Source organism: Chlamydotis macqueenii, chromosome 8 (assembly GCF_036417535.1).
Source record: "Chlamydotis macqueenii isolate bChlMac1 chromosome 8, bChlMac1.mat, whole genome shotgun sequence".
NCBI lineage: Eukaryota > Metazoa > Chordata > Aves > Otidiformes > Otididae > Chlamydotis > Chlamydotis macqueenii.
This window is the reverse complement of record NC_141563.1, coordinates 7,399,678-7,543,856: the sequence shown is the minus strand read 5'-3', so window position 1 is coordinate 7,543,856 and position 144,179 is coordinate 7,399,678. Positions and strand designations below refer to the sequence as shown.

The 144,179-nt window shown below is 38.9% G+C and overlaps 1 protein-coding gene across 3 annotated transcripts; it reads left to right on the top strand.

The window, feature by feature from the left end:
* The first annotated feature begins 83,669 nt into the window (after positions 1–83,669).
* On the top strand, positions 83,670–143,259 carry OLFM3 (olfactomedin 3). Of its 3 annotated transcripts, none has more exons than XM_086753254.1 (6): positions 83,670–83,862; positions 126,832–126,978; positions 129,372–129,527; positions 133,063–133,282; positions 140,614–140,720; positions 141,900–143,259. In XM_086753254.1, exons 1-6 carry the CDS (start codon positions 83,794–83,796, stop codon positions 142,575–142,577), a joined length of 1,377 nt encoding a protein of 458 aa, XP_086609380.1. In that variant the 5' UTR covers positions 83,670–83,793; the 3' UTR covers positions 142,578–143,259. The 3 variants fall into 3 exon arrangements, with proteins under 3 accessions (XP_086609380.1, XP_086609378.1, XP_086609379.1); XM_086753252.1 differs by lacking the exon at positions 83,670–83,862 and adding an exon at positions 122,439–122,567; XM_086753253.1 differs by lacking the exon at positions 83,670–83,862 and adding an exon at positions 122,439–122,591 and having other exon boundaries at positions 126,838–126,978.
* Positions 143,260–144,179: the final 920 nt, after the last annotated feature.

Sequence of the window (144,179 nt, the reverse complement as noted above, 5' to 3'; positions counted from 1 at the left end):
GTTTTATTTTTTTATTTTTTTCTTTCATTCTCACTACTGTAACTGAACAAGAGTCAATTACATTAGCAGTTATATAGAATATTTTGTAATTAATCCAGATAATTGAAATTATATTAAAATAATTGTTACTTTTAAAATAAATTATATTTTAAAAGCAACAACCCAATCCTTATCCAAATATTCCAATAAGAATAAACTCAAGAAAGACAAAATATTATTTCATTTGTCTGAAATCACATTAAATAATCTTAATTCAATCATCTTCTTTGTTTTCTTTTTTTTACTACATAGCAATCCTAAGGAAAAGCACATACCAAACCCTTCTGTGGAGCCAGCAGGAAAACTCCTGGTGAATGAAGACGAGGAAAGATCAGACCCCCGTCAAAGTAAATGTACAGGGATAAAAATAATTTAAAGATTAAATTTACTTACCAGTCAGAGCTAGTCTAAGAGGTGAGGAGTATTTTGTATGTGGTTTCACCTATATAAATGAGTTGCAGAATAAAAGACTGATGACACTGAAAAGCCGCTTTCCAGCTCTGGATTCAAAGATACTCACCAAGGTGCAGATGACAGAAAACGATCTTGGACGTGTAACAGAACAGGTACAATACAAGTAGCAAGAAGATACTGTAACTGTGCTATTCTGAACTGGGACCAGCTTTTAATAAAACAAAAGTATTCAAACGTTATCGATGGAAGCATCCTCAGGGCCCTTGTAGGCATGCTTGACATAAGCAGCAGAAAGTAATTCATTCAAAGATGTGGTTTCTAAACACTGGGCGCTACTCCTGATACAGCTGTTGTCACTGACCAGTAGCAACCCCAGAGGACTCAGAAATGAACTTAGATTTCAAACATCTGGTACCAAGTTTTGATTAATTTGAATTTAAACATAAAGAATCAGAGAAACTCCAGGAGACTGTTACTGCTGTTCCATAGTTGTACTTCTAAAGAACAGGCTTTTAAAGGCATCAGATAACATCAAACAGGAGATCCATTCAAAATCCCTTCCTCTGGCAATGATTCTATAATAATGCTTACTGGAACTGTGTCCATATTTTGCTGTTCAGCAAAAAGTTTAAAAGGAGGCTTAGCTCCAAAACTATAATTAACTTCCATTGAAACCAGAGATATTTAATATCTCTTCTAAACATAGCTTGACTGCAAAATAGAAATTTTAATTCTTCTTAGTCAAGACCTGCCCTACAAGACTTCCCCCCCCAAAAAAAAAAACAAACAGCTTTCAAGTTATACCATTGGCAAAATTAATTCATAGTGCTTTTTTTTATTTTTTTTTCCCCCCCCAAAGACTATGTGATAACAGTAGATATTCATTTGGTCCATCTGACCAGCATATGAAACATACAGTGAAATTTTAGACGAACTAGTAGCAATTAAAACCTCGTATGTTAAGTCACGGTTTTAACTAAAGTCCTATAGACTGGTAATATGCCTCACAGAAGTCTAAGAAAGGAAATTTTAGGGCAAGAGGTCTAAGAAAAGGAATCTGAAGTAATTTACAAGCTGAAAACAGGAAAGAATTGTGTTTTCCATGAGGAACCACTGAAAGTCCACTTAGGAAGCACTGGAAGGACATGGTTCTTGTGATTGATCACATACAAACCATCAGATTAAAGATAAATGCCAACAGACAAGTTTATTCCCTGGGACCTTCCATTGTAGCCAGAGTAGAACTTCTCATTCAAGACTTTTATGCGAATGACAGACTATGAACTTAAGCCAGCAACATGAAACAGATCTGAACTTGGGAGTTAGTCCTTCTCGGGCTCGGAAAACATTTTAGCAGTTCTGCGCTATCTTAGCAGAACGACTTGAAAGACTTAAATGACTTTAATGTTCCTTAAATTGCTGAGCATTACAGCAGTGGTGCCCTACTACTTTGTTCTTCCACGGACCGTGCCATACACCCTTTGAGTTCAAAGCTTGATTAGACAGACTGAAGAGATGCATATTGTATATATACTAGAGAAGGAGACTCATCTGGATTTTTTTTGTAGTAATACATATTTAAAAGGGCATGCATTTAACATGAAATACTGTACTGACATGTCCTAGAAATACCTACAGAACATGTCAATATAGCACCTGCAAAAATAAGTATGGATTTTTTTTTCTACTGAATAATGAAGAAGTCAGTAAAGCACTCACAAATTGCTGAATATAAATCACTGCTGCCTGAGGTTACAATAGCTTAAATCTCTTCCTTTCAAGGAGGAGTTTTTTCCCTTCCCCCTTCCAGCATATACATATATATCACAGGACACATCTTGAATTGTTGGGGTTTTTTTGGTCAGTGGTGCTGCGTAAGGAAGAGATGTAGTACCTCTAATCAATTAAATCCTTGCTCACCTAATTTAAGCTGATGAGAGGAGAGTCTTAATCATCCACGTACTGCAGCAAAGGAGGGCAGGGAGTAAGGTTCTCAAGTGGAGCATATTACCTTAGTATCCACTAAAATTTGTTAGCTACATTTATTATCACCTGTGCTGGCTTATTCTTTAGCAGTCTGTGAACATGCATGCTAGTCACATACTAGTGGTCTGATACGTAAAATTCAGAGGAAAAGAAAAAGCAGTTGCGTGGTCTTGAAATATTTTTCCTGTATTCAAAGAAAGAAGCCTTCAAATGGAGTAAAAATGTGAGATGTGAACAGCTGAGATTTTTCTTGTAGAAGTCATTGTCAAACAGCAATCCAATGGAGACAGACTGTATGCATACAGAATAGAACGGTATTAAAAGCAAGAAACCGAAACCGCTGAACCAAATTTGAAAGAGCACACTGGCCTCCTCCATTCTGTTTGTCTGCATACAGAACTAGTCATACCCAGTGGGATGGTGGAACCCGTGCCAAAGAAAGCATGTAGGTACAAGCCAGAAAAAAAAAGAGAAAATACAGGAAATACTGGTAATGTTTTTTGGCATAATGGAAGGCATATAATTGAGAAGTGAGTGTCTTTTAGAAACACTGTATCCTTTTAGGGTATAAATCCCAAGTAAATCACCAAAACATAAGCTTTGGTAGTGTTCACATTGTGTCATATCTTATCCTCAAAATTAAGGCAAAACAAAACACTTCACAAGAGAAAGGAATAAAGGCAACTGAACTGCAAGGCAGGAATGTCCTCAGGCCATCATCCCTTGCTGAAGATGTGAGGAAAAGAAGATAAAATTTATTGCCAGCAGCCAGCCTGTTGGAGACCAAGCCAGTGGGAATTTGGAGCAATCTGACCAAAATGTTACTTAAATACAGGTTACACTGCACCAAAGAACCGCTACCATGGTCCAGTGACTGAGCTTCCAGCTTTCTGCAGAAAGACAAACTACTAATGACATTTGACAAGATTACAACAGCAGCCCCGCGATTCTTCAATTCAACATTAAAAAGTAGTCTCAAATAACGGAGGGAAACTTGCAAAAAGATGCTTCAGTCTACGTGAGATAACTGACCAATGTATTGAGGTTTCTGTTTCGCTTTCCCTATTGCTGGCACTGCCAGCGTAACTCTTGGTACCCAGGAAATTCCTGCTTGATGCTGTCCTGAGTCACGATAAAGATGGTGTTTCATCTTGGAATCTCAGAACATCTGCATCTCCACATAAAGGAGAAATCTTGCTGCCATTCCTAGCAAGCGCATCAAAGCTGTACTCATGCTCCCTAGCTACATCAGAAGGAAACACTAGGAAAGCCCCGAGACAAACTCAGCAGCAGATACTGTCACATTTGTCTCAGGTTCAGCTGACAGAATGAGCCACCGGCATTACTGAGAATTCAGCAAATTTGTGCTGATCATTTCACTTCAGTGCTCATATAGAAAAACTGCAGTGTGCTTAAGACTTGTGATGTTTATTTCCAATAACTGAATAGGTGGAAAAAAAAAACCCAACTCTTTGTAAAGCTAATCAAAGCTTCCCTTAATTTCTGAATGCATCTGGAAGACAAAAGTTACTCTACAACCCTGCTAGGGGAATTTTTTCCCCATCATGACACTGAATTTTAAACATCCTTGGTCTCTGAGTGTCTTCGCACTACAAACTTTAGGCACAACACAATGTATCTTTTTTCTTGATAGTTCTTGAGCATTAAGAGTCACATTATTAAAAGCATCTTATTATGTATAAAAGCCATTTGTGCATCACGCTCAGGAAAATAAGGAAGTCTAATCACTTTTTGGAGCAGATACCACTGATCAGGCAGATAGTAAAAGAAAATACTCTTATACAAACTTACATGGCTGGAAAAAAAAACCCAAAAGGTGGGCACTTGAAAGAACCTAGTGATAATAAAATAGCTATGTGTCCATCTAGACACTGTATTCATAACTCGTATCTAGGGATCTAGGTATCACTGAAACAAAGCAACACTACTTCCCAAAATATTGATACAAGAATAAAATAAGTTAAAACAAATATCCAATAATTACTGCAGAATAATGCCATAGAAAAATCAGCACAGTAGTAGTACGTCTAAGAACATCTGTGCATCTATGTGTACATGTAAACCTATACCAATATATCTCCAAATATACATAATTAGAAGTTACAATTCTGTGAGTAATTAATTTTTCTGAGGAATGATGATATTGATGGAAAATAAAAGCCACTAGTTTTCTTGCAAATTATGAAGGAAAAAGAAAAATTAGAAAATAAAACATTTCAGGTTGAACAAAATATCTTATTTTATTCCAAGTAAGTGACTTTGTTCAGAAAGTGACTTTTGGGAGGAAAAAAAAATAAAACTTTCTCGTTGCCACCCAAGCTTTATTTCAGCCAAAGCTTTTCAGTAATTTTTATGGAAACAAATCACACATGCATCCATTTTTCAGCATAAAAAGGTTTTAACTCAAAATTTTATCTGTTCCTACTGAAAATTCGGTAGGATTTGAGCGGCAAAGTGATTTTGTAATTATTCGCTGTCATCCAGGGTAACTGAGCTACTCACCCACCCAAACTGCATTCATCTGAGTAGTTCTACTGACTTCGGGGACAGTTGGCAAGTGTCTGGGTTGCTCCTGCGTGCAAAGATGCTAGCGCTGCACTGTATTTCTTGCAGAGTGATACACATGTCCAGGAATTTTAAAGTGCTCCATAAAGTAAACATCACTAGGTCACTGTAGTCAGAATTCCAGTATTTTCTCATTTGTAAACTATTCCCTTGACACCATTGAGGCTTCTGTTGTACAAAGAACCACGAGTCCTGTCACCTCCTCTACAAAAAGGAATGGAATCGATCCAGCAAGTAGTTGTGGAATGACGAAGGACATGTACAAAAACTCGGGTGTGGAAAACTGCCTAACGTTCAGCAGAGCAAGCAAACTTAAGTGAGACAGTAGTTATGCTGTAGGGCACAGAGAAGGCATGCTGGTTTAGGTACAATCCAGAGTCCCCTTGTCACCCTACTCCTTCTGCCTCCCTGGAGTATTGCTTTGTCCAAGTATTTGGAGAGCTGACCTTAACAAAAAGGTTGAGCTGCTTCTGTCACACGGATTAGCCACAGAGATAGAAACCCTTTTCTGACAGATCTGGAAAAAAGCTCTTGCTGCTCCTGCACAAAATGTCATCACAAATGCAAGGCACAGCTCTCCTACCAGCTCACCAGTCTGTTCCTCCTGCTTCCTCTGACCTCTGTCAAATCCCCTGCTTGTAGCTCAACGTACTTTCTCAAACATGCACCTTCCGTCACAAGACCAGGTCCAATGACTGCCAGGGTGTCTGTTTCTTCTTACCCCACGCCCCTCTGATCCTGAAGTGAAGTCACGCTTAAAATCAAGTTGATGACGTTCTACTCATATTGATAACAAGAAAGGGAGAAAGTTGAAATCAATGTCAAATTTATTCTAATTAAAGGAACAACAATGCTTTCTTTTGCATATTTTTTTTGCAAATACAAAGGTTTTTTTCTGTCTACAAAGGAAAAAACAAAGCACAGTGGCACATTTCCATTTCTACGCTTTTGTGCTACCAAATTAGCCCCAGTCTGAAGTCGCCCAACCTTCCTTCTCTTTCCCCACACACAACCAAGCCAATTTTGGTAACACTGTGAAATAATTTATTCTCAGGTGGCAACATCATTAAGATTCAGCCTGAGGCACATTATTTATAGCAGAACACAGCTTTCAGAAAATAGGGCATTTGTAATAGACAGATTCTCAGGTACGGTAGCATAAATGGTGATGTCATAGAAAGAATTATTTCTGAAATTACTATGAATTAAGTCTTAAAATTTCAAACTAAACCAAGATGTACGAGTCACATATACACATGCTCACCATATCGAGACACTAGTTATCTGTCATACAGAATGCTTGATTCTGATAAATTGCAGAGAGAAAATATTAAGACTTTCTTTAATCAGATTTAAATTATATAAAAGTGACCTCATATTACCTGGCTCCTTCCTTCTATTAATGTGGTTTATATTATCCCTCCACAATCTCAGGAGAACTGAACTTTCCACGAAGATTAATGCTACACTCACTTCACTGCACATTAATGTAGAAGACATTATTACTTTGAGCTCCAGGAATTCCCACTGGCAAATGATATTAAAACCATGCATTCTCTAAAGCCAACATGTCAGCATAGCTGGAGAGAAATTCTGTACATTCAGCCACAGCTGATAGTGAGACTTCATGCCAGAATTTTGACTGAAGTATGCAACCACATAAAAAAAATATTTTTATATATAAATCTTGGAACACACTTTGTACATACCAGTACAAAACTACGTTTGCTGCTTCCTATGCCACTGCAATGGTTTCTATGTGCATGCTAAAGAAATGACCAACTTTTACTTTGAAATAGCAATAATTTTTAGAATTTTAAGACCTTCATATCTTGACACATTAATTATATTGTTTAATTTAATGTATTATTCTCTAAAGATGTGTCTTTAGGAGCACTAACATTCTCCTATTCTTAGAGGATTACCTCTGCTTTTTTATTTTTTTAAATTCCTCAAAACTGCTCTAAGGAGAATTTATGGGATAAGAAAAACATAATGATTATCTATTCCCTATGTCTTCTAGTCCAAATAAGAAAAGAAACATGGTGAAATCTCCATGGTATCATTGTTCTTCAGAATTAAGTAAATATAGTCTGTGCGGAGACTCAACAGGTCCTCTCCCACTGCAGAGTTACTTCAGTACTTATCAAACTTCACTTCCCTTTCAACCTCTACAAAACTTTGGTTTAAGAAAGGAAAAAAGGTACAAGTTGCTCAGCTCTGAAAACCGTGCCAAAGCTTTTCTTCTCGGATGCATCCCTAACTGATACTGTAGTAATTACATGCACAGGTTGAAATGATACGTGTAAACTTCTGTGCAGGGGTTTACAGAATGCTAGATAAAGGTGTGTGATCCTGAGGACTACCCAGAAATCTTTAAAATTCTTGGAAGATATGATCTTATTCAGAAGTCCATTACCCAGCAAAACATCTGGCAAGAAATCTGTCTCACTCAAGTTGAAGGCACACTGATGGCATTAAATCGCACAATTCTGCATATTCCCTGTTTAACACCTAAAATAGCAAAACTAGCAATTATCAAACAGGTTGAACAGAATTGTTCAACCATATGGCCAATATATGGCCAATCCATATAAGTTAGTATCTCTGGGGTTCAAATCCCAAAACTGGATTCTCAAAAGCCTATTAGATTCCAATCCAGAATACATTTTTAATTGCACAAGACCTTTCCTGCAACACTTGCGGTGACAATACTGTATTATTATGTAGTGACTAAGTTCTGAAGAGCCCTTTTTTCCAAGACTGTACACCAAATAACAGCATAAGTATACATCCAGTCTGTTCTGAAGACCTTGTAAAGTACTTTACAAGGGTTCTACTTACCACAACCATCCTCTTCAATAATATGCTTTTCTCACACTATTTATATGGTGAAACTCTTTCTGTTACAGAGCAGTAGAACCCTGAAGAGCTCTATGCAGGTAAAACGGTTGCACGCACCATGCACCCTGCACACAGTGTCAATCTGCCAAACAGGAAAGCAGCCCTTTGAGAGGAAAACATCCTGTCAGTCACACCCTTGTTAAAATCATGCTCTCCATCCTGAAAAGACCTACCTCTTCCGAGTCATGCCAGTTTCAAGCTGCCTGTTTGATGGATCCACTCAACTTGGAACAAAGTCTGATTTGTAAAAGCTGGGTTTGGATTCTAAGTGCTTCTCCAAACATTTTGGAATTCAAGACTAAATGTCAAATGACAAGCATGGCCTATATTAGTTCACATTTTAAGTCAATACAAATGTCATTAAAAACAGCCCCATGGACCAAGTAGTTCCTTTTCTATTCTTGCTTCTTACAACAACTTAGACTTTTCACCCAAAACACAACAGAAAACTTCACGCTATGTCCCTTGATATAACTTTTTAAAATTCTTTTTTTACCTCAGAGGGGATGAACTTGAACTTACACACTTCATGTTGTACCTTTGCACCGTGAAGTAATGTGGCTTTCCCTTACAACCTTCTCGCTTTGTCCACTCACTTCAAAAGACTAACACTGCCAACATTTCCACAAAGCACCCAGCAGCAAAATATGGCTAGATTCACAGATGTTTCTGGCTCTTTCTATATATCTGTATGTGATCCATACATAAAAGCACTTAAGTGACCTGCAAAGCCTAGATCCTGTACACACGTGCCACGTGTATTATCAGTAACATCAGCGGACATGGCGCACAGCAGCTGTTTTACCTTTTGAAGTCTATAGTATCTGAAACAGAAACTGCACTTCGATCTTTTGAGAAACACTTTTTCCATGATTAGACCCTAATTCAGAAAGATACTGAATGGTGAAGATATTTCTTCACATTTTAAAAACTTATTTTCAATAAATTGGCTTTTCAAGTTACTAGACAAGACCGCATTCTTTAAAATTAGGCAAATCATTACTTGTATCTCTACTTGTCAGTATGATGCTGATTTGGCTTTCTATTACCACAAACTGTTTACTGGCTATTTGTCTTATCTCAGCAGCAGCAAACCTAAACAAATATGAACACGTATTTTCAAAATGACAGCAGCATCTTCTAACTACTTTGAAACTACATACTTGATTTTAAATATCATTACTGGATTTCTTGAGATTCGTGTTTGCATCATTTTTCACAATGCATGTGTATCGTGCAAGACACTTCAGAAAGTGCTGGAATAAAAAACACAGCATCTCTCTCCTGTTATTTATCAAGGAAAGCTTAGCCACTGTAAATCCACTTGGAGATTCAGGAGCTATAGATCCCCCCTGATCTTTTTTTTGCATGTTTATTTTGTTTTGATTTTTTTTTAAGTGGAAAGGAAAAAAGAATCAAATGTGTAAGATCTAGTTTAACTAGTCTGCAGTTTACTAACTTTGACCCGTTTGAGAGTCACATGCAGTAACTCACTCAACGCAGCCACGGTGCTTTGGTGACTTCTTTCACCTGATGGAAGAAACCATGAAACTGCCTCCCTCTCTGCAAACCCACATGGACCTAGGTGCTCATTAAGTCAGGAGGAAAGGACTAGAAGTGTTACATTTCTTTGCTGCATTTTTCATTCTTATCCAACTTTTAGTGTTTTTTTATGCTGTGCTGATTGTGTTTTACCAGAGAACCAGACTTGTGAAAAAGACACTTAGAGTGGATAACTTGTTCCAAGGGACAGCACTGCTGTATCCTCCAAACTCTGCCATTTCCCAAAAAGCTAATTATACTTTACGTGCAAAATACAGCTACTCCCTTGTCTTTCTTGGCTAACTTGCATATCAGAAACAATATTCTGTTAAGCAAAGGCTTACACGCCTGGACAACTCCCAGTACTCAGCTAATGCTAATTGCATTAAGAGCGTGCCTCGTGGCAGTTCTTTCAGATCAGCAGACAGCCCTAACCTGTCACTCCAAAGCAACTTGTTTCTGTGACTGTGCTCTAATTACTGATCTTTTCTGTTCAGATGACCACATGACCTTATGATGCGTTAATCTACGGAGCACAGCCAGATACTACATCTTTAAGACCAAGCTACAGTATTTCAAAAGAAATAGTCTGTCAGTTCGTCCTGTAGCTTCTAAAAGTGCAAAAGAGGCATCGTCTGGCCCCAGAAGATACATTCTTAACACGTTATCTTCTTACAGAAGCGGCTAACACATCAATCTCCATAGAAGTTGCCTGGCCTAAGGCTCTACCGGTTAAGAGGAGGATTCCTGAGGGAAAACTTCCACAATAACAGGCTAAATTATTCTCAGAGGATTTCTACAAAATAAAAAAAAAAAGATAAATAAAGCTCTTTTTAATAAGCCCAGACTATCCCTATTCTCTGTATAAACAAACCATACCTCTTCACTACACTCAGTACGGGAAGGTTCTCCTTAGATTTCATTCTGGTTTCTGGCAGTTTCCTGCTGCACAGCTAAACTTTGCGAGGTTTCGTTAAAACCACCCTGACATGGCTACTGATACAACACTGTATACCTCTCTAAGCTAATGGTGTTTCATTTCAGGACAAAAAGGAGTGGTCCTTCCATTCTTTCGGTTTGTAAGGAAGGAGCATGCATGGACTTTTAGCAGTCTGATGAAAGTGTACCTATTCATTCAATTAAAACAAAAACGTCAGGTCTAGATTTTGGTACCGCAGGAAAGTAAATGCCAGCTTAAATGCACAGACTCTTTATGTCTCAAAATAGCCTTCTCCTTCATAAGCAGTGCCATTGATTGATGCTATTCAGGCACACGTCTAAGAACATTTTGTTCAGTAATTATTCTGGGCTTGAGCACATAGACTATAGAAGAAAAAATCTATTTTAAACTCAAAACCCAGTGTGCCCTTCACTGCAGGCACGGCTGTGACTAACAGACATGTCATGCTTATTATCTTCACCAGATGCAGAAGCTCAAAATGAACTATCGAGCTCATTAGAACACACAAAGCAAGGGACAGCATCCAACAGTCATAGCAACAAATTACTGGGACCCAGGCAAACTAGCTAACTGCAAATTGAAGTGGGAAAAAAAAAAAAAAAAAAGAGCGAGGGTAAGACTCATAGTAATCATTCACAGCAAACCAAGAAGTTAAACATACAGCCTGATTCTTCATGGTGTTTGAACTGTCAAGAAGGAATATACCAAAACGCTAGCAGGTCTCAGTCACTAACAGATGAAAAAATACTGTTATTAAAAATCAGGCAAAAATATATGCAACAGGAAAGTCCTGCAGCCAGGCATCTGATTAAACCTCTTGCCAAGGAAAAGAAAAGATGTTTCTATAAAACACTTCCATGTCAGCGATGCTGTGTACCTCCTCCCCTCAAGCATGCCTGCTGCACTTCCATGACTTCAGTAGAGTTCTAACTCTTCTGGCCAAAGAGGATTAAACAGAATTTTTCTACATTTTCCCTAGAGCCACATAGTTTCTTAGAGTGCAACCACCGGTAAGTAGACAGAGAGATTTGCCTTTCATTTTCATTTGCACAAAACCGTCCTCTTACCATTTTGCTGCACACACCTCAATAGATCTTGTGTTCTGTTATTTAAACTGTAGATCAATGAATTACACAACATATACATCAGAATAACAGAAAGAACTGGTCTCAGGATTGGGGCATAGAGTTCTCTATCAGTTTTGCTTTACTTGTAAATCCATTTCTGTTTGTTTGTGTTATCCAAAAGTGATAGGTAGGAGCTACAAGTCTTATAATCCACCAATCTCAGGCTTTCGGCTATACTTGAAAAACAAGCATTTGCTTTACGTAACGTAATTTTTATGTAGTCTAATAAAAAATAACTTCACTGAGAGGGTGGTTGGTCAATGGAACAAGCTCCCTGGGGAATCTGATGATCAAGCATCATCAAGCACCTTGATGATGCTCTTAGTCATACGATTTAGTTTTAGGTAGTAGGGAGCTGGACTCAATAATCCTTTTAAGTCTCTTCCAACTCAAGATATTCTATTGTTTCCTGTTGAGGTCTCCTGATCACAAAGTGGGCATCTACCTTATCACTGAGATCAGGGGTTTTCTTCAAAAGTAACCCAGTGTCAAAAGTCACTGGATACAACCCAGGACCTGCCTTGGAATATTTGAATAATCCTTGGAAAGGATCAGTGGAGAAAGATGGAATTCAAAAGGGCGTTTACCGTAGTCTCAAGTCTATGCTTAACTGCAATGAGAAAAGGCCAAGCAAAGCAATGTCATGAATAACTAACATCTTCCAGCTTGACACACTCAAAGACATCAAGAGGCTGCCAGGCATACAAATACGTTTCAGCAAATCAGTGAATAAACTGGAAACTTTATTTCAGCATCTCTATCAGACTATGAGATTGTTACCAATGCAAAAACACCTCAAGGAACTGAACAGAAGTCTGCTTACATTTTATAGGCATTTTCTCTTCAAAAGACTTCTAAGCAGATCGGAAATCCCATTGGCATTGTTGCTATTCTTGAACAAACATTATCGCAGTAGTTAAAGTCTGGGTTCATTCTGGTCAAACAGAAATATCGCAGTCTCTCACCCTGCACGTGCTATGTTTTTCACCTCCTCTGTTAGACTGTGATAGTTCATTGTTACAAATGATGAATGAAAGCAACATCTCTCAATCTAATTAGAAAAACAGAATATAGTCAATCCAATTTTTAACAAAAAAAAAAAAATATGACTGAGTGGATCACCCCACTATTCTGTAAGAGCCTGCTTTGTCTCTGGACACATTTTCAGTGCCCATTATCTTTAAAAACATCAGCTTCTTTCATCCATAAAGATGAAATAACCATGCTCAAAGTACTACAGTTTATGTGGAATTCTTGTGAAACTTTAAGCTACTAAAGAAACAGAATCTTCTGTAGGGAAAAGACTTCAGATTAAGAGGTCTGCCAACAGATATGAAGGGTCATTTTCAAGGCACAATCCAGCATCTGTGTGTGCAGAAGGTGTCAAATAATAGAGGCCACATAAAAACAAAGCAAAAATGTCATTAAAGAAAAACCGCTAGGTCTAAGTACAAAGAATACGCTTCTTTCATCTGAGACTTTAGACCTTAGAGTTAGCTTCCTGAGCACACTAAGATTAAAGAAAATTTTACAGGTGGATATTCAAAATCTCCAAAAGAAGAGGGTAAAGACTAAAATTAATTCTTCATGGAATAATTTTATTTTAAAGTATCCTTCAATAACATAAAAGAAGTCAGCAATGTAGTGAGCATATCTCATTTTTCATTAAAGCGTCTTAACAATAAAGCAGGGAAGCTCTTTATGAATTATCTCCCTTTGAAGACTTGAAAGATCAGTCTGCCAATTGTTGACATTAAGGTGTCAGATGAAAAGCAAAAATATCCACTCCATTTTATTGCACACTGGATATATTTTCACTGGGCTAGGCTATGCAATTTCATGAGTCACAATTCTAAGATGCCAGGATAAATAATTCGATATTTTAAAGTCTGATTTAAGTGATATTACTAACCGTTGACCACTGTGTCACTTAAAGAATAGGGCATAATTTTAAAATTGCTAAGTGAAAATTATAAAATTAGATAATCGTTAAATTATGATAATTTACATTTTGACAGTCCATAATAGTTTTAAGATTGCCATGAAGACCTTTTGCATGCCTTTTTACACTGCGATGGCTAAATATCTGTGGAATTATTAGGATCTGACAGCTCTGCACAAAGTCAAAATAATGGGGTTTGGCATCTGAGAGCTCCTTAATCCTCTTCCATCAATAGTGATGCAATAACTGAAAATGTCAGGCTAAAATGACTGTGAGCCTCAGACATCTGTCACTTACAATTACACCAAGAAAATTTGTATGATTATTAAGCTGTATGTTTCATCACAGCACCACAGTACTGAAAGCGTAATTACTCCAGCATGTTCAATTCATTTCAATATAAAGAGGAAAAAAAAAAGAAAATCACCCACTCAGGGCTTTCAAGGAAGCCCTACTCAATGATCAGAAGAAAATTACCCTTTTCTGCAGGATAGGACAGGCTGTGGTTTCTAATTCACAAGTGTCAATGAAGAACAGCGCTACTACTGCCACTGAAAACAACAGTTGCATCAGACACATGCTAAGTAACAGAAACCAGCAATATTTTTTCAGATATACACGTTCAGTCTCACACGCAGCCCCTTCAGAGCAGCGTGATGTGTGCGTGCATGTATTTAGCTGCTATGCATAACTGTAGGTAACTGCTGATGTTTGCTATTTTAATCAAGAATTTTCTTCTCATGCTTTTGTTTGAGTTAATCTAGCATTACTAAATATTCTCTGGTAATTGCTTAAAATATATATATATATTTAAACACATTATAAATGATCACTTGTCATCGTTATAATTGGATACTTTTAATTACTGCTGTGATTAAGTTAAATTACCATTCAAGAAATGTGCTATAGCCTTCTGATAAGTTTTAAATTTAGTGATCACTGAACTTGATTAAAAAAATATATATATATTAAGCAATAGCATTTCTCAGCTTTAGAAGAGTCATGGAAAATTTTTGGCATCATTATGACTTCTTGTCATTTGTTTTTTGGGGTCATTCCACAAACAACGGTTTAGCAAAACAGCTTAATGAATTTTAGATTCATTTATAGAAATAATTACAAATAACTTACTGAATGTGATGTTTTTCTTCTCGTGCCATATTTCTTGCCATTTCGTAGTCTGCCTAGAACACAAACAGTTCATGTACACATGAAGTGTTGTAATTTTTAGAATCATAGAATCATAGAATGGTTAGGGTTGGAAGGGACCTTCCAAGGTCATCTAGTCCAACCCCCCTGCAAGAAGCAGGGACATCCCTGACTAGGTCAGGTTGCTCAGAGCCTCATCCAGCCTGGCCTTGAACGTTTGCAGAGATGGGGCCTCCACCACCTTTCTGGGCAACCTGTTCCAGTGTTCTATAACTCACATCGTAAAAAATTTTTTCCTAATTTCTAATCTAAATCTACCCCCCTCTATTTTAAAACCATTACCTCTCGTTTGGATTATGTACACAAATATATATAAACACACACATAGTTAAGTGTTAATCATTACATGTTACTCAGTATCATTACGTAGACATTGCTATGATTCTGAAAAAGCCGTTTAATACCCACTAATATGCAAAGAATGTGCAACCTGTGGGAGAGAAGCAACTTCTGATAACTTGGCAGTGTATTTACTCCAAAAATTGTCTTATATAAATGACAGTGTTTGAGCCCCATTTCAAAGGCGAAATTAGAAAGGTGAAATTAGTGCCCTATCCATACACACAATATTTCTTATAAATAGTAATTGCTTCTCTTAGAGGAAGAAATAATGACTCATACAGCTATGTCCTGGTAGTAATGAGCTAGTTCACTGTTGTGGTTTTGTTAGTGAAGGGGGGCCTAAGGTGGCAGCTTCTGTAGGAAACTGCTAGAAGTTGTTTCCCTTTGTTCAGTGGACTCGGCCAGGCCTAGGGCGGACCCGCTGCTGGCCAAGGCCGAGCCAACTGGTAGCAGAATATTCCGTGATAACGCCTCTGCGATAACGTATTTAAGAAGGGGAAAACAGAAAAAAAAAAAGAAGAGAAGATGTGAAGAAGCTGAGCGGGGGCAGAGGCGCAGAGGGGGAGGGGCAGGCCTCATGGGCCTTGCAGGCCTCACCCTCTGGCCTCTTGCCAGGCAGCCGACTGGGCCCAACTCGGTCCAGCCCGGCTGCAAGAAGTGGAAAGGAGATGAGAAGTGAATAAGATGTAAAAAAAGATCCTGAGAGACATCTACCAGCCTGTTGTGAGGAACGGCTGCAGATGCCAAGGTCAGTTCAGAAGGAGGGGGAGGAGTAATGCAGCTCCTGGCCAAGATTCCCCTGCAGCCTGTGGTGACGACCATGGTGGAGCGGGTTGTCCCCCTGCAGCCCATGGAGGTCCACAGAGGAGCAGAGATCCACTTGGAGCCCGTGAAGGACCCCGTACCAGGGGAGGTGGATGCCTGAAGGAGGCTGTGGCCCGTGGATGCCCCGCTGGGACAGCCGTTCTAGAGGGACTGCACCCGTGGAAGAGATGACCCACGCCGGAGCAGTTCCACAAAGGACTGTGGCCTGTGGGAGGGACCCCACGAAGGAGCAGGGGAGGAATGTGAGGAGTTCTTCCCCCGACCATGAAGCAGCAGCGTAAAACAACGTATGATGAACTGACTGCAACCCCCATTCCCTCTTCCCCCCTGTGCCGCTCGGGGGGGGGGGGGGGGGGCGGGGGGGGCGGTAGTAGAGATAATGTTAAGCTTGGGAAGAGGGAGGGGTGGATGGACGTTATCTTGTTCCCTGTCTCATTATCCTGCTGTTTGTAGTAATAAATGAATAGTTTTCCCCAAGTCGAGTCTGTTTTGCCCGTGACGGTAACTTTAAGGATTTCTCCCTGTCCTTATCTCAAACCTCGAGCCGTTTTTCTTATATTTTCTCTCCCTGTTCTCTCGGAGGGTGGGGGAGTGAGAGAGAGACTGCGTAGTCTGGTCCTGATCGGGGCTGAACTACGACATTCAGTTACCAAAAAGAAATTTTATGTGCAGCAACCAAAATCAGGCACCCCAGTCTAATAAATTCCATTTTAATGAGAAAGAGAATCAGACTTCATATATGAAAGATGTTGACACTACTCAAGATGATACTTATTGCTGTGATTATTGTCTGTCATTAAAAAAAAAAAAAAAAAAAAAAGAAGTGTTCACTGTCATATGCAATATTGGAAGGGGAAGTCAGGAAAGTACTAGATAAATCCCTGCTCCTTGCATGGGGATGGGACTAGATGACCTTCAAATGTCCCTTCCAACCCAAACTATTCTATGATTCTATGATTAAACTTCCAGCATCAAGTATATGCTACAGGATAGAGCTGCCAGTGACTTTCAAATAATTACAGAATACACAGCTGGTGGCGTTGAAATCAACAGGTGTTTTTCACTGACTTCACAGTGATGCCAGAATTCAACGTTCTCAAAACTGTTAGAATTTTGGCCCTGATAACCTAACTAACCTGATCTAACCAATTGTGAAGTCATATATTTAATAAGCACCCTAATATTTGTACTTTATTTATTTGAGTATAGTGTTGATAGATCACTGGTAACTTGTCTATCCAATGAGTTTCTGCTACAAATTGTTTGTACAAGATCAATTCAACTCAAGCACAAACTGCCCTGCCCCAGCTGATCTCACCATTCTTACCACTTTATCTTAAATTTCATACTGAATTTTTCCTCCTACACAAGACATCTCAGTCTATCTTGACCTGTTGACTGTTAAGCCATCTCTGTTTATTGATGAAATTTCTGCTTTTTTCAACTGACACTCCTCAGCATTTGTGTTCTTCCCTTCCTTCCAGTTAATGGTGACTACAGGTTCCTGAAGGACTACGTCTCTCGTTCAGTCTGTCACATTATGGTAGAAAACTTGCTTAACAGAGCATGTAAGTACTTCAGTTAGCTTTGCTGAATCAGGATGATGTTAGTTAGTTCTTTTAATCTTGTTGCCTTATACTGTTTCCAAAGCTAAAAGCTTACATTATTTTTGGTTATTTGGTAAATAAATGTGGTTTTATTATCTTTTTCTGTTTGTTCTACAGCAGAAATGTGAGGGTTTTGCATGAACTATCCCTATATTCAAATTTGTTTGGAACTAGTGCTTTTCCTAAATAATTACGGTTGTAACAGAACCATTAAAAAAAATCTTCGTATCTGCCAAAAAAAAAAAAAAAAAAAATCCTTTCATTCTATTCTCTCTGTTCTTCCCATGCATTTGGGTATGAAGACTGAAGCACTGGCAGTTTACCAGACTTCTCAATGGATAATTTCCTCTAAATGATGAACTGGAGCTATTTTTACCTCTGTATTTTCATATGCTCCATTAGCTTCCTTTTTGTTATTGGTACAAGGTAGTCGGTTATTGAATTGTTATGGAACAGTCAGCCACTTCTTTTTCGCCCTCTCTCTCTCTCTTTATATATGTCCCTCTATATCTATTTACACATTAAAGCAATTCACCAAGCTCATCGTGATATCAAACTGGGAAAATCCCAACACACCATTCTTCGTTCATGCAATTCAAAGTGACATTTGAAGTTCAATCAAGAGTGTTCTAACACTGAGCCTTTAGTGTTGTCAGTCAAAATAAGAAGGTTAAAACAAAATGCCTCCAGTAAAAAAAAAAAAAAAACCATAACAAAACAGTAAGCCGTCTTTGGGATCTTCCTCAGTAGTTCCAGAGCATCCAAGTTAAAACTTCCATCTACTAACTTGTGTCCTAAAGCTTTAGTGAAATACTAATTAAGCAACCTATATCTCATCCTCAGTCACAAGGGAAATGTTATGCTCTAAAACTGTTTAACAAGTTAATTTGTCCGTTTATCTACCATACAAGCAGCTCCAGTTTTTCTTCTATATCTCCCCTCACATTTGCAAGGATTTCCCTATAAATACTGTAAAGATAACTTGTTGTCTCCCTTTAAATCCTTTACGAAAACCCTGCCTTGCTGGGAAGTCTACAAAACCCTTGATGCTGCCAGGTCAGGAAGTAATCTGTCTTTCTAACCATCATTATTTATTGGGTTTCTTTACTCTTCTGTTTGTCTTAGACTTAACTCATAAGCACCTGGGGCAAGGATCATTTATTAACTCTGTTTGTACAACATCAAGTGCAACCGGGTTATGATTCATGCCAGAGCTGACAAATTAAATAAATAGCCTGTCTTTCCCCTGAGAGTCTCAAACATTGGTTTTCAGAACATTTGTAAAACGAGTACTGGAACTGAATAAAGCGATTTTGGATGGTAACTGCAAAAAATAAATTCTGTGGACAGTCCTCTCAAACTTAGGAATGCATGCTTTTCAACTTTGCTGATTCTCCTAAACATTTTTGATTCAAGAAATCTCTCAACATTTTTTTTTTTCCAAACACAAAACCCTGCATAAAGAACATGAGTTTAGGTGCAGGAATAGAATACTATGGGTTTATAGATACAGGTATCTACCAATTATAAGACACACAATCAATGTTTATTCATTACTCTCTGGATCTCTAGCAAGCACTTGATCAAACTTTAAAGATTCCCTTTAATCAGAAATGAAGTAAACAACATCTGAAAGCCACACACATGCACACAGATTGGGATTTTACAGTGGTATCTCCACAGGGGTTTATCTATCTAGGCGTTCACATGACAGATGTGTTTTATGAGGAACTGCATTGTTGTGTGCATGCAAAGCAAATACACTTTGGCATTCCAGCTTTCTGAACGTGTATTATTCCTTCTGACTCTTGAGAATAATATTAAAGAGATTTTTTTTTTTTAAACTGTTTTGATGAACCTGATGAAAATCTGTTGCACTCTGTTCACGGATAAGGCTCAAGCAGATTCAGCCAGAAGCATGAGCCTTCTATCCTGTCACTGGCAGGCTTTGAAATCAACCCACTTAACATTTACAATTTACAGCTTACTCGGTTCGGAAAATACATATATATATATATATATATATAAAAGCCCTTGCCACTATTTCATGACAGATGACAGAGAAAAGATGAGGTCCTTTCAATCTTTTGCTCCAATCCAGCTTAACTACTGAAAAGCCCCTTCTGAAGAATAAAGAGTGATGGTTTTAAAAGAAAGGGTGAAAAAAAAAAGGAGGGAAAAAGAGAAAAGAAAAAAAACTGTCACGGCAACCGAGATATTAATTCAACCTGTCCCATTCTAATTATCACACTAGGGCAAATTTTAAGTGACTTAGTACAGAAGATAAGTCAAACTGGACATGAAAAACTATCATACTGCCATTAATCTATCATAGGCTTCACAGTGAATTGGCATACGGTCCCAGATATCCTGTCACTTAGTAACAGAATTCCAAGGCTTCTTTTTCGCCATTCTGAAAGGCACTTTTTCAAGGTGAAAGTTTTTCCAACTCAGTGCTAAATAAAAGCTTTTTCTTCATGCAAGTAGACCTGTTGGTTTTAAGTGTTCATAAAAAGGGGAAAAAGGCAAGTCACCAGTTAGATACTGAAAAACATGTAACTTGACAAATATACTTGATATTTAACGATAATATTTCACTGGAGAGAACATGCTCATTTCAGAAAAGTAGTGAAGTAGCACGGATAGCTAAGACCAAGCCTCTGGAGACGCGAGGGTTGCAGCTCTAACGTATGCTAAGAGAAAGCTTTTTAAAGATTCAAAGTTTCCCAAAAGGTTTATCTTCGGTAAATACGGCAACAGACTGCATACTCCTAAAATTCAAGCCTGCACACTGTATTGGTAAAAAAAAAATCAACTGTGGTTGCAAAAGGATGCAAAAGAGAGGATTTTCAACAGTCTGATCTGTAATCACACTTAAATTTTACGTGCAAATTCTGACCTCGGTCAAACTGCAGAAAAAAATGAAGAAATAAGCAATCTGTTTCTATAAAGCGTTGAATTTTCTGAAAATCTCACCCTAGGGAGATAGATTTCCTTGGTTAGTCTTTACAAAACTGAAACCATGTGCAGCCACATTATTTTTCATCATTCAATCAAATTTAAATACAGTTTTTCCCCTCTCAGACTGGCCATACTTGTGCACTCGTGCTATTGAAACCGAAAAGCGTATGACTAACAAAGGACAAAGCAAACGCGGAGCACTAAGACTGTGATATTACGTTTCTCCAGGAAGATGGAACTGTAAAAGATGGGGAACAGCAGAAAGAACAATAAACAGAATTCCTTAGAAAGAGGTTTCCTTTCTCAGTTGGATAGAAATCCAGTGACAAAACTGGATACAAATCAGATAGAAATAAATTATTGCAATATATATTTTAATATTCTAGTTAAATTTGATTTAAGGTCATTTTCAGATGGAACCAGTTTTCTGCACAAGTAGACACACCAAGGGGAGGAAAAAAAAAAAAAGAATTAATTCCAACATGCATGAAAAACATGCTTTAAAACTATGTGTCAGCAGAAAAGCTTTGTTACATGGAAGAAGGAAAAGCACAAAGAAAGGATTTTTCATATGAAAGGCAGTGCTTGACAAGAGAAGGGGCATCAGCTTCCTGAAAGAACTCTTCTTCTGACATGAAGTCCCTGGGAGAGAAAAGAACCAAGTCCAAAGTAGTGACATGATAATGGCTGAAGTTCTTTAACCTTTGTTACCTGTGCACCATACAACTCAGAGGTACAGCTTCGCACAAAAGAAAAATTCTGGGGATTTAAGAATAAATCTCTCCTACTCTGCTCTTTTTTAAAATGGCAGGCCTCATTCATCCTATGCTGATTTTTTTCTGGTTTTACTTCTGGAATAGCAACTAATTCTTTATCTCGACAGATACAAAAGATTGCTGAGGGGAAAGGTCCTGCTGGCCTGAGGAGGCCCACTGGCTGTGGAACACCAGATACAGTGTGCAATACCGGACGTCTTGATGATGAGTCCGTGATGCCAGCATATCTTGTGCTTCTCAGGCAAATTATCGATAGCCATACCTCATCGATAGCCATGTATATAGTTTATTCTCATATGCTGGTCATCCAGCTGAAGCAGTTGCTCTCCTCTCTGGACATGTGAACCATTGTGTTAGTTTGTAGTCAAATTACATCATTGGGCCTGAGTTACTTCCCTGTGGCATCACAGCTATTACATGGTGAAGCAGCAAAGGCATTCTGCAATCCCTTTGTGCTGATTTCTCACTCGCTGCTCGTCTCTGGGCAGTTAGATGACTTAAGTCATTTTGTAATGATAGGCTATCCAATCACTTTAAAATATCACACAGCCACAAGAAATCATGTTCTATTACAGTCAATGGATGTCAATACAGCACAGCTGGGATAGCGAACGGACCAGGCTTTTTCTAAAGTTAAGGTCTTTGGAATTTTCTAACGCTGTGATCAACCAGTAATTTAGAGAATATTAATTTATGCTTAGTTAATTTGCACAGACTAATGCTAGAAGCCACATATAGTATCTATGTCCAGCTACTAGACCAAAATAGGTTGCTCAGGGCTTTATCTTGTCTGGTCTTGAGAACCTCCAGGGATGAAGACTACCACTTCTCTGGGAAAACTGCTCTGCTGCTTGACTGTCCTCATGGTGAAAAAGATTTCCCTAAATCCACAACATTTGCACTACAATTTACCAAAATACACAGGGATTTGTACTTTTAATCAAGCCCATATGCCAGGCTACGTACGAATACATACTAAGATATAGTAACAGAATAACGACCAGTTAAGGAAAAGAGACATCCAGTGAACAGCAACAGAAGTGGAAATGGGTCAGTGTATTCATACCAAAGATGGACGTGTGTCATTATCATATGGCCTTGTAGTGCTGTTTTCCTGTTGAGTTGAATACTGCATGTGAGACAGCCATACTCTATTCTGCATTACAGACACCGTAGGTTATACTGCTAAGCTTGGTTCCCTTCCATAATTATTAAATCACAAATCTGCTTTTGTTCTTCAGAGTTATGTCATGCAGACTGTACTGTGCAAAATGACACCCTTGCAGTGAGTCAGTAATAAGCACTGCTTGGCTTCATTGTTCAAACACAAGAAAGGACACTTTTCTGAAGAACTGCATTTGCATTTAAATACTTCTACCTTATAAAAAGCACCTCTAGAAGTAGTAATTAGGCTACAGAATTCCAATACTGTTGAGAATCTGCTTAGTTTAATAGCAGCATGTCATAAGAACTCAACACAAGAACAGTACGATTAGAGAATTACGATTGTTTTCTATTACTGAACACCACTCATACAGAAACAACAGGCTTACATCTCATCTTTCTATCATTTCCCTTACACAAGACTATCACAGAAGTCGTCTTTGGATATTTAGGCAGTTATGGATTGCTTTTATAAATGGCATATGCTGCTCAGGTTATCTGTTTGATACCAGTTCATCTGACTGCCAGGAGCTAAATCAAGCAAGACTGCTCAGGTGAAAATCAATAGCAAAGAGCACAATTAAAGAAATAAGGTATTTATAGTGGACAGCTTCAAAGCAGTTAAAATAATATTGGCTTGAGCTATTTATCAGGTGGGAGCCAGTGGTCTGGCACCACCCAGGCTGCTGGCTAGATTTATTCTCTTCTGGCTGATGGCCTTTAGTGGAAGGAAAACCCAAGGAAGGTACGAAAAGCTGAATAACTATCAGGAGCTTACAGCTTAAAACCACATGGAAGAAACAGCTGGGTAGTTAGGGAGGTACCAAACGTGTAAGACAGAGGTAAAAACACTACACTTCAGCAAGAAAGGATTTAATATGCAATTCTTCATTACACCATTTTTTGTACAAGATACGTTCCATTTAGCAATTGGGTTTTTTGTTTCTTGTGATGAAAATGCTGAGTTTGAGCCATTTTATCCAGGTACTGAGAAAGTACCAAAAGTGCCTGAAGTAAGAGAGCTTACTCCAAATACAACTGCAAATGTTGGATTGAAATGTTCCTTTACCAGAAACCCTGCAGATACAAAATCCAGTACGTACAGAATAGGACTACCGTAGCTCATGAGGTACCATGCAGATACGTACCCCAGAAGGAGTTCCAACGCACAGAGGCCCTGTTTGCCCAGTTCCACTATTTTGCAGGAACATTATTTATTCTGGCTATTTTTAAGATAGTTTGTATATATTAATTTATTTTTTAATTTTATTAAAATATGACCATAAATTTTGTCAGGAATTTACTGTGACAATAAAACCTGGTCGAAGGCTCTAACATTCCTATTTTGTACCATGGAGGAGAGGTCTCTAGCATTCTACAGAAAGACAAAGGGTGAGATCAAAGAGGTGAAGTTAGACTGAATGCAGAACCTGGCTAAAAATAATTAGCTATCAGAACAAAATACGGCTTTTACTTATAATGGGTAAATAGCAGCTCACAAACATGGAAGTTTTATCTTTAAAGTGGCAGAAGTGTAGATGTTAAAGCTACAATTGATCTTAAGCCTTCAGAATCATAGTGGAAAACCTCTGGCTAATTGACCAAGGCAGGCACTATGTGTAAGGGGAAACAAGTACTCTCTAATGAGGCATCGAGTGATATAATCAAGTTTTACAATAAAAGGGTCCAATGAAGAACTTCATAGTCAATATTGTATAGAATAGATTCTGCTGAACCTGAATAACAAGCCGAATTATATTTTTTGCAAGGTGATGAAGAAAAAATTCCAATCACTGGCTAGACATGCATACTGTCATTTTTCAAACTATCCGGTTTTGCATATTGATGGAACAACGATCCAGCATTACAGGGTGCTTTCCATTTCAACTCAGATCAGATTCAAAGTGAACACTGCATGATGTGAGTGCAAAACAGTAGACAACATTTTATTTTTCACCTTATCCAATTGATTATCAGTCCCCTGAAAACTCTTCCCTGGTATTATAAGATCTCTCCAAGGACTTCTCCTTCAACCTCATTGTTTGTACTATCTTCCCATCTGACAGGGAGTAATCTGCTGAAAACGAATGACAGAAGCCCGGTGTCAACATTTCAGTCAGGGCTGCTTCTCTTTGATATTGTCTAAGATCTAAAGATCATCTTACACTTTTATTTTAAACAAGAAATAACGGAGCACTGTAGATTCTTCCCACCTCAGCTGATGGAGGATCTAAATTACACATAAGTGGAACTGGCAAAATAAATAAATAAATAAATAAAAATGTTGTGAAAACATACACCTTTTTTTTCATGACACTTTAATGGAAAACAGAACTAATTAAGAATTTCTTAGATTCTGTCAACTCATGCTCATTAGTTGTAGGTTGTATATTCTAAGAAATCAGTATCTCATTATATTGTGATCTACTGTTGTTTTGCAAAGCTGATCGCAGTTACTAAGTATCTTTCACAATATATTGCTTTCTTTTACTTCAAGTTTCAACTGTCTCCCATTCATACATTGTCTCATACAATCTAATAGCATCTTCAGCATTTCTAGAAGAACAAAAACCGCAGCAAGATATTTTATTGTTGTAAGTCCAAAGGGATTCTATGAAGTTAATAGAATTACACCAATTTACCCCAGCTAAAAACGCCTTTCCATCATGAGACACCATTTCTTCTGCTGCTTTTTTCACCACTTTATAAATTTGCGGGGAGGGATTAACTACATTTATACTCTATTTTAAATTGGATTTTCTCCTTTCCCCCCTCAGATTTTCTTCCACACCTATTTTTAAGCGAAATACTAATTCAATTACATTGTGCTAGGCGACACATGAAAATAGCAAAACAAGATCTCTCACTCCCAACATGAAGCCTTTGTCAAGGCTATGGTCAAGACTGGCATAACAGTATATATAAAGTCAACTGAAGTCTCAATCAACTAGTGTATACATGGAATAAAAATTAAAAAAAATAAATATCAAATGCAGCTAGATCTTACTATCTAACTGTTGGTGATCTCAGCAGAAAAATCAACAACTGACAGGCCAGTAGCCCGAACCTCTCATTTCTAGAAGCTTGTTTTGCATGCTGAGTAGCTACACTTGAGGTCATAAGCTTCCAGAGTTAATAATTCAGGCACTTTAAAATGCAGACATTCTTTGTAAAATACAATCCTGCCTTTCAATTGTCTAAAGTGATCTTATGTTCCCGATTTTCCCCCTAGCTCTACCGTCCTGCATTACCTTTTCACTGCCAGAATTCTCATCCTCCTTTCATGTGAGAAGGCTGACCCATCCTCTTTCTTTCTTTCTCTCAAAGTAAATAGAGCTTGTGCTTCTTTCAAACACAGTATAGCTTAAAGAAAATCTTTGAGATAGGTTTTGAAGATAACTCGGTCATGTTCATGCTGTTAACTTTTCTACACAACGATATTTGGGAACCTACTACCAAACTTTTAATGACAGATTTTTGAGATGTTTTCTCTTCCAATGTACAGTACAAGTCCAGAATATTAACAGACATTTCAGTATCTTCTCACACTTCCATGCTCTTTCCATTTTATTTTTCCTTGTATTATCCAGTCCCTTTCCATTTTCATAGAACAGAAACATCATATTCCAGTTCTTTCTTTTTTTTCATGCAACTGCAGTAAAATTTCTTACACAGAAGTGTTCGCTATGAAACATGCAAATTCCATGAAGAAAGCTAAGAAAAGTGGACTGTATCTTCCCATTACCCAAACAGCAGAAAAAAAAAAGCAGAATTAAATTAATATCAAATTCAAAAGACAAGATTGGGCAAAATTAAGAGGGCTGCACATTCCAGTTTAAGAGGAAAAGACGGGGCGTGAATGGCCTTGAGGAAGGCGTGGTCTGTGGAAATATGAGGAATATGTGAACAAAATACTTGAAAATTCTGCAGATGGAGTACCAAGTTATTCCAAAGATGTTCAGTGCAAAGTTTTTAGCAGACTCATTTAGCAGACTAATTTACAGCTTCAAAAATAGCTTCTTCAAATGAAATCAACATTATGGATTTCACGTTTTGCAATCACAGTATCACGTCTACTTGTCTTACATCTCACCAGAGAAAGCGCTGCACGTTCAGTAAAAAGACGCGTGGGACCATACATGATGTGGCAGCGACAGCAGAGCACCATTTTGTGTGGTTTCTGTCCTAACAGACAGATGTCATTCGTGTTGTAAAGTTCATCGTGATGTTGAACACATGGAATATAAACAAGCATAAAGTTTTAAAGCTTTCATCTTAAAAAAAAGAAAAAAAAAAAAACAAAACACACAACCACCGAACTGTGCTTCGTCACTCCCATCAAACTGTTCACCATGTATTAAATTAAATATCTATTTCAAGTATACATACAAATATTTTACTGTATCTTCCACGCCACATAAACATCACCTGAAGCCTATTATGAAGATCCCAAATGTCCTTTTAAACAACTGAGCAGACTGGCAGCGTTGTATTGTTGAGGGGAGAAAAGTGGTTCAAAAACAAGCGTTACAACTTCTTTCATGATTAAGCTTGAAGATTAGCTATAACAATTAGTACTGAAAGGTGCCTGTATTACAGCACCAACTTAGTAATACAGTAGGAATTAAGGAAAGGTTTATAGACCATTTCACTGCAGTGAGATGCTCTGTAACCTACAATAGCATGTGCTTAGCAAGAAGCCAATCTCAGTTTGGAAAGGAAACAAAAATTTGACTCCAGGATAAATGACTAGACACTAGATTGTTCATCTCTGGACTGCCTCATGCCTGTCTAGTATATTTATAATGTGAAAATATTTCCTAATTATAAATTCCTGTTCCTTACATACATGAAACAGAGACAGCGCAAAACTGATTACAGCTAATCTTTCCCACTGAGCTGTGTAAATAATTACATTGTCCTTGTGCTACCAGTGAAGCTAATGGAGCAGAAGAGAGGCTGATTCTTCGCTTCCAAAATTGAGTATAACATCTGGGCAACAAAGGTTGATTCATCTGATGTTCCTGTTACCTCCTGAAATACACCCTACGGCTAACGTGAAAAGTGTAAAGAATGGGTTTATGTAGGACAAAAATGAAATTACTGCCCTTAACTTACTAGAGAGTGGTTCACAATCTGCTTCGTATCTGCCACCTCTAATTCATGCACAGGACTCGATATATCATCTCCTTTGCTGTTCTTCTGCCTTTCAGAAGCGGGACACAAGTTGAGTAAACAATGACCTAAAGATAATAAAATATCCCTCCTCCTAGTTTGGCCTGCTGCCTGTCTGGCAGTAGTGCTGTGTTTCTGCCAGACTACGCCGACTGAATGCTCCCTGTGTCCTGTCCATGTCTCATCGCTTTCCTGTCAACGTTCTTGTGAAGTGGTACTTTTTCTCTGAAGCTGATCATGAATTTATACAAAATATGAACAGCGCAGACAATGGCATGTATACTGCTTGCTACCTGAACGTTATAATTATTGTCCTCATGCAAAATTTTCCATTGCTGCACTCAATAGGTTCACTGCATCTGAGAAAATAAAAATAAAATTACCATTATCGCGGCTGGTGCCCGTGAAATTATTCAGTGCTGTTTTATTGAATTCCAGATTGTGGCAGTTAAAAAGAGAGATAAATTGATAAAAGATGGTTCATTGTTTTTCACCTTCTGCTCTTTTCCCCCATTAAAATCCTGAGCATCACATCACATCACTTTCTGACACCTCATTTGAAGGCCCATCGTGCAGTGATTTTATCTATACTGTGCCTGGTAGCACAGACGCAGGAATTTATTTGTGTATCCCCAAAGACCAACACAAAGCACTCCTCCTAGGAACTGATGGGGCTAAACTTGGTTTAGAAAATTTGGTCTGGATACTGTAATACACACACGCAGAAAAAAAAAAAAGGAACGGGAAGGCAAGTTGAAGTCAGTAACATCTGATTTATACTTGTGTAATGCAGAGTAAAATTTGATACGGTAACTTGTCATGAATCCGATTTGTAGTATGAACAACTCCGAGCAGCTAACAGCTGAAGGAGCAAGGAAAATCCTTTCACCTCCTTCAGGGACACCAGAACCTTCTGCTATAGATGGTTTGGGGGAAGTCTTTACCAGTGGTAAGACCGGTAAAGAAATACAGTGAAAATAACAGGGGCATGAACAGCCCAGCAAGAACCTCTAGAATTACGCCTTAGCTCTGTCTCATCACGTTTTGCAAACGGCTGTTCCGAGCTTCTTTTCTCTGTCCCCTTCTCCACAGTATATTCAATTCATTGCCACTCTACCGCTTGATTCCACTCTTCTCCTCTTACTTGGTCATTAATGCATTTGATTCATCCTAGCAGTCGCTTTGCCTGGCAGTAACGCTCCTCACTCGCACCACACCTGCCGCGCCAGTCTGGATTACGAGCAGAGACAAAGACCGCACGCTTTCGTATTTGTCCACTGCGTGGTGCGGCAGTGCCTTCTCCCTGTCAGTCATCATCTACCTGACTCATAACAATTGTAACTCACTGGGCGACTACACACAGCAGAACGCCTCCCATGCGCATGTTCTAATATAAGAAGCGTGACAATTCACTAGTGGTGTGTAAAAACCGGGTAAGAAGCGGCAAGAAGCTGCTGAGTGGTTAATTACAAACCTCATGGACGTTGAGAGCTCTCAAGCTCCTTGGTACTCGCTATTTAGTCTAAACAGTATTGGCAAACATTTAGCATTACGGGTAAGTTCTGTCAGCATTCATTTACAGAAGTAATGCAGACCACAGATACAGAGCCATGGCCCATTTCCTTTCAAATAAAAACTGTAAATTATTTCTGCTAGGAATGATTTAGAAAGACAAGTTCAGCTGATGGTGTTTTGTGTCAAGTAGCACAAATACACAGATCTACTTCTACTAGGCAATTGCCTTTTATTTTTTCCCCTTATGGATTATGTTCATTTAGAACAATAACAACAGAGTGGGATTTTTTAAGCTCTTACCTGAACACATCTGTCCATTACATTGTTGTCAAAAGTTGACGTATAATCACTCACTCATCCACTGATAATGTCAGATGTTGTCAATCAGTGTACAGAAACTATCGTGTTTTATACTTACAGAAAAAAAAAAAACAAGTATCAAATCTTTGACTTAATTTGTAGCTCCTAAAGATTCCAGTTCTACAGACTACGTTCAACTACTGTCAATTCTGATATTTTTAAAGGTGTAAAGGACAGAATCAGATTTAATGTGGGAATTTCAGATTACTGATGCCGTAAAACATGTCCAGACCTTTCCAGAAACAGGCAACAAGGACATCTTTAATGAAGACACTGGGCCGTGTTCTCAGGTAATTTCAGGTGAAACTCAAGTAATAGATTTGCAAAGCACAAAATACAAAAATAACAGTAAGCTGAACAATTCACGGTTTTGATGTGAACAGAATGCTGATCAATTCTGAAAACAATTAAATGGATGAACTTACATAAATTTTGATGTTATTTATCAGTTTGCCTCTTCCAGACAATTCTTAAAGCTAGGAACCACAGATGTTAGAAAGCATTTTCCATGGACTCTCATTAAATTCAATTATTTACTTTTTATATGCACCTAATAAAGGTTAACCATTTTGTCAAAATTACTTCTCAGAATGAGACTTTTTTTCCTTTGTGCAACATGAGACCTACTGAGATTTACAGTGCAGTTGTAAAGATGCTGTCTTCATGTTGCCTTTCTCATAGTTCAGGTAGTCAGAAGCATCTTCAGACTTCATCTTATACTAATTAATCTTGTTAAGATCTCAGGAAAGAACCATGGAGCATTTTAAATAGCTGGGACTAGGCTTACACTAAAAAAAAAAAAAAAAAGTTGTGTTCTTTTTTCTTTTAAGGTGATGAAACACACAAAATACCCACAAAACTTTAAGTATTTTTTCCAAACGGGATCTATGGTTTGTTCTGGTGGTGATGCTTCTCAACTGTTCCGCACATTAAAATATCATTTCAATTTTTCACTTCTTACATTCAACTTCTAATCTAACTTCCAAGCATTACTCAGACTGAGTAAAAATCTCTCCTGTGAGGATTAGCAGTAAGGTAATAAGCCAATAAGGCCAAAATAATCAATGCCCAGAAGTTTCATTTACCTTTCTTACCTGTATTGTAATGCAAGAGTTACACGTACACCTGCACACAGTCTCTACTACCCCCTCCCCCTTTTACATAAGTAAGTTTTTCTTATATTCTCATTTTCTTCAATTGCTCCATACAGAAGTATGTCGTTTAGGTGGCTTATTAAAGCACCAAGTTTAAACTCCAAAAATATTCCCACATACACTTGAAATACATGCAAAGGTCCTGAGGTCTTCACTCTGTTCTTCATGCTATTAGCTCTCAAGACATTTTTCAAATACATTCTCTGATCCTCTAACGCTTGCTCTGTCATCCAAGTACAGCACACACTCCCCTGAACCTATTACCTTCTTTTTTTTTTTTTTTCAATGGATTTCTGTCTGCTTTTTTCCTCTCAGTCCTGCCTTTGTCTCTGTCATGGTTTAGCCCCACTCAGCAGCTAAAATATCACACGGTCCCTTACGCACTCGCCCCCCCCGCTCCCAGTGGGATGGGGAGGAGAATCAGGAAAGAAAAGAAGGCAAAACTTGTGGGTCAAGATAAAAACAGTTGAAGAGAACAACAAAGGAAGAGAAAACAGAGAAGGAAAACAAAACCAGTAACAGAAAATACTTAAGCACATAACTTACAGTACAAGAGCTCACCATGGATCCTGATGCCCAGCTCCCTCCCAAGCAGCAAACACCTGCCCCTTACCACCGTCCCCTCTTTATATACCGTGCGTGATGTCAGATGGGGTGGAAGGGCCCTGGGGCCAATTTGGGTAACCTGTCCCAGCTGTTGGCTAATGAGTGACCTATCCCAGCTGTGTCCCCAGCCACAGGGGCCACCAGCTCCAGCTCCTCTCCCAGCTCAGGTGAAAATTAACTCTGTCCTAGCCAGAACCAGGACAGTCTCCTAAGTAGCTCCTGTTTTATACCACACTTTCCTTCAGGGAAGCAGACAGAGAGAACTGATTGCTGGGAATGGAATCTACAGGTCCATCTCTACTGTCACACGAGCTCACGCATAAACCCAAATTGCACAGTTACTCATAATGCCTACTGGTTTATTCATCCTCATTAGGGCCTGGCAGTGAAACCCAGGCTCATACAGGGACCACCCTGAACTCCACTTCTGTCTCTACAGAGCAGAAATGCAGAAGTTCAAGGATCACGGCACAGCAAATCTACATCCATATGAGATACAGCAAACAAAGATCCAGCAGACAGCATTTGAACTTTGTATTGCGTTACCCGCTTTGGGAATAGCCCACACCAAATTGTGAAATTTCACTTAAACAGCTTGAGACAGAATATTCTGTTCTTCCTTAATGTAAAAGGAGAGACGCCAGTCGTGAGTGCTGCACGCACGCTAGAACTTTCCATTTATACTGGAGGCTGTGGTGTGCGTTCATACACTCCCAATGAAATGCACCACTTAACACCTATACGAAGCTGCTGGACAAGGAATGAATAAATGAGAATTTAAAATAATGTCAACAGACAGAGGGTAATAATTAAAAAAAATCACACAGGGAAGTTTCAAACACCCACAGTAGTTGTAAGTTATTGTGTATATAATACACAGGAAATGCATCAAAAGATTGAAAATCCTTTGTACTCCTGACAAAGCTTAAAAAATGCTAATAGCTTTGAAAACTGTTACGGTATTGAATAAATGGTCAGATAATATCACTTTTTCCAGCAATGAAATAAAACTGGAGATGTAATGACTCTCTGAAAACACAATGTCCTATAATTGTCTATTGTATTAGAGCAGGAAAGTTTGAATTTTAAGAATTTTCCAAGTGATTTAGGAATCCAAGTCACTTCCTTCAACATGACCTTGACATAGACAAGCCTGTCTTTAACTGAAAGTCAAGGGGAGTTAAGCTTTTTAGTAATTTTTGAATATTTTAGCCATAGTGATCTGTGGCTAGGACTTTAAACGGTATGAAGAAGCACAGCTCCATAGATTTCACAAAGTTCTGTGGTTTTATAGTGGCTGACAAGCTGACTCCATAGCACCAAAAGTAAAGTTCTTGATATACAACCAAAATGCAAAAGGTTTTGGATGAGCAGCTAACTATTTTTATAACTAAAGGTCTGATAAACATTTAAAACTGATCTCAAAGTTTACTGTATATAAACTTAGAGAATTTTCATTTTAAAATACTGTAAAACCTTTAACGACCAGCAGGCCACTCCTGAGAGATCTATGGGCTATTTCCAAAGAATCTAGCATACTTTATACTTTCAGCTGTAAATCAGAAGAAATAAAGATTTTCACATTGCCTTTCCATAGCACAAGATGAGAATATAACGAGGCATCTGTCTATTTTTCCTAAAGCCTGTAAGAAACACTATCAAAAAACCAAAAGTACACTATGTGAGATACGTCTGTCTGTAGGAAGTAATATAGCCAGAAATACTTAGCAGAGTGAAACAATATGCTATAAACAGTACTTTTTTCTTTTTTTTTTTTTTGTTGGGTTTTTTTTTTCAGGAAGACTTTAGACTGCTGTCTCAAAAAAAAAAAATGCATATATGAAGGCATCCTTGAGACTACAGCCTTCCAGTCTACAATCAATTGCAACCCACTTTTTGGTGCAATTATATTGTTGTCTAACAAACCTCAAGTATAACTGACTGGTTTCCATGACACAGCTGGACCTAAGAAATTACTCAAATTCAGGCATTTTTTGAATTTTGAGTATGTATAATCAAATCCTGAAAGAGTTTGAGTACCTGGCAAGCATTATTTCAACTTAATCAGAACTTAATCAGTTCTGTTAGCCTCATAATTGCTTCTTCCAATCCTCCTGTGTGGGTTTTTTTTTGCATTACTGAATACAGCTCAAAGCAGGTGCTCCACAGCAAAAATAAATATTCATCCTTGTTTATTTGATATAAAACAATTGTTTGACTAGGATGAATTTCTGCTTTTAAAAAACAGTCTTAAGGAACAGAACATTTTTTCAGACTTTTAAACAAATAACAGTGCGTCTCTTTTTCCACTTTGATAATACTTCAGATAAACTCTGAAGTGAGAATTTTTCCTATCAGAGTTGTTGAAGCAAGTGTGAGGAAGTGCCGGAACTTTCATTAAGTTTTAACACTGGAGCTGAGAACTGGGGGGGTGGGAACAAACACAAAACCACACCACCAGCTCCACAGAGCACAGACATTCGGAAAGCAGAAACCAGTACCGTCTGAAATTCAGAATGACTCATACCCCATCATCAAAACTAAGCTTGATATACTTTATTGTTTAACTGAATAAGGAAACTCAGGAAATCATTAGCAATACAATATCACTACCACTAATTACTTCCATATATACCTTACAGAATCAAGATCACAATTGTTAGGTCTGTCCTTGAATTCTCATAGTAGATCATTCAAACCCCAAAATTCAGTATTGCTTGAATTCTAAATGTCCCATATTTAATACAGGCACCGTAAATAGTGAGCACTTAGCAGATACAAATTAGCATAATATGAACTGACATGCATAAACTCTATTGACAATTTTATTCAAAAGCACATTTAAATGAATTAAATACATACCATTGGTTTTAAAGTTGCTATCTACATAGAAAAATATCAAATTGTAATAGCTCTTTCATTTATTTAAAAAGCAAACAATGTACCATGCTTTTATTCTAGGAATTCTAACTTATACTAACAAAGGAAAAGGAGTTAGTCACTCTGTCCACTGGAATTATTTTACAAGCAGCTACCTTCTGAGATTAGGAATACTGAGAAGTAATTTGTTAAAATTGATTGTTCTGGAGAAAATTACATCTAATGCTTTACTCATTTCAGGAAAGAGTCAAAATTTTTAAAGAGCAGCCTTACTTACAGTCAAACGGATGTTCACTTGAAACAACAGTTAGAATTAATCTTCTATAACTTTAGCATGCAGAAGTCAAACATTTAATTTAAGTTAGCTTCTTCTGGGATGCTTGTATAATAAGCAGAGGGACTGCCAGCCACCTTCATGCTACAACTGAGCTCATTCTGCGACCGGAAGACCTAAACGCATAACCTTCTCCATCAGCTGCAGAGGAAGCCTACGTGAGGGGCTCGGGGCTAACATCTAACTTTTAGGTAACTAAACTGAGACAAATCTCAACCAAAGAGACAGGTAAGGAACTGATCGTCTCCTGCCAGCCACAGGCACAACTTATGCCAGCCACGGGCAGGCCATGGCTGGGAACCTGACGCTACATAAATTGTTGGTGGTTTTATTATAAGTTGCTGTGGCTCAGCATAAGGTTAAGACTGGTTAAGCTTTGTTTACCTTCATATAACTCCCCTATCACTAACCCGTTCACCGCTGTGTTGTCACCACGGTGCGGTGAACCTTCCGGAAGGAAGGAACATAAGTTCTCCCGTTCGTGTTCTTACAACAAAATAAGCAATATCTATATATATCTGGCCGTTAGTTAACTTTCTTAACAAAAAGTAGATAATCGTCTGTTTGAGAAAAGAGAAGTGGGAGTTTCGAACTAGCATCGGGACTTGCTAAGGTGATCTCAGTTAACGGGTTTATTGCTATTTAGTGCCAAAGTCAGGCCTGCTCCCAGCCTACTCACCTGCCCCTCGCAGACAACGGTCTGTTTCAGAACTCCTTGAAGACAGGCTGGACATCACTAACTGCAGTGGTTCATACCGCTATCCAAGAGAAGGGGAGATGTGCTTCAGAAGACAGGCTGAAGACTAACAGGTCTATTTCCTGCCAAAGAAGTGATCTTCACTCACAAGCCATACTCCACTACTACCAACCCAAATTTTTAGACACAAATGGCTAACATAGTAATATCCTGGGAGTCTCCACAGAGGTATTTTGAACCATTAGTCTGATTACATCTCTGTGGTACTAATAACTCTTTAGATTATGTGTATGAGGCACATACGATAGGAACAAGAACTGGGTAACATTTAGGATGCAAAAATGGGCCATCACTCCAAATAAAGATGATCCCAGGACCATTGACAATTCATCTGAGTATTTGTCAATGTCATACAACAGAAAGGAAGTAATTTTCATATTCTGTAGGCAATAGCTCCCATGTAAATGTAAACAAACTTCCTTTACCTGAAAATGCCCTTTGCATAAATTTGGCTGTGCTCACGTACATCAATTTAAGCTGATGATCAGTCCTACTAAAATCAATGCTTTTGCAAGAACTTGGCATTTCAATAGAAAATTAAACTGAACTTTTTTAAAAAATCAATTGGAACAGAAGTTTCACTAAAACTCTAGTGATTATGTAGAAAGACTTTGGTAAACATATAGCAGCTACCTAGCCAAACCATAAGTACCTCTAGAGTGAGAAATCCCACGACGGATTGGCTGCTGTTGCTCGCGGCTGAATCCCAAAGCCCCACGGTATACCTAGCAAGAGCTGGGTTACTTCGCCTGTGTGCTGCCATCTCCACAGTCAGGCAGAAATACGACACGCTGCAGTTCTAAGTACCAAGAGTACATTTTGCTCTCTTTCCTGCCTGAATCAGCCCGCACAGGCAGAAGTTTACCTAAAAATGTTTTTTTTAATTAAAATGTCTTGCCTATACTCCAACTCCTTCCTCATTTTTGCCCCTTCCCTATCTTAGTAGTCCACACTTGGCCACTTTTTCTAGCTCAAGAATTCTGCTTCCCCTTCACAGTCACGTGTGTTTGTATTTGCTGTATCAAATGCTTTGCTTGGTTTTACCATTCTAAATATTTCCTCTACGTCTGACTTTTTCCATTACTCTTTTTCCATCATTTGTTTGAAAAACAAACACTGTAGGAGTTAACATACATATAGCGTACTTATCTCACATAAACAAAGCTGACAAATGTATAAAAAGAAAAATTACGTTATCAAAATACTACCTTGTATCTCTGAATAAAAGCAATTAATATTTATTCCTGATTTTATTTCTTTATGATTTGGTAAATTCTTGTCGATAGATGAATAACATTTTCACTGGTCATTGTATTGGCTTTCATCAGCACATTTTCTAATTAATCAGTACACCAGTTAATCACCTCAGAGCAAGGTGAGTATATAAACAGTGCCCAACTGTCCTGTCAAAGCAAAACTTCTGGTAGCATAATCTGACATCACCATAGCTGGTATGTCCACCAGCCTGGAAGCAAGGACAAGATCCACTTCAGCTCTACTTGTAGAAAAGCAACGTGAGCTATCAGTTGGCATAAGATTAAAACTAAACTTTAAAAAAGTGGGGAGATTAACACATAATGTCTCACGCACACAAACCCATGATTTACTCTTTCTACAATCATGCTGTTCTCTTAATGACGTTCTGTACTCTGCACAGTATTTTCAGTTGTACTGCTGGTGTTCTGAAACTGGTATTTTTCATCCAGTTTGCCTTCTAAATATTCTCGCATGACTCTTGGTCCCAGATGGATTTACTAAAATAAATAAGAATGTAAAATATTTATACATCTCCTATTTTTCTACTAACTTGCTCCATTTATCCTTTATAAAACTTTAATACTGGAAAACAAAATTCTCGACAAGTGTCTCTGCAAGCAATTAGCCTGAGCTGATACCATTCTATATGTTTTGTGCTACATTCAAAGACAATATGGTAAAAACTGTCCAGTATTTTCAACGTTTCAATGATACTGGGCTACAATTCCAGTTTCCTTTCAAAACATTTAATGGCTGTCAACATAAAATATAGCCAAAACTACACTGATGAGGTTCATTAAATAATTTGTTGATGGAGAACTGAACTCTTAGATGTTTGAATCAGAAAATATAGCAGATAGGTGAATGCGATATTTGTAATAATATAGATTTCCTCATTTCTACAACGCATTGTTAAACTTCACAAAAGTAGTGTCTAAATGTAAGCTAAGGAGATAAAATCCTTTTTACCTAAAGCACAGAGCGTGAAAGCAGTACGAATTTCTATTCAGATCTTTGAATGCACATCATCTTGGTTTCCACGCGAACTGCTTTCCGTGTCTGGATCTTTCTCTTGAAGAGTATACCAATCATGCAAAATAATGTGCTAACTCATCGAACAGGACTTTCAGAGCTCAGGTCTTCCAAGTTGAAATTGTTAATGCACTAAAGTTACTGGCTATGTCCAGGCAATGCTTGGGAGTCTTTTTAATTTTTTTTTGCATCTACATCTCCAGTCTGCTTCCAGTGCAGTTTTTAAATTATTATTACGCTATTTTGGTTAGCTAGAAACGCATATTTTTACATCCCTAGGGAATAATCCCAGCAAAAAGGGCAATTTATAGAATTCCAATTTTTTTTTTTTTTTTTTAAGAAATTGAGATGCTAAAACCAGGGTTACTTTGACAACACTCTTGTAATCTTAATCAGCCAAGTGATTTAGAAACCAAATTGCTTAGAAACTAGCTCACATCACCTGGAATTTAAGCTATTCCACTCAGTGACTGCACAAATAAATAGCATTTAAAAGGTACTTTATCTAAATGTGAGCAATAAAGACTCCCAGTTCTGTGAGGTACTTAAGCACCTGGGTTATGGTTGTACCTAGTCATCCAGGAACTATATTCTGTACGAGGAGCACTTGGCTCGCTTGTCACTGTTGCTCTACCGTCACCCTAGAATAGCAGGTGAGATACATACAGAAATGCAATTCAACATGTCCTAGGTGACATACATCTCGCTACAGACCCAAATGCTTTTTCTCTTGCTAAAACACTTCCATACTCCCCTCCTCCTAGCTTCCGCTAACTCAGCTTAACACAGTGTGGCAACGCAGGGACCCTCAAACTTGGCATGTGGCAGCTTGGAGACCAGACACATACGCTCCAACCTCTGCCAAGAGGCTACTCAACAATTTCCTCCTGGCAAAAGCAACCCAATAGACCTGATATTCAGCGGTAGCCCTGGAGTCCAACTGAAGCAAGGCTGGCTTCTGTTCCATTAGGTGCCACAAGTATTATTCCACATGCTTTTCTGTCCTTGGGCTGGATAAGAGACTGTGCAAGCAAATCATCCGACATTAGAACTTCGTCCGTATGCACCTGCTAGAATGCTAGCTACTTCCAGTCGCAGTATTTCAGTCTCTGTGGGGAGGGACACGCCAACCTAAATGGGATTTGTGCCCCTTAATTCCAAATTTGTCAAAATGTTAAACATAGAAATCTTAAACAAAGGGAAAAGTGACAAGTATTTCTGCTTAATCTAGGAAACCTAACAGAGCACTTATGAATTACATACTACTGCATCCCCATGGAAACTCCTATACTGATTCCGAGAGCCAGAACCAAAAATAACTTCCCCTTTAATTGTAATTATCCTGGGCTGATGAAGAATCAAATGTTGCTCATTTCTTCTAACAATTTGAATATTTCTGTGCAGAAAACCATCACGCGCTCAAGAAGTGAGATTCCTGATGTTCCTGCATAACCAATTCCTGAAATTTAAAATTCTGCTTTCATGCGTAGAGGCTCTCAGAGAGAAAAGGTCCTAAGCACATGCTTTAGTATAAGCTATGAAGCAGATCACTGGTTTCATGGGAAACAAAAGGAAGTTCAGACTCTTTTTAAATCTTAATTCAGAGAGCCTGCCACTTTCAAGTACCGGAAAGATTCCTGTGGATAAAGCTGGTAATGGCCAGTGGATGCTTTAGTGGCTTGTAAACATCACAGATCCCAGGGGCACAGATACTTTATAGATACTCTCCTGAGTCGGCAAGCCCCGCAGGTTATAACTGCAGGTTATAACTATTCATCTCATACCACAGCCAAGTGCTAAAGCTGAGTACGACACTTGCTGCGCGCACTACAGCTCCTGTCTCAAAGAAAAATACACAGAATAATTCAACAGTGCAGGCTATTTTTGTGTGTGTGCTGTAGTGACCAACCCAGCTAAAAACGCAGCTATCAATGAGGAGATGCTATTCATGGAACACTTACCACAGACATAACATACTTACCCTGCTATCCAAATATTAACTCGAAAGTCATTATAAAACTCCATCTGATGAGGGAATCATGTGTGAGCAATCAACCTATGCTACTACAGAGAGCAAAAGGGGAGCTGTCTACTTGCCAGTCATAACAGAAAGAACTCAAAGGTCAGCAGCCATCAGTTGGCCTCTGCAAGCAATCATTAGTCCCATTAGACCCTCAGATCAAAGATAATTTAGTACTGATGGCTAAGAGATTCCCTTAATCTAAGTAATTCACGAGCAATGTCTCTAAAAGCCCATTTTCCTAGAATTCACTACTACTTTATTGCAAGTGGAACTGTACTTCTAGTCAACCTAGCTCCCAATTTCCAATGACCTGAACAAAATCTGGATTATTTCTGCTTCCTTATGAATTATTTCCAATTAATTATTGTGATTCATTAATAAATTGTGATTAATTCCTGCCATAATGCTACCGTTTCTCTTACTGGTGGGAAAAAACTATTTGGTTTAACAATAATTTTTTTTTTAATTGCAGTATCTTTCATTTTATTCTATGCTTTACTCAGTGTACTTGGAAAAGTCTGCTAATTTTTTTTTCTTAAATTCACTAAATTAATATGAGAAAGCTACCACTGAGCTGCTCTTCCTCCCAGAATACTGTTCTCTACAGGGCTGAAAGCCTACTCTACATAGTTTCTCTCTGAAACCTCACACTTTACTAAGTCTTAATAACTTCACAATATTTTTCTCACTTGAAAGCCACACTGAGTATCTTATTACATAATATAATAAAAAGAAATGAAAAGAAAACATTCCATAGACACTAAAGCACATATGGTTTGAATACGGGTTATCTTGACATTCTTCCTGTCTCCTCAAACTTTTAAGTCATATGTTCTTATAAGACAAACAAATCTCACTCAGCTCCCTTTATACTTTGATATTCTGAAAGTCTTGCACATTGAAACTGTAAGTATGAAGTAACTCTGACTTGTTCCGGGTGCCACTATTATACCTTCAATGTTCTGAAGAACGGACATAGAGCCGTTGGCCACAAGGCTTGGAGTGCGGCCATCCAGCCAATTCCTTATCCACCGAGTGGTCCGTCTGTCAAAGCCATGTCTCTCCAGTTTAGAGAGAAGGATGTCGTGCGGGACAGTGTCAAAAGCTTTGCACAAGTCCAGGCAGATTACGTCAGTTGCTTGTCCCTTATCCACCAATGCTCTAACCTCATTGTAGAAGGACACCAAATTGGTCAGTCACAATTTGCCCTTAGTGAAGCCGTGTTGGCTGTCACCAATCACCTCTTTATTTTGCATATGTCTTAGTATGGTTTCCAGGAGAATATGCTCCATGATCTTGCCAGGCACAGAGGGGAGACTGACTGCTCTGTAGTTCCCTGGCTTCCTTTTTTCCCTCTTTAAAAATGGGGGTTATGTTTCCCCTTTTCCAATCAGTGGGAAGTTCACCAGAGTGCCACAACTTCTCAAACAGGATGGATAATGGCTTGGCAACTTCACTGACCAGTTCCCTCAGGATCCATGGATGCAGCTCATCAGGTCCCGTGGGCTTGTACACCTTCAGGTTCCTTACATGGTCTCGAACCAGATCTTCTACTACAATGGGTGGCTCTTCATTCTCCCATTCCCTGCCTTTGCCTTCTGCAACTTGAGCTCCACGTTCCCCACCAGCCCTTCCCTGTTGGCGAGAACAAGATCCAGCATAGCACCTCTCCTCACTGCCTCCTCTATCACTTGCAGAAGAAAGTTATCATCAATGCATTCTAGGAACCTCCAGGACTGCTTGTGCCCTGCTGCGTTGTCTTTCCAACAGGTATGGGGATGGTTGAAGTCTCCCACAAGGACCACAGCTTGTGAACATGAGGCTGCTCCTATCTGTCTATAGAGAGCCTCATCCACTTGGTCCTCCTGGTCAGGTGGCCTGTAGCAAACTTTTATCCTGACCCATAAGCTCTCACTTTATTGATCTTCCACTTTTGAGTTTGCTCTAAGACTTCATGCTTTTTGACATTTGGAGTATCTCCTGTTGTCAATGTTCTATCCAGCAGCTTATCTCTCAGCGTGTCTGCCTGGCAAACAGTGATGGCTATTCAGCCTGTATGTAGAGACACCAGTTACAGCATAATCATGGTAACAGGAGTTCTAAAGATGGCACGCACGTGCAAAAGTTCTGATGAACTGTCCATGCTGAAGAGGAAACATGGCCTGTATCTAACATGACTGACAAAGAAGCTAAGAAGATAAATTCTTTTCTTCCATCGTACCCAGCATGATCTGCGGCAGCTTCAGTGATTTATACATTGCATTTGGAAACTAAATCAAGATGAGCATTCCAGCCCTCCCTTCAGCTTCCCGAGTACAATTCAAAGAGGTCAAACCATGTCTGCAGGGCATGCAGTAAACAGCCCTCTTAAAATCGCCTCTCCAGTGGAACAAAACCAGAAACAAACACAGAGGAGAATCTGTGCAAAGACAGCACTTTTCTTCTCTAACGATTTGCTTGAAGTGAAACCCCTGACTCCAACAGGCTTGAAGAGGCCAAAAGTTTGCGCTACATCTAATCTCTCAGGAACAAAACAGAAATGAGAGTAACAATGAAAATAAAGTTGAAAGGTCATTCACTTTTTCTTTGGTGAGGTTTTGGGGGGTTTTTTGGCTATGAACACAAAGACATGAATAGTCTTAATCTATTATGTCCATAAACTACTACGTTATCTTTTTTTCTAATTTGTTCCAGCAGGGAAAAAGAAATCGGTCAACAATTCTCTTTGAGTTGTTTCAAGTATTCTAAGAAGCTTCACTTGTCTGTGAGAAGTATAATTAATACTAGCAGCCTACATTTATCTAAGTCCACTCTGCTTCTGACACTCCTTTCCGCTTTTGAAATTTTACAGCTTTCCACAGAAACTGTACTTGATTCATACGCTTGGATGGATCGAAGCACACTTGTTTGTACCAGGAATAAAAATAGGAATGTTATTTTACAGAACTAGAAGTGAACTACGCATCGTCACACAACTGGATTTACCTGTCTTTCCTTGCACTTTCACTGCATAAAATTCCACACATCTTGCTGTCAAAACCATTGCTGGGCTGTTTTCTGTCATTTATTCCTGCTGTCAGATTAAGAAACAGTTTTGATTGTCTAAATTATTCAGCTAAATACCCATTAATTCTTACAGCAGCAGTTACACTTTTCAAAAAAATGGCTGATCACTGCAAACACAAACACACTTACCGCAAGACATTAAAGTCTTTTCTTCATAAAAAAGGGATTTAATCAGTTGTGTAGCTGTATTCACAGGCCTAAGCAAATTCTTAGTATTGAAATATAGCATAAATAGACACTATGCTTTAGAAACTGAAAAATTCTAAGTTTAAACACAAACTCACCATTTAATTTATTTCTGAATATTACTCAAAAAAAATATCTTGGAGCTTAACGGAGCTTAACTTTGCAATGCAAAGAGGGAATTGAAGTTGAAACGAAGATCCCAGAAGATAATGTTGGTAATATTTTGAAATATACGCACACACATATACAGACCTTGCAATATGCTCTAGTAGATCTTCTTAATTCCACCCACAATTTAAGCGAGCTGCTGGTTTCCACTCTGACAGGATGTTTGGCATAGTTACAACTAATTACTCAGAAGTTATCCTTTCTAACGTTCCTGTTGGTTTGGAGATAGTCCAGTCCTAGTGACTGATGATCCTTGTTTACTCGCACCTCTCATTTTCCATCTGGATTAGAGAAGTTCAACAAATCAAAATAAGGCAAAAATGACCCTTAGGAAATTCTATCCAGGAAAACTGTCATCCTCCTCCTCCGCCAGGCAGGCTGCACAATCACACCAGACACAGCCTGAACCTTTTTATATACCTTACACAAGATTTTCATAGATCGTAGAGTCAATTTCAGTCTAGTCACGTCTTCAGATTATTCAGCAGCCTGGACCAAATGCATCAACGAATCAGCCGCTTGTGGCTGAAGGCTGCGACAGACCCAACTAACCCTCGACCACCGCAAATGAAGCAGGAGGCCAGACTTTCTTAGGAGCCACACTAAAGCTGTCGTACCAGCTGCTACAAAGCCATGTATGATATGGATTATTAGAAAGCTGCTCCCCACCAGTTCTCTCGTCTAACAGAAAACAGTATGCATAACTACAAAAAAAAAAAAAATCCCTTGCTCTCAAAAGATGAGTAAAAAGCAAAACTCTTGAAAAAACCCATTCTATTACAGAAGCTTTTCTCCCCTGAAGAAAAGTAGTAAGAAGGTAAACTAGCTGTGGCAGATCTTCATTCTGTTGTTCCATCAGTGACTTACAGAAGTGATCCCAAATGCTGCAGAGATGAAGCAGTCAGAATGTAAGAAGAAGAGAAAACATTGTGAGGAAAGATCAAGTAAAGACTCTCCTCAGACAGTGTTTTGTTTCAAGGCCTTGCTCAAACTAGGAAATTTTGAATAGAAAACAATCACCTAATTAACCCATCTTTCAGTACATACAATAATGAAGTCTAGGTACAAAAAAAAAAAAAAAAAAAAAAAGAAAAAGAAATCAGTGAAGTCAACATGACTCTGAAACTCAATGCAGTGTCTTTTGGATTCAGACATTACCTTTTTCAATTTCATGACCTATCCAGAGATGTTCACCTCATCCCTTGATCCATCTCCAAATTCCCGCCAGAGGGTATTACATGTTTCTGTTCTGTTAAATTTTACTGTCTGCTACTGAAAACAAAAGACTAAAATTATCCGTACTTTCTCAAGCACCCAGGACAGTTTTTCCTCATTTACATAAAGTTGAATGCAGTCTTTGGGAATGGACAGAGAAGCCAATAAATACAGGATAACTCAGCCCAGGATAACCAGCAAGAGTCAAGAAGAGCTAACAAGGAGCTACACTCACTGTTCCCTTTACAGATGCATATGAAGTGCATTTTTAACATGTATGTTATATGGTGTTAAACAAGAGCTTAAATCTCAGTCCTGCCTGTCTGCAGGAAGACGTTCATTTATCATGGCTAAGGGATTTGATGAAGAAATTTGTTTACAGTCATTTTAAGTATGATATCCATCAGCAGCTGTTACATTCATCTTTGGTAGAACATTGTTTACTGTCTAGCCAGATGAAAACTCTGCCTACCTATGCCTGTGGGATATCAGAATTTCAAAAGCATCTGTTTATGTCAAGATAAGGCAAAATTATACTAGCTAACAGTGTTCTAGGAGCATTAGAAACCAGTATCATCATTACCAAGCTGAAAAAAATTACAGGAAAAATTGAAATAAAATACAAATAGTTCCATTTCAAAATAATGTGACTTTCTAATCTATTTTGACCTTACTCTGATACAGAGACAGCTTTTAGGACAGTACTAAACAGTGTGAGCATAAGAACACAGCTCAGAACAGCCCTGATGGCCCAACACCATCTATATTCCTTGCGCATTGGGAGGAGCTTTGTACTTCATACATTATTCACAACTCGCTGCAGTCATTCAGCAAGGTCAGTACGTGCACATCCCTACCATACCGTAATGGAAAAAGATGACATGTATTTAGGGAATAAGACAATACAAAAATGTGAGCTGTTCTTCTCTGCATCAATTTCAAAGCCTCAGGTTGCTTTTGAAGCCTAGTTCTGCGTTTAGGTAGAACAGATACTCAATAATAACTCACAAGTGACAGGTGGGCTTAGTAGGTTGATTTGACTGATGACAGTTACTATTTGCAACCCCTACCAGCTCCAGGCAAGAATACAACAGCAAGAATAACCAAATATACCCCAGGTATAAATCAAGATCCACTTACATATCCAGATATAACTTCACTATTTAGAATCACAGAACTAGACTCATAGAATAGACTCATGGAACGGTTTGGGTGGGAAAGGCCCTTTCAAGCCCACCCAGCCCAACCCCCCTGCCAGGAGCAGGGACATCTCCAAGCAGATCAGGTTGCTCAGAGCCCCCTCCAGCCTGGCCTGGAATGTTTCCAGCGACGGGGCACCCACCACCTCTCTGGGCAACCTGGGACAGTGTTTTGCCACCCTTGTTGTATGCTATATGTTTATTTATACTTAAATCCACTTTTATCTGATTCCCCTCTCCAACACCTGTTGTTATTGTAGAGCTAATTCTAACCTCAAGCACTTTTTCCTTATTCTCCTATCCGTTTAGATTTATGCATATTCTTCTCAGGGATCACCAAAGTGTTTTCTATTGTCTTCCCAAGTTCAAGAGAATTTTGATCTGCCTCTCCCAGTTTCTCCCAAGTCTCCCTTTCTGCCACAGCTAACAGGAATACAAATTTCTTTACCTGCCACTACATCTCAACCTTGACTTAGATGGAAAATCCTTAGGGGTGAGAGGATAACCTGGTCTCACTGGCAGTTTCAGAGTGAGGATTCTGCTACCAACGGAACCGATTACCACCATTTTCTAGTACAGTTTCACTGTGATGAGAACTAACAAGAAGAAGATAGCTGCTGCATAAATGACCAATTACGTAACACGGATAGGACAAGAAATGTTCCTGTTCCCTCACTTCTAACATTAATACATTTTGTTAAAGTACCTTTCCAGTACCTCTTTAAGAAATTACAAAACATAACAGAGGACAGAGACTTTCACATGGCTTAACCAGCATGGTTAGCATGGACTGGGTGTCACCATGTAACAATAAGCCGTTTGAGCTCATTTGAGGTTTCAGTGGAAGGCTGAAGTGAGCCAGAAGGACCAAACTATTCTGGAGACTATACCAGAAGGGATTTTTATTCAGAGGTTTCTGGGACTATGACATGAGCTGTCTCTTAACTGATCAGCAAAAATTCTGAAACAAACTATAGAATAAGTTTACTGCAGAGTGAGCATGACATGGAGACAAGCAAGAAATAAACCACATCCTCCACTTAAGCTGTCTCATGTCTTTTCTGCAGGGTAAACTTCTGGAAAATACAATTTTGCAGAACACTATCCTATATTAATTCCTCCAGGACTGGTTTAGAGATGGTATATGAATACTTTGCAATTTGTAGAAAGAGTACAAAAGAACTGAGACACTCTAGTCTTTGGAGCATTCGTTTTTTTGTGTGACCTAACACTGGCTATACTTCTGAATTAACTTTTTCATACACATTTTAAAACAAAACAAAACTTGGAACGTAAGCCTACTAACACCACTAATTTTTCCATTGAATTGTTTTCTAGTGCTTTTTACAGACTTGCTAATGAATTCTGCATGGATTTTAATTCTTAAAAGACTTCCAAAGACAAAACTTCCACTAAAAATTCTCTTCATGTAGCAATGATGTTCAGGGATTTCCCTCCTTTTTGTTTCCACAGTGTAATTCTTCATTTTTATATTAAAAAATGTATTTTCCTCATAAACCCTGTAGAGCTAACTCTTCAGGCATTATACCACCAAATAATAGATAAGGACATACTTTAGTTCTAGATAAACTGATTTAAATGGGAAGGAGTTTACTGACAGTCTTTACTTATATTTTTACCCTACTATAATTATTTTAACATAAAATAATTCTGCTTTTATCACAAGTGCATTTCTTTGAAAAAAAACAGTTTGTATTCAAGTTTCACGTGCAAGCAGAACTGATATTTTTTTATACATATATATATATACACACACTCAGCAGTCCATTCTGTTTTCTCTTTCTGTTCTTGGAGGGTAAGATCCACTTCTGTTGAAAGATCCATGGCAAAACCTACACATTATTTATAGAACATTCAAAATTAGATCCAATGCAATAAAAACAAGGAGGAGGGAAAAAAAAGCCCAAACAAGAAAAGAAATTAGAAATAACATCTTTGAGGGGGGTCATTATTGCTGCTTTCAAATTATTATATGTGTTATACAGGAAATTGAGGCATTATAAAGACTTTAAGTCAGGTTTGCTATGCTGTTGTATTTTATACAAGGAGGACCTGGAGCATATTTAAGCATGCTGTACGGGTCAGTGCTAACAGGGTTTGTACACGAACCTTCCTGCAGCACATCAAGGGTAGCTTGCCTTACGGGAGCTGGAGAACAGATTCTTCGGCACATTTTCTTTTGTCTCTTAAAAGAACACAGGAAAACCTGCTTATACAAGGAGGACAGAGAAAGAATTTCACAGCTCATTGTGCAGTTCCACTGCATTTTATGTTCAGATTTTATTGGTAATTCCATCGCAATACCATTTGAGGTAATAGTAAAAAAAAGAGGAAGTGTTTAACATTTAAAATAAAAATCAAAGTTTGTTTCAAATATTTCCCTGAATTCCTGCTCGCTTGCTTTACCTTTATTTGTGTTCTATATGTAGACACTGAAATGTACAACTGAAATATTACTTAGAGGACAATAGTCAAAATATCACTATATGCATTCTAATGGATTACTATATCTTTTATCACCTATTTTAAAAGGTTTCCTACAAAGACTCCTAAAGACTGGATAAGAACATATTTTTTAAAATTTGAAAACATCCCCAGTACTACTATGCTGCTTTATATAACTGAAAATAGAATTTATTTAACGAAAATGAATAGTGACACTAAAAGATAAATGGTTTGTTTTATATAATTTGGTGCATAATGCCAAAATAATACTAAGCTGTCACTGCATGATTGTCTCCAGCTGATATATAAAATAAGTAAACAGGTTTATTTTCAAAGCAGGGGACACTGATGCTGTGACTATATTCTTTCTTAATAATTTTATGTCTACTATATGATGACTTAATGTCAATGCTATCATTTCTTTAACGAATAAAGGCGGGAGCTGTAAAGTGACAATTGCTTTCTGCTGTCTTGTGTCCTGAATGACATAAAGAACACAAACATAATGGGTGCTTCAGCCTTTTGTATTCTACCTGATTAAAAAAAAATTACTTCTTCAATTCCCTGTGTACTGCTGCAATGTGCTTACTCTGCCTAGATGAAGTCGGGGGGGTGGTTTTCTTTTAATTCTTTACTCCAAACGCAGATCAGCTCTCCAAGCCTGGTGGATTAGATAAATGTCTTCTGGTGAACTAAAGTGATCATCTTCAAGCAGTAAGCCCATGATTTCTTTAGAAAAGAGAGGAGAAGATGATGTAAATGTAAACGGCTGTAGGTTAAAAATGTTGATGTCTGCAAAAGTGATTTCTACATTTACTTCTTCCATTAGTGCTGCAGATATTTCATTAACTTGGGGAAATATCTTCAGAAAATCTCCACAACCAATCAAATAAATGGTATATACATGAAATCATGAACCACACCTATGGCAGCAGGCTACTTTTCCAGATAGGAGACTGCTGAATGATAGACAACGTGCGAAAGATTGATCAATAAGAATTATGTCTGTTACTGAAGACAACAAAACAAAACAAAATATTAGGATAGGTGAAAGGTTATTAGCTTAGTGTGGACCTAATCAAGAACTGAGGTGCAGTGGGGGATTTGCTAACAGAACTTTCATTCATGATTCTTGAATTGAGAGTTCTCCACAGTGGCCTTTCCTGTCAGTTGCACACTGAGTGAAAAGGTCCAAGACAAATTCCTAGCAAGCAGGCTCACTAGCTCCCTCATGCACAAGGATCACCCAGGAGATAGCGAAGACATCAGTTTTGCGTTCAAACACCAATTTCTGGGGACAGCGCTGATCATAACGTACCAGATACCGTTATTATGCCACACAGCCATGACTCCAAACAGTGATACCTCATTCCCAAGCATTTCCATTTAACTCTTAAGCAAATTTCTAGTTAGAGTAACAAGATCAGCTTTGCTTTTCTGGGATTCCAACTTCAGTCCAACTGGAACTCTAAATAAGCACTACATAAAATAAAATGCTTCATAAAACATAACAAAATCCAGCACAGCTTACTGACCCTCCCTGATTCGCATAATTTGAATATATGCCATTTAAGAGGCTAATTTCCAAAAATTATTTGAAAATGCATCACTGACTCCTGTGCAGTGTCACAACATTCTAAAACAAACAAAAACCACCACACACGTACATAAACACATGGCCAGATATAACACAACATCACACAGTGATGTCAGATACACTTGTCAGAAATACTGTATCATAAACTGACACATTTGGTCTTGTCACTCTGTTGGTTATCACCCTAAATTACTTGCTATTTCAAGGCATTTAACAGCTCTTACTCCTTATTGACACCATCATTCCTCAAAAAGGAATAAAGCTGTGACTCTAAAAGGTGCTTCAAGTGAGCAGACCACTGACTCCAGCAACAAGAGCCCTCAGGAAGCAGGAAAAGTAAGATGCGTATCTTTCATAATTTCACATATTTCACTTTTTGCTAAAATGCTCTTTCTCTCGAAGACCACACAAATTTGCAGAAATTTATAATCAGACTAAAATATGGAAATTCACAATCCGAACGTAACAACAACGTCGGTTTGTGTCTGCAACAAAATGAGTTGGTTCCACTCCTTGACATATTAGCCCCAGGAATGAAAGAACACCGTTCGGCCTGACTGTCAGATCCGCCTGCAGTGAAGCTGACTGCCAGGTAAGCAACGAGCTCACAGCGACGTGTGTCCCCTCGCTGTCTTCCAGCAGGATTATCTGAGGTCATGCTAACTGAGCATGGAGGTCATGCAGGAAGTTCTGAACATCTACCTGCCCTCACTGCGTATGGCTGCAACCAGGAGGTTAGAAAACTTACCAGGCAGGTAAGAAAACTAAAAATTAGGAGGAAAAAAATTATGTCGCAAGGATTAGTCATAGGAAGTACAGAGGTGAAGAGCTAAAAATGTACGTGCTGTGCTTAGACAGAAAATGTCTGTCTGAAGGTGATACCAAAGCTGCATTTGCTCTAGAGCTCATTTAGCAATCATCAAGCAAGAGGAATACAAAATGATCTCATTTTAAAATGTGGCAGAGTTCAGGACACTCCACGGTTTAAAGAAGCTTTCAGTTGGATACAGCTGAGCAAGTCTAAGCAGGTAAAAAATACTCCTCATCCTTTGTGGAACAGTCCCTTCCCCATGTCTTCACCATACCTGTCTATGTAAATACCTTTACAATGTGTTTTAGGGGAAGCTGTGATTAAAAAAAAAAAAAAGCCAAGTCACTTACAATCTTGCCGGCGTATGACACAATCAAGCAAATTAAGTGCTGTATATATGTACCTGTTTCATAGGAAGCCCCTTTTGGATGGAGCCAGGCAGGGCTTTTGCAAGCTGTGAACACATACTTGAGCAGTTTCTGTTATTATTCATCTGTGTTAGAAAGAACTGACTGCTTTGAAGAGGCAAGAACAATTAATAACGTTTAAGAAGTAACCACTGGCAATATGAATTGTCACAAAACGTCAGTCTAGTATAGCTCTGTTTTGCTGCTTCAAACTGGCCTGATTTATCAGACTCTAAATACTCACGTTGCTGCAATCTGTCACTCCCTTATTCTCTGACCTGGATATTCTTACATTCACTTGCAGCTGAGCAGATAAGAAAAACATTGCTGTAAAATAAACTGTGAAAATACTGAAGTTTCAGGCTTGGAAACAAATTTTAATCTCACCAAACGTTACCAGTTTCCCTTTCTAGAATTTAGAAGGAAAACACTGACATTTTTTTACCAGCAGTTCTGTCAAGCCTCAAGCTGTCAGGAAGAGACCTTTACTGAGTTCTGACTTTCTACCTGCAATGCTGGCATCAACTGAATCTATAATGGAGCGCAGCAGGGTCTCCTTGGCTTTGGAACAGCAACAGCCACGGTCCAGAGCCACGGTACCACGCATCCCGCTAGGGTCTGTGCCCAGAGGGGCTTTGCTGGAAAGCACATCCTTTTCCCATCAAACATCCTTATCTCCTCCTCTGTCATGCTCCAGGGCACCTCTATGTCCCTTCACAACTTCCCTCTAGACATGGAGTGCAAAGGACTGGATTCACAATATTCAAGCATCTGTGCTGTTATTCCCCGCAGGTATTGCCTTATGGTTTGGCACAAAGTGGAAATTTTATGATAGTCCATCTCGTTTCAGGAAAGTATAGGTGGGAATAGATTTTTATTTATTTAATTTTTTAACCAAGCAACTCCAAGGAATTTAAAAAGAGGAAAAAAGATTATTGCTGATATAAGCGTGTTAATTTTCTCTCTGAAGATCAGGTCAAGGTTAAGCCTACAGAATACAGGCTACCTGCTGTCCTACATCCACTTACTTTGCTGAGCATTTACCACGAGAAAAAGGAGAACGTACGTGCAACTGTGGCAACATAGAGGAGTTTCTCTGAAGAATGAAGGCAGACTTCAGACTTGTTCTGTTACACCACCAGTACACACTTGGTGTAAAACTCTGGAAATAATTAGCCAGTGTTACCCCTCCCCACTGTGACCCTCCCCTCTCCATTTCATGAGCGTGTTCCTTCAACGTACAGCGGGCATAGTCCTTCCTACGGCAGTCACTCAACTTGCTACAGCGGTAGCAAAGGGGAGAAAGGGCAAGCTGAATTATTACTCCTGTCCGGAGCTACGTGGTATGACTACATGCGGCTCAGACACGGTGTTCTGACAAGCGTGGCCTCTGGATACCTGCAGCGTAGTGAAGGGAGAACACAGGAAGCAGTGAGGAGTTCAAGGACACACAGCTTTAAAAAGTTTGCACAACTCCTTATGCCATTTCCCGTGCGGCCTGCACTTGATTGTGATGCTGTAAATGATGTTTTAATGACAATTTTATGAATAGTAAGAATCATGACAAGAAGAGAGAATACATGGATAAAATAAAGTAATGGAAAAGCAGAGCAAGAGAGAATTTCAGTGACAAAAAAAGCAGAGTTGTGCTTACTGATGCTTTTCTCTTCTAGGTGCACGGAGATGCTACATCACTTGATCCGTTTCTAAATGGCCCCCTAAACGTTGAAGAAGAAAAAAGCAGAAAAGCTTCACCCTGGAAGTGCAGTGGGCTTACTGAACAGATGATATTTATTTCTGGCACCTGCTCTTCTCTAGAATGTCTCTTACACATAATGTACTCAATCAATGCTGTTTACAGAATGCTGTTGTTTTATATTTGATACACCTCCAGAAAGAAATTCTGTTTAATCCTAATGCTGTTACAGGGTTCCGCAGTTTCTGCATCCCATATTCCTTTAGAATTAGGTTTTTTATTTGAAGCAGAGAAAAAACTGTTAAAGACAATGCATGTTTCCTGATTTCAGAGGTAGCCCTCCTACGCAAGGCAGCAGCAACAAAACAACCAAACTCAAACAGGCACAAGGAACTGTGATTCCAATTAAAATTGTATCGGAGTGGCCTTGAGAGAGAGTGAGATAGCACTGAGAGCCCAAGGATACAGGAGGTCAGCTTATACATAATTAATTTGTTAATCTTCCATGGCATTTCACTGAAACGTGTTATTTTCTCAAATACATCCAGAAGGATGACAAGCTGTCTTTTCAAGCGCTTTTATGTGCACGTGCTCTGCATTCCATATTTCAATAACAAGTACAACAGGATGGCGATGTTTTCACCACTTTTTAACATCTCCCCTAGCGCTGCAGGATTTGTTTACTCTGCCATATGCTATTTAGTGGCACATTCATGATCAATCAGAATGTTCAATCACAAGAATCTAAAAATATCAAATGGCATTTATTTTTTTTTCACAAAGAAATCACAGGAAACAGACTCTTCAGAAATAATTCAGTGTGATCCTTTATGTTTGATGTTACAGATACTTTCAGTGTTTGGAGCGTAATTCAAAGTTCAGGGGTAAGAATGCAATCCTTTTGATTACTAATTATAAACTAAAATTTGTTCACTGTGTGCCTTAAATCATAGAATTAGATAATTCCTTAGTACAGTGGAGTGTTAAAACTATTTTTTGTATTGAATACTGTAAGGGAATAATAACTTATAGTGGGGGAAATTTTATGAGGAACACTTCAAAAAATGCACGCACTCCTGGATTGCTTTGCTATTCTGTGTGACACTGCCTTCTTGAGACTTGCTGCCTTCTATTTCCCAAAACCTCTCTGAGAAAACAAGATTTATCAAAATGCTTTTTAAAAAAAAAAAAATCTCTGAGGAGGAGATATATTATAAAGTGGTTTTATCAAGGCTGCAAATGGTCAAACACGTATTTAACTGCAATGGTACTCCAGCTCAGAAGGCTCTTGGTCTGCACGTGGTATCAAAAGAAAAATCTTGCTACAAATACAAAGAGAAAAGCCAGTCCCTCACTGAATACTGTGAACAATATTAATAGGAAGAACTTGATGCTGACCTTGAACACATAAAAATACCCGGTGCTGTATGTCAGTGCTGACTAGGGCGATGATGCTGCCCCACATTAACATTTGATTACCTTTTGGCACTGCTTTTCAGCTGAGCCAGGGCAACATTCAGTCATTACTGATTTCTTTATTATGCCTGTTTAAAATAGAGCCACCCAGGTGAAAAGCAGACAAAGGAAGAAGAAATGAAATAAACAACAAAACATACTTAAAATTAGATTGAAGACATATGTTAAATATTCATCATGGAGTATTTATTTATGATAATAGCACATTTTTTCTATTCTCAGCTGCTGTGATCTTTTGTTATGCAAAATGCAAAGTTACATAAGGGTTTTATTAAAATCCTTACCAAGTAGCTATTTTCAACACTCGTTATAGCTAATACTAGAAGGAGGACATAGTACAAATTATTTCAAAGATATATATATATATATACATACAGTTTCAGGATCACTGAGTAAATTACCCCCTTCTAAGGTGTAACATTTTGGATTCTGAAGAATCTTTAACTGGCTTAGTGAATGGAAACATTCCATGCCAGGTTGGCCGATGCTCTGAGCAACCTGATCTGGTTGGGGATGTCCCTGCTCCTGGCAGGGGGGTTGGACTGGGTGGCCTTTGAAGGGCCCTTCCAACCCAAACCCTCTGTGATTCTCTGATACTAATTACCAAATGACTGCATGCCTAGCGTGACAATTACATTACTGCCAGACTGTCAAAAAGTGAAGAGCAAGATAACAAGAAACTCAAAATTTTCCTGGAAGAGAAAACACTACTATGCATGATATTATACTTCTGGAGGGACTGGGAATCTTTTTTTAATGTGTTAAACTGCAGGAATAAAAAATTAATGAATTATGCACTTCTGAATGGGTCATACAGGCAATGAATCAAAGGTCATTGTTGCTTTTCATGTCTTTAATTGTTATGAATTAGAGGAGCTAAACACTTGGAAAGATAGAAGCTGTTTTGCATCAATGAACTCTCTGCAGAGTACAGGGACAATATACAAATTTTACAAGCTGCCCTAAACAAAACAAACAGAAAAAACCCAACCCACCACACATGTTTATCCCATGAAGATATTAAGGCAAAATCCCACAGGAGAAATCTTCTACCGTCTTCTACCCCTACACATAACTCCATGCAAACATCTCTTACAAAGAAAGTGGCACAAGCCTGCACAAATGTAGAACAGAGAAGCAAAAAAAAAAAACGTGCAACAGACATACCTATTGATATGGCATTGGTTCTTCCACGTAAGACTGAATTAGCACAGTTTTAAAGAGGTCTTAAAGACTCTACCACACGGTGCATCAGAAATGTCGAATACAAAGGGAGCAGGGCAATTTTTATCAGCAGGTAGAATTATAGAAATGACTGCATGGTCAGTAGGCAGTATTAGGAGTATTAGTACATGGTAGTATTAGTATTTCCTTCCTCGCACCGTTCACTTGACCTCTTAGACATAACTGTGATCACTCTAATCAACAAAATATAAAAAGCACTTTCGACACCTTAATATGCACTTGCGGACGTTAGGCAGAGAGCTCAGCTAGCAAACGCACGGTACGGTCCTTTAGGAACAAAGCCTTAATATGTTGAAACACAGAAATGATGAATCAGTTTTAAATGTAAAAAAAAAAATTAATACTAAATGATAAAGTAACTACCAGAAATAACACAGCTTACTTCATTATTTAAACCCTTCCTCTAACTGCATTCAGCGTAGCAAGATATACTAGGAATTGAGTTTCTTCTGCAAGATCGATTCAAAACAACAGAATATTCGACCAGAGAAGATGAAGACTTTAGGCAGGAATTACGTGCATTGTATACCAGATATATTTTTGTAAGAATCAAATAAAAGTTCATGAATCAAAAGTAAAAGTGTACTTAACACTACTAAAAAACCCAGGCATTAATTCATATGACATTTCAGCATTTAATGGTGTATTTGGTCAACGGATACTTAGGGAAGGGGAGATAGTTGCCCTGCCTAATTCTATGTACTTACATTAGGTACGCAGTTCAGCAGGCTAGCCTCCAAAGTTCATGTTATATACTTACCTGATACAAAAAGGCTCCCACAGAGGACAAAAAAAAATCAGATTAGCACAGCTTGTTATTCCTTACATTGATTTCTACAAGTTTGCCTTTAATACAAGCCAGCTTCTGATTACCGGTGGGTGATCGCCGGCTTGTATTAAAGGCAAACACAGAGGCTCTAAACCATCCGCGCAGATGTCTGGATTCCTTAAAGTGATGTTACACCAAACTGTCCACTCAAGTCCTGTGCAGGTACCTCTTTCCATCAGTAGGTTTTTGCTGATCTATCAGCTGCTCTACAGCTGCTCTGCTTGAAGTCTGACTAGGAACTGATATTGTCTTCGCTGCCTTAAGCACAGTTAACGAACAGAGAGCAGAAAACAGTGTTGTGAGTTCTACTGTGTGAGATACCGTGAGGTAGAAAATGAACAGAATTAATAACGATGGGCCAGCTAAAAATCCACTATAGTGACAGCCTAGATATCTTTTATAGCTAGATTGTCCAGGGTGCCACAAGATGGTGATGTCTAAGTTTTGACCAAGGGAACACAATTTGAATATGTATGTTGGATGACGTAAATATCTTCTTCTCATCTTTGGCAAAAATATGGATAGTGTTACGCTGGGAGGATTCTTACAAGCATTCATGAAAGAGAAAGTTTTCATTACAGAGGGCGATCAAAGATTTCTTCGCTGTTGTTTCCTTCTTCTGCCTGCCATGAATGGCAAGCACTCTACACTCACTATGAGAACCAACAATATCCTGCAGAAAAGGCAGCTCGCGTGTTATTCACACCACCTCCCTCACTTGATCCTTTCAGAGATACTATTCAATTACTTTTTTTTTTTTTTTTTAAGACAGGCATTGTTGTGACTGTTGCTGGAATAACTAAGGATTGAGGGAAGAGCACCTGAACTCAAAAGCCATTCTCTCAGTTGAAAAGGAGGCAGCAGGTACATGGTAACTAGGAAGCTATGAATGCATGAATGTTCATTTCAATGATTCCATAATTCTGGGCAACATAAAACATTACTTCAAAGCAAATTGTCACTGTAATCTCTTCTTTATTTCAACTTTAAAATTTTTCTACCCAAATCCCTTCTGTTTAGTCATCATTTTTACATTCTCATTGTACATGCACTTACAATACGCTTTAGATGTAACTTTTCCTTGTAGACAAGCAGAAAAACTGTTTTTTTTAAAAAAAAAGTATATGGAAATAACTTCTAAACTTCCCAAATATTTATTTTAGAGCTGTCTTATATCTGGACTTCTGACTAAAATTGGTCTTGCACTTTGGGGAATAATTTTAACAAAGATAAGCTGCTTTAATTTTTCCAGTATGTTCCTTCTTCGCTTGGGAACTTTTGTTTCTGCAGAAGAAGAGAGATGGGGATGAAGGAAGCAACATGATTAAATTTAAATAATTGTTTGTATAAAATACTGTTAACGTTTACAGAAGTACAACAAGGGAGATTTTCTGAATATTGAAGTTACTCAATTTAAAAAAAGTTAATGTGCTGGATTAGCAGGGTGTTGGGAAAAGACTGAAACAGTTCCCTGGCAATTGATCAAGGAGTCTTGTCATATAGAACAATACTAGCACAAAAATAGCTCATAAATCTGAAAGGCTGATTACTAAAACTGTTGTGGGAGCTTTATTTTTTAGAGTATTGAATTAATGAGAAACTCTACAAAGGAGGAGTTTAATTATTCTAAACAGAATAATTTTCTTCCCTAGCCTCTCAGGACAGGTACGATTATGTAGGTCACATATCTAAAATGACTTTAATGCATATTTCATTAAAAGCCACATCTTTTCATGAAGGATAGTAAGCACTAAGTCCTCTTCAGACAGTACTCTCTATAGTGCCTTAAAGGAAAGCTATTTCCTTTGTGGTTGCGGAGCTGTTAAGATGAACAGTCAATAAAAACAAAACCCGGTAAATCTTATTTTTAGGTTATTGTTTTCACATAATAATAAGTTGTTTTCTTTCTCACTCTCTCCAAACTCCCACCATCATTCTGAATGTACAGCAATTAGACACTGGCCAGGATTCCTAGTCTCCTTATACTTCCAGAGGGTCACTATCAAACTGATGACAGTACTGGACAAGCATTTTCATGTCCATCCAAACAGTGAGATTTTGATTCTGAGTTGATTTGTAAGATTTTCAATGAAGTTTTACAAATGTAAATTGAACTAAAGAACATCATTAACGAAATTATTGACCAAAGATACTGAATCTTCTTAGTTGGCACCCACTTTTGCTGTTTTCAGACAGGAAATATTTTTAAATGCCATTTTAGTGTTTTTCTGCTTTAATTTTTAACCAGATTACAGATTTTTTTTTCATTGTAATAAAACATTCCTCAGCAGATTTACACATACAAATGCTTTCAGAGAAATATGTGCGCAGTCTTTTAATCATTGTTGTCACCTTTTCTTAGCTGCAAGACTGAGATTTAGTGTATTCCACATACTTACAAGAAATGGTGAAAATGTTTTGTCCGTTAAGCACCAGAAAGACTAATTACAATTTAAATGATCATTTGCTGCTTAATCTTAAAAGCTAATTTGCATAGTGCGGGACCAGATGGTTTATCAGGTACTGCGGTACATAATACTAAAACTTGGACCTCAGCTCAGTAACCGAATGTGTATAAAGTCCTAGTTTATCCAACATATTCTACTGGTGAACCGAACTGCACGTCATCGCATCTCTTCAGACCGGAAGGTCTATGTATTGACTTACTATACTACCATGTCCACTTTGAGTATTAAATAATTGTTTGCTTTTTTTTTTTTGCCATTTTAATCTTCAGTAAGCACTAGTTTAAAGAAAGGATAGTTGGGGTTAAATTTTTAACCAGACATGAGGAAAGAAAGACAACATGCAAAGGATATGGTTTCACTAAGCAGAACCATTATTAATTCATCGGGGAGCTACTCAGCACTGTCTCGTAAAGTGCAGATCATGGCTTACTCCTTGATTGTTTCCCTCGGTTAAAGAATTGTCACGGTCCCTCTATCCACTGCTGAGACTGCACAGCCCTCCCATTGCAACTTTCTACCGAATTCCTTCCTCAATGCGCTGACTCTACTTAGCATCGTCTTTAATGCTGTTGTGCTCTGGCTTACTAAAGGCTCCAGGTCCCTTCTGACCAGTGTTAGCCATCTGTTACTGGATGAACTGTGACATTTTGAACTACCTTCTCACCAGATAACATAGTGCTTTGGTTGGTGTGAAGTTGCCAACCTGCACTAAACTGGACGTGAGGGGAAAAGCTTCCCGTTCCCCAGAGAGGCTAACACACTTGGAGCTGACAAAAACCCCAGATCATACTAAATCAAAGGAGGAAGGGCAGAAGCTACAGTCTTAGGATGGGATAGATCTCAAGCTAGACTGTGTGCAGATTTCGTGTGGAGAAACTTACTGTCTGTATCATCAATGCTGTTCTGCTCCTTCACACTACCTAATCCGGCCAACTCGGAGAAAAAAAGAGACAGAAAATGATCCTTATCTACCCCTTACATCAACGACCTCTTCCTGTAGGTGCATGCTAAAATATTCATATGTCTGCAAGTGCAAGAGCCCCTGGGACCGGTTCCCAAGCAAGAGGCAGCATGTCCTCCAAAGGACCCTAGCACGCTCCCACAAGAACACACAGGGCAAGAATAAGAAGGGTCTACAGTAGGGTCTAATACAACCAAGTGACCTTGGATTCACCACTTCTCCTGACCCAGTATTTTTCCATAGGAATTCATATTACTTATCAGATCCCATACTAGCACAGCCCTGCAGTGATTCACAAACAACACAGCTGGAATAGGCAAGAAATACAAACCGCTTCAGAGCTACAAGTGATTCACAAGCTAAAGCTTGGCTTCCCTAGAGCCATTAAACATCTACAAGAGAGTGAAAAATTATATGGAGTTTAACACCTCTGCTAACGCACACATCCTAATGCTGTACGAGCGTAAGCTTACAGATACCTTTTGTGCTTAACTTTCCATTTGCTTGTGATGATGCTTTTTCTAAGCAAACTTCTTTTCGCTTAGTTTTCATATGCTGCCTGTATTTAGAGTATTTAATCTGGCACAGAAATTACTCCTAGTCTGCACAAGACCATATGCCACACTTAGAGAGCAGAGCAAATACAAATAAGGAGCTTGCATTTAATCTCTTATTTAATTTGCAATGATCTAGACCACTGTGATCTGAAGGAGTACCGTACCAACGCCAACATATAAAATCAGAAAAAGAGTGCAGAGAGCACGCCTGCTACCTCAACTAGATTGTGTCTGGCCTTACACACACACAAATTGTGACTGGACATGAGCTCAGCTCATACATATTTTCTGATGCCACTTTAGGTTAGCAATACAGCGGGCATGCTTTCATGCAGAGCAACTGCTTCCTCAAGACATCTTCTCAAACAGGATCTGTACCCTAAGAGACAGTCTTGGATCAATTCCAATTATGACTTAGATGCTGAGACATAACATCAATATTGAAATATTTTCCAGTATAAGAGATACTTAATCATGATCTGAGCAATGAAAATTACTTTTAAGATCATACAATGCTATAGGAGTGTTTTTGCATTTTCAGTTTCAGTTAGTTGAAAACTCAAAATGTATAACATCATTCAAAATAATACAAATTTAGCAAAGCATGTGTTGTTAGGATGTGCTTAATGTTGGGCTTTTTAGCCTCAGCAGGCAATGAGAAGAAAATGTTAAGCAATTGTTTTGGATTTGGGTTTGTTAATGTATTGTTTTGTCACTCAACATTTTTGCTTTATTCTCTTTCCCTCCTTTCATACTTCTATTCCTCCCCTTCTCTTACCTTCATATTCCCCTTCCATTGCTATGTGTATAATTAATAAATACCTGCAGTGTAAACATTTCCTAAGGTACCACTCCAAACCTTTTTAAAAAATCTATAATTGACCAGGTCAGAATATATCAGGACCAATAGGAAAGATTTCCTTCTAAGTGACATTCTCTTAATTACCAAATCAACACAATTTTTTCTCAGAAAGATTGAAAACTATTTACTAAAAAGAAAACTGTTCATTTAGTCTTCTCCGTGTGTACATAAGTTCTGTACATACAAAAAGGAATTAATATAAACAGTTTTGTATGCAACTTTTCAACCAACCTGTGTATTATTCTGAAGACTACAGTTTAAAGCTCTGAAATACAAAATAGCAAAATTTTACATAAGTACTTCTAATACCTTCCTTTACTAGCCTGGATAGCTGTGCCATCTTTACAAATCATTGTCATCTTAAGCAAACCTTCTTAAGAAAGCACGTACTGCTTATATCTGACTTCTGTGTTATATGAGTGCCTTTGATCCTGCTTTGATCTTCACGTGAAGTCACATTAAAATCCTTAGCATGTTTTTAAAAGCTATCATTTAATACTTTGGAAAATGTGAGAGTGTTAAAAAACTTTTAGCAAGATTTCTGCAGAGCTTTGATTGAAAGAAGAAGTTTTTAAATTTTAGAGTAATGTCAATATATTTCAAAGAACTAATTTTCTAAATCTATTTATGCAAAACATTTTCTCGGTTTAGAAGGCTGAGTAATAAGATCAAAAGCTTCTAGTTCAGTGTTTTCAAACAATCAAAATATGCAGAATGCATGCTAATTTCATTTAGGTGAAGACAATTCATCGTGAAATTATATTTTAGAACATAGCTAACCACATTTCTATGGAATCTAATGGAGTAAGGGAGCAATGTCCCTATGCTAGCCCGGTCGGGCTGCTGTTTCAAAGGTAACGTTACTCTTCTATCCGACACGTAACTCAAAAGTGTCTGAACACAAGTGACAGCTACAAGGTAACACAATTTAGGACTACATTCTAATAGATTTTGTCACAGACCTTTGTAATATACATACAGGTATCTCTCTATTTGAAAACTGATAAATTCCAAATATTCTTTTTCCAAGCATCTGTACATAGAAACTGGATTATTTAACAAGGAACCATCAAACTAATGTCATCAACTGCAACTGAAGATCCTCCTATCTGGAGACAGCATAATACAAAATTAAGAACCCTTCTCTTTCAAAGTATGCTCACCTTGTCCAAGGACTTCTCAGTATCAGATGCGTAAGAGATTCCTTTGGCACATGACTGGTTCAGAAGGGAAGATATGCTGATCACCTAGACAGCAAGTCAAACAGAAAAATGAAATATAAGACCTTTCCGCTGAGGGCAGTGCTAACATAGGTCTGTCCTGTGTTTCACCACCACCACTTTTTTTCCCCAAATTCAGTATGAAATTAATTTATTTGACACATCTATTTCTCTTTTAAATTTGGATAAAATTAGCCAACAACTAATTTCAAAAAAAAATAATGGGAAGCTGAAGGAGGGAGCAAACAATGTGATTGTTTTTTTCCCCAGTAGGAAACAGGATCAAAACAAACAACAAGCTAGTCAACCCAAAGACTTTCTAACATAGTTAATCTCTCATCACTCTGTTACTGTTGAAGCAGTTTTCCAAAAAAAGCATCACTTTATTTTTTCTCCCAGACAATTATTTTCAAGTATTTAATGTTCTGTTGAACTGAAGTCTCACATCTTAGCAACAGAAGTCCTACACGGGTTCAGATGAAACCAGCATCTTCTCAACTGACGAGCCAGGGTTTCATCTTAACCCCTCTCAGAAGTTTGTCTAGAGCCATTGTATGCCTTTTCCGTGACTTCTAGCATCCAGTTATTAAATTAAACCAATAGATGCCCTCAGGAGATATTTTATTAACACAGTAAGGACTTCAGTAACTTTTCAGATAACTAATTCACATTGAGAATTTGTAAGCCATTATAGATTTATAAGCTTTTATTATTCTCTTCCTGGTTCACCTCAGAGATTTTCCTTCTTTTTTGTACTATGCCTAACTGCATTAAAGTACGAAATGTCTAAGCACAAAAACTGACTATAATAATTCAGACAGTTTCAACTATTTCTATAAGGTAAACAGGATTTCCCCTGCAAAGGATTTATATGCCAAATATTCAGTCCTAGTGCCCTAGACAGTGCCAATATCCTCTAATTTGATTGTCGGCATCTCAGCATAGCTGAGTGAAAGCTATAACGGAAACAAATTGAAAGCCTACAGCGGTCCAAACTGCTGGTTTTCTTGGCTGAATGAATTAGCCAAAACTAATGTTTAAAGTCTGTCTGTGAAAAGACTTTAAGACTTCCTAGTCTACAGATAATTGTTTTTCATTCTTCAAATTATTTTTCTAATGCTACATTAAATATTCTGAGCTGTGGTTTTACATCGGCATTTATTTTGCAACAAGCTCGAACATTAGAAAGCGAATGTTTGCCTTTAAACACAAATAAAAGAAAAATAGAAGTTGTTATGTGAATAAAGATTTCCTTTCTCTCCAGTCTTCTTTAATCAGTTAAGAAACTAATACACTTGTGGAAAGACAAGAACATTGATTTGTGCATTGTATTACCTAAATCCTGTCAAATATATTATAACAGTTTGCTCTTGACTTTTACAGAAGATCCACCTGACCTCACACTCCATAGTAACTGCAGAAATCAAGCAGTGGGGAAAAAAGAAACCATTATATCCTATATTACAGGAGTTAAGTTCTCAAAGGATAGGTGTAGAAGTGAAGCCTCCACAACATGAAACACAGAATGGAAACACAGTGTGATTTCTTTATGACTCTGCTGGTTTTACTGGAGGACGGCAAGAGAGTACAGACCCTATTATAAGAGCTTGGCAGTAACATCAGGCTCCCTTTGGATTCAGGCTGAAGACTTCAATTATAACTAGTACATCCAGCAAGGTATTAAAAAAGACGATGCCAGACACCTTGCCACTGAGCTTCTGAATGTGTCTAACACCTAGGGTTGAAAGGTGAATGGCAGAATGCTTCCATTCCTCTGATCCATCACATGGAGGGTTGTTCGGTCTTTTTCTCTCCTCTTGGGACTAACAGATTTGACTTTCTCTATTTCTAATTCCAAATTATTTAATAAACAATTAGTAGTGCTTCCTTCACAGTATGGGGAATATGAAGTCATCAGAAATTACATTCTAGGGCCAGAAGCAACACCAGAAGCAGAGTCAGCCCTTGTAAAATTTTCAGACTGCTAGCCTAAATGCTCGTTTATTACACCGTTCTATCTGACCTACTTGGCCATGGTGACTTACAGTACTCTTTCTGCAGTGATCAACGCTTTCCACCTCCACATGCACCCTCCTGGTCATACCTGTTCAGGTCAGACCAAAGATCTGTTTCACTGATCAACTATGAAGCTCTAGGACATCTACCTTTATAAATCCTCCAGCTAGCTTCAGGATGGGGCTTAATTGTCTTGCAAAAGGGTCACATGCAACACTGGGGCCAGGATTCTATGACCTTTCCATTCCCCCATTCCTCTTGTAAACAAATGAGTCAGTGAAAATTTGCCATTATCTATGTTATTAATTACTGACCTTTAAATAGTCACTTTGAAAAATTTTGATCAGACTTCAGCTGTTTAACATAACTTCAGGAACACAACGTACTCCAGCTGGGGTATCTTCTCCCGGAAATTAGAACAGAAGTAATTTCACACAGGTTTGGAGCTGAACAAAGGATCACATTAAAAGCACCGGCCAAGAGCAGTATCTAATTCTAGGCTTAGCTTTAGACATTAACCAAAAAACCCCCAGTATTTAATGAAGGGATATTCAGCGTGTGCACGGATGAACATAACCAGCTCTGTACAACATTCCAAGAGCCTTAACTGTAACAAGAAACACTCACAAGGCGTCGTTGTCGATTTCAAAGCCTCACTGAAGGTTATACACATCCCTTTGAGAAGTTCTAGGCTTTTCTCCATTACAAAAGTGTAAGGTGTGAAATGTTACGCTGACTGTACCAAACTGGCAAATGTTTTAGTAAGACAACAAATAAAGCTTCAGAATAAAAAAAAAAAAAAACCCAAAAAAACACCTCACAATATTTGTATTGGTTGATAGCAGTGTTCACAAAAGTATGGCTGCAGAAATTCTCCTGCTGTTGAGTTAAATGGCCTGTACAGCTGCGAGAGCCAGCCTAAGCATTAGATCGTCTGCTAGATAGGGAGAGAAGTGAATCAATGAGTGAATTACTTGAGCCACTGCACTGCCAAATTGGAAGGAAGAACGACCATGTAGGAATGTACGTTACAGTTGCAAATATCTTCTGCAACCAGACTTAACACAAAGAATCCGCAAGACGCAGGTGGCTGCCAACACAAAGATGCAAGCAGTTCATGACAAAAATTATTGTCTCTACTAAAAACAAAACAACCAAACAAAAAAAACTCCAAAACCTATTTCTTTTTCTTCAATACCAAGAGGAAATTCCAAAGCAAAGCGATGTCATATCATTATTTGAACTGCAGCAGTGCTCAGGATCCTGCCATGGTTCTAAATGGCATAAGGTACTACAGTGTTATCCAGCTTTTTGAACCAGTGAACTCCAAACTCAGTCTGTTTACCTTTTAGACTTGGTTGAAATATAGGGAAAAATAATATGCATTTTTAAATGCATATTCAAATTAATGATTTCTCTTTTTTCTTTTTTTTTTTACAGTAATAATTTCCATTTTATAAACATCTTTCACTCAGAGTTTGGAGGGTACTTTTTAACTTTGTTTTGTTAGGGTTAAAAACATCACTTAACAGAATTTTTAACTAACTTTTTTAAAATATGTCACAACTTGACTGAAATGAACATTCAAAATTATCAAGAATCAAAGTGCACCACTATCCAGCAAGACAGATTAACAACATAAAAACTTAAAAATAGTCTCCTGACACACAGTCATTAATCCACTGAAAGTTTTCATTAAAATCTTTTAAGATGGAAAACATTATTTCAATATTTTAAAATAATCCTAACTCAAGAAAAGGAGTTATTTTGACAAATTTCAAACAATAGCAGCTGTTTCTCTCTAGTCTAACATACAGATTTATCAAAACATTTATAAAAGATTTTAAAATACAGTATACAGTTACTTGTACTCACTGTCAGATTAGCCTCAATTTTTTAAATATCATATTCCTTCCAAGGTCAGTATTTAAAAGTATAGCATGCTATAATAGTTGGGTTTTTAATCATTATGGAGAAGAAATATTTCAGCTATTCTTCATCTTTTCCCACAGAACTTCATCTGAGAACCATTATCAAAATTACAAACCTCACTGGAAGACTTAGGGATTAAAAGGAAGTGCCTAATAATACAAATTCCGTGAGAGCTATTCATTAAACACCTTCAAAAATGCTCAGGAATATCAACAATAGTACAAAATTGTACCTGTTTGCTGAAAAATAGTTTTGAATTAAATGTGTCATACAAATTGTGACTGATTCAGAATGAAATTAATGTAAAAAATATCACAGTCTCCTCAATTGCCTCTCTTCACTATGAGGTCACTGTCAGATTCATGTATTACAAAAATATCATTGTTTGCCATTTCAGAGTTGCATTTGCAGTACCAATCGCAAATACTGAGGTAGGATACAGTGTGATTTACAAAGGAGAGGAAATTAAAGTTACACACACTTTCACAATCACAAAGTCAATTTATATCCTGTTCATCAGCACTCCAGCATCCTTGCCCACATACTTCTTCATGCACATTGCAAGAAGTAATCATCCTTCAAAACAAGAGAGTCAGTTGGGAGCCATATCTTGTCCTGCCATGTCCATTTTTCTATTCCTAGACTATAGAAAAAAGGTTTAGAGATAAAGAACAAGTGAACAGAAAGTGGGTGTGAAATTCATAACGCAATGTAAGTAAAATGAAGCGCTTCAGTAAATCATTCACCTGCCATCTTTCTTGTCTAGAATATGTTAAACTGGATTTATGGGACATGTCATTCTTTGCAGATATTTACTGTTTAGAATGGAGATCTTATAATCTATTACCTTCTGCAGTTCCCCCTACCTTTTGAGAGACATCGTTAAAATAGTACGCTTGTATTTGTCACAAGCTCCTTAATCTTCTGGAGAAAGTCAGCTGTCAATACCAAGACAAAGCAAGCTAATAAGATAATTAAGATAATTGCATTCCTACATTAATTACAATAAGATAATTAAGATAAATACATTAAGATAAGTATGTATTAATTACACAATTAAGAACTTAGCATGACTTTATACAAGTGTAGAAGAGTCTAGGACTAACATCAATCAAGATGTAAATAAATACCTTTTTGTCCGAGACCAGAAAATAATTGAAAAGTGGAAGAAAAAAAATAATTAAAACTTGCTTTTCAGTTTAAGGAAAATAAAATGTTGTGAAATTGAAGGTTATGTGGACTATTTTTTTGTAAGGTTCCACAAACAACATAGAACTAAGTGTTTCCAAGAGCTGGGGGAAGGGGAAACAAAAAAAAAAAAACATTTTTCCAAAGATCTACAAACACATTTTATTTGATACATAATAAACGTCACTACTTCGCACTGAAGGAAATATAGACAGACAGTATTCCTACCAACTTCAAAGGATTTTATCCATGTTTATAACTATACATAGAAATCTCTCCGGGATGAAGAACTTAAGCGGTGGCAGGAAGTGCTTAAATTGCAATTAATCTTCTCTTCAGCAAATTACTGAGCAAAATTAGCATTTTCCTATATTGCCAATTATCTGTAACTAGATAATAATATTTACCCATCTGGAAATTTTCACGCAGTTTTCTGAACAAATTTTGCTTCAAGATTTCTTGTGAGATATGCAGTACTACATATTACGTAGTAAAATACATTAATAAATTAATAACAGCCTGTCTGATTAGGTTTTTAGATCACATGATAATGATCCTTTTGGTTTTTTTTGTTAGATGATGCAACAATTCATTAACATTTCTTAAACAAATGTAAGACAGTGAGATACCAATGTCTCTTCCTATTTACATAAATATCATCAATAGGCCGTAAAATTCAGTTTCTACAAACGGAAACAAACGGAAGAAATACTGCTTGATCAGTTAGAAAGGAAAAAACACAGATAAAATAAAATTGGACATCAAAAATAATGGCTAGTTCCATTCTTACAATATGTTCAGCACTAGAAAAAGTGCAAATTTTCCATCTTCAGCAACAACCAAAAGCCTATCACATTTTTCGCCCACTTTTCCCCTTGACAGCCCTCGCCAAAATTCAGCATAGCTAAAACGTTCAGAAAGCATTCTAGGTTTTTTCTTCAGTACCCCATTACTCCTATTTCTGCAGGTCTGATAAGAGCACTACAATAGAAAACATCATCCTTACAATCTCCTATGCAGATTGGAAAACTGAGGGGTTTTTTTTCACCTAACATGGCAATTTGTCTTACACAGTTTCCGTATGCCTTCATTGCTCATGTGCAGGGGTTTGATAATACAGCATCTACGCCACATTTCATCTGATATTATACAAAAACCTGGCCAAATTCAAAGGATGTGAGTACTGCTATTGAAAAATCACACACAAATATTTGCTTGGTCATATCTTTTTTCTTTCTTTTGCACGACCCTTCACAACCTAATCCCCAGACCGTGATCCTGGTACCACTCAGCCAGGCACGTGTGGAAATGTTGTATCTGTACTTTAATGTTTTAAACACCAGTGTCCTGAACTGAACTCTACTGGTTTTACGTTTTCCTTCTTCCAACCCAGTTGTATTCTAGGAAGAAAGTGATATAATTCCAGAATTAATTCCTACCTGCTGTGACAGTGCTCCCTCAGGGTAAAAATGATTTTTTACACTAACGCGTTGAAAACTTCCACTGTGACTGACCTTAAAGATACTGACAAATTAATTACTTTGCTAGTCAATATGGCATGGCAGCTTAAAGATTTGAGCAGATATCCAGCCAGTTAACACACACGCCGCCATCTGCTGAATATGACAGCAAGGGATTTGCACTACTCTCTCTGAAACAAAAACAGAGAGCCTTCCAAGAAATATGTTACCAAACCCCTCATTCATAGCTTATTTCACAAGTCAAATAAAGACTGTTCAGGTTCTGTAAGAGAACTGGTAGCGTTTCACGTTTCTTTGACTCACAGGTTTAAATAAAAAAGGGAGACTATCTCAGAGAATTCATTAAAGCTTTGGTTTTGAGCCCACTGCTTAACAGCTGGAGCTAGAGTATATTCAAAAAGATCATGAGATTTGTACGAACGCTCATGTGGTGCAGATGTGAGCAAGGGAGTTCATGGTTTATGTACCTCAGTGTCAAGCCTCAGCATTACCCCGACTTAAAGAGCTCTCCTCTGGCTTTGGATTACAAGAAGGGGCAATAATGTACAAACCAAAGCTCCTGCAAAACAGTGGTCACAGGTGAGTACAGAGGAGTGACTTTAAAAAAAAAAAAAATTAATTATGAGAAAGCTTGATACCAGTCTTACAAAGACTATAACTATCTTCTGAAAAATAGTGGAGGTGTACCAAAACTCTACCCATTTTTTCTTTTTGATTTTCAAGAAAATGGCATCAGATTAGAAAACTGAGTAATTTGTACACTACTGTTCCTGTAAATAAAAATATACCTCAAATTGGTCTAAAACTACATATATACACACACGAAAATAAACACATATATATACACACACAGAGTAAACTATATAATATACAACATATTGGTCCAAAAATACATACTGATGGGAAATATAACACCTATTTTTTCTAAAATTTGTTAAGGGATAAGATGGGGAGCTCCAAGTCCCACACACAGCAGAAGAGGGAAGCCAGTTGTGCAGCTCACCACTGTTCACATTGATACAGGATTACAGGACAATTCAGGCTGGAAGAGATCTCAGGAGGCCTCCAGTCCAAACTGCTGCACAAAGCAGGGTCAGCTGTGAAGTCAGACTTGGTTACTCAAGAGTTTTATTAAATCTGGTCTAGAAAACTCCCAAGGATACAGACTGTACTACCTTGCTGGGCAACCTGTTCCACTGCTTGACTGTCCTAATGCTGAAAAAGGGCTTCGTTCTGTCTTGAAAGATGTGGTCTTTATAGCTTTACACTTCCTGAATATCAGATATTGTAGGTATGATTCACTTTTCAGAAACACTAGTTGTATTTGAGGGACAGCCATCCAAAAGACAAACAAAATCACTGGAATATAAACCACAGTACAAGGGAAAACAAGACCTTTTGCTTCAAAGCATAGTTTTATTATGATTATTTATTGTGGATTGTTTAATGCAATTATTCCCTCTAGAATTTACAAATGGGCTGATATCCCACAGAAAACTGAAGAAAATGTTTATAAATTTTCTTCTCTAAATAAGAGATAGTGTTTTTACTTTCATCACAAATCACAGCCAAAGTTATGAATGAGTGGAATTGGAATGAATTAAATCATCGGTCCTTCTGTTGCTACGTGCAACAGAATAGGAGTAAAATCAAAACAGAACTAGAGCCAACTCTCAAGCATTTGGCGTAACACTGGGCAGATGAAATACGATTAAAAAGGGACAATATGTCCCACATGCAAGTTATGGTATCCTAAATTTGATATTGTAATGAGAACATAAAATTAGACTGTCCATTGTGGAATGCAGAATTTGCCGAGCTGGTAAGTTTACGCAGTGCAGCTTCTAGTGAGCACTCCTCTGCTGCTTTGAGACTTGGACAGAGCTAGTCTGGAGGTCTCTTCACTGATGATAATTAGTGTATAATCTGGATAATCTCCTCACAGATTAAGAAGAGCAGATACCACTTGATCATTGCTAAGAGAAAGTCTTTTTAGAAAGACTTACTTTAGAACCTAACAAATGTTGTACTAAGTAAACCAAAATATCTTCTAAAAATATTTCTCTTCCTAACAATCATCTTTCAAAGAGCTGTCTCCCTACTTAAACCGATCTCAGAGAGAACACTGACAGACACCTTTTGCAGCCATGACCCTACATCAGTATTGAAAACCTAATCCTACAGAAGCACCAGGGGAATGTTGATAAACATCAGCTCAGATGATCACCTTTTTCAGATTAGTTATATCCTAGCATCCAGCTGGAATTAAAACATCAAATATTTGTCAACACACAAAAAATTATCATAACAGAGTTTCTGTCATCAGCTATAACAAGCATATTTCTTGGCTATATGGGACAAAACCATGAATATTGCAATAGTACCACAAATAGCACCATAATACTAGGTTCTTTTAAAAACTGAAACTGATTAAAAATCAAAGCAACGAACTACTGCATTACAGAAAACACCCACCTCTTAAGCTCATTTGTCTTTGTGACAAGTTCTTATGCAAACTTTCTCTATTCCAGCAGAAATTTCTGCACAGAAGCCAGACGTGAGATACTAGATACACTGATTCTTCACCTGGGGAAAAATACCGGATATGGAGGTAACGTTCACAACCTTAAAACAGAACAGAACACAAAATCCATCAGAATGTTTGCACCACAATTTATAACCACAACCTAGTCTTTATTCTAAGTTCTTCTGCCCTTAAAGTGATTACGACAAATATTGGTAATGCAATTGAACTTTTAATGGTGATTCTTTGTTATTACTTTTATTACTTTGAGAGCCAGTCCTGCAAGATGTTGAGCCCCAGGAACTCCCCAAAGATTCAATTCCAACAACCACCACGTTGTTACTCCAAGCAGCCTCTTTACTGTGACACTTTGGTTAACAAATATCCACATGGATGCTACGAGGTACAAACCAGTTTTGCTTGCATATAAAGGTTTAGAGAATTAAAATTACTATCAAAATAAATTCACAAATGTGTCATCGTACAGCATACCGCTCTGTTACTTTTGCAGTACGTATTTGCAAAGTACATTATATTCTAAATTAGAAGAAATATTTAATATTAAAACATTCTATACAATCCTAAGAGTTAGCTGGGGAATTAATCTTCTGATCATCAGCTCAACTTTAAGAATTGTTGCAAAACCCCCTAAGTGTTGCAAACCTGTTACGAATACCAACTCGCTGCTAGGAAACCCCATACCATCTTGATCTGGGTATCGAGGACTTTAATCAATAGAATTATAATCACTAAAACACCAATGACTGATAATAGGAAAATACTTAATCAATGTGATTCCGTAATATAGATGTAAGGCGATTCTTACTAACCATAGAACTATAGAGTTAAACTTTATATATGAAATATCCTCACCTTAAGAAACATAAAACTTCCTTATCTTAGAAGGATGACATATTCTTATCTTAGATAATTAGTTCAGTATGTTGGGGGTAGTTTGGAGAGTGGTAGAACGAGGCACCAGCTATGCAGTTTGTGCTCTGAGCTAGCATTTCAAGCCAAAAGATTTAAGGATGAGATGACCTTGTTCTCAGGACCATATATGGAGAATTTGAGGAGGAGGTGTTCCGACGACCCCCAACTCAAATGACTGAGCATGCGCAAATGGGAAGAGGGATCGCGGGACCTCCAGCGCGCACCGAGGGATTCTTGGGGAGAACCTCCGATCCCCAGACCGAAGAACTCAAAGCAAGACCCCTGGGATCAGGGTAAGGCACTTCTTTTCTGGGATTTGGTTTGGATAGCCTGCCCGGTGAGACGCAGAGAAAGCTTCGCAGGGTTGGGGCTCAGAGGGTGCCCGTTTGGTTTTGGGAGCCTAGGCGTCTGCCCGTAAGTCATAAGCGAAAGCTATTTCTGGGTTGGACATTTGGGACAATTGTCATTTGCATTTGTTTGGTATTTGGCATTTGGTATCTGATATTTGATAGACATTTGTGTATTTGGGACAGTTGTCGTTGGCATTTGTTTGGAACTTGGCATTTGGTACTTGGCGTTTGGTATTTGGTATTCAATATCTGATACTTAGTATCTGAAGCTGGGGATCTGGTAATTGATATTTGGTATATGATATTCAGTTTTTAATATTTGGTACGTGATATATAATGGCACTGTCTAGACTGTTTAAAAGTAAGAGTATGGGAAGTATTAATCTTGATGAAAAGATACCGAAAATATCACCGTTGGGATGTTTGTTAGCACATTGGGGTGAACTGCATGATGAGTTACGAAAGAGTAAAATGATTGAATACTGTAATCACCGGTGGCCTTTATGTGTATTGGCAGACCAGGAGAAATGGCCAGTTGATGGGACTCTGAGCTGTAATAACATTTTACAGTTAATGTTGTTCTGTAGGAGAGAAGGTAAATGGAGTGAGGTGCTGTATGTGGATTTGTTCTTTTACTTGAGACAAAGAACAGACTGGCAAAATGAGTGCAAGTTGCTAAGCCGAGATAATTTGGTGATGACGTTAACTTCAGAAAATAAGAAAACTAAGAATTGCTGTTCAGCCTGTGATATTGGGAGGAGGTGAATTAGATGTACGGTCCCAAAAAAGGATGAAATGGAGTTAGAACTAGATATAGCCCTACCGGGGGGGAGAAAAGGGGCAGCAGAGTCTCTCTCCATTATATCCATGGGAAAAGAGAGAGTCGGGGCAAATGGAGCCGGATAGTACGAGGGAAGAAGCTGATGAAATATCAGAGGTAGGAATTCACACTCCGGTGTCTAGACGAACTCGTCAGCGAACTCAAATGCTGGCTCCCTTAAGACAAGGAGCGGGAATACATGGGCCAGTGTATGTTAAAACACCATTTTCTGTCACAGATCTCACGGCATGGAAACAGGCAGCAGGGGTTTACAGAGAGGATCCAGAAAAGGTAGGAAGAGCGGTCGAAACAATTATCAGAACTCAGGATCCCGATTGGAATGATTTACAAATGATATTGGATGCTTTATTAGATAGTACAGAAGAACAGATGGTTTTAAAAGTTGGAAAAGCACAAGCGGAGGCGACAGGTGTGGGTGGAGCATCCTCTGGAACGCTGGAGCAGAATTTTCCTTCGGGAGATCCTCAGTGGGATCTGAATGATCCTGTACATCAGGAAAGGCTAACTCGTTATCAGAAGTGGGTATTGTACGGAGTAAAACATGCAATGCCAAAAGCTTTAAATTGGTCTAAATTACATGAGATACAGCAGGATAAAAATGAGTCACCCTCTGCATTTTTGGAAAGATTAAAAGAAGCCTCTAGGAAATATACTGATTTAAAATTGGAAACAGAGGCAGAACAGCAGGTACTAGCCTCAATTTTTATGGCACCATCAGCGCCTGATATAAGGCGAAAGCTCCAAAAATTGGAGGGAGAGGACTCAAGAAATTTGTTTAAAATGCTGGAAATGGCATGGAAAGTTTACTACAATCGGGCAAAGGAGGAAGAACAAAGGAAATAAAATAAAGAAAAGATTAGAGATAGTAGACTAATAGCTGTCCTAACAGGGAGTGCAACAAGAGGAAGGGGACGAGTTCGAGGAAGAGGAGGTTTTAGAAATTTTGGTAACCGGGAACCTAATGCACCTGTAGGAATGAATCCGTGTGCGTATTGCAGAGAAGACGGGCACTGGAAAAAGGATTGTCCTTGGCTGCCAACAAATCAGCAAGAGGTTGCAAACATGATGACTTTAAATGAATGAAGGGGACCAGGGGGGAACCCAGCTGAACCTCTGATTATAATTAAGCTGGAAAATGATAAAGTTGGAGCAGTATAGTCTGTGTTAAATACTTGTAAAGGGAAATCAGGAGATAAAACAGCAACCACAATTGGAGAGACGGGGAAACAGGAAAACAGACCACTCCTTCAACCCCTTGATTTAAAATTTGGAAATAAGGCAATGACACATGAATTTTTGTATGTGCCAGCATGTCCGATACCCTTGTTGGGTCGAGATCTGTTATCTAAATTAAATGCACAAATAGTTTTTGAAGGAGGAGAAATTCTTTCAAAAATACCAGAGTCAAAAGCAAGAGAAATATTGACGATACAGGAAAAGGTTAAAATTCAGGAAATTCCACCCAAAATTGTTGATGCTGTGATACCTATAGCTTGGGACACAGAAATACCTGGAAAATCTAAAGCAGCCCATCCTGTAAAGACAGACTTAAAAGAAAATGTGAAGCCAGTGAGATTAAAAGAATATCCGATTAAACCTGAGACCAGGATGGGAATCAAGAAATTAATTGATACATTTCTGGAACATGGAATTCTGGAAGAATGTGAATCTGAATATAATACTCCAATTTTACCAGTGAAAAAGCCATCGGGGAGTACAGATTAGTGCAGGATCTGAGGGCAATAAATCAGATAGTAAAAGACACGCATCCTGCAGTGGCCAATCCATAGACCCTCTTAACAGCATTGAGGGAGAATCATCAGTGGTTTACAGTGCTTGATCTAAAAGATGCTTTCTTTTGTATACCTCTGAAAAACTGTTTGCTACATTTACTCCTGCAGTGTGTAGACAACATACTGATAGTGACGGAAGAAAGACCAGCGTGTATAAAGGTAACAATTGATCTTTTAAACTGTTTGGGGCTCAGCGGATACACAGTCTCCAGAACGAAGGCCCAGACAGCAAACAGACTGGGATACACCTGGGTTTAGAAGTTTCCAAAGGGCAAAGACAGCTGGGGACAGATCGCAAAGAAGCTATTTGCGGTATCCCAGAGCCAAGGAATGTTCATGAACTGAGAACCTTTTTGGGAATGGCTGGGTGGTGTCAGCTGTGGATAATGAACTATGGTCTGTTGGTTAAACCTTTATATGAAGCTCTTAAAGGTCCACCGCTTGAATGGGGTCCAGATCAACAGAGAGCCTTCCTAAATTTGAAACGAGCGTTGATGACCTTGGGACTTCCGGACTTGACCAAGGACTTCCAGCTGTTTGTATACGAGAGACAACATATCGCACTGGGAGTGCTGACACAAAAGGTGGGAAGTTGGAAGCGACCGGTTGGGTATTTTTCCAAACAACTGAACTTTGTAAGTAAAGGCTGGCCTGCCTGTCTAAGAGCAGTTGCAGCTCCTGTGATGCTGATACAAGAGGCTCGGAAACTGACTCTGGGAAGAATGATGGTGGTAGATGTGCCGCATATGGTGATATCAGTGTTGGAACAAAAGGGGGTCATTGGTTATCCCCGAGCAGAATGATGAAGTATCAGGTGGTATTGATGGAACAAGATGATGTCATCTTAAAAACCACTAACTTGATTAATCCTGCAGTCTTTTTGAGTTCTGTACAGGAGGAAGGACAACTAGAACATGACTGCTTAGCCACCATCAAACACATATATTCCAGTCGCGAGGATGTGAAGGACGTACCTTTGGACAATCCGGACTGGGAGCTGTACACAGATGGTAGCAGTTTTGTTGAAAACAGAACTCGTTATGCAGGATATGTGGTAACAACTGAGAAATCTGTTATAGAAGCAAATGCTTCGCCCAGCACAACTTCAGCTCAGAAAGCGGAACTGGTAGCTCTAACAAAGGCCTTGGAATTAAGTGAAGAAAAAAGAGTGAATATCTGGACTGATTCAAAGTATGCATTTGGTGTGGTACGTGTCCATGGGACTTTGTGGAAAGAAAGAGGATTATTATCCTCACAAGGACCTGATATTAAATATAAAGAGGAAATTTTGCATCTGCTACAAGCAGTCCAAAAGCCAGCTGCAGTATTAATCCTGCACTGTAAAGCACATCAGTCAGGAAGTACAAAGGAGATTGTAGGGAACACGTTAGCAGATAGGACAGCTAAAGGAGTAGCCAACAGAAATGCCTGGCAATTGGCAGTGATTCCTACAAAAACTGTTACAGTACCAAAGGAAAAGCCTAAATATTCAGAAGAGGTTGAGAAATTAGGGAAATTGCTGAATGCTAAGAAAATCTAGCAGGGTGGTGGGTGACAACGGAAGGCCAAGTAATAATCCCACCACTGTTGATGAGAGAAATAATACAGACAAAACATAAGGAATGGCATTGAGGGGCAGAAGCATTGGTGGCTCTCTTAAGGAGACAAGTACTGTCACTAAAGATGCTAGAGATGGCTAAAATGACAACTGCGAAATGCGAGACACGCTTGCAAAACAATCCTGTTGTGAAGAAAAAGGTTAAAATGGCAAAAATTAAAATTAGGAACGGAACCAGGAGACTACTGGCAAATAGATTTCTCAGAGTTGCCTCGACAAAACGGGTATCGGTACGTTCTGGTAGGGGTTGATACCTTTACAGGATGGCCAGAAGCCTTTCCTTGTCGCACCAATCAGGCAAAAGAAGTTATAAAATGGTTGCTGCAAGAGATTATTCCGAGATTTTGAGTACCTATTAGAATCTCTTCAGACAGAGGCCCACATTTTGTTGCAGAAGCGGTCCAAGGTGTTAGTAAAACTTTGGGAATTACCTGGGATTTGCATACACCTTGGAGACCGCAGTCTAGTGGGAAGGTGGAACGGATGAATCAAACATTGAAAAGGCAAATTAGCAAAATATGCCAAGAAACTAATTTGAAGTGGCCCCAAGCACTTCCATTGGCCCTTTTACGAATTCGAATCCAACCAAGAAGTGGGACAGCTATTAGTCCCTATGAACTACTATATGGGAAACCTTACGAAATCTCCAGAACCAAATTTGGATATGCATGTAAAAGGGAAACAAGATATATAGAACTATTTGCTTTCTTCAGGAAAAACTTTAGCTGCACTGCGGAGTGCAATTATCTGGAACAGACCTCTGTCTTTGGGGAATCCAGTACATGATTTTCAACCAGGTGATTACGTCTATGTAAAGACATGGACTTCAGAGCCACTTCAGGAATGCTGGAAGGGACCTTTTCAGGTGCTGCTTACGACTTTCACTGCTATCAAAACTGCTGAGTCAAATGCATGGATCCACTATACTCGAGTGAAGAAAGCGCCATCATCCTGGGAAGCTGTGAACAGAAATCCTGAAGCACTGAAATTGACTCTGAGACATGTCTAAGTATTGTCTTCAGACTCTGGGTAAATGGATCCTGGTCTGCGGGGTGATGTTGATGGGAGTTTGGTCAAAACCTGTAACAGAACTACAAAATGAGTTGACAAAAGAGACAGAGACAGAGATGAACAGGTGATATACCTCCCAAAGAAATCCCAAGAGGAAAATCTGATGGTAGGATTGATCAAAGAATTTGCCAATTTGCAAAATGTGACACAGATTACTGCGTGCCTACCCATACCAAGGGCAGCTGGTGAATCCATTCCATGGGGAATTTTAACAATGAATCTGACTGGTTCAGAACATGGGGCAGATTGTGAAAAATTATTGAATCCTGGTCCTATTACTAGTAGCATGATGGCAATGATCGAATGATCAGGGAATGGAAATGTGATGCAAAAGAAACAGTTAGTTGGGATTCAATACGGACTATGACCATACTATCTCGATTCCAATATATGGCCAAAGCTTCGTGGTGTTTTACTTGGGATGGATCAGTTTTTGCAACCTGGCCATCGGTAAATAATAAAGGGAGCAGATCACAGGAAAAGGAAAATTTGATATCTTGGTGGGAATGTGAGAAAGTATATGACTGCAGTACTAGAAACATGGCAATCCAAGAAATTCCTCCCCTAGCCGCAGCCTTAAAATACGGCTGCTCCAATTGACTGAAACATTTCAACCAAGAAGAGGAACATTCTTTAGTTGTAGAAAAATTACTATTAAAAGTCCAGGACATTTAGTTTGGCTTTCACAGGCTGCAAATTATGTATTTTAAACAGTAATATTCAATTTTAAATTATGCCAACTGAATATTTTACTGTTTAAAAACTATATTATTCCTATTCATATTGAGTAATTGTACCTTATTTTCAAAATCTGTCAGCCAAACCAAATTTCTATTACACAACCGACTAGATTTTACTATCTGCGCTAGAATTCTGAAATAAAACGTATTTCAAGCTTAGTTCTCCAAGTTTCACTTATTCTATGCAACCATGCGATTTTAAGAACATCAGAGAGTCCATCAAGACTACCTTTACTTTCTTTGTGATCTTTTAAAAAGAGAATATTAAGTTTTATCATATTTAAAATTATAAAAGTCATGTACAACCAATAATACGCTCAAAGGCTACTCTGAAGGGATATGTTGTATTGTACTTGTCCATATTGGAAAGGGAAAATATCAGAAAGCTTGTGAGCAGAGCTCCATCATCTTTTAGGAAAAGCATTTCTGGCAGATAAGCATTCTTCATATACACTGTCACTTTCATGAAGAATGCCATTCCTACATTTCAAACTGAGGTAATCTTTAATTACATGTTTTCATTTCTATTTATACAGTAATTTATATTTAAAGATAACTGATTTGTAAATCTGAAAAGACTATAGCCATATGGTGCTCTAAACTAAAGATGATAACTCCTAAAAGGCCAGAAAGAGGATTTGTTTTACTAATTTGGTTTTGATGCATAAATGAAGTCCTGAATAAAAAAAAAAAAAGAGCATAAACTACATCTGAAGTAAAAGCAAACTAAATCACTTTATAGAAATATTTACAAATATTGAAATGCATATTACTTTTATATACAACTTACATTTCCACAGAGCTAAGTCTTTGTTGTATTTCATATTAACTCTAAACACCTCACAATACTGTAAAGGGGCATTTTCTTTACCAATTAAAATTAAGGTCAAACTTCAACAAAAGCAAATTCTAAATATGGATCGGTTTTAGAGAGAGAGTTGGAGATCTGAAAAAAAAAAAAAAAGAAAAAAAAAAAGTACCTAACTTACTGGTTCTGTATGAAACCTGTCCACTTCATCCAGTACCTAAATATTTCTGTACATCTGCTTCTGCAACTTCGTAGACCTCATGGAAGCCAGTAACAATTACAGCACACTTCATGCTGCTATCGACAGCTCCTTGGGAAATAACATTAATATTGCAGTTCTTCAGGAACTTGAATTTATAACTATTTTCAGTGCACTCTCATAGAGACATATACAAAGGAAGCTAATTTTCACAGAAAAGCTCCTTAAAAAACTTTGAGTAATGAAAATTATTTTAAAAGATTCACTTTAAGAGCACAGGGAGTAGGAAAAACATCAACTGCTAGATTTATTTTGAATAATTATCTACTCACCTTTCAATTTTGATAAGGTATAGAAAAAAAAACAAAATATATTTTTCAGGTATTAGTAAGATTTAAAAAAACACTCAGTGTTGACCTAATCGTACAATTCTATTTAGTAATCATCACTAGGACAGTTACACTGATAAACCATGCTTCTAGAAGCTCATTTTAATATCGCAACTAAGCAACAGAGCAAAGTGGATTAGAAAGGGAGATGTAGTACTGACAGATTCCCGAAATATCCTGACTGATAACTATAAAGTATATTTCAATCTGATGGCAAAATCTATACAAATATAAACAAATTTAACAATTTAGAGTAGTCCTGGATTTTTTTTCTCTTATCTGCAATACCTCTGCATTTTATTTAACATCTACACACTCTTCACTGGCTGAATTAAATGAATTAGTATTTTAACTGATTTTTTTTCTATTCACTGGATTTAACAACACTTCAAGCACTCTGCTTCTCTCCCATTCTTTACAAATGTAATCAAATACAACATCTAGCATAAAAGTTTATCTTCTATATCATTGGTAGCTTAATCTTGCTTGGTTTTCTCCTCTCTCCTTAGTCTCATTGAAATATGAAAATCTCTTCTGTAATGACACATTTATGCTCTCCAAGGAAATTTCAGCTCCACTAAATTCAACAAGGGTCAGTATTCAACCCCTCTTCCCAACTGCCTAAACTTTTAGTTCTTATAATAAATATAGAGCATGCCGAAAATTCCAATCTGGACCAGCTTCCTAACTTGGGAGAAAATTCAACACCCATTAAATAGTCAGTGTAAGTGTAAGACTGATTTCATGAAAAATTGTGTTGTCTAGAAAAAAAATATTTGAGAGCACTGCAATTAAAAATACAGTTTTCAGATGTGACCCGCTATAAATAATTTAAAGATTGTCTTTCTCCAGATGCATATGTATGTTGTCTTTTATCATCGCTCCCGTCAGCGCTTTCAAGCTGTCAAACTCAGACTGCAGAAGTCGGAATTTATTTATAGATTATTCAGTACTACACCCAATTTATCAACTTCAGTTTGCAGGGTACACAAGTGAACGAGTAGCTGCCTTATTCCAACTCCTAGCGACACACTGAAAATACGGTGTGAAAAAGTTGTTGTAACTTCAGCCGCACACCGAGAATATCCTCCGCTATCTAGACAAGCTGCACTCAGCGCGCCTCCGCTTTGCTAATCCTCTGTCACTGATGCTTGCAGGAAAACTTTCAACATCTCTTTTCTTCTCTCTCATGATTGAGTATTTTACCCTGACTGCAGCCATCTCCATACAAAGAATTCAAGAAAAAAAAAAAGAATTCATATATAATTTCATGGGTTTTAAGGATGATTAAAAGCTTTGTCAGAGAGAGATCTTCAGAATCAGGGATTCCCTTGCCACTTTGGGGCACGCAGCAGAAATAAAAACGTCTTACATGGACTTGAATTCTGCCTAAATTTTCAGATACATTTTAACAAAATAAATTATTTTGGGTACTAATTGCTAGTGATTCTCATCCTCTTCAGATAGTCTTTTCTGACAAAAAATGACTTGTCAAGTTGCTAGAAGGTAGAAAAGTAAGTCTATTATGGATTTTCTTTTTCTCCTTAATGGATTTTAAAAACAAGTGAAATACATTTGGGTTGCTTTATGTCATCCTTCTGAAACACAGTTTGGTACCTTTTCATATTAAAATAAAAAATAATTAGTTTGTAACACACAGAAGTATCTGAGACATTCAGGAGTCTCGCTTTTTTCAGGAGCCTAGGGAATCATTTGTTGTATTTTTTAACTTGTACTCTTCAATATTTTGCTGATTTCAAAGACAGATATTCCAAGCAGCATCAGGAAGCGGACAAACATACCGCATTGCTGAAGCTCTTCAAAAAGTTAAGATTAATTTAATAGTTCATACATTTCACCAATTTTATCTATGATCGACTGAAAAAAAAGGAAAGTGAGAAAAGTTTAGGGAAAATAAAGGCAGGGAAAATAAGGTAACTGCTCACAGAGGTGCTCTAGAAAAGATCTAAATACCTTCATACCTGCCTTTGTGCCTTTAGAATCTATGTTCTTTTTTCATAAGAAATTGTTTCTTCTAAAAACATAATGCACTTTGGAGAACCTCAGATTGTCAGTGCTCTGGTACCGTTACTTGACTTATTATTGCATCCACATTAATATATGCAGCTGTCTCTTTTTATTTTTTTCCTGTTAGCTCATGAAAAAGAGACCTTTTACATCTTTTCTACAGAAAAAAAAAATAACTACACTAGTCTTCTTTCTGTATCTTTTCTATTTTCTGTGTAGAATGAAATTCAAGTCTGTATCAGAGAGGATTCTTTTTACATTGCAGACCCTGGAATGTCAATGGAAGCGCACTCATAAACTCGGTAATTTCCTTTTCTTGTCATAAGGAACCACACTTCTTAGATCTGCTTTCCATGGAAATGAAAGGCTGTATCTTTGCAAAAGAAACTGTTGACCGAGAGGGGATTCTCTAAGTTATCTTAGCATAAAAGGTATATTTTGCTTCCCTCACAAAAGAAAACCTGGTTATTTTAATCCCAGAATAAACAGAGAACTCAAAAATATTAAAAAAATAGCATTTTTTGATCTGGGAATATTATGCCAAGGATATGCAATCTTTCCAGATAGCATGTGGGCAGAACAGTTTCTGCTCCGTTTGTCTTTCAGCGGTGGTCTTAACTCTTGAAGACGAAAGACGTCAATCTTGTAGACTTGGAGAGAGTAAGTTAGAAAATCACGCCCTGTCCATACTCATCCTAATAGAAACTCAACCAAAACATGCTCCAAAGCTTGGCTGTTTCTTTGTTTGCTTGGTTTACTACACTGATTTTTTGCTTCCTAAGGATATTTTTATCCTATTTTTCTCTTTGATAAGATTACATAGCACCTAAAAATCTACAGCAGCATTGGCCTTTCTGTGCCAGCTGCCGAAAAAGTGCACAATGTAGACTCCAGAGAATCTAATCAAAACAAACAAAAAAAAATTGCCGCTGGTCAAGCTAATACACTTTTACCATGCAAAGCTGAAAACCTCATTTATAACAATCTTAGTTGTAAGCTTACAAATAAGGTTACCCTGAGCATAGATCACGAGTCTTGTAAGGGAAAAGAATTGAAACTTTAATGTTCTTTGCCCCCGCTAACAGGATGGCGGGAGCGTGATGTACATTTGCCGTGCTGAACGTGCAACTCTGAGGAAGCCAAATCACATCTGTGCCTCTGCTTCCTCACCTGCAGCTGCGGAAGGGCGACTGGAGCCCACCCAGAGCCTCGGCTGGCAACCCAGCGTGTCTGACCACAAACACGCGGGCTGACGCGGAGAAAAGGCAACTCCCATCGCACCCCACAAGGCGCCCTCGGGAGCGCTGCCAAAGGCCTCCTCAGCCAGCCACCTCCACCGGCCCGCACCTCCGCGGCCCTTCCCACCGCCCAAAGCAAGGAGGCGCGACGGTCCCCTGCGGGCCCGCCGTCCGGCCGGAGAGCGGGGTGGTGGCTTTCCCCTCACGGGGGCTCGGCCAGGCCCTGACCTCGCCGTCCAGGGCGGGATGCCCCAAAAGAAAGCCCTCTCCCCGCCGCCACCCGCAGCTCTCCACAAGAGCCCGCCCCCACTCCCGGTGCCGTGGTGCCAGGTGCCCCCTTCCACACAGCCGCGGCTCCCCGTGCCCCTCGGCAGCCCGGCCCGGCCCGCCCGGCTCCCGCTCCCCGCTGACTGCCCGCAGCTCCCTCAGGGCGGCGGTGATGTCACATCCGCTCCCCCCGCCGCCGTCTCCAGGGCCCAAACTTTACCGGTGGGCTGGGCCGGGCCGAGCCGGGAGGGGCGGGGTCTGGAGGCGGCAGCGGAGGCGCTCCGGCAGCGCGGGCAGCGCCGTCCTCGGTGCCCGCGGAATGAGCGTTCCCCGGGCGGCTGCCGGCTGCCGCCTCCAGTCGGGCTGCGGCGGGCGGGCGGGCAGAAAGCGCGGCTGCCGGCGCGGTCGCTGCGGCGGGAGCGGGTGAATGACCGAGAGGAGCGGCGCGGAGAGGCAGCCCCGGGATCAGGATGCGGGCGCCCGCCACCATCCTCAACCTCCTGCTGCTGTCCTTGCTGGCCGGCCTCGATCCCTCCAAGGTAGGAGCCGGCCGGGCGCCCGCAAGTGCGGTGCCGGCCCGCACACGGCGTACGCGGGAGCGGGCGATGCGGTTCAGCGCGGGGCTAGACGGCTCCGGGGTGTCCGACGGGCCAGGCGGGAGGGTCCCAGGAGGAGACCGCTGGCATCGGTGCCGGCTTCGCGGTGCGAAGCGGGGAAGCGCGGGCGCTCAGAGGGGCCGCGGGAGCGCGGCGGCGAGGCCCGCCGCATCGGTAGGCAGAGCCCGCACCCCGCCGGCACCACGGGGGTGCGGATGGAGGCGGTGGGAGCGGCGGGGGCCGGGGGGTGCCCCGCTGAAGGGACACCCGGCCGTTGCGGGGAAGGAGCGAGGCACGGCAAACGGGGAGCGGCAGCCTGCGGCGGGAGAGAAACGCGTTTCGGGTGGAACCGCAGGCGTTGCGTGAAGGCGCTGGGTTTTAGCGCTACGGCCGCGCTCCGGGCTGCGGCAGCCTTCCGTTATTTTCACGTGTGTTCCGGTCGCCAAAAGATATTGAAATAACGATAAAAGCAAACAATATGCTTTAGCCGCGCAGCCTGGCTTGTGAAGGTGATTTTAGATTAAATCATTAAAGAAAAAAAGCAGAATTGCAGTGTAGCGCTGAAGAGGATGATGCCTGAACCCCCCTAGGCCTGCAGATGTCTGTGGTGCTGCGTGTTGTAGACGCAGAACTTGTCTCCTTTGGGTTTTTGTGACATGCAGTCTTATAACTGTGAGCATTATAAAAAAGCCACGAGAGAGAAAACATTCTTACCCTGTACTGCAGCCCGTTCCCAGCAGCGGTCCAGACCGTGTTGCCCGTATTTATAGTGTCTGTTGGTGAATGTCATTTTAATGATACAGTTTAGGTACTAGACAATCATATGAGGCAATGCTCCGCTCTTCTGGCTGTCTCTTTTTCCTTTAAAATAAAGGAATCGATCACATAAATTAATCATATACAAATAAGAACTGAATTGCCAACAGTATGGAAGGGAACTTCCAGCAATACGGAAGTTCCTTTTTAAAAATATAAAGACAGAACTTAAAAAGAAATTTACGGCTGCAGTATTCTGCCTGCCTTTTAATCAGTAAGATACACTGACAACTTAAAAAAGCAGGAGGTGATACGGGATTAATAACATTAGCTAAATAATTTATTATACCAATGTTATTAAATAGCAGCTATTTGAAAGTATTACCTTAGTGCTGTGTCTGTAACGAGAATCTTCAGGCAATGCACAGGAGTTCCACATCGGTGTGAACAGCAGCACATGGTCACATTATAATTACAGCTTTCCACATGCTCGTTTTTCTTTATTTTTCCATCTTCTGTTACACTTAGTGAGATCTGTTAAAGTCAAGAGACTTAAAGAGGCTGCATGAAAGCAGAAAAAGCAAAATTTGTATCCCTGTCTATCCACAGCACAGTAAAACCCCGAATGAAGCAGATGTGCTTTGTCTGGTAGAATTATTCTTTTAGTTCAGGTGTCAGAGCTTTGCCCCAAAATAACAGCGGGGAGAAATGCTCCATCTTACGTGTCTGTCACCATCCAGCACTGAAAAGCAGGATGAGCCACTGGAATTAAATGGCATAAATTAACTTTTGAAACTTTGCTTCTAGCCCTTTTTGCTGCGGCGTACTGTGCAGAGGGCATAAAAATGGCCTTTCATTCTTTAGTCTGTGTGACATTTTCCAGGATATTAAAATGTTCATTGCAGGCTCTTTTAACTTTGTGAAGGGGTCATGAGCGACAAAGCTCAGAAGTCCTTAAGATTATATAAAAATAAGAGTCCTTAATCAAATTCTGGTGTTCATCAGAGCTAAATTGGGTTTTCAGAAATAAAAAACATGAGATCAAATAGTTACTCAGATCCTTGGTTAAGATGCTACGTCACATAAAGCATATAAAAGATGCTTTTATATGAGATCATAATTTTGTTTTGTTGACTGTGAACAAGAGATTTCATATTTCTGTGAAAAATGATCTATGTAAAATGTTTACAGGGGTTTTTTTTTAGCAGATAAGTACAAGTTGTGATTGAAATGTCACTTCAGAAATGGAAGTAGTGTCCAGTTATTTATCATGCTTTATACTAAATTGAAATGGAATAATAATTTTATGCCCTGGAGGTTAAGAAGCAAATATATCATATGAAACTAATTGTTGGAAACAAGGAGATGTTAAATTCTTTCTTTTACATAAAGAATTGTGCAATATGCTCCTGACTAGACAGACAAGTTTTTACATGCCCTTGACACTCACAAACTACCCAGCTTATGAAAATACATCATAGAGTCACAGAATGGTTTGGGTGGGAAGGGAGCGTTAAAGCCCACCCAGTCCAACCCCCCTGCCAGGAGCAGGGACATCTCCAACCAGATCAGGTTGCTCAGAGCCCCGGCCAACCTGGCCTGGAATGTTTCCAGGGATGGGGCATCCACCGCCTCTCTGGGCAACCCGGTCCAATCAGGCATTTCAATCACTTCAGACATTTCAAAGTACACACAATACATTTCTAGTCATGTCCTGCATAATTAATATTCAAGTAATAACTTACTTTACTGATCTTATTTTTTTTACTACTATAAAATAACACCTGGCAAAAACCCCTTTGATTTAGTACCAGGCCAGTGCTGACTCAAGACTGCTGTTCACGGGCACCCTTATTATGACAGGGCTTTCACGCTAAACTTACTAGATCATTTACTGATTGTAAAGTGTTTAAGTATCACCATCTTATGGTAAAATATGTTTTTAAAAATCTATTTAGTTTGTTCTTATATCTCTGAAACGTTAGGATTTTATTTCAGCCATAGTAATTTATTGCCCAGGCTTTTGTAGTTGTTTGCTGGGTTTTTTTCTGCTGAACATGACATAGAGTCTTGACCAGCTCTGGAAATTCTTCTTTAACAAATGGAAGACAGCTCACTACTGATTAATTTTAAACACTCTTACTGCTAATTATAGAATATCAATTCTAAGAGACTTAATTAAATGTGATATCTGTTAATTAGATTCTAATTTTTCTCTGTATTTACATAGAAAAATAGAAGAAAATATAATTATTCATGCTAATATATTTCAGTAAAGTTTTATTTCCAGCTGAGCAGCTAGATGATCCAGCAGGAAGCCAGCTATGGGGAAAGAACTTAGAATATAAAATTTTTCCTTCCTCCTACACTTAAGTGCAGTATCTTGAAAAAAGGAACTATTAAATATTAGGAAATTTCTAAGAGCTACTGCTAGGTGGCATCTCTGCGCTGCTTTTCTACAAGCCTGGAGTTTTCTGCAGTCACCTTCATAGTATGTAAGGTGGACTTCTTTTATAAGGGTTACTTTTGCTGGCCATCATTTGATAGTCACAGTAGTATAACCAAGTCAGCGTTCTAGGCTGATGTAATGCTGTTCCACACAGAAATCAAGCTCAGCAGGTTTCAAAGTCTAGGTGGCATTTTTGAAGTTTAATGTTGAAAATTTAAGTCGATTGAAAAAATATGTTCACTTCTCAATGCAGTCAGTGAATGTGATACCTTTAATTTCTATAATGGCTGGATGTCCTACATCTGTTGAGTTTAAATTACTTGATTTTTGAAAAAAAAAAAAAAAAAAGTTTCAGAAGACTGGCAAGTACAATCCCAAACAGAAGCTAAGTATAGTATCATTAAGGACAGTTACAGAAAGCTTGGGCTAATAGGATGTTTGGGAATATTAACATTAAAAAATAAAAGCAAATTTGAAACCAGTAATTTATTTTTGAATGATTAATTAAACTTTGCATTTTGATCTTTGGAATGGCTGCATCTCTATGATTTCAAAAATCTACAATTTTCACACATAGTCAGACTACACAACTAGCCACTGAAAACTTTTGTTTTCCCAGATTTCAAGTACTTTTAAATCATCCCTATTGTCACATTTTTTATAACAAGAATACTATGTACAAACAAAGGTTACCACAATACACTATTTTTGTTGGAAATATGACTCATAGTACTACAATACACTGCAAAATCAAATGGCAATCTCATTAGCTACTTGGAAATTAATTCACCCTGTTTCCTACAGTATCAGTAGTTAGTCCATATGCAAACTGTACATAATTGTTTAGCCTGCATGATTTAAGAATGCTCTACATCATTAACTGCGGAATGTGGTCAGCTCTGGGTTGGTGTCTGCTCTCCGTTTCTGAGCAAGGTGATTGAGTAGCCATTGAAGAACATCCTGTTGCTGTCAATATACCCTGGGCCCTCTTCCAAGCGTCATTCCAGTTACGTTATTCTCACTCTAGTAACCTCAGTCAATGGGTAAAGACCAAAGACTGCTGTTAACACTACTCATTCTTCCTCCAGTGGTCAATACAATGCCTTCTAACCTTTTAGTCCTGGGAAAAAAGATGCATCGTGTATTTCCTATTTAGCCACGCTCAATGACACACATCCACCATATGTTATGTAAGATCACAGAAAGGTATTCACTACATCATTTTAAGTAACATATATGAAGATAAACTGTGCAAAACCACACATGTGGGTGACATCTGCGTAACTGCTAACTCCTCTGGTGCTATCAGACACCACATGGTCTTTAAGGGCTTTTTACAACTGTTGATGCTACAAGAAGAGGCCCTTTTTGCCCTCTAAAACCAGACTCTTCTGTTATTCACTACTAATATGACTGCTACTTCTTTAAATGCACGCATACACTTCTTATATACACTATAATCTAAAAAAAAAATTACATATGTATGTATACACAGACCTATGTATGTATGTATACACAGACCTATGTGAATACATTCCTCTTTTCTCACAGGAAACAATTATTTTCCCATTAAATGCATATTGCCTTCAGGTAACCGGGCTTCCACCTTTCATCTGTATTTGGGCAAGCCATAAGCCAATAAAGGAAGAACAATTCACAAAATATGTAAAGAAGAAGCTGAAGCAGAGAAGGTGACTTTCAGGAATGCGAAATGCAGTATAACAGCTATTAAAACAACTATAGCCTTAAAAAATGGTGTTTCTAGCCGGCTTCAGATTTGACACAGTTATAAATTCCAAGTTCAAATCCATGATGTTCATAAGGGGCCTACTAAGAAAAGAACAGGGAGTCCTCAGAGAGGCTCCAGACTATTTTGGGCACTGAAATCCCCTTTTTCAGTACTGTAGTATGATAAAAATGCTTCAGGGCATCACTTAGGCATTCTTACTGCATCTTCACTGAAAACCAGGTAAAATTCAAAAGCCTTATGTAAATCTTTGCAGCAGCAGTCGACCAGGAGTCCTCTCAAAGACCGTTTTTGACAAGAACAGCCATCTATCCTACTGCTTTACTCCACAAGGCAGTGGGTTTCTTGTCTAAAATGAAACCTAGAGAAAGCAAGGACTTTGTGTGCCTGAGTTTGAACACAGAGTTCTTTTCACGAGGGAGCACTCAGGAGCAAGTGGAAAATTCTCATAGAAATGAACTGAAAATTTCAGATACTCTTGCATTTAAGCCTAAGTGGCGTAAAAACAGAAAGATGAGGATCCTAGACCAGATCTATTATTCACATGTTTTTAAACCAAGATGAGTGGCACAAGCGCGTGTTTCTACACACATTAACCATTCCACCTAAGAACATAGCCAGCAGCATTCTTATTCCTCCAAGCCAGAAAAAAAAAAAAAACCAAACAGAAATACAGCAGCAGTACATATTACTCTTAAAAATATTTTGAATGGTCTACAGAAAAACATTCAGGAGTTAAACATTTTAATGTGTTTCAAGAATTCTGAAAGAAGATCAAAGAGCTTAAATTGTACTAGTTTCATATAAAGATATAGCGTGTGCTAGTTCTCACATGGTCAGCTAATAAGCGTGCACTTGGTGCACCTGCAGAACAGAACAACTTACTGTTCACCTGCTCTGACCTCATTTTTCAAAAATGAGTTCTTTCACAAAAAAAAAAAAACCCTAGCTCCAAATCTGTCCCCCTTCAGTATTTTTACTCACTTTTTTTTTCCTAAGAGGAAATTATCTTAATGCATTCACAGGGAGATCTCAAGAACTCTCAAAGTGCACAGCATCAATCTTCATGTACTTGGTATTAACGATGCTTTTGCTGAAAAAAAAAAAAAAAAACAAAAGTTATAAATATGTTAACCATTCCTTTATTCAGTCAGCTGGGAAATTTTCCTAATACTAGGAGGAAATTAATTCTCTAGAGGACACAATTCCTCTTACTTCAGTTATCTTTACCAGCAATTCAGAAAGTCTGTTCATGAATTTAAGATTCATAGGACAATGTCTGGGTGATAGTGAAGCCCATGCAAAGACAATTCTGAGATTATTTCTGAATGTTGTGCACAGCACAGTGTCAAGAAATGTATAAAAAAAAAAAAAAGGAGACTGAACTTGGACATAATCTCTTATGTCCCAGCATTGCTTCCAAGAATCAGTGACGCTTCACTGCAAGCATGGACTGCAGCTTCAGATTTTTTTCACTGGGGACTCCAATCTTAAAGGCAACTGAACTTCTATCAGCAGCATAATTTATCAGAACATTTGAAACTATTTCAAAAATTCTATTTTTGTTATCTTTTTTATTTCTGTCATTAAAGGTTTCTAAAGTCCAGGCTTCATTCTGTTTGGAATTGGAGAATTCATATTTCTGTCTGAAGGAGACACCTAGACACCCGATTGCAAAGCAACAAGGCCCCCTGCATGGATCACCTTATCTCCATTTGTAAGACCATCTCACTGGGAATAGTACTAAAAGGTTTTTAATAAATAAGGAAACAACCTATGTATCGGATAAAGAAAGTTAGTACCATTTGTCAGGCTAGCTCTGTGTTGACTAAAACTAAATATCTCTAGTCTTCACCTTTACTGGCCGGCTTCTAGAAACAGTTTCTTAATCACCACCTTTTCAGACAATGACCCATACGTATTATTGAACTAGATACACCACAAAACGTGCAGGCTTAGGGAAGGAAACACAGAGCACAAAATTGTATCAATGGATACAGGAGTATACACAATAATTTGCTTACTTAAAGTTTCACGGTGGTATCACACATAGCATATACTTATTTTTTTCCCATACGATGCTGTGCCCTCTTCAGCAGGGTTTTACTTATCAGAAAAGCAAAAGAAACAACCAGGCGTATTTTTCATAACTCAGTAAACAATCATAAATTGGAACTTGAGTTCTAGCCAAAAGTAGGTTGACTAGGAAATACCACGTCTATGAATATGGAATTTTGAAAGCCTTTTCGAAATACCTTATTCAGAGAAAAGGTTTCTGCAAAGCAAATTTAAGCCTGAAAGTTACTTCTGTCACCTTAGCTTAGCCAAGGAAATATTTTAAAACATATGTTTCAAAGAATGTTCAAAATTGCGGTTGTTTGCTTCAAGGTAAAATTACATTTCCTACAAGATCAGCATCATTCAAGAGATTATTGTCTGTTGAGTCAGCCTTTCTAATGCACTCAGTGATGTACTTTTTAAATCGGTAGCTATTTTTCACATAACCAAAAGCCTTGTCCAAGGTGTCAATTATAACATTGCAGTCACTTTATTCAGCCTAGACATGATTTCTATTCTGATAACCCATTTATCCTGAACAGCAGTTACTTAACATACTTTCAGGAATGAATTTCCTAAGAGGAGTAAAGGGCTGTGCAGACTTCACAGTGCGTTCCCAGGATCTGTTCTATGGCTCTGACCCCGATCAGGATGTCTTCATGACAACAGTACAGTAAAACCTGCCAAAATCAGAACCTTGAATAACTCTTTTGGAGGTTACACCTCTCCTGGTAATTATTTCAAGACATGCATATATAGAAATTAAATGGAAAAAAAAAAAAAACACAACTCAAAAAAAAAAATCCTAGTGAAATGTGGCATAATGAAACTTGCTTTCCTAAAGAAAAACACAGGGGATAATATTAACCTTGCAGTCAGTAAATATCAAATTAAAATAATACTTGGTAGTTGATCATTCATGGCAAATGCATCCTTAAATAGACAACAAAAACCTTTTCCTGTACTCTTGAATAGTCTGAAGCTGTTTTATACAAAACAGGTCAGGAAACTTTATCATTAGCGCAATCAGAGACCTTTGGAGGTCTTCTAGTCCATCCCTCCAGCATTTCAGAGCCCCTCTGAGCAGCGGCTCTGACCTTCGGCAATTTCCAGTAATTTGGTATCATTCTGCCCCACCATCCTGAAGATGGTGAACAGTATAGCAACCCTTCAGCGATGCCTCTCGCTACCAGCTTCAGGTTAGACTCCAAACCACTACCCTTTACTAGTCCAAAGGTTTTTCTGCCTGCCTTGTAATCCACCCATCCAGTAATCTGAGCTATCTAGCAGGTTTTTTGTTTCTGGTTCTATTTTGCAATCGGGCTCTGTTGGGTATGGTTAAAGTCCATTCCTAGAGGAGAAATAGATTTATCCAGTGTATACAAAGAGTAATCGTGAGCTCATACTATTTTGGTTTGGAGTTTGTTTTCATCGGGCCCTAAAAACAAAATCATTCAATATGGAACTTTATAAAAACTCCGTGTCGAAAAGAAACAACAATATTTTTATACAATGATGACTTAGATGTAAGTAATGCGCAATGTTATCATGAATAATAGTTTTCAAGTGAGAGACTCTCAGAATATAATATTATTGTTTTCTTATCTTTTTTATCAAAAGAGAAGATAGTGATTTTTCCACATCACAGTTCTTATCCTAAAACCATTAAGATTTAATTTATATTTCTCAGTTTTTTTTCAGCAGCAAACTAAGGGCCACAAACATAGACTTTAGTGAAGTTCTTGGATTGGTCAATTCAGAATGACTGGAAAATTTAATTATTTTGTTGGTGAGATACCGAGGTATCTCCTGGGCATTTTTTTTTCCAGTGGGAGATATAGAAATGTATAGTATCCTGTGATCTGTCTTCTTTATCACTTTGTCCACAACAACTCTTAGTTAACTGACAGCTGTGACTCTTAAACTGAATTCTGCCTAATGCCAGTGTTATTGTGTTATTTCTTTTATATTTAAGAAATAACTATTTATTGGTATAAATCTCTCAGTTTTTTAGACATAGGATATAAAGTCCTTGCCCACTTGCACTACAAGCAAATTCAGTAGAATAAACAAATTTACATTCTGTAAATAATTTGTTATTCTTGTAGTTCTTAGTCTGTCCCCTTTCTAAATAAATTTATTCTAGTACTACTACTCTCCCAGTGCTCTAATACAGTTTTCAGCAACTCTTTAGTCCCCACTGCTTATTCTGTTTACTCCTTTCTGATGTATTCTGAGAGAAACTCATCAGATTTTGAGATACACATTACATCGCACAGGGAGAAGTGGTCACATCTTTGTCCTACGTGTATTCCTGGACATCTGGTTCATGGATAGGCTTGTTCTCCGGCTTGCAGCAATAGTCAATCGTGTTCAAATATATTCTACAAACCGCTGAAGATACAAAGATTGTCACTGGCTTGTTTTCCATCCGGTCTCTGAATAAGTGCACAATTATCAAAACATTATAAACATACGTGTTAACCGTCTCCCGTGAGGATCAGCTTTAGCCACAAGCAAAGAATATGGTCTCCCACAGACCTCAAGTTCCCCCCTCTGTCTCTTTCACCTAAAGGCTAATTCTGCTTCCACCTCTGCCTCCTGTGACAGGCAGGAATTTACTGACTCCCAGATGCCTTCTTGGTCCCCCAAATTTTACAAGTGCTCTTGCTTTTCTTTCTCTTTGTCATTAATATGTTGATATGAAAATGATATGGGCATTACCGTTTAACGAGCTCAACAGTATGTATGTATATAACACATGCAATTAAACCAGAGAAGCAAAAATGCAGCTGAAAGGCACATGAGTAAACTGGAAGCTATATTCCATACTATGTCACACAAAAATTAAAGTTTTCAGTCTTACAAAAGTCCCTCCTGGCCCAGAAAACTATACTGAAACCAAAGCAAAGAATAAGAGAAGTTCCTCTAAAGTAGGAAGCCATCCAATTACTGAGACTGGCTGTATCTTTACCCCTCTACTGAATTTGCACAGAAAACTTCCGAACTTACGTAAGCACTTCGTATTTCTACATTCTGTGATATTACAGGTTCATTTACGACATCCAAAAATCTGTCAGTTGTGGCTGTCACAAGGTTAAACAGATGATTCACGTTGTAATCCTTTTTAATAGGAAGTTTATAAAAATAATTTTTAATGATCTTCCGCTGTACTAGTCCTGCCGACACTGCTGAAATAAATACTTCCATATTAGCATATGGAAGTATATACAGATGGTACAGCAGTACATCTCTACCTTGTTTCCCTCCCATACTTCCTGCCGTGATCAGCAATCTATGTAGCATGATTCAAGGAGTTCAGATTTCTGCGCTGTACTCGTCATCTGCTGCTGCTCTTTCTTTGCCCTCTGGACTCGCTTTCTCATAAAACCATGCACGTAACTCTGTTAAAGTTCAAGTGAGCGACTCTGAATGTCTTCACTGCGGTGCTAGAGTAAAATCTGTCTGTCCAAAGTTCCAGTTACTGGCCTTACCATTTACATGTGGTACTCTAGTGGCTTTGAACGATTCCTGTGGTCCTTGTCTCGAGTGGACGTTGCTCTTGCAATTCTCTGAGAATCTTTAGAGTTTCTTTCAACTTAAACAGCTCTGACACATTTCTCAGCGCCGCAGCTGGAACATACATTCAGATGTCTCTTACAAAAATAATTTCTGTGTAAGTCGTTTTGGTTAGTGCCAGTCCAATGTATTTGAGTCAGGAGAAGTATTAGAAATTTCAGAATACAAAGACCCCTAACTACATCGTTTTCATCACACACTCTACAAAGTTTCAGAAAATCTACTTGCAAAGCAAGTTTCAGCATCCAGAAAAAAAAAAATAAAATAAAACTAGGGATACAGTGGTTCATGCTCCCTGTGACTATTTTCCTAGATCTAACTTTTGCTGAAATGTTACAAATTTATGATTAATTGTGATGATCCGAGACATAAAATTGTTGTTTCGGAGAGATAAGAGGCTTTTTAAAGGGAAATGCCCATGAAAGAATAATATCACAAATTCTTTAGAAAAGCTGATTGTTAGCATATGGATTGTGGTTCTTTGTAAGATTGTGGTTTTCTTATCAAAAACGCCATGACAAAAAATGCTGACCCTTTCTCTGGAAAAGGCTAAATGTTTACTTAAGGAAAATAAGATCTCTGTCTCGTTTGATATTATCCACTCTGTGCCACCAATCAATCTCTTTCACAGTCTCTCATTTCCAGGGACAAGTTATCTTTGCTATTTCTAATGTTTACTTCCTGATCATTTACAAAACGTGTAATTCACTATATCTATTTTCATTGATTTAATGATATATCTTCTATTTTAAATATTCATTTCTTATAAAATTATTTCTATTGGTTTGTGTGAAAGATTAAGGACTAAGGGGAGAGGAAGAGGCTGGTTTGTTTTGGTTTTGTAATCTTTCTATAAATCAAACCCTCAGCATTTGTATCAGTCCTTCCAGTCAGAAGTCTGCTATGGAAACATTTATTTTGGAAGTGCAGCGTTCTCCCTGATGTCCACTGTGTTTGCTTTGGTGTAAAGCACTGCTAGACAAGACATCATTCTCGCAGTAGCAATCCTTTGTTTCAAGCAGCAAAATACAGCTCCAGCCTGAGGACATATATACTTGTTCTTCTCCTCTTTCTCGAAGAAAAAGAGAAGGCATTTGGAGAAAATTTTGAATGGAAGTTTTGACTGAATCCACGTTCTCAGGATGTCCCATATATTTAGACTGTGGTGGTTATCTTTTTAAAGACTAAGCAGTCCCTTCTCTAAGGCGGTCTTTCTCACCTCAAGGACTCAAGAATGGAAAATTGTATTGGCTGAAACACACAATCATCACTGAGAACTATTTAGTGAAGCAGCAAGTTTGCTTTTGTGAGTGCCAGCAGGGACTACATTGTGAAATTTCGGAGTGGGCAGAGAAGTACAGCTCCTCCTCCTCCCAAGATGCCAGTATTTGTACTGCAGTCAGCGGTAGTTTCCCCCCTCTTCCTCCTCTGAGCTACCGGCTCTAGAGAGCAGCACGTGAGGAGGGACACAAAACGCTACTCATCTGGTCTTCCAACTCCTTCAACATCATCTGTGTGTGGAGGGATGTACAGCCAGGCCTATTCCTCTACTGATCAGACCAGAGAATTAAGTTATCCCTGATGGACATGAGGCACAAAGAGAGGGAAGGTACATGTTGGCTTAATTTGTGTTTCCTCCGCCTGAACAAGAAGTGAAAAGGCACTTTTCTGCCTCTGGAGATTTCAAAACACTCTCCAAAGACAGAATGACGTGGCTTCCCTGGCTGAATAAGAAGCCACCAGGTGATACTGAGAGCCTTGAATTTTAAATTTTTTTGAGAAAATGAAAGGAAAGGGTTTTGGATGTGTTCAGATTTGGCCAGTTCTAGATTTGTCAAGTGAGAAAGCTACATGAATGGCTAAAGTTTACTGCTGCTGTTCATAAAGAAGAAAAGTTTACCCAGATGCTACTGGCATTCATATTACATTCACCAGTGTCTGTCAGGAATGGAACAAATTGCTCTTGCTTATAGCTCTTTCCTATTTAGAAATACCACAGAAATTAAATAAGGTTATGGCTGGCTAGGGCATTGAGTCCATCTCTGTACAAGGGACATGACCAGTTCATATTTTCTCACATGGTTCCACAAATCACTTTCTAAACAGATGGTAACAGCGATGCTAGTTACTGAAAAAAAAAAAAATCTGATAAGCTACCTAGTTCTACTGTTAAATAGAAACAAGTTTGCAGTATTTCTCCTTTGGAATTTTCCTGAGCCACATGCAATTAGATATTTTCTAACACTTTCTTTCTCTATTCTCATTAGTACTCTTGGACATAGGCTATTTCTATTTTGTGATTTTCCTGGTTTAATAGCCTCTAACGCTTAAGACCGACTAATGTTATTGTTTCACTTGCTAATTTTTCTGGACCCCTACCTCCAGTAACTAATCTCTTCGGCAATTTTTTTCATGTTAAAATGTCACTCTTTTCCTATCCATTGTCATAAATTTCAATTACAGGTATAAAGACTTACTGTATCATGTCGTCACTAGTTTCCCAAACTCTTGCAGTTTTTAAGAAATTAGTAAATGTAATATCTTTCTTTTCTAATATTTTTGCTTCCTCTGTGGAAAATATGCTATTACGAGCTAATTTCATACCAAAGTCCTTAGGCTTCTCCTTTCTTCTCCCTCCACAACGCTAATTGCTTTTCTGTACCCATACACTCCTTATCTGCAGTCCTGGAATGCTTTCTGATGCGTACAGGTCCTCTTACCTGCTAGGCATTTCTTTTTGCCATATTCTGTTGTCTTTAGAGAACGGCTTCTTTTTCCAGGAGCCTTTTTTTGATATTTTTCAGTTTTGAGAGATTTTTCAGGGATTAGCTAAGTTTTGACAGATTCCTCCAGTCACCTCCATATCACTTCGTATGCTGAATTTGGTAATTTCTATTCTTATTTTTGATAGTAATTGAAACGAAATCATCTGAGCTACAAATAAGTGCATTTTAAGTCAAATGCACTGTTAACCTAAGGAAAGCATCCCAAGATTACAAGAATTCACATGATTATGGTTCATGCACCATATATGTTTAATTTTACTTAAAAGTCCATAACAGACGGATCTAGTAACTTGTTCATTGGACTGGAAAGACTTTCAGCTATCCTTCTCAGGGCATATATCCAAATTCTGGAACAGTTACTCCAATTAGTATCAGTTTAATTAAAATGCTTCATGACAGGGAAAAAAAACAAAAACCAAAAAATCTCCCACGACTAACTAAAGGTACGCTTCTTATATATATACACAGGTTACTTTGAAGAGGGCATTTTTTGACACAAGTCTGCATTGATTGTAGCAGGAGGAACTAATGATCCTCGTACCTACCACCATCAATTTAAACCCGAGCTTAAGAAATAACCTTAAATACTCTACTTGGTTATTTTAAATTAATAAAAAAAAAAATCCAATCAGATAATTCAGGTTTGGAGATCAGGCCTATTACTTCAGAGTCTCAGCTTTTTCTGCTGAACTCTTCTTTGAATTCAGAGCATTTTAAAATCGGCAACACCCTGTGAAGAGACATCTTTACAGTAAACAGAGCACATCCTCCCCATTTTCAGTCAGTGAGGCTTTGCGCTTCTATTTTCATTAGGAGCAGTGTGCTCAGATCTACAGTCAATGCTGCTGGGGGAATTCTTGCCTGACAAAATGACAAGGCTGATTCCACGGTATAAGTAAGTGCCGTGGTGTCTATTCATTGCAAGGCTCTACTTGAAGATTAACTTTCTGGAATAGTAACTGGCTGAAAGACCAAAGATAGTACTGGAAGCGATGAAAACTTCAGAACGAACCCTTAAATGCCTATCTGTGGATGCACTGCCTCTAGGCTGAGCAGTAGATACACGCTAGGGGACATCTGGAGGCTTGACTTGCTCATTGTCCAGTCAGGGTCAGTGGGCACTGGGACTTATTTGCAGCTCTCCTTCTTGGGTTTGTCTCTCACAGAAACCAAGGTACAGGGGAACCTGGTTAGATATCCATAACTAGCCTTACATGAGCTTACAGCCAAAGCCTGTACCCAGAGCTAGTAGCCTGCTAACACTCTCAGGAGCCCAAACTTAGAAAATCAGAATTGAGTAGATAAATGCATACTGTTTTTTGCTACTTCAGTTGTCACATGGCACAAAATTTGTTTCTTCTGAATTATGTTTTTTCGAACAGTGCCTATATTATAAATGTTAAATGCATGAGATACCATCCTTACAGGATAAAATACAAAATCAGAGATAGCTTGTGATGGGATGAAGGATGGCAGTAACAAGAACTTAGCAGAATGTGCTAAATAGTGGGCTCATTGTGAAAAATGTACTAGGTACTCTGAAAAGTGGAAAGAATAGGCTTAGGAAGGGAAGATAACAGGAAACTCAAATAATATGATGTGAGATTAAAAAATTGTACTGGGAACACCTTGGAAACACTGAAAACAGAAATATCTGAAAAGAACATGATCATATCTTGAGGACTATTTTGTCTTTCATAAAGGTACTGACCTATTAATAAAAGACTATATTAAAAATAAGACCAAGAGTATCAAAGCAGATTGTGACTGGGATATATTTCATTAAAAAATACACTGCTGTTGCCTAAAGAAAGCCCCATGGCTATGCCTCCTTCTGCCTTCCATCAAGGACAAAACAAAGATCTCCAAAGAAAAAGTAATGGCGACAGCAGGAAAGCTAGAGTCGTTTCTCCCTTGCAACATCCATCAATTGTGAGTTAGAACGTTGCCGTGTCTGTGACTAGGTCAGCAGGCCTATGCCCATCAAAGATTACCTCTTACTGGGCAAGTACACCAGTGCAAGATGCCTACGAAGAAAGTGAGGATGAAAAAGAGGACATGATTCAATATTTTTCTTTCTTAATGCACTGTCGTTCGTAGATAGGACAGAAAATAGAAATAAAATCTTCCACAAATAGTCATTCCAACTTTTAAACAAACCTAGGTTAAAAATTGTTTGTACTCCTTTTCTAGCAAGCAAAATTGATGACAGAGAAAATGTTAGGTGAGTATCGTAATATGTTTTTGAATATGAGTTTATAATTTGTACTTGCATTTGTACAGGAGAACAAATTTTGCCTGCACATTTAAGAAATACCAATATATGATACGGCTTATCAATCCAAAGTCGCTCAAATTTTAGCATTCGGATTTGTGTATTATTCATAAAATAGCTACACACCAGGAACTATTTCTAGAAATGTTGCTGGAAATAGTGCTCTGTCTGTAGACTGATTATAGTAGAAGAGGAAGCTAATTTACTTAAATTGTTTAGATCAAATTATCTGCTTAGCCTTATTATTGAGTATATAGTGCAGTCTATTTTTAACTATGCAATGGAGCTCTCAGAAGAGTAAAATACAGCTTAACACATTCCACTGCTGCAATTTTTTTCCCCAGTTCTTCATACCCAGATTCAGTCCCTACTGTGGTTTATAACGAAACCCCTCAGAGCTCAGTAACGCTTACAAAGCAGTGTCTGTTTTACTGGTCAGCGGGGAGGAGAAATATATGCTCCTGTTTCGCTTTTTCCATACAAGTATGAAAAACTAGAGAAAATAAGCAAGGGATCTCATTGTATAGACCCAAGGATAAAAAGGGGAAAAGGGGATCAGTCACTGAAACCTCACAGAAGAATATTAAGTACTGTTCAATGGCAGGGAAGAGTAAAAGACTAAGAGATGATTGATTTTCCTTCAACATATGTCTGAGAAATGTGTCAGAAAGCAAGCACGGCAAGGAGTAAGCTACTATTTGAAACAGAATCCTACAGAAGGAGATTTACAGCTGTTCCCAGGTTTTATCACTTTTTAGCTAGCCATCAGTCTCAAGTAGCTTCCAACAAAGAAAAAAAGCTCTTTCCCACTATTTTGATAGTTTCTTGCAAGATCGCTTACTAGATTCTGAAGTCATTTATTCATATCTTTAAATAATAAGCAGAATTACATAAATGCATTTTAAAGGATAAAAGGGAAAATTACACGCTTGGATTTAAAAATAATTTTAATAATTTAAATAATATAAATAATTAATAAATAATTATTTTAATTTTTTTTAGTTTAATTTGCTTATTTTCCCTACTACAAACATATAGATCTTTGCAATATGGGTGTCCTTAGATAGGTGGAACGATGCGCATGAACAGAAGTCATCACTGAGTTGTCACCATAAATGAAAATACCAATACTATTCTAAGATGAGATCGCATTTTCTATGCTGCTACCAAGACAGAAAATAGCATTTCTAACTCTTAGTATTCTTTCCCATTGTAATAAGACTTAAGTAAATATTATCGGGATATTCCACTAAGATTTTTTTTTAAAAGTAGTATCAGCCATTTCACTTTGTTCATTGTCAAGACCATTTTTTATATTAGATTTTCAATAGTGTAGATATATATAAAATTTTAAAGTCGCAAGCTTAAGGATTTTCACAAATTCAGGTTCTTAAAATCAGACAAGTATTTACACTTGTCCTGTCAGGATTCAAAAATAAGCACATATGACTAATATGACCAGTCAAAAATAACCCTATAAACTGGAATGCTAGATGCTTTCAGAGACAGATTTGTCACAGAACCTCAAGGCAAGGTTTCAGGTGGGTCAATACCGCAGCTTTTGCCAAAGACACTTGAGGACATCAGTCTGGTATCAGTTACTTTGTGGTTAGACAATGGGACCACACAATATTTTCTGCAAACAGTCCACCCAGCTCCAACGGTTGTCTTTCTGACAGCTAACAGGTACGCTGCAGAATGAGTCCCCAAGGCTCTTCCCAGGACTTCATGAGACCTAACAGCCTTTCAGTAACAATAAAAAATGTTACTAAAACTTCTCAGGGTAATGTCCATGTTTTCTTGTCTATCTGGGAAACAAGTACTGTTCTGTAGGCCTACTATGAATATGTAGTTATGAATGGATCCAGCACATGGATTTGCTTTGGACTCAAGTAAAGTGTTTACTGCAAATAAACCTTTCATTGTGTTCCTGGGAACTGCTTATCCATCCTCTTCCGTTTCTGTCCAGATTTTTTTCTTTTGCGGAAATCATCCAGTAAGCAGAACAACATATAACTTCCATATGAGAAAGCATAAACAGGATGACTGTTATTATGGAGTTGACAAGGGATTTGTATACCATAGTCTCAAGGCAATAAGTTTCCTTATTCTATAGCTAGAAAAGGAATGCGTTGGAGTTAAGTTAGTCTGAGGTACAATCAAAAAGCATTGGGACACGGAGGGCAATGTTTCTGCTCAGGGGTCAACGTACTTGCAAACAATATCTGCACTGCAGCAGGGAAACGGATGCAAAGACTAAGGATTGACTTATGACCAAAGAACATCAGAGAGGCATCTGATCCTAAAAGTTCTGTCTTATAGAGCTGGTTTACAGGTTTTATTTATTCATGCTGCAGACATTTTATCGGAAAAAAAATGCAATCACAGTGCACTCCACATCATGTCCTTGCGGAAAAGAATGATTTTCTTTTCCTATTTCAGTACTCTTTTTCTTTTACTGCCTGGAAAAAAAAAACAAAACCAAAAACTTTTTGGAAAGTTTCTCCAAGTTTGGATTTCTTAGATATTTTTGCTCTGCCATTTACAAAGATTCATGAAAGGGAAAAAAGAAACTTCTGAAGCTGAGAACTGTAAAAGCTGGTATATGAGTGGCAGGAAAGTCAGAATGGGAATTAATTTCTTCATTAATACCAGACAAAGTGATCATACTTTAAGAGGAGGAGCCATTCACAGCAGATCAATGCAGGCAGCATATTGCTTGGGTGATTCTGCGGACTCCAGATATTTCAAAAGAACAAGAGACAATTATACTGAGGGTGCCAGAACACGCAACCCTTCTGATAAGCCCTTTTGCTTTGGCCATTCACGTTGCATGTGGTACAGGAAGATAACATAAAATTAACTTCTCTCTGGTCTCTATTTCTAACTGAGAGATGCTGCAGCCCCTGAGCACTGTCAGAAGTCAGAGAGGCAGAGTAATACCAATTGAGGATCTGACCGTAACTAAGTTATTTGTCATAATTTTGTGGTATTACTGAGTCCTAGAGTGATCCTGCCATCCCTAAGCCAGTAATTACTGTCTGTGTCTGGGACTGACACCCACACAGCACTAAAAAAAGATAGTGAGATGAGACAGAATCTGGCCACCATTATTAAATGTCCTTGCCCCCACTTGCCTCCTTCCCTTCTCCTCACTAAAGGCATCCCAGGCTGAAATAACAAGACATTTTTTGGAGTCGTTTGTCACCAGAGGTTCTCAGAGAGTTCAGGCTGAGTCAGGAGCTGGACCCATTCTGGTGCTGAAGAGAAGCCGAACTGCTTTATGTGCGCAGTGGAATTCTCAAATGCCTTTTCACCTCTGCTTCAGAGATTTTTATCAAAGAAAGTCATGCTGCTATTTACTCCCTGTTCATCATTAGCTAAATAAAACTGCTGCACAAACATTTTATTCTGGTAAGATCTTAACATTCAAATAAATCAACATACTCCAACAAACACATCCATTATTATAGGTTGCTCTGAGTTGACCGGGCACGTATTAAGATTTTTTTTTTTTTTCTGCTCAGACAATAAACAGAATTATTATGCTTTAGAATGGACAGATCACTCAGTGTTTTCATTCTATTTATCTGGTGAACCAATGAGCAAGAGCAACAACGTCCAGAGAACAAAATTCTGACGTCCCTTAAACTGGTGTAAAGAAGGTACTATTCTGAAGACAGTCACTTCAGGTTTACTCGTAGATATCAAATTACACAATGGGGCTCAGTACTGTGACAAGACAGCTAAACTTGCATAATACACTGACATTTAATGCTCAGAGTCACCACTAACAATCACCCTCAGGTAAACATGAGCCGGCAATGCGCCCTTGCGGCCCAGAAGGCCAACCGCATCCCGGGCTGCATCAAGAGGAGCGTGGCCAGCAGGTCGAGGGAGGGGATTCTGCCCCTCTGCTCCACTCTGGTGAGACCCCACCTGGAGCACTGCATCCAGTTCTGGAGACCCCAGCATCAGAAGGACGTGGACCAGTTGGAGAAGGTCCAGAGGAGGCCACAAAGATGATAAGAGGGCTGGAGCAGCTCTGCTGTGAGGCCAGGCTGAGAGAGTTGGGGCTGTTCAGCCTGGAGAAGAGGAGGCTCCAGGGAGACCTTATAGCGGTCTTCCAGTGCCTAAAGGGGGCCTACAAGAAAGATGGGGAGAGGCTGTTCAGTAGGGCCTGTTGTGACAGGACAAGGAGTAATGGTTTTAAAATAGAGGGGAGTAGATTTAGATTGGATATTAGGAAAATATTTTTTACACTGAGGGTGGTGGAGCAGTGTCCCAGGTTGCCCAGAGAGGCAGTGGATGCCCCATCCCTGGAAACATTCCAGACCAGGTTGGCCGGGGCTCTGAGCAACCTGATCTGGTTGGAGATGTCCCTGCTCCTGGCAGGGGGGTTGGACTGGATGGCCTTGAAAGGGCCCTTCCCACCCAAACCCTTCTATGGTTCTAAGCTCAGAGTTGCATTTCATACACCAAAAGTAAGGAATTTGCTCATTTTTCTATTAGTTATCATGCAGGTGTTGTTTCATTATTTGCCAACACCAGGCCTGGAAATATACAAAACATCGATATGGTAGTTTTGAATTCACATCTTTTTTTCCCAGCTCAATTTTCAGATATTATTTTGAGAACAGTGTTTTTCACGCTCTGCTATTGCAGAGTGGTATCTTTTGTTTCTGTACAGTGGCAGACAACACAATTTCTTTTATCATGCACACTTAAAACCAAGTAATTATATTTGGTGAACAGACAATACAGAGTAAAATCCTTAACCCTTAGCCTGTCTAATAAGAATTTAGGGATTTAGCTCTACATAACAATTGCTTCACATTATTAATATATGATTATCTTAACCATGTTTAATGGTGAGATAATATGTTGTCACCTTGTTTGGTATTTCTTGTACATAATCCAGAAACACAGTGCATCTTTGTGATGTTGTCTCACACATGCACATACATTCTCCGGACATTGTGAAGCAGCATAAAGACATGCTACTGAGAGTCATATAGAAGTTATATCATATGTAAGATATCCTTTTTGTACCAAACCTACAGCTTAGGGGCTAGATTTCATCACAGGATTAGTCAACTGGAAATCAGCAGACGTTACATTCAGTTCTACCTCTATTGCAGCCACTCTGTGGTTTTAGGAATTTTAGCTGTGGTTTCATATCCATGACAAGAACACACACTGTTCATATCGTAAGGGAGGTAACAAGTTTTTAGAACTCCTCTTTTTTGCTGGGCTGGACTGACCATGTTGAAATACTATGACATCCCTTGATTAAAGTCTCTGTCTAAATTAAAATTATTATTACCAAAGAGAAATTAAGGAGCAATCTGAAAGACAATGAAACGGAAAAGAGTTCAGTCAGACTTGATCCAGACTTAAATACTTAATGTCTTTCTGCGAATTAAGATTTGGTTGAACAAAGACCCGGAGCTTGGACAACCTGTAATTAACCCATGTGAAGTAGTTTTGTGGAGTCCCTCTGAGGAGCTCCTGTGGCACTTGGGAGATGACTGATTAACTGCGCTGCTGGGACAGTTTCCACAGCATGCCTATCGGGAAGCTTTCACTGTAAAATTAGTCTACTCTTTACTGACTGAACCTGAAAAGATGAAAATGCAGTAGAATTATTTGCCAAGTGACACAAATTGATCTCTTGGCCTTAATGAAAGTTGTGTTCCAAACTCTTCAAGCTTTTCCAGCATGCAGAGTACAATTCATTTCCAGATGATCTAAGACCATTCTTCCTCTCTTTAAAAGATTAAGCTTTTGGAAACTATATAGGTCGTCTACCTCCAAATTATGCACTGGGGATACAATTTTTAAAGAGCAGTAGATGTTTTACTATTACATGGATAGCATAAAGAAAGAATTCTTTTCCCCTTTCCTCCCAAAGATGTTAATTATTTCTATTAATATAAGAAAGCATTTACTACTCTTGTCACACTGGCTCACTTGAAGTGGCAGATATCTTGGAAAGAGAAGAGGCAAGCCTATATCCATTTTTATATTTCTCCCTGCCCTGAAATTCTGTATAGCTCTCTGTGGGAAGAACAAAAGAACAGGACTCACTCTTCCTTGGTTTCCTCAGCAGTCACACGCATGATTTCACAGTATAATGCTGAGTTCATAATGCCTCCAGTGCTTACAAAAATAAGGGAGAGAAAGCTGTTTGTGTGCGTGTTTGACTTCAAATTATGAGAGATTTCAGGAATGTATACTCCTGTATCAACTGGAGGAGGGAGGGAGTGGTCCAGAGCTCAGGCTGGTTTTTAATTTTTCTTGGGCTTTCCATTCTTATTCCATCCTTGTTTACTAAAGGAATAACATAGAAAAAAATGTTTGTAAAGGGACACTGGAGGCACCCTTCCTTTGTTCACTCTGACACTTCCTTGGCATTTATTATCTCAGTTTGGCAAAATTACATTGCAGCTGTCTGGAAGTGTTACTTAGCCTGTTATGAACTCTGCATGAAGTATTTTTAGATTTGATTTTGTTGAGCCTTCTGCGTTTTAGTAAGTTCTTTCTAATTCATACGAGTTACATTAACCTTTAGTATGCCATCTCTGCAGTTCATAGTCTGAGCTCACATACAAACACAAAGAAAAGATACGCAGGAACTGGTGTCTTAAAAAAGATTAAAAATTTATCAAACAATGTACTGATTTAAGGAGAAGCTAAGAGGCACAGCTAGCTTATCTATACTAAGATAGCCCAGTTCTTTTTGGTTTGAGCAGACCAGAGCCTAGTGTATAGTTTCTAACTTTGTGTCTTGGTTTCTTGTCAGCTGTATCAGAAGAGCTCGCTTTCTCACTCTGCTGTCCTGTAAGAACATAGCTCACTTTAATGGTATTTGGGGGATTTTTCCCCCTCTTAATCTAATATGAAAAGAGGAAAAGTCTCTCGGGTACTTCAGAAACTCATCTCCTTCCCAGTTCACTCTCTCCACCCAGAGACAAGTCTTGCACTCTCTACCTTCATCAGAACTACACAGAATCACAGAAATTAAACTATAGATAGAAGCTCCAAAAGGCATTTAATCTACTCCTCCAAAACTGAATGATTTAACCTACTTGCATCATAAGCTCTCAGCCGTGCATCATCCTGGAAATACAGTTGAAATCAATTATCTTTGAGTGCTTTATGCTAAAGATCTTTTTCTTAAACGGGAAACGAACAAATTGTCTCGAATTAACAAAGACTTCAGGCCATGCAGCTCTTCCCTTTTGCTCTAAAGTCTTCAAAACCACTTACTGAATTTATCAGCTGAGCATTACAGAGTTCTCACTCATAACTTATAATTACGCATTGGGCTATCTGGTGGAATGTGCAGGGGGGATTGAGCAGATCTAAAATACTGTGCTATGGGAAAGAAAGGAAAAAAGTAATCATATAGTCAATTTACAGCAGGAAATTCTCTCCAATTGTTGATTGGAATGAAAGACGTTTCACTGGGTGTTAGTCTTGGGAATTTTTCTTCCTAAATACTTTCCTTTGTGTTTCAGTAAAACTAAATCAGTCTTGGGTAGCGTGATTAATTCATGCATGGGAAAAAAAAAAAGCATCGCTGTATAGATTTTTTTTTTTTAGTGATATGTGCACACACTTTTACTATTGATAGGGAACTCAGAAGAAACAGTAACACACTAGTCTTTTTCCTTGAAAACTGTATCTCAGTACTGGAGCCTGGCATTTCTGCTGCAATTTCCTAAAGATTACAGGTTCACTTTTCAGGAACTGCTCACACGTACCCAGTAAAAGACTAGAGGAGAAGGGCTAACATCATCATAAATCACTTGCAGTACGGCAGTCTCTGTGCAGCCAGGAGAACCTGCTCATCGTAACATAAATTAGAGCTGACTGAAGCTTATCATGCCAACAAGTGATTGTCTCAGAAGTTCAGGAAGACAGTGAGCAAGAGGCACATAGGAACTAGAGATCTCTTCATGCTGAGACATCCTTTCTCAGCCAGCACAGCATCCTAACAGAAACCAGAAATTGTCTGTTTCTTGAATTATGTCAGCCTTATTTCTTACTCTTTTGTTTCATTCTGTGAAAAAGCTCTATTTTCAGCTACAGTAGATTTCTTTTGGTAGACTGTTAGCATATTACCTAGTAGGAACACTGCACTAGACTGAGGAAAAATCTTATTTAAATGGTCACTATAGAGTAAGGAATAAAGAATATTACCTCATTCAGCTTTCCATAGTAGTGTTGCAGACTAATTGTCGTAAGCCCAGACACCTACTGCCTCTCTTGATGCGTTCCTTTGACTGCCCCTAGTCTAAAAGAGAGAGAATTATCTGTTAAATCTCAGATGTATGTTATTAAATCTCAAATGTATGTTACTGCACACATTTCTTTGTGGTTTAATCTGTTATTTTTATTCATATAATTCTATTTTTCCTTCTTCTTCCCTACTTTCTCATTTAATCTTGTAAGTATCAGCTGTGTTGGTTTTGTTCAGTGAGGGAGGGCTATGGTGGTAGCTTCTGTAAAGAAGCTTTTAGAAATTGTTTCCCTTTGTTCAGTGGACTCGGCCGGGCCTAGGGCGGACCTCCTGCTGGCCAGGGCCGAGCCAATTGGTAGCAGAATGTTCCCTGATAACGCCTCTGCGATAACGTATTTAAGAAGGGGAAAATAAAAAAAAAAAAGTAGAGAAGATGTGAAGGAGCTGAGTGGGGTCAGAGAGGGGGAGGCGCGAGCCTTGTGGCCCTCACCCTCTGGCCTCCTGCCGGGTGGTGACTGGGTCCGACTGGGCCCAGCCCGGCTGAGAGAAGCGGAGCGGAGATGAGATGTGAATGAGAGGTAAAAAGATCCTGAGAGGCGTCTGCCAGCCTGCAGTGAAGAATTTTTCTTGTGAGAGGAACGGCTGCAGACGCCAAAGGCAGTGCAGAAGGAGGGGGAGCAGTAATGCAGCTCCCGGCAGAGATTCCCCAGCCGCCCGTGGTGCACCCCATGGTGAGGCCGGCTGTGCCCCTGCAGCCCGGGGAGCCCACGGAGGAGCAGAGATCCCCCTGCAGCCCGGGGAGCCCACGGAGGAGCAGAGATCCCCCTGCAGCCTGGGGAGGACCCCAGGCTGGGGCAGGTGGGTGCCTGAAGGAGGCTGTGGCCCATGGAGGCCCCGCTGGGGCAGCCGTTCTGGAGGGACTGCACCCCGTGGAGATGACCCACGCCGGAGCAGTTTCACGAAGGACTGCGGTCCGTGGGAGGGACCCTACGCTGGAGCAGGGGAGGAATGTGAGGAGTTTAAGGAACTCTCCCTGTCCTTATCTCAAACCTCGAGCCTTTTTCCTTATATTATCTCTTCCTATTCTCTCGGAGGGTGAGGGGAGTGAGAGAGACACTGCGTAGTCTGGTCCTGAGCACGGCTAAACTGCGACATCAGCCTATGTAGTATCTTTGCTTTTTCCCTCTTTTACAATAGCTTGCAGACAACTGTTTCCCAACCTGGAAGGCTTAAATTGCAGTATGACTATAGATTGTGAATTGCCTTAGATTCTTCGTAATTACTAAAGACTGACTTTGTGCAGTACAATAACTTTGTGTATAGAATGCTGGAAGGCTTTAATCACAATGGTTACATTCATAATGCACAAAACAGCATACTGTTATAACTACGTTGTGGTTCATATGCATTTGGCATAAGTAATGGCTTTAAGTAATACGGAAATAATCATCTGTCCTTCAACATCTGATAAACCATATTTTCCTTCAGGGGTGCTTTTCTTTTTCAGGATACTGATATTCCCAACTGTCAGCCCTTTCTGTTTCTATTTAATTTTTAAAAGGCCTCTATGGTCATCTGAACCACACTATTTTCTCCAGATGGTCTCAGTGATGGTAATATGTTTGATTACTTTCTCTACAGGTACCTAATATTTAAAATTTGAAATTTTTTTTCCACTTATAGACTGTAGGGCCAGTTTTCTCTCTTTTTCTATTTGGTAAGTTCCCAGAGAATTGTTTTGTCTAATGGAGCAGTACTTGCATTTTGTGCTCTGAAACAATGCTGTTTCCAATTCATTACATAAGGAGAAATGAAGCATCTTGTGAAGTAAGCATTAGAATATGAAGTCTGCATGGCTAAGTCAGATTGGTCTTTGGGGAAACAGAGTATTTCCACCCCACTAAAAAGCCATTGCAATCACATTCTTTTGACTGCCAAGCAAGCCAGCCTAGAGATTCCATTTGCTCCCTCCTTAATGCATCTAAATTCTAATACTTCATTTTTGAGTCAAAACAAGAGATTTTCACCATTCTTGTTAATTTTTTGCACCTCTTGATTCCCAACCTTCATTCCCATACTACTCTCACTAGATTCTAGCACCTTTGCCAAGTCCAGGACAATGTAAACTTGTAGCAACACAGGAACAACATCCTCTGAATTAAACACTAATTCTTCCAAAGCCCGAAGTGCAAGGAGGAAGAGTAAAAAGAATAAATGGCATTTATATCTAGACAGTATTTGTAACCTTTATACGTTCCACTTTAGCTTTCCAGCTCTATCTCAATATGCATTGAGGAATTATAGCATCACACAAATGAGTTCCTTTACATATGGTATCTTGTTATGTTTTGAAATAAATACTTACAAATCCAATGTTTAGGGAATTTTGTCTCTGGGAATGCTGGTCAGCTCAAGAGATTTATAGCCATGGCATTTCCCATACGTCTGAGAATTCATAGCAGGAATGAAAATCATCATGGAACACTGTTTGGGATACTGCTTTGTGTTTTGCTATCTGTTCTAAACATACTACACAGTCCAAAATTTATTTATAGGCAATTAATCATACCCTCAAGGAACTACCAGGAAAGTTCATACTAGGAAGGCTTGGACTTCAGCAGATCTAAGCCTACAGTCTGATACCTCTGTTTCTTAATACAGGTATCCCCCAGCTACAACTTCTAGGAAAGTATTTGACCCTGCAAGGATAGATGGAAAATCTGGAGCCAGATTACAGAGTTCTTCCAAAAAAGAGATCCAGATCTGGGAATCTGATTCTGAAATCAATTGTTGTAAACCCAGAAAGCAAACTCTAGCACAGAAAACTGTTAGACGTTAAGGGAGTGTTCTACATTCATGTATGTCCATAAGCCATGTAAAATCTTTAGGAAGAGGTCCTATATTTTATTAAACCAACTGACAGAGAAAATGGTTTGCTACGGGAAAAATTTGGCAATTTATATTGCTTAAGAAGCCATAACCGTGAGTTCTGAAGAACCAAAAACACCCAAGAACTGCAAACAGCTTCTTCTGTACAGCTCACACATCTATCTTAACAATAAGTAAACACAAAAGACTACCAGTAGCAAAATATTTTGTTCGATTTCAGGATAAAATAAGATTGCTTGAATGTCCCCAGTTAAGTGTGGTTTTGTAGCCTGCCTTCCCAGGCTCTAGATCATTCCCACGGGCTGTTTTGGTTTTAAAGCATGGTATCCAGTACCCTGTTAAACAACATTCAAGTCTCTATTAATTTTTCAAAAGAATTAAAGTGTCTAAGCAGGTGTTTATTCTAAACCCTTTGAAATGAGACTTTGTCATTCAGCACAAAATATCCATGCCTGTTACTAATAAACAACTGAATTTGTGCAAAGCGACTTGACTGACAAACTTTCTGGGTATCAAAAAGTCATTTGCAACCTAGGGACCTGTCTCTAACATATTAACAATTGATGAAAAGGAAGCATTCCAAAATGTTTCTTTTTGTATCAAAGTCATTGAACAAAATCTCCAGTGATAAGTTGAATATTTTAAATTCATCAGAGTATTTAAAATTCATCATATTACAGATGAGAAAATGTGTGCGTCACTGAGTTTATCTACCGAGTTTTCCTTTAGTTCATGAAATTACTCATCTGCATCCTTAGTACACTGAACAATAAATGGAAAATCTCACAGCCCAGAGCAGAGCTTAACAATGTGAACAAAGACCAAACCGAAATAATTGTGATATACCTCTTGTGCAAATCCCGCAAGCCACGCTTTGCCGTTAAACTGATTTTGATTATTTGGCTATAACGAGCAAAAACCATTTACAACGTGACTGTCATTTAATTAAGTTACTCCAGAGCTAAAATTAAGCCCTTCATTTTAAAACTCCACTTAAATTCTTCCAGGAAAACATGGCATAAATTTAAGCTGGGTTTTGTTGAAGTGCCCTTCAGTAAATGGCTTGTAGTATCCGTGAAACGTGCATGTGGTAGTAAAAGAGCTCCAAATGCAGATAATTTAGAAGAGTATTATTAACAGTCTTCATCAGATTTAAGATCTGCACAAGTCTGTTTCCTAAACAGTCTATAATAGGCGAGAAGCGGCAAGAACTATTGACAAAGGCAAAGTCCTTAAAATGATGTGTTCCTGTCTATCCATTCGGCAAGTTTTCTCGTTACTGACTGCACGCTACTGAAGCCATGCATTAATATTTCCACTCTCCTTGCTCCTTTCACCCTTTCCTTCCCCTTTGCAAGACAGCTTATGAGAAATAAGAACACAGGCAGCAGGCATTGCTCTATAGCAACCGTGTTTTCAAGCTAGAGAATGTATTTTCACCCTCTTTTATCACTGCATTGTATGTTACGTGAAAGAAAAAAACCCACCTCATTCTTGCAAATAGCTCTGTGACATCCTGTCTGGCCCAAAAAAGACAAATACTTTCCCCAAGCACTGGCTAAGGTGGGTTGCACCTGGAATCACTTTTCTACGTATTTGTGACAGATAGACCGTATGTTATATTCATCAGAAAGCAAACAGTAATTTGCTCGTCCATCAAAAGCAAAAAGTCAATAAAACAGTAGTTTATGTGAAATGCAGTTTCTTCATCTACCCACTTTTGACCTCTGCAACATTTTCTTCAACATCTTGCTATTTATGTCAAACCATCTCTTTTTATATAGATTTTAAATAATTTTATTCTAGTTGTAGCTTTAAAACTGATTTCAAGAGTAACAACGATGGACCTTGGCGCTTTCTTATTGCTATTTAATTGCCTTAACACCAGTGCTTTGATGAATTAGCTAAGATGCGTCCATTTTTTTCCAGTTTCACGTTGATAAGTTTTTACTTTTATCATTTAACATCTTGGTGCTTTTATAAGTCAATGTGCAGTGGGTAATACGTTCAGCACCGGGAGATCTGGATCTTGGCTAGGAACATCAACCTCCTTATATTTAGAAGTGCTTGAAAGCAACATGTATTTCATTGCCTTCTTGAATCATTTCGCTATGGGATATTTTGGAAGTACTGAGTGATTCAAAAAAATGTAACCCTAATATGTTTTACCCAGCTCAGGATCAAAGGTAAGAAGTAAAATTCCAGATATGATAGAGTCCGATCTTTGAAGAAGACAGTTCACTTCTGAGGCACTATCTCCAGTGTTCTCAGCCTGGATCAGATTTTTTTTCACATGGATTTTGCTAGAAATGTGAAATACTTCATAATTTTCTCCTCCCAAGCTACATTTGAAAACGTAAGCTCTACTTACTTACAGCATTTCCTACCTCTCTCTCACTGTTAAGATGCTGAAAAAGACAGTTTCACCCCTCTAAGCCATATATCCCATAGAGCACACATCACCTCCCTGATGTTTTTATTAACAAGGGCACACTCGTTTTCCGGGTGAAAAAGGAGTGTGTTTCTGCTCACTACAAAGACCAAAATTATGATGCTTTGTTTATTAAAGCCCTTATTATGACTCGTGATACTAAACAATGGTTCACAGAAATCATACAGAAAATACTTTCCCATAATTAAAGAAGCTCACCCTTTAGCTCTCCAGCAATGACGATGACACAATTTCAACAGTTTTCCTCTGTTGACAACCAAACTATCATATCCTCAGTTACTTTCAGTGTATGAAGGGTTGATATATGAACAGTTTGGGCACAAGAGGACTGTATTTATGTATCTGGATCTGGAATACTGTATTATATAACATGAGTTTATAATTTAAATTTAAATTTAATTTAAATTTCCAGAAAAGTGCGTATGAGAGAGACTGGATCTTAAGCTTTCATGAATTCCAAATAAGCATCTCAAGTGACCTGTGTAACTGGCTGTAGTTTAGTCATCTCAGTTTTACGATACGGTGTTATCACGGAAACGAATTAAAACTTTTCCTCTGCCGACATTCAGGTTTCAACAGACCAGAAGAATATGGTGATTTTGCTTTCAAAATGCTGTGTACTGTTTGATATTAGCTGGGTGTCTTACCCTCATGACCTTTGCAGTAATTTGGACTGAAATTTCCTTTTCTGGTTTTCTGATCCTTGAGATGAGTTTGTGGAAGTTTTTTAAATTATCTTTTTGGGCTGAAAATGCTTTTCAGGAGCTCCTTGTGTAGCCAAAGTTATTATTTGCCCTAGTGCAAATAGTTCCTTCACTTTCTGCATCACTGATAGCCAAGCTGCAGAAACAAATTACAAGATTTAGTGGAAATCTTTTGTTACATTTTTCTCTCATCTGCTAATAAGTTAGTTAAATCTCCCTGTAAAATTAATATTAAATCTCAAGAGTTATGTAAATGCCTTCATTAAGCAAAACCTTAGCCCTTTTTTAATTAGATCTAAAAGCTTATGTAAAACTTCACCAGCTTTGCCTGCGAATTTTATTCTCCACTTCATTGTTAAGCAGTCCTTTAAAGACCCACTGACTTTGTGATTCATCATTAGTGAATTCCCCCCTAATTCAAGCTAGAAAGAAAAATCCCTGCATTGAACTTTTTGTGGACAGAAATCTTTTTCTCTGGCAATGAAGTCTTTGCTTCTAAGCTATTCATTGGTGCCTGCTCCTCACACATTTCATGTCTTTCTACTGTGAGATAATAGTCATCTCTACAGTTTTTAATTTTGATATTGTAAGCAGAGGATTATGACTGCACACAAGGATTAAGTGCTGGAGAGGATAAAAAATAGCCTTAAACTGCTGAACAGCCATTTTAAAAATAAAGGTTACAGACTGTACGGAGAGTGTCAGTAAACAGAAGGCGTCTGATGTGGTATCGCCTGAGTCCTCATTGTTTATACTCCTCCGTTTCAGCTCACTAAACCCCACAGAACTGCAAAATCACAGTCCTCGTAAATTGGGAATGACCTTGTTTCCTTTGGTCATAAAATGCGACTATAAAAGAATGAATGTAATGTGACTTGATGTGCACTTATTTTTTTAGAATGCTTTGCATTTGGAAGCTGAAATGTGAGCCTTTTGTGTAGGATAAATCATTGATCAGGTTGATGTCAGAACCGCTTACTGCGCTGGAAAAGCTTTGTTCTCTTTCCCTGCCACAGCCTGTAGTATGAGACATTTCGCTGCGTGACTGCAAAGCAAGACAAAGCTCGACCGTTTTCCACCATCTCCTCAACTGCTGCAATCACGTTCTGTAATAACTGAAAAATCACTCATTATTAGGCCGAGACCACAGCTTTGTGACTCGGAGAATAGGATGTAGTGCCTGTTTGAGACGCACATGAAAAGGGAGGGCAAGGATAACACATCACAGGGTAAAGAATCACAAGCATTGAAATTATTAACCTCTAAGTGCCACCATGCAAGCTACAGTTGCATTATGAACATAGTTAGACTCTCTTTCCAGTTTTTATTTTCCACAAGTTTGAAGAAATGTTCTACATTTATCTCACTGCTTAGATTGGTCACAATTTTCTGTGCCTAATTTTACGAGACCTTCCAATGGATATCACTCTTTTCTAATCAAAAGAACACGGCCTCTCCTGAGTTGCTAAGTATTGTAGACATGGATTTTTCCAGGCATTACGCTTACATTAATCCTGATACTCTGGAAACCGGTACGTCAGTCACACCTGAGTCAAACTGCTGGTAGAAATGGAGGAAGGAAAGTCAGAATACAAATGGCCTCTTTCAAAACAATGTGGATATCATATTGTCTCAGGAGGGAAATGTTGTTAATGCCGCTGTTGTCTGAAAATCCTAACAGGAAGATGCTACAGCCTTTAGATGCCGTTATCAGTGCCATGCTGGTTAAACCTATACGTTTTTGGAAGCCTTTGGGGTGCCAGATTACTGAAGTACTGAGGAATTTTCCCTATTTCATCCTTACAGAGGGTGTTACAGGTATATGTTAGCAAAAGGAATCAGTGTGACATGACAGTTTGAGAAGAGACTTGCCAAAAGAACGTATGACACATGGTGGGATGAAGGGCAAGTCAATAGGATGACCCTCCCCATTTCACTTTTTGATTACTCATTTTATAGAGTGTTGACAACTATCCGCATTAGGACATAAAGGGAGGATAAAGCCAAGTGTTTCTGTAGTGCAAAGCTGTTAATTTACCAAGAACGTACAAAGATCTGTTTGTCAGAATACAGCAGAAATCTAACAACAGCGGATGGTTCCTTTGCTCTCAGTTCCAAAGACAGCACTTGGCCAGATGTGAATACAACCATACCACTAAATAAGGAGATGAGCTGCTTTCTTGACCCCGAGGCACAGCTCCTTTCCACACACCAAAACTACTCTCTTCCCCTCCTGAAATGCTGCATTCATGTCCAAACTATCTAACTCCAAATCACGCCCGGTTTCAAAATCCCTGCTGCGTGGAAATTGTGCAATGCCTAGCCAGTTCCAGACCCAGGACCATCCAACGTTGCACCCTGGCATTCTGTGTACGTTCACAACAAGGAGGAGGGATCCCAGGATCCCTCAAAAGTGTGCAGATTCCCAGCCTCTGCTGAAGGGAGAAGGAGACTCTGCACAATCTTTAGTCCTTGTCTACTGAATAGGTATCTCTCTGTATTTTAGAAAAGAAGCTTTTTAAGTAAGCACGAATAACCCAGAGAAATAAAGAGGACAGAACAGAAAAGGGTGATTTCACTATTTCTCCTGTTAGGTCCATCATCATATCACACATTTGAGGGAAAAACTTATGAGGTTTTACCAAGTATCTGATATAAATGTGGCAACTCAAATGGTACGAAATAAACTAAGTAGTTTTTGTTTTCATTTCAGTTCATCCTTCCCTGCCCATTGTTTTTTCCCAACTGTTGCAATTAACTGCAAACTTTCCTGAAGTCCACTGCCCAGCCAGCTTCTAGTTTCAGGCAATTCTCATCATGAACTAAGCCCACTGTAGACACACCGCGTCGTTACTCTGTACACTAGGGAACTGCCAACAGCAGAACGCGAGAGAAGCGGTGGGGAAAAAACACAAAAATGCTCTCTAAGAACAGTATCTTCCTTCGTTCAAAGGAAGCTCCCTGAAGCCTGAAGGATGAAGAAGCAGATAGCTAAGCCCACTTCAGAAAGTGTCACCTCAACAGCATTGGTATAGAAGCATGTAAAGGACAACAGACTTTTAAAATCCCTTGCTCAGTACTTCTGCCATCAGCAGAGATGCCCGACTGAGGAGTGTCACTGTGTACGCACAGATGAGCTGGTGAGAGGATAATCTCAACAAAGGGCACTTGCTCAGTCCACCTGCAGCTCTGTGGATTTTAACTGCTATTCAAATTCTGAGAACTTTGCTTTATATACACACATTAACCTTATGTGAATAAATAGTAACGCTCAGGAACATGACTAACGTACTGACACTTCTAAAATCAGTGTACTACCGAGTCACCACTAGAATATATCACATTAAAAAAAAAAAAAAACAACTCTATAGACTGTAGAACAACACTGTAACAAGACAAGGTTTGACTTTTATGCAAGCACTTACTTTCTAAACTTAACCTGTCAAAGTAAAAACTTCCTGAGATTTAAGATTCCTGACTTCGCTCTGCTTCAAAGGAAGCTATTTCAGATAGCTGAGCCATGAGTCTGCAATCACTTTGATCTCCATCTGCATAAAATGCAAGGTTTTACGCAAAGCCTTTACAGCACTTACCCATGAAGAGGGCTCTGAATTGTAAGAAATGTTTAGGAATGAGGTAATATTTTTTTTACATTTATTAAATAAGCTGACATCAACGCTAGGTGACTGCTGCTGAACTTCACTTTCATCTTTCTTCTCCTCCAGCCAGGAGGTAATGAGACTTTTTTTTTATGCATTTTTGTGTGTATGTGTGTTCAGATATTGCTGACTCTCAGAACATTTGCGTTGTTGATGTTCCTAATACTGACGTTAATTACTTTTTATAGTACAGAGATTATCACATCTCAGTTGCGATAATGTAACATTGGGCTGTATTCTCATTTACATTCGATTTTATTTAACCCATATCAAAATGTAACAGGATCTCAGAGTGACAGTAAATATCAGAGACTAGAAGAGCCTCCAACAACTTCTAATGTAACAACAATAACTAAGGGCATTGATAGAATACCACCTTTACCTTTAACACTCCTAATAATTTACAATATAATAATTTAATACTACAGAACTGGAATACAGTAACTCTGCTAACATGACCAAAGTTGTTACAGATTCATATACTTTTACCTAAGATCAAAATATGGCATCTGTAGTCACCCTGTGTGAATATTTTAGCTTTTACTGACTTTAGAAGTAAGCTATGGAAAGAGGAAGTTACCATACCAGTAGGAATTTCAGAGTAACAATGTTCAGATTTTACAACTGCTGTTGCTTTCTAGCTCTTGTTCAGAAAACTGCTTCATAGCAGTTTATCATAGACTAGAAATGTGAAACCGCAGCTTTTTAAAAAAGCAAAAGCAAAACACAGCGCTGAAATGAAACAGATCATAAGGTTTTGTTTCTACTCCCTAACGAGATGAGAATAACTCTTCAGTGATTCTGTGGTTTCTGGTAAGATCTTTGTATATGCAATTTTAGATGTGTTTCTCAAAAATTTACTACTATTTGCTTGCTAGTTTTTAATTTACCCCAATATTTATGGCAAAATGCAGCTAAAATTATTTGGAAGTTTTAGTTCCTGAACAGAGAGGAGTTTTGGACATTTCTATCGTGCTGTTAAGAACGCAAACGAACTATAGTTCCGGTGAGTATTTCCAGTGTCCAGGAAATAAACCTTTTCAGAGCCTATAGGTCTCTGTTCCCACATACGTCGTCTTCGCAATACCGCTCTGAAGCAACTATTTGACAGATAGGTGCATGAAATTTTTAAAACTTGCATATACCTCTACAACTTGCCATTGTCCCCGCACTGCAGTGCACATGTGCTTCAAAGCCCTTGTGCGGTTACAGGGGATCGAACCTCAGCACCATGGGGAATCCAGATAGCGACGAGATGGTAATTTTTAATTATATACCCACCAGTCAAGAGCACTAGAGGATTATCTCCTGCTATGCTCTTTGAAGATGTGTCTAGCAGCAATACTGTGAATCACACATCAGCAGGTTTTCTCTTTAGCGGGTAAACCGGTCGGAAGAAAATAAAGTTCTAAACTACATTGATGACTACTCTATCCGTCCGTTAGGAATGATCATAACCACCAAACAAACGGCATTCTTTGCAGGAGTTGACAATACACAGCTTTAAGGATAATCAGCAGTACTTATTGATCTGGACTTCAAGAAAAGCCTTTTATTGTCTTTTGAAAGTACTCTATCCAAGGTTAAAACAGTCAGTAGGGGACAGATTATGTTCTTTTGTGGAACTGAAAAGTTTAAGAGAAGAAAACCAAAAATATTAACAGCTGCAGGTCAATGTGGTAAAAAAAAAAAATCTATCATGGCTTTAAGGAAATGTGTTGGAACTGGGGGAATTAACGTGCTTATTAAACTTCTGAAAGAAGGCAGGAACAAAAAAAAGGTGATAAAACTGGTGACTGACAATCTTCTTTGTGTTAGGTCTGGAGAGAATGCTGAGGTACTTCTGAAGTACCCAATAAAACTAGAAAATCATGCAACACTGCCAAATGTTACCTCCTCCATACTGGAAGTAATGAATGGAGTTACTCAGGAAACTGATAAATTGCCAGTAAGGGCGACGGTTCAGCAAAAAGCCTGACGCTTGCTGCCATTCTGGGTGGTTCAATATGCACATCTGTCCAGTGGGCAACTTTCAGCCTACCTCCACAGAAACACAAACTCTGTTTGAAGGACTGGAACAGCTCCACTCGCCATGCCCTCCATCATGCTGACGTAACGCCTGACCGACCTCAGCCTCAGGACACCATGTCAAGTGTGTCTTGCCACAGGGTCTCTTATCTCCAGAGAAATATACGTAATGGCCACCATCACACAATCCAAGTTTTATAAAATTTATCACCTGAAATACAGAAGATAAGCTCAGTAAAACAGCTGCCATTAGGAACTGCGAAAGGCAGGAGTCCTTCTGCAGCTACAGATCCCCGTACCACCACGAGCCCATACCAGCATGAAATGTGGCACGTCCCAGCCATCTTTGCACTCTGGTTTCACCGTAAGGAAACGCGAATGCCCAGCCAGAGCCAGCGTATTGCAGCAGCTGCTCACTCCAGAAAAGCAGGAGGCCAGGCCGTAGGACGCACCCCAGAGTGGAAGGACACACACCACTCCCAAAGTTGATTTATCAAACCTAATACTGCTATTGACCCCTTTGGAGTCAGCAGAACAGCAGACAGTAGAGTCACCCCTGGCTCTCAAAGGGTATCAACAGCGTTACGAGATTCAGCCACACCGAGTTCTGTCATTTACCGTGTTTGCAGTATCCAAACGCTTTCACAAAGAGTTTTTTTCTATTAAGTAACGGAAAGCAATTATGGTTCTTGGAAGTAAATCAAGGTTTTCATTTTCAAAAAAAAAAAAAAAAAAAAAAAAGGTTTTTTTTACAGAAAGTTGAAGATTTCAATTTAACACAGCATTTCTCAAATTTGGAAACTAATAATGACTTCTTGTAACTATGTTTTTCACACAAGACATAATTAAACTGGTGGAACTCCGTGCCAATGGATGTTGCGCCTTGTAAAAGAACAGATGAGTTTGAAAGTTCCTTGAGAAATTCATGGAAGAAAGCATCATGAAAGACTGTTGAACGCAAAGTTACAACCTCTGGCCCCGCGAGAACCAGAGTTTGCTAGAAGGTTACACCAAGAAAAGTATTCTTGTATGTTTGTTCTCTTCTTGCGCTCTTTTAGGCAACCACTGCTGGCTATTGCCAGAGAAAGGAGCTAAACGGATCAAGGAGACTGATCTAGTGCAACTTTTTTATTTACTAGGATACTTTTTTTTTTGAACGAAGCAAAATATCATGTTTTCTTATTGAGACACCAGCATCCGTTTTGCTATCAGTTAAACAAAGTAGGCGACATAAATCAAAATGCATGCAAACAAGTGTGTGTGTTCAACATGCGACAGGTAAATCAAACTACAACTACAATAATTTATTATCATTTTCATATTTAGGTCTTTTACTGCAATGTCTAGAGAGAGAGAGAAACTAGCAAAAAGCTTATTTTTCTGTGCAGAATCTGTATATAAGCAAACAACTATTCTTTCACTGTTTTCAAATGCATCTCTTCAGTGAATTAGGGTTTTTTGAGTATTTCAAACATTTCACTGCTCACCTTACTGTGGAACTCCCAGAAAACACTTACTACTTGGATGTACAGAATTCCTCTGTCTTCTATTGCTGGAAGACTCCTTATCAGATTATAGAATAGCTCTCAATGTGTTTTTCAATTTCTCTTAAAAAAAAAATTAATTTTCCTTGTGTCTTCCTTAATTTAGAATTATTTCAATAAATCTCTGCAGTTTAATGCTAGAAGAGAAAAAAAACACATTCCTTCAGTTTCACTTCAGATTTCCTTCATACAAACCACCAAAATTCCTTAAGAAGAATAGTCTTTTGCAAGCAAATTCAGAAACCAAGTCCATAATTGCCTCTGGGAAAAAAATACAGTAGTCTATCTCTCTGTAAACTTTTAAGCAAGTTCTCTCTAAAATAATTGGTGTCAGGAATCCTTGCTCAGCATTTCCTCTTTTCAAAATAATTCTAAAGAAGTAAAACTACCCCGACGGCACAATGATTTCTGCACTTTTTTTTTCCTGGGTTTTCCCCTACCTCCCTTGCTAAATTTATTAAAAAATATAAATTGCTACTGAACTTGGAGATCATTCTACAGCAGTAGAGAACAGTAGATTTAACGGCGGACTGGAGCCAAAAGAAGCCTCAAAATGCCACGTGAGCAACCCACAATTGGTCATCTTTTCCCACCCAAATGGCAATAAAGACATCCTGAGTCTGCCAGCCCTGGATGTAATGCAATAACTCTCAATCTAAAACTTTGGAAACTAACAGGAACACCAAAATGTGAATCTTTACTGCTTCAAAGCTCTTTTATGAACAACAGATATCTTAATAAAAAGCTGTGCAAATGATAAAGTCACTGGTGTTTGTAATTTACAAGAGATCAGCAGGTCAAGGAAGGTTCAGCAGGGTTTCGGAGGTGGACAGCTGTTGTGTTTTCATGGGCAGGCTGGCCGTTCTCCCCGTCCCCCTGAACAGGTTCAGCATCACATTTAGAAACAGACCCAAGTGTATTTCTCCCAGAGCAGCAACGGGGAGAGAGAGGGGAGTTACCAGTCTTTGGGTTTGTGGTTGGGCTTTTGCATTTCAGACAGGAACACACACCACTCTGCAAGGACTGGACTAACGCAGCGTTAATTGACTCTCTAGCACCTATAAAGGGGTAACTCACCCGTGCCATCTCCCCCTGGAAACTGCAGTGATTATTAGCACAGAAAGGGCTGCTTACTTAGCCGTCAGCACAAGACAGTCGTAAGTATTTGCTCGTGCGAGCAGACAGAGGGCAAATAAGGATGCGAGTGTTCTCAATGGACGATGTAATCTGGGTAGCTCCATCTCCTTTCACGCTGGGGATGCTGTGCGCTGCAGTCACGCCTCTCGCTGCCAGCCTGCACCGGGATGATGATCAGTCACTATGAAAACTCATTAGCTCCACAGCGATGAGTCCTCCACTGCTGAAGCTTGGTGCTGTTCTTAGTACCATGGCAATGATCTCTAACTGGATGTCCCAAACCCTCCCGTCTCTGGTAGGACTAAATACCACCAGAATAACCACTTCAGATACTCTAGTAAGTAGCTGTGATGTGTTGCAAGCTGTCTTCATCCTGACGTAGTATTTAAGTGCCTGCAAACGCTTTCATTTGTTGCCTTTTTGTAAATCTCTTTTTTAAGCTACTGATTTTCCTGTCATCACTGAATGCATGCTTCTCTTCGGGCATCAGAAACCTGCACATTAGCGAGCATGTTGTGGTCTTACTGTGAAAGGAAAGATTTTGAAATAGCATCCTTAAATATTTAAGAACAAATGCTTTCATCTTGAGGGTGAAATGCTAAAAATAGTACAGCAGTGTCATTTCACTGGTCGAGACTTTTTTTTCCCCCTATGTTTACTGCTCCAGAAAAATGTACTGCATTATTAAGAAAAAAAAAAATTATATATATTATATATATATATATCTGGCAGTAGGTTTATTTTTGTCTGAATGATGTTATAGATTAGCTATTCACTACAATATGCAAGGGGTCTGGTTCTTTCCTGTTTTTCTTTATCGGAGTACAGTTAAGCAAATAAATAGCTGTTAGAAACAAAATGCAGTTGGTACTAGGAGGTTAGCAGAATTTTAGAAAGGCTGATACGGGAATAACACAAATGACACAAGTATCACTTTGTATGGCGGATCCTCAGAGACAGCAGCCTCTCTTAATGAAGACCTACAGGAAAGCTGTGATTAACTACTCCTGAGAAGCCTAAAAATTAAGGTAATACTTTAATTGGACAAGAGGGAACACTATACTGGCATTCATAAATTAAACTGGAACACCATTTTCCTACGTGTTTAGTAAAACACTCTTCTCTGTGTATCTTTGTGTAACTGCAACCAGACGTTTACATAATAGTATGTTATGTAAAATGTAAATTTTACTATTTATACAGTAGCTCATAACTTAGTTTTTTTAGTTGTACTAAAAATTATGCATTTACCAATCAACACCTAATTAATTTAATATATGCATGCAGCAAAAACATTACTGCAAAAAAATCACTGCATTTAGACTTTAAATATTACTACTTTAAAATTAATTAAATTATGTTGTAAGAAAGAATTCTCTCGTGTTTTAGAGCAGCAAGAACGTGAGATGACAAGGAAAAGCTCTGGTTTATTTTCCTTAAATGTACCTTGTGCTCACTGAAGTACAATATACATTGCTAGTTCTTGTGGCAAGATGACGTGACAAGTAATAAAGTTCCTTAGCGCATTTAAATCCATGTTTCAAGTTGCAGCTGCGTAACTAAGAGAGACGCTAATTATTCTAACAAACACGTATATATTTATACACACACACAGATGTGTTTATATATTAACGTGTTTAGGTTCCAAGCAAACTGTCAAGCTTCCCTTGGCTACCACAGAGCGCTGCTGATACAAATGCCTCCTCAGGATTATTTCAGTCATGCTCTTCGCGCTCACGGAGTTGGAGTTGCAAGCACAACTCACGTCGGGTTCTTTCTGCCTAAAACTGAGCACCCCAAATCTAAACTTCAGATGTTGGCTGAGAGCCTGTACTCCCCCGGTGCTCGGTAATACCCAGCCCATCACTGACTGGTTTTTACCTGCCGTCCAGAGTTATCCACTGGCAGCTTCTCCAGTGAACAGCGCAGCACATACGCTTCTCCAGAAGTCCCCTCCTGGCACACGCGCAGCTCATAAATTGTGGATATTGTACCAGGAAAAAAAAAAAAAAAAGAATAAAAACTCCCCATTTTCTCCCTTCAGCTGGAAGAATTGTACAAGGAGGTGAGGTCAGGGAAGGGGTCGCCTCCTTTCAGCTCTGTTCCTGTCCCAGGATTGAAACTGCAAGGCAAACTGAAAAATATTGTTTCTGTTTAAGCAACCATATTAAGTATATGTGCTGCCATTTGCCCCGTCACTGGTAACCACAGGGGTAACTCTAACTGTTTTATCAGAACATACAAAAGTGCAAGTAAAAAAGTAAATCTTTTGGAGGTAAGCGAAGTGAGTCTGTAGCACAGCCACCTGCCAAGGCAATGAGTAATACTGTGCTTTGTAGGGATGCCTCTGTTTTCCCCCAATTTTCAAGAACTAGCATAATTTATTATTTTTGCTGTTCTCCGCTTGTTAGTTTTCTTCTTGTTTTCTCATTCTGGGCCTGACAGTCTCTCACAGTGAGAAATTCACTCACAAAGAGCAGTTACCTTTAAAAATCAAGCCGTACGTTACACACTGTAAGAAAATATCTGCCAATTAATCAATAAAGTGGATTTTTTTTTTTTTCCTTAAAGCAGAGAGCCACACTCGTGACCTCACTAGAATTTATAAGTACCTTGGATAACACAGCCTGGATTACCACGGCTTTACTATAGACTGTGTATGATCCTGGTATCTCAGACATTCTCCACCACAGAATCATAGAGTGGTTTGGGTTGGAGTGGACCTTTAAAGGTCATCTAGTCCATGCAGTAAAACCAGCTGCTGTCAAGCTAAATGTAGCAGGTATAAGGCTCAAATATCACCATTTTTTATAAACCCGTATTATCCATTTCTCACCTAAAGGAATTATAATCACAAGCTTCAGGTTGCTGAACTTCAAGAAAAATTGGGTTTCCTCGCTCTTGCGTGACAACACTGTCTGGGTGTAAGTTCTGCAGAGAATGATGGAAACCACGGGAGTGAAGAGAGCTTATGCTTTGCAAGGGTTACCAGCCTTGGTAGGCTTCACTTGTTCAAGCTTGCAATTTCAGTAGCTGCGCAAAACCAATTTAAATTGTCTCCGCAGATGTAATTTTATTTAGTTTCTATCATTCTCAATGTCTTAAGCTAGATTCCCTTTGCCCTAAAAATTAAGAAGAGAACACCACAGAGGCAGTATAATTTAGTACGGGACTCCGCCTTTCCAGCAAGCCCAAAGGCAAGCTCAGCTCTCCTCTTTTTACAGTCATCTACGTTGTGACACCTTGTTTTTCCTTGAAAAACAGGGACAATACAATTTTGATTTTTCAGTTAACTCTGCAGTAGAAGAGGTCACTGCTGTCTTCCGTGACTGCTTCAGAAGAGTCATTGTTATGAAAAGTCCCTGCTTTTTCTAACCTCAGTCTGCAGAGGTACTGCACCTCTTCTGAGGTGAGGAACCCTGCAACTTACTCTAAAGCATCAAGATCAAAGCTCACTGGGTAAAATAATCCCTCGCTGTGCTGACACTGAGTACAATTCTATAATATAGTTAGTAATTTATTCCAGCTGTGTCCAGACCAAAATTACTTCTAAGAGTGGCATCCATTAGCATCTACAGTAGAAAATTCAGCAGCCAATACTATGTTATTAGAAAAGAATAATGCCTAATATTAACTTTAAATTACAGATTAAAAAGAAAGTAAAATAATTACTTCTTGTGTCCGTTAGTTTCAATTCCATCAGCTGAACCTTTCCAATCATCTCATTATATTGCTTTCTCTCATTCTTATGCTGCATATTTCTATACATCCCATTAAACGGACAGATACCTAGTCTCACGAGGTATCACACAAACTTTAAACGCAGGGCAGTGTTACGCGATTATGTGATTTTTTGCTTTTCTCAGTAGTGGTTCCTGTAAAAAAAAAAGTTAGGAATTTCCAGAATTATTCTGTCCTGGCGAAGGATGTGCAATGTCCTGATTGCACTGCAGCATGGTCCCGGTTCACCTGAACTCACCAGACAGCGTTCAGTACCGCCCTGCAGCGAGCCTCTCTCCCTTCTGGTGTGTGTGCGGTACAAGTCGATGGAGAAGAGTTTTCTCCGTGCTGCATCTTTAGGAGCCAACCTGCGAACACACGTTCTGAACGCTCCTGAGCCAATTCCCAGCGCGCGAGTCACGCACGCTGTGCTCTCTCTTTGGGGTTTTCTATTTGCTCTTTTCTATCTTTGTTGTTTCCATTAATGTAAAAGGAATTCAGGCTGAAAGGACACGTTTGTTCGCTGCTGATAAAAAACTGTAACGTCCCTTTGCAAAGAATCAAATCAACTAGCTTGTGCTGATTCACAAACTGAAACCTGTTCTCATCCACTCTGGAAACAACGTGTGCCGAGAACTATTACAAGGGTGTGAGATACAACAAAACTGTACGAAACAAGGGTGTGAGATACGACAAAACTGTGTGGAACCGCTGGTCTCATTAGTTAAGAGAGTAATAAGGGTTGTAGTAAGTGTTGACTAGGAGGAACCTCATTGCAAACATACACCGCAAAAGAACCATATTCTGAGGTAGTGATTTTTCAAACATCAAAAAAAAAACCTAGCTCAGTTCCCTTTCCTTTTATTATTCTCTTGTTACAGACTCAGATTAGCCCCAAGGAAGGGTGGCAAGTTTACAGCTCAGCCCAGGATCCTGATGGCCGTTGCATTTGCACTGTCGTTGCGCCTGAACAAAACCTTTGTTCGAGAGATGCCAAAAGCAGGCAGCTCAGACAGCTGCTAGAGAAGGTAAGTCTGCCCAACAGACTCCTCCTGTTGGTCACCAAACTTCCCGTGGAAATCGACTCCGTTCCCTCTAAGTTTAATACAAAATGGAGAACTGAAGGATTTTCTAAAAAACCCTGTTTTTTCAGGGCACATTCCCTACCTGTGTTCTCACCACTGATGGTTATTTGTCCCTTTTCCTTATATCACACCTTTCCCAACCCAAGCCGCTTATCTAGCAAACTGCAGTTGCATCTTCTCTCTTGTTCACTCCCCCCAAAATTCTCCCTTACACACAGACGGGACTGATCTTTCCGTGTAAAAACAGTTACAAATCCCACCTCAAACTAGCTTGTTGCTGTGGGATTTAAACTACAGCTTCTGCTTCAATCATGTGAGACTCTCGAAGGTCATTCCTTGTCTTTTATCAGCAAATAATAAGATACAGACATGACAGCACCTGCAAAGAAAATAAACCGTTTCATTTTCTTTTATTTGTTCTTTTCTCAGATAATACTGTTTATTCATTCTCTGGTGGGGCAAACTTTCCCTAAACAGCACAATTCTTATCTCCAGTATTATCCGCTATTGCATATATAGTAAAACCAGTGTTATTTTGCATCAACCATTGAAAAAATGTTACAACCGTGAAAAGCCAAACTGTTGTTCTGCATCCCCTGCAGGAGTAGCCAAGGTTAGAGCTACTGTATCACAGCTCACCGTATAGAGCCCGAGACCTATGAGAGCGTTTGAACAGCGGCAGAAAGCAATATAGAATCATAGAATCACGGAAGGGTTTGGGTGGGAAGGGTCCTTTCAAAGCCCACCCAGCCCAACCCCCCTGCCAGGAGCAGGGACATCTCCAACCAGATCAGGTTGCTCAGAGCCTCGTCCAACCTGGCCTGGAATGTTTCCAGGGATGGGCCATCCACCGCCTCTCTGGGCCATCTGGGCCAGTGCTCCACCACCCTCAGCGTAAAAGTTTTTTTCCTAATATCCAATCTGAATCTGCCTCCCTCTATTTTGAAACCGTTACCCCTAGGTACACAGGATCAACAGGATTCTTCCTTATATCCAGTCTGAATCTGCTTCCTTCTACTTTAAATCCATTACCCCTTGTCCTGTCACAACAGGCCCTGCTAAAGAGTTTGGCCCCATCTTTCTTACCAGCCCTCTAATAAAATACAGACTTAAAAATACATTTTTTAGCATAAAATTTTCAATATTTTTCTACCTATGGAAAAATCACTCCAATGCTAATACAGTGCCAGATCCCCCCAGATTTTCCATCCCTCAACATCCATGAACTTCATCAGGGACTCATTCAGGTTGTGACAAAGCCAATAGCATGCGCTGCAGGGAGAGGACCACTCATGAACCAGCACACAGAGAATCTACCTCCCACCATGCTGTTTGTTTACTTAACAGAGGAAGACTTCGGTCCCCAGAGTCTTGCTCTAACATATTTCCCAAACACTAAAACATTAATGTAAAAAAAAATATATATATATATATATTTACTTGATTTTGGGATGGGGGCTGGAGAGGCGTTAAGATCTCAACAGCTCTTCTCTGAGCTGCCACAGTGACACAGAAAAGAATAACTGCACTTGCAAAATGTGTCATTTTTATGGTGGGCAAAAGCATTGTTTTTATAACAGACACTGTTAAAAATAGATATAATTTATTCTAGATGACAGTGATTCCGGCCTCATTATGAGGAAAGTGCTCGCCATAGCTACAAACTCACGTGCTCTACAAAAGTTACCCAAACATTCACTACTTCTCATCTGTAAAAAAAAAATGTCGTTTTCTGCAAATGAGACAATTGAATAAAATTTTTAATTTGATATCTACTTACAAAATCACAAGCAAACGCCTACTCAATGATGGGCACACCCCATCTTCTCTCTGGATGGTCTCACGAATTCCTTATACTGAATTATTATATAAATGCCTATTAGCAATAAAAATAATGCTCTTCATACTAACCAAAATCGTCAGATCTCAATCCTGTCCCTCCCAAAGTGCTTGGGAGAGCAGCACTTCAGGATGTCCTATAGCACATCCTGAAAAACAGTCGGCATCTACAGCAAGTGACCAAGTAGACTCCACTGCCTTACAGCTTTTTGTGAGCCGATTGGTAACGGTGGTGAAAGGATCTCTCTCTGCCTCAGAGAAGCTCATCCAAACCATTTATGGCTTCAAGGTCTTGCTCCTGATAGTCCTCTGTTAGCCCTGTTCCCCAATTTTTGTACTGTTATGTGGTTACAGAATTTAAAACTATGCTGCGGCATAAATGGTTCACAACTAAAGCGTTGACATCAGCACATTTTATTGCCCACCATTTCACTACCTAACCAGGGGAAAAGGTAAAGCAACAAGAAGCGCACTTAGAGACTGTTCTTCTTTAACAGGTTCAGAATATGTCCCAGTCTATTGAAGTTTTAAATCTACGGACTCAGAGGGATTTCCAGTACGTTTTAAAAATGGAAACGCAAATGAAAGGGCTGAAGGCCAAGTTTCGGCAAATCGAAGATGACCGGAAGACGTTAATGACCAAGCATTTTCAAGTAGGTTTTATTTTAACACTAACTTTGAAAGCCTGGTGGAAGCAGCGTACTAAGCAGCAATGCATGGACTGCTAAGACCTCAGCTTGAAATGCTCCTACAAGAGCAACATTAAAAAAAAAAAAGCATAATAATTTTTCCTTTATGATGATAATCTTTTGCTCCATTCACTTTAATTGTAATAGGGAGTAACCATTAATTATGAAGTCACTAGAGAAATGTCACTATAACCACATTCTTTTTTTTTTTTCTGTCCCAATGCCCGTGCCATACTGAGAAATTTATATTCATTCAAGCTGCAGTGACAAATGGGGAGATCTAATTGAATTAATAGCAAACAACTCGAGAGTTCTGCACTTTTACTGTTGCCTGACATTCACTGCAGTTGAAGGGAAGAAAGCCTACAATAAATCAGGTTATTGTAGTTTGTATCCAGTACAATTAAGATCTGATTTCATGTCTGAAGGTTTGCTGTTTTGAGTAACGGGTAGGGGAGGAGAGCAATCATTCCCAGTCACATTTGTGTGATTAAAAAAATACTTCCAAGGAATTTTAATGACAACAAAAACGACAAGCCAGTCTTTTTTTTTTTGTGAGGAAGGGGTGTTTCAGAGATTACAAAATAGCATTATGTATTCTGAGATAAAAAAAAAAAAAAAGCAGCTGAATTACTCTTAAGGAAAAAACGTTACGAGAGCATATTTAAGTTCTTTAAATAGCAAGTCAGATAAATTGAGATTTCAAGGCTGCAAGACAGCAAGATAGGGTCTAGAAAAAACATTGAGGATTACGTTATGTTAACCAAATAGATATTTTTAAAGTGTTTATGAAAGTTCACATAAAATTGACTTAATTTTCTAATTGGTGCTAAATTTAGAGACGTAAACATAGCTAATGGGTCTCATTTATTTTTCAGAGATGTTAAATATCCAATGGGTCTTAATAATATCAGGAATTACTACACTATTGATTTAACTACCAAACTTTATTCTTTATGTCATCATTCTGAGCTTAAGTTAGAGCTTGAGCGCATCCTTCCAGTTATTTTCAGGGAGTAAGAAATGTCCCCACCATTTTTCCCTTCATCATTCATTGCTGCAATTACAATAAATATATATAACATCATTATATATTCTGTATTCTCATTATAGTTTTCCTTGTGAACGAAATATCAAAATTTGAATGTCTGATACACAGTGTCAAAGGTAGCAGGTTTCTGCAGTACGCTAACCTTTTAAATATTCAGTATTCGCGTTGGCCAGTCATTTACGTTCGGTTTGACAGCTTGCCAGGAGTACAAAACAGATTTCCAGCCAATCAAATTATGGAGTTATTTAAAAGGTCAACATCATATAATATGCTGCTGGCTTTCTGGAATTTGATCCACTAAAATTACAGTGCTTTATCTGAGACAAAGAAACTCATTTTGGATATAGCTCAACCCCTCAACCCCAGCAGGTTGGAAGTGCCAGAGCGTATCTACCGCCCATCCGTGCTGCAATACAAATCAGTTCTTGTGTCACTCATCATAGCAACAAGCTAGAAACCAATAAAATTATTTTCTTTCTCATGAAAATACCAAAACCATCTTTATATCATTTAGTGGAGTGAGATATTCTGACATTCTCGTTCCATGCTGATGAGAACCAAAGAGTACAAATTCGATCCAGGTCACGCTTGAGCATATGGTCATACTTCGGTCACATCAGCAGGAGATACGCGATCACCACAAAAAGTTACAGTAGTTTGCTCAAATTATACCTCAGGCAGTGTAAATCCTCTCAGGAATAACTTACTATCACTTATTCTCTTAAACACTTTCTATCTTTCTCAGTTTTTACAAGCTCCGCGTATTTTTCCGTCGTGGTTTACCCATGATTTTTGGCAGTTGGCTACCCCACAGCGCCAAAGCCGAAGTTCATCATTTCAAAATGAAGTAACAAAACCTTTCACTCCTGGAGCTCAGCTTTCTGTGTCACAAAGCCTACTCTCCGTGTCATCAAGGGAAAAATAACTGTTCATTTTAACAGGCATACAGTAGGATTAAGTTAAGTTTTTAATAAAAACAGTCAAATAAAAATACCTTTAACTGCAGACAAAAAGATTCACCGCTTCTTTCTGTCCGCGGCGGTAATTCTGCTGCTATCATGTCACTGGAAGAGCCCTTGAGAGCAGAACCAGTACAGCTCCCAATACTCTCCAGTCCACTTACAACGGCACGTCTGCTTATAATTTAAAATGCAATTCTCTAGCTATTAAGATGCTTGTGTGCAAAATATGCTTCCTAACAACGCAGACAAGTCTATTTTGAGTAAATAATAATTGCGATGTGAAAGAAACTGTTTAAACAATACGGGTATATCAGCTAGGTGATGAACAGATACCGCAGAGCTCTCTAGCTGTCTTAAAACACGTTTGAGAGGCAAAAATTCAGAGTTGGATCTTCAAGCAGCTTAAATGCTCACCCTGCCTATCAGCTTCTTTCACATCTCCTTAGCAAAAATGGATTTGGCACCATCACTTCATTTATTTTGGAAATGTCCAATAAAAAAAAAAGATAGATCTCTACATACAGGTGATACATCGGGGACAAACCTGTCTGCTCTTCAGCAAAGCAAAACCTTTTGACTGCAAGGATTCTTTGAGGTTTTCCATGGAATAATAACCAAACAAAAAACAACCTCAAGCAATTAGTTCAAATGTAATAAAGCCCCTATCATTAGTGCATTTAAAAGGATAATTAAGAAATGAAATAAGAACAGCCAATACAGGATACAAACTGAGACAAATTCCCGAAGTATATGACTCAGCAAAAGGCTGAGAAAGGGGCAACCCAACATTACAACGTGGAGCCTTATTTTATTTAACCAATGTTTAAGAACAGAATTATCAACACAACAACTGCACATGGCAAAAAAAAAAAAAACAATTTGTGATAGTCCAGAGGAGAGATCAACCGAGGAAGTTCAAAGGCACCTAGTGATGCAGCAGGATGGCAGATACCAAGCACACTTAAGAAGCGTGGATTTTTTACTTCAGAAAAGAGAGGTATACATCACTGTGGCCAGAACAGAACTAAACTGCGTTAAATAGCCTGTGAGAAAAAAATGAATTCTGTGTTCCTAAGGAGTGAAATAGAAATTAACAGCTGACCACCTATGACAGCACTGTAAAACAAGTACCATCTCCTTGAATGTTACTTTGCATTAAGGCCTAATCACCTTCTCTCAGGAAACGCACCGTTAGCAGGGATTTTTGTCCTTGGATGTGAAAGCCAGCCCTTCACGGGTTTGGTTCAGATCATTTGAAGGTAACTCTCTACTTTCAGTGGAAAAACTGTGCATTTTATCTACCGCTTACTACCATTAAGTCTGAGGTTTCCGAGACTTTCACAATATGCTAATAACAGGTCTGTAACTAAAGCCAATAATAATTTTCAAGTCATTTTAATAATTGTGCATAAATATTATATTAAAGGGAATTAGGGGACTGAACTCCTTTAAACTGCTCTAATGCACATCCAATTGCCTTTAACAGGAGTTGAAAGAAAAGATGGATGAGCTCCTGCCACTGATCCCAGTTCTGGAACAATACAAAACTGATGCCAAATTAATCACCCAGTTCAAGGAGGAAATTAGGAATCTGTCTACTGTCCTCACTGGGATTCAGGAAGAAATTGGTGCTTACGACTATGAGGAACTACATCAGCGTGTAATCAGTTTAGAAACCAGACTTCGAGACTGCATGAAAAAGCTCAGTAAGTTTACCATTTCGTGGCAAATTTGGTCCCTCAGCTGTATCTTCTTAGTTGTCTCTATAGAAAGATGAAACTTTCTTTTCTTCTTGTTTGCTGAAAGACTGGATTATATTCTCATCTGTGCTACCCTAATAAAACTCAAGAGTCACTCGACCTAAGGTCGGTCATGCCGGTCTAAGTTTGCACCAATGTACTTACAGAATGATCTGCCCTACTGTATACGGAAGGAATTAAGAGAAAAACTGTAACAGACAGCAACTTTAAAGTCTAAGAGATTTACAACTCGTTGGAGAGTTACAAATGTTCTTTAAAAAAACCTCTGACGCAGGCATTGCTACTTAGGTAATTGTTGGGATGTCAATAGGGAAAAAAGATTTTGTGGGAACTAGACCAGAATCAGTTTCGAGATGCCCACATCATAACCCTGTCATCTTGCTATGACACTTGAGGCTGCTCTGACTGTACTGTCTTCGGACCTGTAATATGAGCGCTAGGAGAGACATGCCGTTCTCCAGCTCACAATACAACATCATTAAGCATTACACCTAATTTAAGGGAACAAAGCATGATTTTTGTAGGAAGCGCAGCAACAATCCATTGTGAGCGTGGCACTGGAGCACTGCTCATCAGGCAGCCTCCATCTTGTTCACTCACATGCTGGTGTAAATTAGAAAAAAAGTCAAATGTTCATCATCTCTGAAAGTCAGCACTACCTCAGTATCGGCTACCAAAACTAAAAGCCTGAAGTATCATTATCAAGAGTCAGCCTTAACTTCCATTACCTAAAGAGGGATAATGAGTACCCACCTGCTTTACAGCCACAATGCAAAGTCTCCCTGCTCCCCCAAGCTATCCCTGCACTCTGAATCACAGAACAGTTTGCATGGGAAGGGCCCGTTAAAGCCCACCCAGTCCAACCCCCCTGCCAGGAGCAGGGACATCTCCAACCAGATCAGGTTGCTCAGAGCCCCGGCCAACCTGGCCTGGAATGTTTCCAGGGATGGGGCATCCACCACCTCTCTGGGCAACCTGGGACACTGCTCCACCACCCTCAGCGTAAAAAAATTTTCCCAATATCCAATCTAAATCTGCCTCCCTCTATTTTAAAACCATTACGCCTAGTCCTGTCACAACAGGACCAACTGTTGCAATCAGAGTTGCTGCAGCCAACAGTCCAGCCCCTCCGTGAGAAACAAACGCTTTGTAAGTTAACACTGAACAGGGAAGCGTAAGCAGTGCCTCTATTTTTGTCAGAAAAATCTAGGTTAGATTAGCCTCTTCAATTATTTATTTTCAATGTCTTTACTTTACACTGGAAATAACACAGTGATGATGGGCTAAAAGACATGAAAGAGTTCTTCAAACAAATTTTTTTACAGTCCTATTTTCCCCTCAGTACACACACATAATGGCGCGTTACTGCACTGACACAAGGCAGGCCGGAGAAAATGGCTGCACAGCAGTTCCACAGCACACAAGAACGTTCATATAAACAGTATTTTCTGATAGTGAGCGTTCCAGTGAGTTTATCAGGCACCAAAAGATCATCAGCTTATCTTTAATGAGTTAGCTTTTATGGCATATTCTTGTAACACTGATCGGTGAAGTGACTACAATAGATGATACATTTTATGCCTCAGAATGACCAGGTGTGCTCACAGGGGTTATTTCTCTGTCCTTCATCCACATTTCTCCTCCTGTCTGTCCTGAATTCCTGCACCACAGTGTTTCTCTTGATGTACTAATGTAAAAACCCACCTATTTTAATTACTTCTATTAACAACAGAGAGAATTTTTTGTATGAAATAGTTATTAAGCACATCCATTATTAAGAGAGGTTTGAATAGGTTATTAAGCACATCCATTATTAAAAGAGGTTTTGGGCTTCTCTGAATAACAGACTTATTCATCCTTATTGGCATTGTTCCCTGGTTTTAGATGCTTAAATGACTTTCATGCTTGCCTACTAATGGACTGGCTGTATTTCTGGCTTACCCCTGCGCGCCTTTCAGAGTACAAACAGCTTCAGTTAGGCCTTCTGTGATTAACTCCTCAGAGCTGGCACTGTGCGTTCAGATCAGCACGCACACAGGACAAACAGCTTTCATGCCTACGCCTTCTCCCCAGCCACGCTCGCCGTGCTGGAGGCGGCCGAGCTGTGACTGACCACGCAATCCGACGGCCAGAAGCCTACAGCAGCAAGAGGCAGACCGGCCCCTACGTGCCACAGGATCTGCCTTGAATCTTCACAATATAATTATCTAACCCGTGCGCGTAATAGCTATTTTCCATCCTTCTCCCTAGCAGGTGTTTTCAGCAGTATAGTGCATTATTTATATTGTCTTGGCCACTTCAAAGGGATCTTCCATCTGCACTGGCAACGCTTCCAACAGTCATTAACATACAGTAAGCAGTTGTCTTACTTTCACCAAGGTTTAACGACTACCACAGCAGTTGTGATGACTGAAACTTGCTCCTTCTCTTTGGAATGAGAGAAAATTCAGGCTGAAGCCGCCGAGAAGTTTGTCCATAAAACTTTAAAAGGGTGCATGCGATCACACGCAGGGGAATAGAGTGTGTATGATGGCGCGCACCACAAATTCACGCACACTTACGCATGTATTGGCTGGCAGTCACGTAAGGCATGTGCATTTATAGGAGAATGCAGGTTGCACACCATGCTTGAGACCCTCAGATTCTTTTCCTAATGTGTCTGTGAAATTGAAAAATTTATACGTAGCATTCATAAAAGCCAACATTCTGCCAAACGTTGCTTATGAAATATGAAGTAACTAGAGGAGATACACACTGGATTCATTTGTAGCTACAGCTGATTATAACGTAGAATCTAAACAATATTTTACAGGAACATTTAATTCAAAAGTAGAATATTCTACATATCCAAGGAAAGGCTGTTACACCAGTGGCAGAAGAGGCGTTCGTGCCGACAAGAGATTACTTTATTGATTGCAGTGCTACTCATACTTGCTTCCCTCTGGGATGTGAAGAACTGTACAAATATTGAGTACAAAACTGTGCAATCGAGATTTATATTGTTACTCCCATTTTGTACATGAAGGAACAAGCAGCCCAGGAGGACAAATGACTTTCACAAAGGTTACACGGCAAGTCATTGCACACATGCAGAAGAATCCAGAGGCTTCCTCTCAGCAAACTCTAAGAACTAGACTATTGTGCTTCCTGGATTTGTATTATGTAGGACAACAGACATACACCCATTAAGTAAGAAATAAATCTTAATTCCCTCACATTACAAAGTAAAGTTATGACAAATTTGATAAGCAGGAAAGTGCAAGTATTAAAACACGTGGAAGTAATTTGTGCAACCATGGAAAAAAAAATACTCACTTCATTTTCCCCTATTTATTACCTACAATAAATACAGTTATGATGCTTATGAACACTTCAAGAAAATATTTTGATTTTATTTCCCTTGCAAGTCGCTCTATAAATCAGACACTCGCTTAGTGTCTATGTAGCAGCTACCAGTGCTCATTTGCATCACAGGGTCTGACACTATCAACTATCTATTCCTAGCTATCTTCAAAACAGCTCCTCTCCAAATGGTCTGTCACAACCTTCTGCTTTTCGCTCACTTTGGAGCAGCTTTCCAGCTGTGTTCTGCCCTGCAGACTTTCCCAGCCTACGGGGGTAGTACATCTACTTCCTATTTTTAATGGTCGCTCCCTGCTCAGCCTCTTCCTTGATGTGAATACAGGCAATCGCAGACAGACGGACTGGAGTCCACAGTGCAAAACTGTTAGAATAGATGAATCAAGGCATAAGCACCTAGATTGTGCATGAGATGTTCCTTCTGCAGTTCAGTTTAGGATGGATAAACACTCAGAGGTTTGATTTTCAGTTACTACAACCAGTTATGGTTGGGATTGTCTGCCATAGGTAGCTGCTTCTTTCAAAGTCAAGGCAAAGAGACTGAGTGATGCTAGAAATCCCACTCCTTTTCTGTATAACCCCGTCTGACCCTCTCAGTGGTGGAAAAAAGCCCAGAAATATCTTTTTTTTTTATTAATGTTCCTGAACTTCCTGCCATTTGCTAGTGAGGATATACATTTGACCTACCTTCTCACTAGCATCTGGTCCTTCTCCCATCAAGGAATTAATGAGCAGAGGTGTGCTATAAACCAGAACTTTTAAATCAGTAAAAAAGAGCTTTTGCATCATCACAAGAGTTATCTCCACATCCTCATATGTTCCCTTCTGTCAGGGGAAAAAAAAAAAAAAAATGCATAGGCCAGTTTTAATTCTCAGCCACTTCACTGCTATGGAAGATCCATAGCCCAGAAGCATTTCCCATTTCACGTGACATTTGTCTATGTTCTATTTCCCTACATACAAAATGAGCTTAAAAAATGTCTCAACTGGAAACTAATTGGATTTTTTTATTTCAGACACCTAGACTTGCCATGCCACAAAAGCGTTAGAATCATAGAATGGTTAGGGTTGGAAGGGCCCTTTAAAGGTCATCTAGTCCTCCTTTTCAATAGACTAGTATCATCATTCCCTAGGAAGAAATCTCAGCATGCAAGATCAACTTTGGTATACCCACACAAACAACTACAGGGTTCACTCTGCAGCTAAGAATATAGGCTGGGATTAGACCGACGCATTTTACACTTAAGACGACGCTCTTTCCAATTCTGGTGGAGGAGCGAGGAAAACTTCTTGCGCTGAATGCGAAGTTGGAAGTGCTTAAACCACACAGAAGACTCACCTTGCTTTGTCAGTGAACTGTTAAACCTTATATTGAGCTTAACTCTTGGAAGAGTTGTCATTCATTTAACTTCTCTATCAAATGCAACATCAGGCTTGGGCAAGCTATAAGGGAATTATCTTTATAAAGTGCTAATTATTTCAGTGTTCAGTGTATTCACCAGACCAGTACGTAGCAAGCCAGCTGATTTGCAGAATACTTGGGACAACTTGCACGGAGTCATTTGTGCAGCCTTAAACGGTTCAAAGCAGCCTGAGCTGATTTATGAAGCTGACCATTCAGCCAGGACTTGCTTAGGGGCCTCGTCCTGTTTCCGTCACTCAGTTCTGTCTGAACTCGGAGGACCGACTGATAAGGGGCTCCAGTCCGCATGGGTCTGGAAGCTATGGTTTGAGTTCTGACTACTCAAAAGAAAAGATAGATATTTAAAATTACACATTTTGAATATTTAGTTTTAAATACCAATTCCATTCCAAGTTATATCAGAAGTAGGCAGACGGATGTGTTTCTGTTTAATGAATAAAGAAAAGAAAGGATGGGACATGCTATAGCGCAGGAGGGAAAAAAAAATCCTCATGCCTCTGACAAGTTGCTCTGCTTTGTTACGCTGAGAAGAGAAGCTTTTTTCAGTCAGCTGTCCCTCAACTACACAGCAGCTTCCCTAACAGTCTTCCTTTCTTGATCCCTACGTGCTATGCGGGAATAAAGAACTAAGCAGATAAATAAACCCTGACCCAAAGCACCCACCATTTACAGGCTGAAGTACAACGCCATCTCTTTTTTCACATTGAACAGTATCTGAGTACATTTTGAAAGATCATTCTCTCAAGGTGTCTGACTTGTGTCACAAGGGAAAGCTGCTTTGTTCATACAGTTTAAACCAAATCAAGACTGAAGAGGTTAATTAATGATTAACACCACATAATTACCTGGCAATCGGTGAACTATACATTCAGGATCAATACAACGGACAAACCACAGTACTGGACACTTAAGAAACTTTAATAAACCTCCAAATTTCTGAACGCCCTTCTCTCCAATCACGCATGGTGCTCCACGCGCAAACACCCATGGAGTGATGTGCGCACCCCCCTCCAGCAGTCAGCACGGGCTACGAGCGCACCCCCGACCTTCACACCTCTCCTGCTGGAGAGGTGGGGCCTCAGGCTCGGTGTGTTCCTGTGGGGAGCACCCCACAAACCACTAACACACAGGCTGGTGAGAAAGCCCGTGAGTGCACACGCACCTGCCCTGGCTGTGGGACCCAGCTCCGACTCCGCTCGCTCGGCTGCTCGCGGCGCCTGGCGGGGTGGCTGTTCTGCCCGGCCTTGGCAGAAGTCACCGTGCTGGCAGATGGTTTTGCCAATTCAGCTCAGCGCTATGCACGCGCCCGTGCCTCTCCAACACACGGCATTACCCAAATAAAAGCCATCACCTTGATAGGATATAGTCCTCTACTTCCCAAGCTAATAGCAGTTCATTGCTACAGAAAAACAGCACTCAGCACACAATCCTAGCAGCCTACCTACAAAAAAATTCCTGAATAAAACATTGCATACTATGATAACCAGCTGTAGAAAATCCAGGCTTGAGGTGACCTTCTCTTAACTGCAGAAATTCACGCTCAATAGCAGGTACAGTTTGTTTTCCACGTTTCCTAGATAGGTAAGGTGACACAAAGCAGCTCAGCCACGTAGCATGGAGAAGCACTTATGTTTAAATTAAACAAGTAAATGAAACCTGGTACTTTTTACAGTCATATGGAACATCTTTTCTTAAGAAACGTGCTATTTCATCCCATCACCTGCACACCGCTGTGTGATATTAAGCCTCTTGGTAAACATCTGAATTCCCCCAGCGGCTTGTCGCCAATCGGCACGTTACTCACGTCCTCTAAAATAGAGATTTTGGGATTGTCAGCAAGGTCAGCATCCAAGATCATATTGACTCTCATTATTTCCTCCCAGACTGTCTAATACGAGACAGCCTAATGGATTAAGAAGCCAACCGATACAGCTGAAGTTGCTGAATCATTCTGTTGATTTTCTTTAACTTCAGACAGGCCGGCATTACTGGAACAGCTACGCGTGTGTAACCGCAGGGCAGAGACAGGCATTTGTGTACGGGCCTGCATGTTCTTCCTGTCTGCCCTTTCCCTCCTTGTTAGCCTGGTCAATGGAAAACCAAAATATTTGTCAATCCTAGCCTTGCACTGAGTTTTTTAAAGGCAAAAGCGAGGGCGGTTTAAGTCTTATTTTCATTTATTATTACATGTTATTAACTTCCGCTCAGAACATTTTACTAGGTTCTTTTTTTCTTTATGCCCAGAAAATGTAACTGTGCTTTAAATACATAAAACCAAAAATATACACAAGTAAATTTTTATTTGCCTATTTTTACCTATTTATCGTACTGCTCAATACAGAAAAGTTCATACCATGAAGATGACAATCCGTCTTCGACGTAAGCCTGAATCCCCTGGAGTCACTATTTTCGAGCAGTTGGTCTTGTGCTCTGACTGATGTCAAGGAGAGTTGTGTAATTATTCGCATTAATGCATTTGTTTTTCTCATTTCAGCATGCGGCAAATTGATGAAAATTACAGGCCCCATTACAGTCAAGATATCCGGAACCCGATTTGGAGCCTGGATGACAGATCCATTAGCATCAGAGAAAAACAACAGAGTATGTTAAGGCATTGAATATCTTTATGTCCTTCTGGAGTTTTACTTGCTTTATTTCGATCTTTAAAAATATATTTTCCCCCAGGAGGTTATACTCATAAGCATGTTTCTTCTACTTCCATCACTTTCACTGTTAAACATCTTCAGAGATAAAGCAACAGCACTTGTGCAAAGACAAAAATCAGCTAAGCACCTTTTTGCCACTTCTTCAGCTCTTTCAGGGGTGACATACACCCATCTGAACCAACTACACAATTTTTTTCCCCTCTACCATATTTAATTGAGCTTGGGTCTTTAATAACTCAAGTAGTGTAACACAGACATCAACACTCTTACCCAAGAGCGTAGCTCGTAATGCAGCGCAGTCAAAAATTGCAGGACAAAGATGCCCCGTGTGCACGCAAATTAGAACAAACCGCACCCCTCACAGCATCTCGACTAATAGGAGGATGAGGAGCTGAACTAGCATTTATACAAATATTTTTAATGCCACTTTTTAAACTGGCACCAAAAAAAAAACCTCCAGAAGTTATTCTGGTTTTTTTTATTAGTCAGGATTTGATTTGTCCCCTGATGAACTAAAAGGAGAAAAGGCAAAATGCGTGAAGGAAAAAAATGGGGGAACAGAAGTTGGCATAGAGAACACAGACAAGAAAGTATTGACTTTTTCTTTACTTTTAAGGGGAAAAAAATGGTTCCTATACTTCACTGGTTTCATTGCTGTTATATTTGGTTTCTTTACACTATTTTTCACCAGAGGTTCAGCTGAAGAAAATTCAACCAAATTTATTCCTAAGCATGAATCCAAGCGTAGCTCGCATGTCATTTCCTATCTCTCTGATTATTAGTCTCTAATTATTAGTATCTTTAAGCAAGCTCCATGTAGCAGAGACCCAAACGCTGAATTATACAAAATAAATTTATCTGAAAATGCAGACACTGTAGATAGTAACCGCCTTCATGAGAGTTCACCTGTGCAGATAAGTTTTGATACAGAAATTCAAAAGCTCCTCATGTTTTTGTAACAAGAATGCAGACAACGTTGTCTTTCGATAGCCTGCTGCGCACCTAAAAACTTTTTTTTCTTCTTTTTCTACAAGGTATCCATCATAGCATATCATGATCATGTACCACAGATTGCGTTCCAGGTGTTTACTCCCAATCTTTGTTTTCTTTCCAGGTCTGGTACATGGATAGCTACACTAACAATAAAATTGTCCGCGAATATAAATCAATCGCAGACTTTGTCAGTGGGGCTGAATCAAGGACATACAGCCTTCCGTTCAAATGGGCAGGAACCAACCACGTGGTCTACAACGGCTCCCTCTATTTCAACAAGTATCAGAGCAACATCATCATCAAATACAGCTTTGACACCGGGCGGGTGCTTGCACAGCGGAGCCTCGAGTACGCCGGCTTTCACAATGTCTACCCTTACACCTGGGGTGGCTTTTCCGATATCGACCTGATGGCAGATGAAATTGGGCTCTGGGCTGTGTACGCCACCAACCAGAACGCGGGCAACATCGTCATCAGCCAGCTAAACCAGGATACACTGGAGGTGCTGAAGAGCTGGAGCACGGGCTACCCAAAGAGGAGCGCTGGAGAGTCCTTCATGATCTGCGGCACCTTGTACGTCACTAACTCTCACCTGACAGGAGCCAAGGTCTACTACTCCTATTCCACAAAAACCTCCACTTACGAGTACACAGACATTCCCTTCCATAATCAGTATTTTCATATATCCATGCTTGACTACAATGCAAGAGATCGAGCTCTCTATGCCTGGAATAACGGACATCAAGTCCTGTTCAACGTCACTCTTTTCCACGTCATTAAAACCGAAGATGACACATAATTTTCTTTCCCTTCCCTTTCCTTCACCTGCCTCCCTCAAAGCAGTGTCATTTGTGATAAACTCTAAAAGCATCCATTCCTCTCAGTTCCTTTTAATTCATATTTCTTTTTTTCATTAAGGAAAAGCAACATTTTCTACCATATAATGCATTTCAAATACAGCTGAGCCTGTCAAAAATGACCTGTTGGAAATAAAAGCAACTTAAACTCATGATTCTACAAGGTCTGTCAAGACCTTGTCTTGAAAAGCACTAAAGAGGATTTAAGTGGAAAAAGACAGTTTTAAAAAGATTATGATCTGCCTTATTTTAGAGTCAGAGACTAATGGTGGCTTAAATGCATGAATGTCTTTTTTTTTACCTCATTTTTGTTTTTAATCTGTTGCTCAACTTCAGGAACTATTTGGGTAGTGTCAGATACCTATTGCACATTGTATTTTTTTTTATTTATTCCAAAAGAAAGATTTGGGAATTTAATTTACTTGAACATGGAGTACAGTTCATTCTGCCATCACCCAATTTCAGATGTGGTGCTGTACAGTATGTTTTTAAATCTCTTGCAGACATTTTATTGACAGTATGTATTTCTACCATTGTAACCACCATTGTGCAATTGTATCTCTTCACTTATGTGAAAGTAAACTAAGTACTATTTTTTATAAAATATATTGAAGCTTAATTGCAGTTCTGGCTATGGATCAATTGAAAGCGGTAAAAATCTGAAAGAACGTTGTTATTTCTGAGAAAGATCAATAGTTTCTCAGGTGCATGATCCCCATTCTCAGCTTTGCTTGGTGGACCCCCTTCTTACCCACCACTGGTGTTTACTGGAAAATTTGCAACTTCGAAGCCTCATACCAGTCCCAGCTTTACAATTGTTTCCCTGTCCAATTTTTATCTTCTGCTGCTGGCTTATCTCTCTCTCTCTCATTCTCTTTTTCTTTGGGAAAAAGGAACGAGGTGCTATTTATCTATTTTGGCATAAAGAGAAATAAACTAACTAAGAAGTAGTTTAAGACTTTTTATTAAGTCGAGCTATCACATAACGCAAAAAGACAGGTATTTACAAAAATTGTGTGAAAGCTGAATTCCTCAAAATGGGAAATTCTCTTTATACCCTTTGAATTGGGGCTCATAGAAAAGCAAGAACATTTATGAAAGTGTTCCTATTTAAGAACAAGAAAAAAATTAACTGCACTAACATTTTGACAGATCTATTTTGAAAACATTTCATTTGCTGGTTCTTCCAACACACCAGCTGAGACCACCTTACATCTTATTGATGTTTTCATTATTATAAACGTCTACAGACATTTACAGGTCTGCTTTACAATATAAGCCCACCTGGAGCTAAACAACAAACTGCCTTCTTTTTCATACCAGTTGTAAAACAGAAAAGTACCAATTAGGTTTCAAGAACCAATAAAGGGGGAAAAAAAAAAAATCCAACAATTTACATTACAACATGGCCAGGGAAAAGTTACTCTCCTGCCTTACCAAAGCGATAGCTGTTACCCCTTACAATCTGGTGCCCAGGATTTGGAGAGACCAAGTTCAGGTAAACAAAGAAATTAAACCACTTTCAGTCCTGTAACCAGCTTCCC

Excerpts from the sequence above, each read along its gene's own strand:
- OLFM3 (XM_086753253.1), top strand. The coding sequence starts at position 122,439 with ATGAGTCCTCCACTGCTGAAGCTTGGTGCTGTTCTTAGTACCATGGCA. Across the intron at positions 126,979-129,371 it reads TCAGACAGCTGCTAGAGAAG|GTTCAGAATATGTCCCAGTC; the intron begins GTAAGTCTGCCC and ends CTTCTTTAACAG. Across the intron at positions 133,283-140,613 it reads AGACTGCATGAAAAAGCTCA|CATGCGGCAAATTGATGAAA; the intron begins GTAAGTTTACCA and ends TTCTCATTTCAG.